Source organism: Spinacia oleracea, chromosome 4, assembly GCF_020520425.1.
Source record: "Spinacia oleracea cultivar Varoflay chromosome 4, BTI_SOV_V1, whole genome shotgun sequence".
NCBI classification, from domain to species: Eukaryota; Viridiplantae; Streptophyta; class Magnoliopsida; order Caryophyllales; family Amaranthaceae; genus Spinacia; species Spinacia oleracea.
The window spans coordinates 124,476,915-124,621,093 of NC_079490.1; the positions used below are offsets into that span (position 1 = coordinate 124,476,915).

Here is a 144,179-nt window from a genome sequence, read left to right on the forward strand (position 1 = left end):
GCGCCCTTATTAGAAAATAAACTTTCTCTCTCTGATTTGTATATTTTGATTATGAACGACTCGAGGGACGGCTACCATCGAAAAGAAAGAAAAATTAACAGCGAGATTAAATGTGATCAACCAATATATTAAAAAATGAACCATATAGATTTTTTACGTTCTTTTTTTTTGACAGCCGAATAGGAAGTACAATATTAGAAGCTCTCACAATATCAAATGGGGATTGTAAAATAAAATTGTCTTAAACCATGAATGAAGCTTTAATTTTTCGAATATTTGTCTTCCGACCCTTTTCAATTTAAATTTGACTGATAGATTATATGTATATTTTGTATATTATTCTCTATATCATATTTAGCCATATATATTATTGGACGATATTCCTTGATTGATGAGAATGACATAAGTCAACATATATACAAACTAATCTACGTAATTATAGGATATAACTTAGGTAACGGCTAATCACCTATCTAATTACATGAGATACGAAAGGATTACAAATCCTCACATTTTTACATTAATGGTTATATTTATGGGGCATTTTCATTAATAGTTATGCTTAAATACATAGAGGGTAGTTTAGTAAAATCATTGGGGGACACCAAAAGCGTGATTACGAAAATAACTCTACCCTCTTGGCTTATATAATAGAGATGGTATAACCATTACGTAAATGTCATATAATCTGATACAAGACTAGCTATCATATATTCGTATTAACCTATTGTAATTGAACTTTTAAAGTGATAACCTTAAATCTAATATAAATTATATATATAAAGGAGGCATATTTGCTGAAATATTAGAGCGCCAAGTAGGATATTGAATGGTTTCGGCCAATGAAAAATAAGAATTCTAATTTATTTTTGAATTAAAAAAATCGAGTGCCACGTAGATAATTAATTAGTGCCACATTAATATTTTAATTAATTAATTACTAATATATACAACTCCATCCAAAATAAAACACTCTAATAATTAAAAGATAAATCTAAATAAAATTTAAACACTAATCTAAAATAAAATTCAATCCAAAATCAAACATTAATCCAATATTAGAGCGCCACGTAGGAAATCTAATGGTTTCGGCCAATGAAAAATAAGATTTTAAAATTATTTCTGAATTAATTAATTATTAATATGACACATATACAATTTCATCCAAAATCAAACACCCTAATAATTTTAAAAAAAAAAAATCTAAAATGAACTTCAATCCAATCTAATCTAATATATAAAATATAGCAGTCGGTATATATTAGAGTGTTATTTTAATTTAACAATTTATAGAATCCATGCATCGCACGGGCTAAAATCTAATTTTAAGATGAAGCTAGAGATATATATATTTTCTAATTAATTAACCTGGGAGCACTGTTTAATGGTCGACATAAATTAAAAATAACTAACTAACAAGACTAATTATATTGTGCCTTCAAGTTTCTAATCACAAAAATAAGATTATATATTTGATTAGGTGAAGTCTTACACCAACTTTGTCATTCTATACTATAACATAACATTAACCGGATTTTTCTTTTGATAGGAGATCAGCAGACAACTAGAACCATAATTTAATCCTGTTATTGCAATCTGTGATTCCAATGGTATAGTTTAGGTACAAGTTATTTTTTTTTTAAAAAATCAAAAAACTATATTCTAGCTAAAATATCATAACCAATTATGGGAAATGACTCGTTATCCATGTTTAATACACTTGTTATGCGGAGTATATTCTTATTAGGTCATACACGTACCAAAACAAATCACAAAAACTAAATTACTCTACATATAACTAGATAACATTAGTCGTCCTTAAACATGGTTATTGTGTAGGATATAATTATTTTTTTCTACTTAAGGTTAAAAAGAGTTTAATGGATAAACTTGTAAACAGGTTATAAACCCAATAATCAGCTTGAATCCTACTCTCCAAGCTAAGAATTGAAGTAACCTCACTAAAGAAATCAAGTATTATTATCGATCAACATAATAATAATATTATACTTTGACCCCTCAGATGGTGATGAGACATTAAACCATCACTTTATCTCTACTTGAATTTGTCTACCCATGTTAGATATCTATAGTAGCCTAATCATCTTTTATTGGCTATTTTTGTGGAAGCTAATACTTGTATCAAGAATGACATTGGTGATTATCCACGTACACGCTATTACAATGTTACACCCACCATCGAAACCAAAATTAAATTACACGGTGAATATTTGATCCTTCCTGTCATGTGCTGCCTATTTCCAAGGTCTAATTACGTTATTCACTAGGATCACAGCCCCGTTGGATCACTAGTCAAGGCTACCCGGTAAATTTGGTAGGCTAAATGTGCTACGGAAATGGCTAAGGAAGTTGCAAGCAAGAGTGTTTGGAATTGCTTGAGAGTGTTTACCAATATGTTTCCTGTTGTACAAATGAATGAGACATTCTATTTATAGGTACCCAAGTCCCTACACCCTTCTACTCTAGAACATTCTACACTGCTCTTTAGAAGGAAGAGCCTACATGATTCTAGATTGTTCCCACCTTCAAGGGAACTTCCTATACAATGAGGTATCTAGAAACCTCTATGCTAATTTGTACAGCAAGATTATATACTCACCCTAGCTAGAACCTTCTAGAAACAACTAAGCTAGAATGCTCAAGACCCACTCGGAGCACTGTAGAACCTTTCGGTGCACTACCGAGAATGTTGCTCCACCAGCCCATTTTCCGGGCCTCAAACACAAAATATGGCCTAACCATCATCTTTACTGGCCCAAAATACGTGGGATCCCCAAGTTTCAGCGTATTTGGATATCGTTCGGTCTCCCAAACGATCCATTATTACGTTAGTGTCATGTGGGTGTTGACTAGGAACCTCCCCCTATTAAAAAAAATCCTCTATAGAGGGTAGGCCCTCCTCATGGCTGCTGCCCAGGCACACCCCTGCTGCCTAGCATGCATGCTTCGTATGCGCCCAGTGCCAGCGCCCATGTTCGTGCACCCGATTCATTTTTCTGCCTCGCCAACCCACGCGACCCAATTTTCGATAGAACATCACGTTGTCCGGTGGTGCCCAACGACTTTCCTGCCACCCTTCGCGGCACACCGTGATGCCTTGCTATGCTAGATGTATTCCATGCTGCAGCATGCGATGGTGTGGGAGACCATCCGGGATACTCCGCTCTCTAATTATCAACACTATGAAGTGACAACCACCCTCGATCTCGATATCAGGTTCCGTCGTAGGAATGTAAGCCTGGTCATCTTCTAAATCTTACTCGTGCTTTAAGGTTTCAGGCAAAGTTGTGAAATTTTTGGGTTGAATATGTTGTAACTACGGTTTATTTGATTAATAGGACACCAATTCCTCTTTTAGATGGTAAGACACCTCATGAGTGCTTGTTTTTCCAGATTCCTTCGTATGATAGTGTTCGTATTTTTGGGTGATTATGTTATCCGCGCAGCTAATCAACTTTGGGTTCAGGATAAGTTTGATTCTCGGTCTCGGAAGTGTAATTTTGTTGGTTAACCATTTGATAAGAAAGGATGGTGTATGTACGATTTGGAGACTAATAAATACTTTGTGAGTCGTGACGTACAATTTTTTGAGAATCAATTTCCTTGTCTTGTGTCGCTTCTCGATGAAGAACCTTTGCAGTGGGAGAAGCATTTTGCGTCGCCACCGGCATGGAATGACGAGTCGTATGATGCTATGGATGGTTTAGTGATTATGAGTGTCGGAGGGTCTGCCTTATCCGATGGGTCGACTAATGTGAGTGGTATGGAAGACACTATTGTTGTGCCTAATTTCATATGTGAGCAAGTGCACGAGCAGACTACGTAGTTGGGCGAGGTGAGGTGATGCTCAAGCATAGCTAGGCGATGAGGCGAGGCGTAACATAGGAACGGGTAGGATCTGAGGCGAGGTGAGTTGGAAAGCGTATTGAGGTGTTAGCACGGTCGCAACCTTGTGAGGCCAGCAGCATACGCGCTATGCAGGGCAGCAGCATGCCTGTAGTGCAGGGCAGTGGAGGACGCAACACACTCTTGGGCGATGGTACTTCCATTGCCGAACAATTGATTGACGATGAGATGATTACTTCAACACCCTTAAATTTGAAAGGGAGTTCTTCTAGGGTCTCAGATAATGTTACTATTACATATACTTCTGCTCTTGGTCGTGGTCATCGTACAAAAATGTCGTTAAAGTTGTGTTCGTATGTTACGAATAATGTCATTACTGAAAATATAAACCCTACTACATCATTTGTTGTCCTTCTCCGACCACGTTCTCCAAGTACACCTTTTTATATAGCTTGTTATATTGAATACGATAAATTTTCTGTGAGACACAAGTGTTTTTTGATGGCTACTACGAAAGGGAAGGAACCAACTTCTTTAAAGAAGTAGTTAAGCACCTAATTGGAAAAAAGCAATGCATGAGGATATTTATGCTTATTAATGTATTGGTACCTGGAATGTAGAATATCTTCCTCCAGGTAAAAATGGTATTGGTAGTGATTGGGTGCATAAAATAAAATATTAAAAACCTAAAGTTGAACATCTTAAAGGACGTTTAGTTGTCTATGGTAATAGGCAGGTTGAAGGTGATTATAATGAGACTTTTTCCCCTGTGAAAAAATTGGGCACTATTCGTTTGTTTCTGGTCGTTGCGGTGACTATGAATTGGGAGTTGTACAAGATGGATGTTCAAAATGCCTTTCTACATGGATATTAGGAAGAAGAGGTATATATGAAACTTACACCGGGTTATAGTACTCATACTCCTAAAAACGTATACGGGTTGCGAAAGTCATTATAAAACAGGCCCCGACACAGTGTTTGCAAAGTTGATGAGTTCTTTGAGAGCATTTGGTTTCAAACCATCATACACAGACTACTAGTTGTTTAGTTATGTCCAGGGAGGTATTTCTTTGCATGTTCTTATTTACGTTGACGATCTGATTATTACAAACTCATCTCATGACGCGATTGTGCGTTTTAGAGCTCATTTGAGCATCTATTTTCATTAAAAGATCTACGAATACTAAAATAATCTTTGGGTATTGAAATTTCTCGTAGCCTGGAGGTAGTTTTTTTATGTCCACCTAAGTACTCTCTGAATATTTTTACGGAATCCGAAATGTTGGGATGTAATCCTATTAATACACCTGTGAAGAAAAATCATCGTCCTGCCCATACCTCTGGCGATTCTTTTGAGCATACGGACGAGTATTGTCGATTAGTTGGTTGTCTTGTGCATCTGTCAGTTACTCGTCCTGGGTTGATTTATTTTGTTCATGGTCTAGCCAATTTTGAGTTGCCCCTACTCCCGGATTGGGATACCACCCTTCGTGTCCTGCGATACCTTAAGGGTAGTCCAGGTAAGGTATTTTGTTACGTCCTATGTTAGACATGAATTTGACGACATTTTGAGATAGTGATTTGGCGGTATGTCTGTTGACTCGTTGTTCGTCGACAGGTTATTTGGTAATTTTGGGGCGTTCTCCTGGAAAATAATGAAACGACATGTTGTGTCTCATTCGTCTGCTGAAGTTGAGTATCATTCTATGGTCGTGCATTCCAAGCATATAAGATTATTTTGTGATAGTCAGTCTTCCCTACATATTGCTAAGAATCAAACTTTTCATGATCGTACTAAACATATCGAGATAGATTGTTATTTTGTTCGTGATGACATTTTAAAGGATAATCCTTTTTACGTCATTTGTTCCTACAGGTCACCAGTTAGCGGACATTTTGGTGATCGCGCTTGGAAGATAAAAGTTTGGGTTTCTTTTGTGCAAGTTGGACATTCGTAATCTACATGCTCCAACTTAGGAGAGTATTAGTAACTATATTGTATATTAGAATTCCTAGTGTATGTAAAGTTTCCTACTGTTAATACGTTTATAATTTAGGAGATTATGTGGTGTTAGGTTTGTAATCGTGTATTTTAAACAAATCAATAATAATATACGAAAGGCAAAGTCGTTTTCTTCTAATCTTCTTTGAGATTTACAATATAGGTCGAAATTTGTTATGAAAAGAAAATTTAAAAAAATCTTTTGCCACTCCCCCTAAACCCCTGGAATTTCTTATATGCACTCAGCCACCCAAGAATAATATGCACTCCCTCATAGAAACAGTGTCACTATCATATGTTCATGTGTAATGTATGTGAGCAGGAAATTAAAATATGAGGGGTGCATCAGGGTGAATAATGAATAATAGATGCTCTCTTAAATCCCTAGCTACACACGATTCAAGGATTTTCTTCATTGCAACTTCTCCTCCATGTAAGATTCATCAAAAGATACGTGCACAGCTGTCAAAACAGTTCTTCGAGTCGGGTTCGTGTCTGGTCATCTCGGGTCTTGGGTCATGATTTAGTCGGGTCATATTATCACCCGGGTGCAAGTTGGGTTCAGGTCAGGTTCGGCCAGGTTTATTATTTTTGGGGTCATATCAGGTTATTTTTTTTTTTCGGTATAGGTCGGATTCGGGTCGGGTTCAGGTCGGGTCTTTTTCTAGTCAAGTACAATTTCAGTACGGTCTTAACGAGTCATGTTTGAGTCAGACTTGTAGCAGTTAATTTTTGATTTTGGTCAACTTCGGATCGGATAATTATCGGGTTAGTTAAAATTCAGGTCGATTTCACTATCGGACACGGGTTAAGACCGGGTCCGATAACTATCAGATCTAGTCAAGCTTTAACCTTATGATCAACTTTTATAAATTTTGTTTAATTTGGTTTAACTCTTTTCACTTGTTCTAGGTTAGATAACTATAAAAGTCACCATTGATGCTCCACGTCTCTGAACACAATCGTCATCTCTATCGACCATTGTCGTTCCACATGAACCCAACCAGGAGCTTCATTGATGAATTATGATGTTGCGATGACAATTAGAAAAAAAATACAAATTTTCCGGCGATATTAGGTATTAATTATATGAGTTAAGAAGATTGCCAAAAAAAAAATTGTTGCCGGAATGAATGGTTTCCGGCGAGTATGTATGGACTCCGGAGGAGGGGAAGGGGGAGATGAGGGGGTGGGGTGAAAAAATATGATTGGAGGGGGTAAGTTTTTATAAGGACAAATTTGTACTTTCACTTCAATAATGCGAGCGATATTAACGTACGCGGATGTGGAATAAACGATACATAAAAATCTATTACTATATACTAAAAGAGACACCAGGAATGACACGTGTCAATTCCTGGTGCGATTTTTTCCCGCCAAAAACACTTTCCTAAAAGAGTGTATATGTTTTATTTTATTTTATTTTTATTCTCTACCTTTTTTTTATAAACTATTTATGTATGGAAACAAAATTTAGTTTATAAATTATGGCAATAATAGGTACTTACGTAATAATAATTATTCTAAATTGGTAATATTTTAGTCAAATCTCTATATTAAAAATAGAAAATATATCACTCAATATTTTGGTCAAATTACCATATTAGCTTTTAAATATGCATATTAGATGAATAAATTTAAACGAGTATGTTGAAAATGTTATAACTATGCAGTAGTTGGGGAAATATTCAGTTAAATATTTTGTGAAAAAATGATCAAAATTTGTGTGTGCACGGGATCTAATTTAGTCTATCTATATAATATACTAAAAGAGAGGAAATCAATGTGGTGATGACAAATGTCACTCATTGATTGACCTCTCTTATAGATATAAAAAAATTAAAAATAAAATAAAATTCTTGATTCTATAATTATTTTGTTAACATTTACCTCAAAAATATATTTGATTCTCTTTTCCTCAAAATAAAAAAAGATTACATTCTATACATAGGGAATATATTTTTAAATTATAAGTATATCTTTTCTATATTTGGTAACAAATATAACCGATATAAGATTATCTTTTTTATAAAAAAACATTAATCCATTATACGGAGTACATTGTTTATAAAAAATTAAGAGTAGTCTACTTATTTGTATTTCATGCGTACATAATTAGAACGCAAATAAATTAGAAAATCAATCAAGTATGAATAAGAGTGTATAAAATAAATTACAATAGTACTCTATAATATTTTAACAGCTAAATGCGATAATTATAAAAAGTCATTGATTGTACTATTTTGTACGTAGTATATTTAACAACTTAATGAGATAATTATAATCGTCATTGATTATACTATTTTATACGTAGTACATTTAGAAAATAAATTCGATAATTATCACCGCCATTGATAGTATTTACCACTACAAGAAATTGATTAATTACCGACCACAAAAAGTGGTTGGTAAAACGCGAAAAACGGTTGGTAAAAGATTTTGCGACCGCCAACGGTAGCAAAAAGGGGGTCAGTGTTCACCTGGACGGTAATTTAGGAAACTCCGACTGGAAGGCGGTCGCTAAAATTTATCGACAGAAATAGCGACCGCTAAGGCCGTCACTAATTTAGTGAACGCTTAGGCAGTCACTAATTTAGCGACCGCCAAGACGGTCACTAAATTAGCGACTGCAAAGGCGGTCACTAATTTAGCGACCGCCAAGACGGTCACTAAATTAGCGACTGCAAAGGGGGTCACTAATTTAGTGACTGCAAAGGCGGTCACTAAATTAGTGACTGCCTTTGCGGTCGGTAATTATGCAAATATCACTTGCAGTCAATTTAATTTATATATGCCTGTATACATACGAACTTATATAAATTCTGTAAAATCGTATGAAACCTGCTCGATGTTATAATATTAAACCTGTTCAAAGTCATACAACAAATATTCATATATAATACACATAATGTTGTTTAAACATGTTAATACATTCATAATATATAGGACTCAAAAAGAAAAGTTGCAACTAGATCAAACTCATACAAGAATACTAACTACCTAACACAAAGGTGTCCCCCCGCCGGTTGGATCTCGAGGGTCCTGCGACTGCGAGAAAGGAAAACCAGTACACTGACTGAACATCCTCTCGTAAGACTCCATTGCCTTTTTCATCTTGGCGACACATTCTTCTCTCTCTTGTCTCTCCCTTTCTCTCTCTTGTCTCTCCCTTTCTATCTCCCTTTGATGCTCTAGTTGCTCTGCTTCTCTTTCTTCTCTCTCCCTTTGCCTCAAAAGAAGATCGTCCTCCATAGCCTTTAACATCTGAGTTTTTGTTGTTTCAAGCTCAATGGATTTTTGAGTCAACTGTTGTTGAGTCTCTTCCGAACGTGTTGAGATTTGAGAATAAATAGATGGGGTGTATGAGCTAAAAGAACTACCACCCCTTCTAGATGGTGCAAAGTATAGAGAGTCTCCACTCCCCAGCCCGGGGACCTTTCCCTTCTTTCTAATCAATTTAAGCACATTTAAGTCATATTTGGTCGATATAGGTCATATATCGACCAAATAAGGAATTTTCGCTCCCATTTTTCAACAAAAAGAAGTAAGGGCTGATTTTAAACTTAAAACATGTTTTATAAGCTTAGTTTGAACTTGCTAAGACACATTCAAATGTATTTACTCACATCTAAGGCTTATTTGGTCGTTATAGGTCATATTTTGCCTAAAATGTCATTTTCTCGCCCAACATTGAACTAAGGAACCAAACTTGTCATTTCAAACCATTTACATGTTTTATGTGGCATATTCAAGGTTTTTAAAACTGATTCTAATCAATTTAAGCACATTTATGTCATATTTGGTCGATATAGGTCATATATCGACCAATTAAGGCATTTTCGCTACCATTTTTCAACTAAAAGAACTAAGGGCTGATTTTAAACTTAAAACATGTTTCATAAGATTAGTTTGAACTTGCTAAGACAAATTCAAATGTATTTACTCACACCTAAGGCTTATTTGGTCGTTATAGGTCATATTTTGCCTAAAATGTCATTTTCTCGCCCAACTTTGAGCTAAGGAACCAAACTTGTCATTTTAAACCATTTACATGTTTTATGTGGCATATTAAAGGTTTTTAAAACTGATTCTAATCAAATTAAGCACATTTATGTCATATTTGGTCGATATAGGTCATATATCGACCAAATAAGGCATTTTCGCTCCCATTTTTCAACTAAAAGAACTAAGGGCTGATTTTAAACTTAAAACATGTTTCATAAGCTTAGTTTGAACTTGCTAAGACACATTCAAATGTATTTACTCACATCTAAGGCTTATTTGGTCGTTATAGGTCACATGTTGCCTAAAATGTCATTTTCTCGCCCAACTTTGAGCTAAGGAACCAAACTTGTCATTTCAAACCATTTACATGTTTTATGTGGCATATTCAAGGTTTCTAAAACTGATTCTAATCAATTTCAGCACATTTAAGTCATATTTGGTCGATATAGGTCATATATCGACCAAATAAGGCATTTTTGCTCCCATTTTTGAACTAAAAGAACTAAGGGCTGATTTTAAACTTAAAACGTGTTTCATAAGCTTAGTTTGAAGTTGCTAAGACACATTCAAATGTATTTACTCACATCTAAGGCTTATTTGGTCGTTATAGGTCATATTTTGCCTAAAATGTCATTTTCTCGCCCAACTTTGAGCTAAGGAACCAAACTTGTCATTTCAAACCATTTACATGTTTTATGTGGCATATTCAAGGTTTCTAAAACTGATTCTAATCAATTTAAGCACATTTAAGTCATATTTGGTCGATATAGGTCATATATCGACCAAATAAGGCATTCGCTCCCATTTTTCAACTAAAAGAACTAAGGGCTGATTTTAAACTTAAAACGTGTTTCATAAGCTTAGTTTGAACTTGCTAAGACAAATTCAAATGTATTTACTCACACCTAAGGCTTATTTGGTCGTTATAGGTCATATTTTGCCTAAAATGTCATTTTCTCGCCCAACTTTGAGCTAAGGAACCAAACTTGTCATTTTAAACCATTTACATGTTTTATGTGGCATATTAAAGGTTTCTAAAACTGATTCTAATCAATTTAAGCACATATAAGTCATATTTGGTCGATATAGGTCATATATCGACCAAATAAGGCATTTTCGCTCCCATTTTTCAACTAAAAGAACTAAGGGCTGATTTTAAACTTAAAACATGTTTCATAAGCTTAGTTTGAACTTGCTAAGACACATTCAAATGTATTTACTCACATCTAAGGCTTATTTGGTCGTTATAGGTCACATGTTGCCTAAAATGTCATTTTCTCGCCCAACTTTGAGCTAAGGAACCAAACTTGTCATTTCAAACCATTTACATGTTTTATGTGGCATATTCAAGGTTTCTAAAACTGATTCTAATCAATTTAAGCACATTTAAGTCATATTTGGTCGATATAGGTTATATATCGACCAAATAAGGCATTTTCGCTCCCATTTTTCAACTAAAAGAACTAAGGGCTGATTTTAAACTTAAAACGTGTTTCATAAGCTTAGTTTGAACTTGCTAAGACACATTCAACTGTATTTACTCACATTTAAGAAATAAGAATAATAGTAAGTTACCTTTATTTGCTTTGCTTTTCTACTACACGGGACTTTCCCTTTACCCGGTACTTCCTTCGTGTGTGTCTTCAAATATAAGTCACCAGCTGTAGGCATCACACCTCCACTTTCCTTTGCCTAATTATACAAGTAATTTGTGTAAATAATCAAATTAGTAACAACGTTAAATGAAATTTAGTTACATTATTAAACTTACCATTTTCTTTGCAGCCTCAATTGTGGAAATGGAACCTTGGAAATGTGATGGTTCAACTTTGTTGGTTAATGAACCCCCTCTTCTATTTTTCTTAGCCTGCTCAGATCTTTTCTTGAATTCATCATCATCCACGTACTTCATCATATCTGCATGCACTTTCTCAGACATCCAATCTGGCTTCTTTCCATTACTCTTTCTTGTTGTTTGGTAGTGGATGTACTTAATTCGTTTATATGCATTTGCATGGTAATCATGCACAGCAAGGTGATAACACTCATGCAACCATTTATAGGTCCTCTACACAAAAGAAAAGAAAAGAAGGGATATTTTGTTATGTTACAATTATAGCAAGTTGATAAATAAAAAGTGATACATTACATGATATAAAATTGAATAAACCTTGAACAGAGTGAACCAATGCTCTTTTGTATCCTGGTCAACTTTGGTATAACACGTCCAAGGACTCTTGAAATATTTCTGGATGACGTTAGTAATATCCTGCGAAATGGAACTGTGATCAAACCTTACATAGTGGAACAGGAAAAAACACAAGTAACGTTAGTTTACAAAATTCATACATGAGATAAAATAATTAAAATGTAACTCTAAGTCTTACCAAAGTTCACCCGGTGCCATCCAAATCACTCCAGAATCCTCAGCTTCTTCATTTTCTTGTGAATCAGGTACCACCTCTTCAGAGTATTCACCTTAAGTTTCGTCATCATCAAAGTAGGTATCCGGTGAGGGTTGGGTCACCCGTGTAGTACCTCCACGGCCAGCTCCATGGCCAGCTCCATGGCCACCTCCATGGCCACCTCGACGACCACCTTCACGACCACCTCCACGTGCACCTAAACGACTGCGGATGGCTGAATGTTCTCCTCGATTGGACATCTGTTTATTTAGTAGAACACAAACCAAGTTTAAATAATTCAAATTTCAATCATAAGTTTACCAAACGACTACATAATTCCTCGATTGGACATCTATTTATTTAGTAGAACACAAACCAAGCATTAACATTAATAAACTTACGCTACATATATAATTACCTAATAACAAGTAACAAACAACTTTAGATTGTCTAACAAACATAAATTTATACAACCAAAATAAAAAGTTCAATGATAAGTTCAATAAACAACAACATAATTCAAAGTTCAATCATAAAAGACAACACATGTCAAATTTCAATCATAAGTTTACCAAACAACTACATAATATTTCTTGAACCTAAAATTAAACAACCAAATAGAACCAAAATCAGCAAGATCAAGTTAATCGTCGTATCCATCATCATCATCGTCATCATCATCATCATCAGTGCCATCATCACCATCATCCTCATCCTCATCTTCATCATCCTCATCCTCATCACTCATACTATCAGCATCACCATCATTAATATCGTCATCATCATCATCATCATCATCATCATTATCTTGATCTTCATAATCTGGGATCTCATCTGGAGCACAAAGAGCTGAAGAAACCTCATTTGCATCTTCTTGCAGAAATTCTAAGTCAACCGGAGCATCAATCACAGACCTTGCCTTAGTTTTAAACACAACCCACCATTGGGCTTTATCCCTCTTCAAACTGGGGTAATGTGCAATGTATACTTGACTAACTTGGTAAGACAATACAAACGGGTCATATTTTGGGTATCTCTTAGAATGATTGACCTCAACAAGTTTGTATTGTTCATGAATCTTCATACCCTTCACGGAATCCATCCAGCTGCACTTAAACAAGATTGTCTTGTACTCTTGAAGCTTACCACAATAAGAAACTTCAACCACCTCCTCCAAAATGCCAAAGTAGTCAACTTCATCAGGACTTTGTACACACACTCCATAATTCATAGTTGACTTGTGTTGCCGTACTCATGAGTTTGAAAATTATATCCATTCACATAGAACCGGCTCCATGTCCTTACTTGTCTAGAGGGGCCCATCGCAAGCGCCCGTGTCACATCATTAGGACTCAAAGACCGGAGAACCTAATTCGTAGAATTAGTTAGTAATTTTTTTTTCTTTCAATGACTAGTGTAAGTAATATTATATATGAATAAAAGCAAAATACAATTAATCTCACATGTGACTTAAACCATTCAGGGAACTGGGCTTCGCATTTACTCCAAATATCCTCCATTACTATGTGAGGTTGAGTTTGGAGAATGTGCTCCTCAAATTTCCTATGGTAATTAAGGAAATAAAGGTTAAATACGTCGTTAGAAGAGTTTACAATAATTAAATTATATTTTATTACCTTTCATATTCACCTAAGATACCACTGTTTGCAAGCACATAAAGATGTGCTCGATCATACTTTATGTCTTGCAAAAAGCGCAAACGACCATTAGTAGGTGCACGACCACAATCAACCCTGAACATCTCGGGGATATTAACGTCATGTTGGTTCTCAACAACCGAATGGACGTTTATTCCTAGATCCCTTGCTTTGGTGTCAACCTCAGGTTGAAAATAGTGGGAACAAAAGTTCGAAATCTCCTCCATTAGGTAAGCATTGCATATGGAGCCTTCTACACGTGCCTTATTTCCAACCTTACGCTTCAAATGGTTAAGAAACCTATAAATTATGTAAGTGTGATTAATAGTTACTAGTAAACATATAAGATATTTAAAGTAATAATTTATTTACGCTTATTTGTATTACTTTGATTACCTTTCAAATGGGTACATCCACCTGTACTGGACGGGACCACCAACCTTTGCCTCATGTGGAAGATGAACTAGCAAGTGTTCCATTGAGTTGAAAAATGCAGGTGGAAAAATCTTCTCTAGCTTGCACAAGATCTCAGCTATATTCTTATCCAAGCGATCTATGTCACTCGCTTTGATAGTGGGGGCTCATAAGTCTCGGAAGAATTGACTAATCTCTGTAATTGCCTTCCAAACATGCAAGGGAAGCAACTCCTGAAGGAAATAATTCCCTTGGTCCAAGTATGTATTCAATGTTAAGTCTAATAAATGCGGTTCAGTATTAATTAACAAGTTAATAATTCAGTGAGATCAAGTGAGCTGAATGCCTAGCTAGAGGCCGCTTCAGTTCAAGTGGAATTAATGATATTAATCCACAGCTTACTCTTGACTGAACCCGTAGGGTCACACAAATAGTACGTAAACGGATCAAGTATTTAATGGCATTAAATACTCCATCTATGGATATTCGGAATCGACGGATCTTGGTTTCAGTGGGAGCTGAGATCGTCACAGGCAAGAAAAGAATGCTCCGGAAACGATGATATTACCGGAAACGGAAATATGGATCGTATCGGAAATGTAAATATTATACAAGTCGTAGATGTTGCCGGAAACGGAAACATGGTACGTATCGGAAAATATTATCGGAAATGGAAATATTGCCGGAATCGGAAATATTGCCGGAAACGGAAATATTGTCAGAATCGGAAATATTATCAGAATCAGAAAATAATTCCGGAAACGGAAATATTAAATATTTGTTCGAAACGGAAATTAATTCCGGAATCGGAAATATTAAATATTGTTCGTATCGGAAATAAATTCCGGAATCGGGAATTTAATCGGAAGCGCGTCGTACGAATTAGCATCGGACGAGACTTGCTAGACGAAGGCCCAGCACGAAGCCAGGCCTACGCTCAGCAAGCCCAAGCGCCCAAAAACACGCTGCCAAGCCACGCCCGGTCCAGCGCAAGGCCAGGCCCAGCAATAGGCCTTGGCGCGCGCGCGGGGCTGCGACGAGTGGGCTGGCGCTGTGCGTGGGCCGCAAGGCCTGCGTGCGGTGCTAGCGTATCACTCGAAGTGTATTACTCGAATCCTAAGGCTACCGGGATTTGTCATATGATTAAATCTAATCCTAAAAGATTTAGTTTGTTTAATTAGAGTCCTAGTAGGATTATAATTAAATAAATTAGTATCCTAATATGATTCCAAATCCTTTTCCATAACTCTATAAATAGGTGCCTAGGGTCACATATTTACATAGAGAATTCAAGTATTCAAAGTGATTTTTGAGAGCAAAAATTCAGTCATACAATTGCCTAATAAGTGCCGAAAATTCTAAGTACCTTAAGGGCGATCCTAGTTGGTCAAGCTTAAGGCGGATCCGGACGTGCTGTGGACTATCTACGGAGGGACGACACTTGGAGTCCTAAAGACTTGTTCTTGTTCGGTTCGGGCGCAGCTAGGGAAGGCACGCAACAAAGAGTATGCATCTAAACTATGCTAAATGATTATGTGTAAATAATATGTTTTCCTGGCTTTATGGTTTTTCCGCATGATTTATGAATTGCCATATGTATCATAACCCAACAGTGGTATCACGAGCCTCTTATTATTTTCATAATCTAAATTGCATGAACATGGTTAAATATTACAAATTTGCAAGAATTAAAAGGGGTGATTAATTTTCGTAATTGTTAATTAATTGCAAATTGCGTTTATTTAATTATACGTACGCAGTTTTTCGGCAGTTTCTTCGTTACTCATCCAAATCGAGTGATTTTTGTGTCAATTCCGCATGTAAAAGGCATTCTAAAATTTTGACAAAAAAAGTATTTTTCGGCCGAACCCAGAATTCTCAAATTCGAAGCCTAACTATGACGTTTCGGAGGTTTTAGTTTTTCGAATGCAAAATTTCGTAAATTTAAGATGTTAAATTAAATATTTGCGATTCTTGTTGATAAATCTTGAATTTTTGATTGACCTACTGTATATGTTTAACAAGTTTGAATGCCTAACCTTGTAATTATGCAATCTAATTTGTAATTATGATTAATTTGTTGAAAATTGGAATAATTTAGAATTAATTTGATTTTCATAATTAGTTATAATTTAATTAGATACCTATGATTAAAAACCACCATAAAAAAAATTGTAAATTTATGTTAAATTTTAAATTTTTATGACCTAGACTTGAATCCATGTAAATCGGAAATCAATTGAATAATAAATTTTCGATTTTTCGCCCTAAAATTATGAAATTAATATTATTTATTAATTTGTCATTAATTTTTAATATAATTTTAAATTTTTATGCGATTCGCTCATATAACTTGCACGCACAAAGCAATGGACGCTACGTGTTACCCTTAAGGGGTGTTGTATAGTGCGGGCATGTGACGACGAGCAAGGGAGCTCGTCGCCCATGCGATAGGAATGCAATGAGCAAGGCCATGGTGCACGAGCACAAGGCAGCAGCCCTGCCTTGTGTCGTGGGCTGTGTGCGATGGGCGAATGGGCGAGGGCGAGGGCAAGGCACGAGCAGTCGCGTGTGGGCAGCAAGCGAGCTGCGCCACAGCGCGCACTGGCTCGCGCAAGCGTGCGGAGCCTCGCGCGCAGCGAGCGCAAGCTCGCGTGCCACGAGTGCTGCGCCAAGCATCGATCGCTAGCGTGCAGCGAGCGCTGTTGTGCGTGCGACGAGCGCTGCGCCCAGCGATGACGTGCGAGTGCTTGTTGTGCGTGCGACGAGCGCTGCGCCCAGCGATGGCGTGCGAGCGCTTGTTGCGCGTGCGACGAGCGTTGCGCCCAGCGATGGCGTGCGAGTGCGTGTTGCGACGTGCGACGAGTGCTGCGCCCAGCGATGGGCTGCGGCAGCATGCTCGTGCGTTAAGCGCTGGCGCGCGCAGCGAGCACCATGCGTGATGCCTTGCGATGTTGAGCAGCAGCAATGCGACACAGCGCATGGGCTGCGCGCACATGGCCAGCGATGGCTGTGTGCGTGTGGCCCATGGGCGTGCGTTGCGTGGGGTGCGTTACGATTAGATCGTTTTGAAATTTTAATTTGAAATTTTCAGTTTACGTAATTTTAATTAATTTTAAAATTAATAATTTAAATTATTTTCTTGGATTTTAATTTTGAATATTGTAATTATAATAAATTTTATTTATTCTAATTATTTTACTAAATTAAAATCATGAATTAATTTAAATACGACTGAAATTAAATTAAACTTTTTTGGATTCAATTATAAATTTATATGAGCTTTAAATTTTAATTAAATTTGTATGTTTCCGGTTAGACTAGAAATACATTTTTATGTTTAAAATTAGTCAAGCATATGAATTTATTGGTTTAAGTGGGAGCCCTTTTTAGTCATATACTCTTGATTAGGTCTACAAATCCTTAAGGTTAAAACAACTTGATTAGAATTAATAAGGACTGAATAATTTGTAGATTATTGGTGCCCTTGATTAATTGCTGCAAATGTTTACGTGATGCATGATTTGTTTTACTAACCAGCTATGTGGGCCATTCATGATAATGAATGGGTGAATGGTATATATTGTATATGTACTGTTTTGCAGGTTATGAGGTGACTAGTATGGCCCAAATAGGATAGAAAATATGGTCTGCGTACCATTAATTTGAATGTAATTGGTCTAAAAGTACCAAGTTGTTTTTCAATTCAAAATGGTCTGCGTACCATCAAATAGTTGTAATTAGTTTTAATTATAGCTTATTCTATTTGAAGAAAATGGTGCCTCCCACGGAGATTTTCAAGACGGACTTTGAAGTTAAATCTTCAAGATGAAGTCGGGCCATACTAGATCACATTTATCGATCTTATGCATGCTTTAAGTTATTTATTGCTTTAAATATGTCTTAATTATGCATGAGATTGTGGCTTGATTATGTTGCATGATTAAGGATTTTAGTTCACTTAAAATCTAACCAACATAGTAAGAGCCTTAAGTTCCAAACTTAAAAATCGAGTTAAAAGGTGCCATGCCAAAATATACACTTGCTTGGATATCCTTTACATCAATCTAGTAATAGTTTTCGCTCAGCGAGGTGTTACTTATTGGTCCTAAAGGGGCAAGGTACACAAATAATTGTGAGTACATGTTAGTTTTGGTGAAACTCAACGATATAAGTAAGGAGTCCTTTTATGTCGTGGCAAAATCGATAGGTTTACCTAATAAGTTCTTAGACGTACCTATCAACCAAGAATAGTTTCTAGACTATTAGCAAAAGGCTTTTTCTTACCTAAGATGTTTTAGGATTAAGTCGACAAACTGTGCTTAATTCTTCAATGGTTTTAGGATCTTGGAATCATTTTATTCACACCTGCCGGAACAATAAATTCGAATAAAATGCTAATAACTTGTTGAAATTGCATGATTGCTTTAATTTTCAAGTTATTACTCATGATAAATGTTTAGACTTTGCATGCTTCAATGTATGTTTTAATTATTGTTTATAATTAAATATCTTGCACTGCGGTAAATCCTTTTAGAAAGGTAACAGTAAATTTCTTCGATTGGTAGTGAATCCAAGAACGATTCACGGAAATGAGAGAAAATGAGCAATTTAAAATGTACGTTTCTTTTAGCGACTTTTATGGTTGTTTTCGAATATCAAAATCGAATGGCAAACCAATTGGTGCTTGTGAATTCAAAATACACTGTAGTTTTGAGATCATAAAGCATTAAGCTTAAACGCTCAGCTTTACCAATGGTTAACAACCTAATATCTTTGTCCATTTAATTCTCGAATGAGTCTAGTCCCTAGACATTCGAATAGATCGATGCTTAGAGAACTTTAGAAGCTTCTGGTAAGATCATCTAGTTGAAACTTAATATTCAACATAAATTAAATCGTAAGAACCTTGTTGGGGTGACATTGGACATGTCTAACAAAGTATAAAAGTCAACACTAAAGAATTCAATTCTTAAGACTATAAGAAAGGGTACAAGAAATAGGAAAACAAAGGAACAGATGACAGGAATTTACAATTCCGTTTCTACCTATAAGTTTATGTTTAAAGAGAAGTGACCTAGGAATCAAACTTCCTTGGTATCATATACCGCTTGAGGTTCTTACTTCGGTAATAACTCAAATAATGGAAGCTAGGATACACTAATGACCTACAAGTGGGAAATGAAGCATGGCAATGCTACATTAGTTGTAGGGTCATCTAGTTTGTTTTAAGTCCTTTCAAAGGCTGGAACTTAATGGATATTTTGTTCCATAATCAACATACCTAAATTTCTGTTTTCAAACACAGAAAGACTCACATTCAAGAAAAACAAAACAATGTTTGTTTGTTTATTTGAATGAAATGGTCATTTACGGGTTGAGTCAATTTGCTTGATTAAAACAAACAACTCTTTAACAATAAAAACTTTACTAGGTTCAAATCAAACCCTTGATTTGAGTTCCACTAATCTTTGGCATTGTTGCTTAGACCATGTCAACAAGTTAACATTCACAAGCTCTATTTTAATGGACTTTTGAAAGTTGGTTGATTTCTAGATCAACTTAAGACAAGCTAGTCTTACTTGTTGAAAGTAACAAAGAATATGAACTATTGTTAGAACGCCTAGACGATAGAGTTCAAAGCTAAAGAAAGGTTTTATGACTTTATTATTTCACATGGATTTGAGTGAATATAGGTTTATTTACTCAAATGTGATATAAGTTGAATCTGTTTGGCTAGTTCAAAGATTCAGAAGTATAAAATCCACTTGGCAAGAAATCATAAAAGATCTAGGTTAGATCATGTTGATGATTACTTGAGACCAAATATGATCATCAATGATTGTGTGTTGTAATTTCACAATCTAGCTCCATAAGATATGGCATATCTACATTGGAATGATCGAAGTCAATTAGTACTTGATTCGATCAATGATGAATCATAAAGACTTTTCCTATAATTTCTAAAACAAAATGCTCAACTACCACCAAACTAAACCAAATTCGTCAAAGCTATTGAAAAGTAATTTCAGGATATCTTTTCAATTATATATATCTAAAGAGTTGCTAAACTCAGTGGGAGCTTAGTGTTTGTTATTCAACAAACTAAGGCCCAAGTCTAGATATATGTTTCATTGTGATTTATTCAAATGAGACACAAGGGTATTGTTTCTACCACGAATTTTTGAGAACATAATGTTTGTTTGCTCGAAATAATGTCCTTTTGGAGATTCGTTTCCAAAATGACAAGTGGGAGAAAATAGACCTCGAAAGTTTTCAAGGCGAACAACAAACATAAACGGACATTCCGGAGGCTTTTCGAAGTGCTTCAGAAAATCCGAACTTATTCTTTAAAGACTTTAGAAGTGGCTTAAAAGAATAGACATCTCTTAGAAGACTTTACAAGTGCTTCAAGGAGAACAGAATATTCAAAGGACTTTCAAGTGGCTATTGATATTCTATTGTTTGATGTTCTATACCCAAGTAGGCATAGAGTTCAAGTCACTGAAACTATGAGATTCTTTTATTAAATAGTGAAGAATCATGGAGTTCAGGTCACTGAAGCTATGCGATTCTTCTATTAGATAGTGAAGAAACCTACAACTTGCAGTCAAACTATTATCATGTAGATTAATGAGTTTGTGACTTGTAAGAAAGCTATGACGAAACCCAGATTCCCTAAAATGGTTAGAGGCCATATATAGACTCAAATGTTTTAAATGGTTAGAGGCCATAAAACATACTCAATGTTTTGATGACAAAATTGAAATTTTGTTGATTTGCAAGAATAGTTTCACACCTATTGGTTGCAAGTTTGTTTTAAGGATAAAAACCATCAAACATGAAATTGTGTTCACACACAAAGCTAGATTAGTTGCTAAAGGTTACAAGCAAATTCACGGCGTGGATTATGTTGAAACCTCATGCATAATCGTAATGCTCAAGTCTATAATTCAAGCAATGATTGCATATTGGTAAATATGGCAATTGGATGACAAAACGTATTCCTCAATCAAATGTTGGAATAAACTATGTACATGGTATATCATAGGATTTGTGGATCCAAATAAATGCTTGAAAGAGAAAGCTAGCTTATAAAATCTAAGTACAGATTTAAGCAAGCAATTGGGAATTGGAATTGTGTTTTAGTGAAGCTAATAAGTATTTTAGTTTCATAAAATGTACATGATTCTTATAGATATATAAGAAGTTTAGTGGGAGTACGTAAAACTTAATTGGTCCTATGTGTATTACACACATATCTCTCTATTGTGAAATAACATTCAAATGCTAATGACTTAGATTTGAAATTATTCATCAATGACGGCCAAGGCGAAACTTAGTACATAATGGGTATTAAGATCTATTTACAAAGATCTTATATTAATGTTTTGGATTAAGTAATGGCATTTACTAAATCAAACACGAAAGTCTCCATTGGAGACATTTGACCCATATGAATAAATCTAAGTAAAGAATGTTTGAACTATGTATAAGCATTTACTAAAGTTAAACATCAAAGGATCTAAGTAAGATTCTTAACCTATTTTATATGTCAAAGAATTTATCTGGATTCAGTATCTACTGAAATTGAATGAGTTAAAGTTACATGAATAGAATTCAATTGGGAATTATTCTGCAAAAGAATTTATCATGTATGATATAATATGAGGATCGCCAAAAACGTATCGTATGACTTTAGGCATGACGAACATATACCAATCTCTATTGATCTAAGTGAAGATCAACTAGATTGAGATCAAGAATACTTATGGTACTTGAAAAGGTACATAGGAATAGTTCTTGATTCAAGGAAATAAAGATATGCTAAATATTGATGCTACACGCATAAACACTGGCAAAGGATCAAGCAAGATTCCCTTGGAGTTAACCATGATAAGGACTAGCTATAGAGCATCGTGTTTTGAAATGGCAACATGGATTGGAGACCATGAGTTGTTGCGTGGGAAATTAAATATTAATTTCTATGTTCTAAGATACAGCTGGAAAGTCTTCCACATATCCGTGAACTGCTTGGATAAGTAAATCCAAACCAAAGCATCACTAGCAACCTATACAGTTGAAGTAGAAGTACTTATTGCCTAAGAAGCAATAAAACTGAGTTGTTTACATTAAAAAGGTTCTTCACTGAACTTGACTGGATCACATGTCTGCTGACTTGATGGTTCTTCATTGCAAAATGCGTAGAACCACTATCGAAGTAAGAAAGACTAGATCACATACTAAACAAACTCAAAAGATCTTATCATCATATCTCGAAGAACATTCGATGAAAAGGATATTAAGATTGGCAAAGCATGATAACTAAACCTATGCAACAAGTGAGAAGCAACACTCACATTGTAGCACTGGAAATCAAGCATAGCTTTGAATTCCATGAACTATTTTAAAGATGGGTTTTGAGGCCCATGGTTGTAAAACGTTGGGGTTGAACATTTATCATATATGAAATGTATTTTCATATTCCATTTAATCTTGGTTTAGTATTAAATGATGAGTCCCTTCAATTTGACGATATATTCAAGATAGACTGTCAGGACCAGTCCTGTGACTAAGAAATGTCTATCAAGTGAACTTGAATGTCAAAGGTTGAAAATGGTCCCTAGTCGGAGTTTTCTATAAAATTGGACGCATAGAAAACGTTAGACGATTAGAATGCAAGATGACTAGTAGTTCTGTTTCTTGAACTATGTGGACATGGCAATGTCATAATCATTTGCATAGATACTTACTTTGGGAAGACTAGTATCGGACAAGACCTATGAAACTTTACTGTAAGAGATGAAAATCTGTCATAAGTAAATTTCATTAAAATTATTAGACACTAAATCCTCAATACCTGAGTGATTTGAGATTACTTGTTTGAGAACTGGTTGCTTTGACGTTGACCAACCGTCGCACCGTAAAAGGAGGCTATAAAGGCAACGCTCAGGTAATCACCTACCAAACGAAGTCTAATCTCAAGATCACAAGATTGGGATTGTCCTCCCATAAATCGGGATGAGATGCTTAAAAGTTGTACAAGGCCACTCGGAGAGCTAGAAACTGTGAAATGCATGGCCGTGCTCGGATGAATCATAGGCTATGATTATCTGTTTATTTGATCAATTGAACTCTGAAACCGAGGAACACCTCTGGACATAATAAGGATGACAACTCTTACCTTATGTTCAAGAGCAAGCATCGAGCGACAAAGGAATTAGGAAATGCACACTTGCCCCTAAGGACAAGTGGGAGACTGAAGGAAATAATGCCCTTGGTCCAAGTATGCATTCAATGTTAAGTCTAATAAATGCGGTTCATTATTAATTAACAAGTTAATAATTCAGTGAGATCAAGTGAGCTGAATGCCTAGCTAGAGGCCGCTTCAGTTCAAGTGGAATTAATGATATTAATCCACAGCTTACTCTTGACTGAACCCGTAGGGTCACACAAATAGTACGTAAACGGATCAAGTATTTAATGGCATTAAATACTCCATCTATGGATATTCGGAATCGACGGATCTTGGTTTCAGTGGGAGCTGAGATCGTCACAGGCAAGAAAAGAATGCTCCGGAAACGATGATATTACCGGAAACGGAAATATGGATCGTATCGGAAATGTAAATATTATCCAAGTCGTAGATGTTGCCGGAAACGGAAACATGGTACGTATCGGAAAATATTATCGGAAATGGAAATATTGCCGGAATCGGAAATATTGCCGGAAACGGAAATATTGTCAGAATCGGAAATATTATCGGAATCGGAAAATAATTCCGGAAACGGAAATATTAAATATTTGTTCGAAACGGAAATTAATTTCGGAATCGGAAATATTAAATATTGTTCGTATCGGAAATAAATCCCGGAATCGGGAATTTAATCGGAAGCGCGTCGTACGAATTAGCATCGGACGAGACTTGCTAGACGAAGGCCCAGCACGAAGCCAGGCCTACGCTCAGCAAGCCCAAGCGCCCAAAAACACGCTGCCAAGCCACGCCCGGTCCAGCGCAAGGCCAGGCCCAGCAATAGGCCTTGGCGCGCGCGCGGGGCTGCGACGAGTGGGCTGGCGCTGTGCGTGGGCCGCAAGGCCTGCGTGCGGTGCTAGCGTATCACTCGAAGTGTGTTACTCGAATCCTAAGGCTACCGGGATTTGTCATATGATTAAATCTAATCCTAAAAGATTTAGTTTGTTTAATTAGAGTCCTAGTAGGATTATAATTAAATAAATTAGTATCCTAATAGGATTCCAAATCCTTTTCCATAACTCTATAAATAGGTGCCTAGGGTCACATATTTACATAGAGAATTCAAGTATTCAAAGTGATTTTTGAGAGCAAAAATTCAGTCATACAATTGCCTAATAAGTGCCGAAAATTCTAAGTACCTTAAGGGCGATCCTAGTTGGTCAAGCTTAAGGCGGATCCGGACGTGCTGTGGACTATCTACGGAGGGACGACACTTGGAGTCCTAAAGACTTGTTCTTGTTCGGTTCGGGCGCAGCTAGGGAAGGCACGCAACAAAGAGTATGCATCTAAACTATGCTAAATGATTATGTGTAAATAATATGTTTTCCTGGCTTTATGGTTTTTCCGCATGATTTATGAATTGTCATATGTATCATAACCTAACAACTCCTTCAAAGCAAACGGAAGTAACCTCTCCATGAAGAGATGACAATCGTGGCTCTTCATTCCATACAGCTTGCATGATTGAAGATTAACACACCTGCTCAAGTTTGAAGCATAAGCATCCGGGAATTTCAAGTCTCGGACCCATTCACATAACACCTTATTTTGAGCCTTGTCAAGTGCAAAAGGTGCTTTGGGCATGGTTTGATTTCCATTTTCAAGCTCTAACTGCCGACGTTTACAATACTTAGCCATATCTTTCCTTGCAATAGTGGTGTCCGAGGTGCTGCCTTTCACATCCATCACAGTGTTTATGAGTTGGTCAAAAAAGTTCTTTTCAATGTGCATGACATCCAAGTTGTGACGAATAAGCGAATCCTTCCAATATGGGAGTTCCCATAGAATACTTTGTTTGAACCAACCCTTTTTGGCACTCTTCAACTTCTTAAGATCTTCAGGACCATCAGTTGCTTTAGGCAAGTCCTTCACACATTGCCACAATTCTTCTCCACACATTATATGCGGACCCATGCCATTTTCAACTTTGTTTTTGCAGAAAGCTGTTTTATTCTTTTGAAAAGGGTGATCATGTGGAAGGAATTGTCGATGGCAATCAAACCATGAAACTTTACCTCCATGTTCAAGCCAAAATGCCTTTATTTTATCCATACAATAAGGGCAAGCCTTCTTTCCAGCAGTGGACCATCCAGATAGCATTCCATATGCAGGGAAATCACTAATAGTCCACAAAAGGGCTGCGCGGAGGTTGAAATTTTGCTTGCTTGAGATGTCATAAGTCATAGCCCCAACCTCCCATAACTGTTTCAACTCTTCAATGAGGGGTTGCATGTACACATCCAAGTTTCCTTTAGGATTTTTAGGACCGGGAACGAGCAAAGAAAGGAACATGAATGGTCTTTTCATACACATCGATGGAGGCAAGTTGTATGGTGTAAGAATAACTGGCCAACACGAATATTGGGATCCAAATTTACCATGGGGGGCAAATCCATCCGTGCACAAACCAAGACTGACATTTCGTGGCTCTGATGCGAAATTAGGAAAGGTTGTATCCAAGTGCTTCCACGCTTCACTATCACTAGGATGTGCAAAGGTGTTTTGAACTCGGGGATTCTTGGCATGCCAAGTCATATCCTCCGAAATGTTCTTGGTAGCATACAACCTTTGCAACCTCGGTGTGATTGGAAAATAGATTAGAACTTTTTCTGGAATAAGCTTGCCCTTTGCATTCTTCTTATACCGATCACTTCCGTATACTCTACATTTATCTAACTGTGCATCGCCTTTCCAGAAGAGAAAACAACCTTTTAGGGCATGTGTGGATCCTCTCATGAGGAAGTTCCAATCCCTCAAGAACCTTCTTTGTGCTATTGAAAGTTCTACCCATTTGGTTGTTATTTAGAATCGCATCATTCAACAAATTGCAAACCCATCCACACACCTGTGTTTTAAGTTGAATTCACATTTCAAACTTGCAATTCTTGATGCCATCTCCAACACAGAGAGTTTGCTCCCTTCATATAATGGATCTCCAGCTGCCTTTAGAAGGTCTATAAACTTCTTAGCTTCAACATTTGGTTCTTCTTCAACTGAATTACCCTCTTCATTCAACAAATGCTCTTGATTATTTCCAAGAGCATCAATAACCATATCCCGATATTGATTTGGCTGAACACGCGAGGACTCTACTAAGCTTTCCCCTTGACATATCCATTGATTGTAATTACGAACAAACCCCTTCTTATAAAAATGTACTCTAACTGTTCCAGTATCATGGAAACGTCTGTTATCACACAAGGGGCATGGGCATCTTATTTTGTCACCATAATTGCATGTTGGATGCTCTTTGCAAAACTCAATGAACTCTCCAACCCCCTTGAGAAAGTCGGGCTTAAGATTGCGCCCGTCGATTCTATCATACATCCAACTACGCTCTCTTCTTTTCATGATACCAAATTCTACACATCTCACAAAAAACATGTTACTAACCAATCTCTACACATCTCACACTAATCATGTTACTAAACCTACTATATAGTCTAACTACCGCTCGAAGTTTTCTAAATAAACACTCAAATAATTGTTATTATTAATTATATAAAAATCAATAATTATTAATGATATAAAGTTAAATAATTTATTAATGATATAAAGATCAATAATTTACTTAAACGCACTTATAAATTATATAAAGTTCAATAATTTACTTATAATTTATATAAAGATCAATAATTACTTAAACACAAGCTAATAAGGATAAAAATCAAATATAAATAATAAAATGAATTTACAATAAACACCTAAACATGCACAAATTTATTCAATACAATTACTTACTACTCAAATTCATTCTCTAAATTATTCGTTGTTTCTCATATGGCATTCCATGAAACTTTCTTGAAATTTTCATAACATTTACATACATCAAATTAAATATGGCATTCCTTGAAATTTTGGCATAAAATTAAATTTCATACAATCTTACACATACATCAAATTAAATAGTCATTAATTCCTTGAAAATTTCATAAAATTTCCATAATTTCCATAATTTTCCATAATTTTCTAACAAGTCATTCCAAAAATTCATTGAAAAAAATACCCATTGATTATCTAACAAGTCATTCCATAATTATGAATCACTAAATTAGAAGAGAAAAAAGGTTACCTTCAAAGATCGAAGAGTTCACAAAGAAAATCTACATTTGATATAAACAACAAAGTTAGGGTTTGAAAAATTACAGCATTATATTATGAAAAATTAAGAACAAAGGTTACTTGGGGTGGAAAATCATCGACGGAATCCGGCTGAGTAGTCCGGTCGGTGTGTGGTCCGGCGGGTGGGTGGAGTTGTTTGGGCGGCTGGGGGGAGCACCGTGCACAGATGGCTGGGGGGCGCCGTGCGCGGCTGGGCTGGGTGGGTCGCCGTGCGCAGCTGGATGGGGGGGGGGGCGAGTGGGCTGGTTAAGGTGGCGGCGACCGGGCGCCGTGCGCGGCTGGGCGTGGCCTCGTCGGCTGCGTCGTGGGCTGCGACGTCAGGGCAAGGTTGAGAGCACTTTAAAATTTTAATTTTTATTTTTTTGGAATGGTCGAAGACTCAAAGGAGGAAAGGGAAGTTGGTCGGTGAATGTCATTGATTAGTTATTTTTTTTATTTCTTTTTAAAAAATTTAGCGACCGCTTATATGGTCGGAGATATTAAATAGGCAGTTATTAAAATTTTAAATTTATTTTGAAAATAGTCGAAATTTACCGACTGCTCATTAGTTGGAATGAAGGTAAAAGCACTCGCTAAATTTACGACCGTTTTGAAAGCGGTTGGTAAATTTAAAATTTACCGACCGCTTTTAAATCGGTCGGTAAATTTAGCGACTGCTACTTTATCGGTCGATAAATTTATTTTTACTGACTACTTTCACGGCGGTCGGTAAAAACAGTTGGTAATCAAGCGCTTTCTTGTAGTGATACTACTTCAAAAAAAATATGTAACTTCTTTAAACATGAGCAAAACTTGTGTAATCTAATATATCTACTACTTTACTATGTAATTCCTAAAACTCTTAGATGCAACTATTGATTTTTACACTAACTATTATATTCACACATACCTCTACTTTTTCTGTTTTTTAGTGATTATTAATACTTTATGATGAACATAGTCATGTACTCTGTACCCCGTAGGATTTTCACTAGTAGAAAAAACCCCTGTTGCAGCCCCCTTGTTGCAGCGTACAAGTATAAATACGCTTCAACAACCAGTCGGTCAACGCGGGTCAAACCCTTTAAAGGGTTATCGCAGCGTACATTTTAGTTGTTCGCAACAAATGCGTTTGTTGCAGCGTACAAAATAAAAGCCCGCAGCAACAACCCGAAGTTATTGCAGCGTACATGTTAATGCCCGCTACAACAAGTCTGCGTTTCAAATTAAATTTTTTACTTTCCTAGTTGCAACGTACAAACCGCGCTCAAACGAGAAACGTACGTACGTTGTTCCTTCTCTGCTATAGCTCCAAGCCTTTTCCCTTAAACAAATATCCAAGGTCGCCGTCGAACTCAGCCCTGCGTCGCCGTCGAACCCAAGAGTTGCTCAGCCCTGCGTCGCTGTCTTGGTTCCGTTGGTTGCTCATCTCCCCGTCGCGTCGTGGTTCAGCCCTGCGTCGCTGTCTTGGTTCCGTGGTTTAGCCCTGCGTCGCTGTCTTGGTTCCGTGGTTCAGCATCTCCCCGTCGCGTCGTGGTTCCGGTGGTTGCTCGGCGTCGTGGTTCCGGTGGTTTCGGTATGGTGTGTTCAATTTTTATTTTCGTTTTTTATTTTAGTTTTCAGATTAGGGTTCAATTTTAGTTTTTGATTTTCGTTTTGATTATTGTTTTTGATTTTCGTTTTTGATTTTCGTTTTGATTTTCGTTTTGATTTTCGTTTTTGATTTTCGTTTTGATTTTCGTTTTGATTTTCGTTTTTATTTTGATTTTTTTGGCAAAGGACTAAAAATGGCGACAGAGGAGAAGTTAAAGAAGAGTGAAGAACAAACCCAACTCTTGGAAACGGTCTCCGCCACCGTCTCCGCTGTTTCCACGGCCAAATATGTCGATGATGTCATTTTAGCTCTTCATTCCGTCGCTCTCCTCATTTTCCCTATCGACACTTCCTCTCTTTCAGGTGGGGTACAAAAACAACTCCATTTTTTCGTTTAATTAAATTTAATATCTCCATTTTTTTGCAATTTTTCTTCTCAAGTTCATTACTTTTGAAGCACCCATTATTCAAAAATGTTGAAAGAAATCGTAATTTTGAACTATATTAATCTGGAAAACTCAAGAATTTGCCTGTTTAATTATTCTGGGGGAATCCTAATTCTTAAATTTCTGGGGTGTTAGCTTAATTTTGGGAATTGATTTAAGCATTGAATTAAAGAAGAAAACATGGGGTTTTGCTAATAATCTTGTATTTGTGTGCTCATTGATTTTGCAGGAGTAATCTCAGAGAAATACAGTGATCAGGTAACTATTTTTATTGTTATCTGACTTATAATAAGTTATCAATGTTCTTTCTTTGTCGCTTAGGAAACCCTTATTGGAACTATTAGCCTGAATGCGAACTAATTTTTACTGAAACTTGTAATTTTAGGCGAAGAGAACAAAGCCCATATATTGTTCAAGAATTCATGAATCTATGTTGTTTAATGCTTACTAGATGAATGCTAGTAAATGAGTGTATATTGTACAAATTGTTGCAATTCTTTCTAATTTACCTTCTCTCGACGATATACCCTTGCCTTTAAGAAAGTAGCATCTGTAGACTATTAACCCAACTCACAGGAGGGGGTGGGGGTGTTCGTGTGTCTTTCGGGATTACAGTTGTAGAATTCTAGCTTTCGTTGATGTATAATAATGTCCTTGGAATTGACATTTCAGCTCAATCAAGCAGAAGCAACCTATACGAGTGAGAGGAGGAATCAAGTGTGGGAAGTCTTCTATAAAGGAGTCTCATTTCCTACATTATCAAGATTTTTGATCTATGGTGACTTTCCTTTCATTTCTTCTGTTTTAAATCTAATTCAGTGATGTTGCTATGTTCAGTGTTCTTTTGTTACATTTTTATGATAAAATGAAGTCCGGTTGCTACTTGCTAGAAGTAAAATGTGGAATCATAAGTTCATAACCTACTAAGATCATTTTGTTGAGCGAATGGATGCATGAGGGGAATGCCTTTCAGTAAGAAAAAAGCTTATGCTCCCATCATTTTGTTAATGGTTCTTGCTTACACTGTTCTGTAAAATTAAAACTTACATAGGTACATACAATTTTCCATGCTAATCCAAATGCCTTACATTTTCTTTTCAAAAGTTAATAACTAGTGCAATTTCCTTAATCTATTAGCTTGTAAAGAATAGGTCAGAAGAGGAGGCAAATGGTTTGCACATGAATACAGTTGTTAAGTGGTATTTTTGAAGGATGGTTTAATATATAAGTGAGAGAGAGGTTATGTCAAAGATTGTGGCCATTGATACCAAAGAAGTAAAATGTGACATGGGAATATACGAGAGGCTGGATTTGCAGTCTAGTTGGGGTTGTTTTCCATTTGTGTGAATAAAGGATTTGCCACTTGTGACTACCAGTTGTAATTGTTTTCAAATTAAGCTGCTTGAGTGAGATCGAGAAGCTTGGGTTGGTTGAAACAATTATCTGCAGCTAAAATTTTTCAAATAATAATTACAATTCTTCTTCTTTTGATTATTTGCAGATGTTGCTTCCAATTGGCTACCTTGCTTCCCTTTGACTGCAAGGAAGCTTGTTTATGATGTATTTTTCATAGAGGGTCTCGTTCTGACAGTGTCTAGAGTGGCACAGCTTGTTGCGTCTGTCCCTGACAAAGCACGACTAGGAGCTCCTAAATCTCTTTCATCTCAGTATCCTTTTCATATTCAACTAAATGTACATGCTTAATATTTATAAATTGTCGACTTGGTTAAAATCAGTTATCTCAGTCTTTTTGTCGTAGGAATTTCATCAACTCCTAAATATCTTTCATCTCAGTATCCTTTTATACTATACTAAATATGCATGGTTAATATTTATGAAGGATTGTTCACTTGGTTAGAATCTGCTTCTTTCAGTCTCTGTGTCATGGAAACATATCTGCTGAGTATTTCCTTGTATCCAGATCTTAAGTTGGGCAACTATGGTCTTTGTTTATTCTTGACTAAGGTTCTTAGTTTGTTTTTCCAGAGCATCACTATTCAGCTTCTGGATGGAGCAGAAGAAAAAAGCTGGGAGTTATATGATAAAGAAGTTTTATTTCATGGCACTGATGTGGATGATACCTTCCAGTTTGTTGCAGAAATGTTTGCTCGCATTTGTCGACGTGGATCGACCGGTAAGACAGAATTTTTCTCACAGAAACGTTTCAATACTCAACTTCTTTGTGTTTTCATTTGGGGTCAAATATAGTAATAAGCTTTGGTTGGAAAACATCAATGTTGCGTTTGCCTTTGGCTACTGTTAAACTTGGAATTTTTAGCTCTTTAACAATGGATTTTACTGTTTCTTGTGAAACCAATTGCTGAAACTTCTGAGCATAACTGTAGATTTCTTAGATTCATAAGTTTGATACATCTGTATTTTATTTTATGAAATGCTTATGATTCCAGTCCTAGTGAATTATGGAGAATCTTTCATATATATCACCATCAAGCTAGGTTGACCAAGGCCATACACCATGATCTTTGAGAGAATGCTGGTTGAACGGTTACTTTGGGGATACGTAATATCTGTCCCATAGTAGGGAATAGGGATTGTTTGTTTGAGATACAGAGAAACTAAATGAAGATGAGAAAGTTTTCCATTTCTTGGTTTGCTTTGGGAGGGAGGATTGGATGTGGATGGAAAAAACTTATTTCTGCATACTGCTATATCTGTATAGCAAAAGGTCGTAGGTTTGGAAATTCAGAAGCTTTTCTAATATTCAGAATTCTTAGTTGTACAGTATATAGCACTCTCCATTTCTGCCTCTCTTGCTAGCAGTAGCAGACTCCTTTCCACCTTAAAATATCTAAATTCAAGTATTGGTACTTCTCATGCGTAGTGCTGCTTTCCTTTATGGTAACAATTTACATACATCTGACAAGAACTGACAAAAAAAAGAAAAAACTACAGTTACACAACTTTCTCAGCCAATTCTACACTAAAAGCTAATGTCTTAGGTTGCCAGGGTCACTCAAGCTCCACAAGTGCAGCCTAGGCTTACAGGGCTAGGACTCATAAACCTTTTTCTTTCATTCATCAATAGGGCTCTCTGTGTCATTGACTCATTTGGTTGGGTTTAGGAAGTTTCAGACTTGCATTTGCCATGAAGTTGAACTTCAGAAGAAGCTACTTTCACACTTTTGGCTGGTAGACAATAAAACTTCTGGGGAAGTTCTACTACCAGCCTTTTTGTTAGCCACATAATTCAGCAATTTGGTAGTTATCAGGAAGTTGTCACTTTTCTTTTCAACAAAGTGACCATGTGGAAATTGTTTTTTCCCCTCTTATTAGCTACTAGTGACCATGTGAAGCAATTAGATATCTGCCTATATAGGGGAACATTCTTTTATGCTGACTTAAAATGTTAACTGCAGAATTGCTAGTAAATGAGGTGATCCTCCGAATCCGCAGACGTGTACAAAGATTTTTATTGTCCCATAAAGGTACAATCACCGAGAACAGTATCAAGTCAAACTCCGATTTTCAGTTCTGGTTCTTGATGATAGAAATCCTTAGAGATGCTTATGTTGTGGAGAAAATGATTGAGAGAATCCTGCATCAGCTGGCAGCTGAATGTGAACATGACACCGAAGCATATTGGATACTATGGATATTGTTCCATCGGGCATTCCAACATCAAATAACAATCAGGTGAGATTAATAGTTCTGCTGGATGTGTTTGATAGAGATTGGACGATTTGACAGTGTTAATGTTAGTATTCTCTTGCTTTTTTTTTTTTTGTTTTGTTTGTTTGATCTGTTCACTTCGGTTGGAAAATGATTGATACTTCTCTTGGTGATGAATTGCATTGCAACTGAGAACATTATGAATAACTGAATATGGAATTTGGACTGAGTCAGTGTTAGATTTATGTTTCTAGGACTCTAGAATCTAGATTTCACTTGAAGAACATGTGTCCGATCCTCAACAATGCCGTACAAGTGTGGGCACCTGATACTTCATATTAAGCAAAAAATATGTAAAAACTTTCATAAAATTGCAGGTGACACTTGAAACGTACATGTGTTTAATACCCAAGTCTGAGTAACATTGATCGATATGTAGTTTTGAAATGTTCTGTAAAGAACTACCAAGTTCTTTCTTCAATCTGTCACACACTCGCACAAAAATATAGAAAAGAAGAAGCTTTTGATTAGCACCAAACAGTACGGATACAAATAGGCAGTAGCTTGAGGCTACAAATCTCCAAAATAGTGACTTTAGGTCACAAGTCTCACAATTCACTACTCATTTTCTAAACTTCTCTCTTCCTCTAATTCTATTTATACTAACATTCTCTACTGACTGCTCTGTTGTCCTTGTTGTTTGCTGTTGTGTTTCTATTGTTGTTGGGCTGCTCTTCTTGGTCACAAGTTTCTATTGTTATACTAACATTCTGTTGTTATACTAACATTCTGTTGTTTGCTGATTCGTATTCTAGACTATTAATACATTGTCATTAGTTGCTTGAATGTTAAAATGTGACATTTCATTTGCATTTAATCGATCTAATGCTCCATCAAATTTTTGTTTTTGTAAGGTCTATACTCCGAGGACTGCGCCTTATGCTAGTGAGGAAATTGATGTGGTTCGTGAGCAATGGGCGAAGTTTTTTACCACCAAGTATTTATTATTGACCTGAGGGCGCTTGATCGTGTTGGTTTAGATGTTATAGAACAATCTTTTATGTTAAAATGTATGCGTACGTTGAAATTGGAACGTAAATATATTTAAATGTATCGGTATGTGCACTTTTGGTTTTGGGATATATACAAAACTCCAGTTGTTGTTTTTATATTTGTTATACAGGTTGCGTTATTCTATTATTGTTTTGACAGGTTTCTATATTTGGTGCAAGGCACTCTAGGTATCCCTAAACAAAATTAGAATTTTCCCGCCAAAAGTGCTTTGTTGCAGCGTACATTTATGTTGTACGCTGCAACAAGGGAAAAAAATTTCGCAAAAATTCAGACTTGTTGCAGCGTACAAATTAATGTACGCTGCAAAAAGTTGAGTCTTTTGCAGCGTACATATATATGTACGCTGCAACAAGTCCAAATTTTTGCCAATTTTTTGGCACTTGTTGCAGCGTACATCTAAAAGCCCGCTGCAACAAATCACTTTTTGCAGCGAACTTGTACGCTGCAACAAGTTCAGACTTGTTGCAGGCCCCCCAGTTGCAGCATACGATGTACGCTGCAACAGGGGTCTAAAAGCCCGCTGCAATAAGGGTTTTTTCTACTAGTGTTTGTTGGATTTGTCTAAATACTTACATAATACTACTATTTTTTATATATTTTTTACTAAATTTAAGATATTAATAGTTGAAGTTATTTACTAACAAATGAAAATAAAAGTGATTTTATCCAAAAGAAATAGAAAGAAGTAGTAAACAAGAAAAATAATGTGCGAATAACACATATATAGTCCTCTTTACTTAAGAAATCTCCTCCAAATATTTTAGGCTAAACAATTGACTTATATTTTAGTCGACTTTTAACAAACATATGTATACGGAATACTAAACTAAAAGAGAGGTAAATTGATATGGAGCTGACAAATCCCGCTCTAATTTCCTCTTTTATAATATCGGTAACTAACCTATGAACAAATAATTAATATACTTTGTATATATTTTACCTAGAATCTTCTAATTACTTATGGTAATAATCGATTATAGTACGAATTACTTATTTACCCATGTCAATAAATTTCTTAATTTAAATCTGTATACGTCGTACTATACTGAAAGAGAGGAAAATCGATGTAGAGATGACAAATGTCCCTCTCTGATTTGCCTCTTTTATACAATAAATAATGATTAATTGTAAGTACTATCAAGTTCAGTTTAGAAATTATGTCATATACTGAGTACGGATATGTTCAACGTTCATTTAATAGTTTATTTTATGTAATCCAATGAAAAATCTTTGCATACAATTTCTGATAACCGATATAGAAAATCTTATCATAGTTTAATTTGTACTATCAATTATATTATTATAATACTATTCAACTTTTTGAGAATTTGTTCATATATATAATGAATACGGATATGCATAATAAAAGCTATTGATTTAATGTATTTAACAAGGTTGTCTCAAACATTTTATAAGCCCTTTGTTAACTACCTAAATGATCCCCTTAGCCATATAATTTCTTTAATACGAAGTCTATACTTAATCATAAATATCAAAAATAACTTTTACCACATTCTCATTATCATAATATTTTTATACGGAGCACTGATAATAATTTATTCGCTCATATTATTGAAGTCTTAAGAGTATGTTGATTGAAATTTTGACTAATGTATCGTAATGGACTATGTCCAAATTAAAGTCATACGATCTAGATGATTAAGTTTAATTATTATTAATATGTTTGCAATACAAAATATTTTTTATATATTAATGTAAATGACTGCAATATCACTTTAAAATTTCGTGCAAAACTAAATTTATATATGTAAATGGGGAATCACAATTGATGATGGAGAATAACAATTGATGATGGGGCGAGTTTGAATTTTAGATTGGTTTGACGATAAAGTTAAACCTAGATGTAACACCCCGACCTCTAATTACATTATTAAAGCATAATTAGCAGCGGAATTAACCTAATTGGTCGGGGCATTACCTGCCGTAACTCCCTCTTGGGAATTACAAGGCAACCATCAATCATAAGATATTAAATCCCAAAAATTAATATAATAATCTTTAATATTACCAAAATAAAGTGCATAACTTACTACAAGTCTTTAATTAAACTATTAAAACATTAAGCATAAACTAAGTGAATATTATTGAAGTGAAATCCTCGCCACTACTCGTTCCCATCGTTCCCAGCGGTACCTAAAACAGAAAACAAAATAACGGTGAGCCGAAGACTCAGTAACGAACTATTCTAGCAACGTAAATTCATTTCAATTCATTTTATTTAATAACACAGGGAGAATAGAATAATGTGAAACATTTTATAAAGTCCTTTATTTAATTCATTTTCAACTTTAGGGTGCACATGCTAGTCGTGGCAAGTATGACATGGTGGAACGTCTTCCACGATGGACCGCTGTCCATAAACATGGGGCCTTGGCCCGAAAACATGAGAGCCTTGGCTCAATGGGCGGATGCCCCATGGGTACATGCATGACCGAGAATCGTAACCTGTGAACATATACTGCCAAACGGACTAGGAATTTCACTTTCATTTATCATGTTTCGTTTAATTTTACATTTTAGTCTTTTTACTTCAGTTGAAGTAACATAATTCCTTTGGATCATAAGATCAAACATCCTTTCTTTCCTGGTTTCTTATAAAGAACATTTTATAAGAAATTCAATCAATCATCATAGCATTTTATAATCAATCATAAAATAAGGAATAATTCCATCAAATCATATTAAAATAAATTATTCAATAAAATCATATTTCATTTCCCGCAATTCATAAAACATGTCAAAACATTCATTTAATAAATCAATCATACGTTGTAATTTCATAATCACATTTATAAGGGAATTGCGGGTACTAGCAATAGCCGTTACCTCACTTCCGCGATTTGCTAAGGGTTTTCGTTGGTTCGTTCGTCCTGAGCTCCGAGTCCAATTTCTTTAAAAGTGGTAAATAATGGAATTAGTACTAAAATCGATAAATAGTTATAAAATCAATATTTTATAAATCATAAATTTTATAAGTAATGGATTTATAAATAACGAATTTTAATAAAACATAATTTCGAAATTTAATGAAATATTATTATTATTAACCGAATTTTCGATCAAATATAAATTGATTTTCATGAAAATATTATTTAAATTTCATTTTTATTAATTCAATCTAGTGACTTTATTTTAGTAAAACCTGAAAATTAAATACATTTTTCTATTTGAAAGAAAACAGATAATAAACAATTTGATTGGGAAAATAACTAAATTATTAAGGCAAGCAAATTAATAATTAGAATTCTGAACATGCAATTTAGTTTGCAAAATTGCAACTCACCCAAAAGCCCAAGGGATTATGGCCCAATCTGAATTGGGTTTGAGGAGGATTAAAACCAAAATTTAAAATCACAAATTTTTGGGTTTTGGTTTTTGCTTCTGGGAATGAGTCACGACAGGGGAGGAGGGAGAGGAGACGGACGAGAAGAAGGGAAGAGGAGGGGGAAAGGAAGGGTGGCTGGGGACTCGACGCCGACGGGCGATGGTGTTGCTGGTGGTTTGGTGGCGGCAGAACGGCGAGGAAAAGGGGAAAAGAGCACGAACAGGGGCGAAAACAGGGGAGATTGGGGCGGTTTCGTGGGTGGTTCTGGGCGGAGGGGAGGACGGTTCGCCGGGGAGAGTGGCGGCGAAGGTTGGTTCTGATGATGACGGTTGTGGTGTGGTGTCGACGGTGGTGCTGCGAAGAGAAAAGGGAGAGGGGACAGGGGAGTGCGAAGAGAGCAGGGGAGGTGAGGTGGTGCTTGCGGTGGGTGTGGCGGCGGCTGTGCTTGATTAGGGTGGTTCTGGTGGTTGTTGGACGGTTGCTAGTGGTTATCGGAGGGATAAGGTGGTGATGGTGGTGCGGTGGTTGCGTGGGGCGAAAGAGGAGGAAGAAGAAGGAGGCAGGGGACGCGAGAGCAGGGGAGAGAAGGGGAGGGAGAAGGGAGCGAACGGGGAGGAGGAGAAAGAGGAGGGAGGTGGCTGGGTGGCTCGGTGGTTTGGCGCGGTAGCTGCCGGAGGTGGTGGTGGTGGTTGGTCCGAATCAGGGAACAAAAGAGGAGAAAAAAAAATTGAAATTGAATTTGGTTTTTGAGATTGAAACTGAAATTGTGTTTTGTTTTTGTTATTGAAATTTCACTTTAAATTTCTGAATTTGTAAGTAGGTATACTTGGGGTCCAAGGATTGAATTTGGACTGAATTTTGAGGGAAGGAAGGAAGTATTGACTTCCTGGTTTGAGCGTGGGGAGCAAGAAAATAAAGCTGACATTTTCATTTTTTTTTTTTTTTTTTTTTTTTTTTTTTTTTTTTTTTTTTTTTCACAATATTTGGCAAAAATCCAGAATTTGTAATAAAATGTTTAATTAAAATAATCCCTTAAAAATAAATAAATTATCGTTAACGAAATTAAATAATTTCGGTTTATAAATTTATCGTTTAAAATAATTCGTAAAAATGATTAAAATAACGAAATTCGATTATTCGTAATTTAATTAAAACGAAATTAAGTTAATAAATATTTTCAATTTTAATAAATCGAATTTAAAATTTCGGGGTATTACATTCTTACCCCCTTAGAAAAAGTTTCGTCCTCGAAACTGGAGCTCAGTCGAACTAGCCATTCATACTTAATCGTTCTATTTGCTATACAAACATGGCGGAATAACATTATAACATAATCATTCAAATAATATATTAACATGCATACATCTTATCGTTTCTAAACGAATAACTGGGGATATTTCGCTCTCATTTGCGCTTCGACTTCCCATGTGGCTTCAGATGTCAAGTGATTGGCCCACAAGACTTTAACCATTGGAATTACTTTGCTTCTAAGTCGTTTCTCTCTTCGTTCTAGAATTTCAATTGGCTTCTCCTCGTAAGTTAAATCGTTTCGCAATAGCAAGGGTTCGTGCGTAATCACATGGCTAGGATCAGGAACATATTTTCTTAACATCGACACGTGGAATACATTATGCACCTTTTCCAAGTCGGTTGGTAAAGCTAGTCGATATGCTACTGCACCTACTCTTTCTAGTATCTCATATGGCCCGATGTATCTTGGGCTCAACTTTCCCGTTTGACCAAATCTCATTATTCCTTTCGTTGGCGAAATTTTCAAGAACACGTGATCTCCGACCTCAAACTCTAGAGGTCTTCTTCGTTGGTCTGCATAACTCTTTTGCCTACTTTGCGCTGCCATCATTCTTGATTGGATTAAACGAATCTTGTCAGTAGTTTCTTGAATCAATTCTGGTCCTATAACACGCGCCTCATCGATATCACTCCAACATAATGGTGTTCGACATTTCCTTCCATAAAGTGCTTCGTAAGGTGCCATACCAATGGTGGCCTGATAACTGTTGTTGTACGAAAATTCAACCATAGGTAGAAACTTCTCCCAGGTTCCTTGAAAATCCAAAATACATGCTCTCAACATATCCTCGACAATTTGATTGGTACGTTCTGTTTGTCCATCAGTCGTTGGGTGAAATGCGGTACTAAAGTTAAGTTTCGTCCCAAGGGCTTTCTGCAATTCTTTCCAGTAGGTTGATTGATACCTCGTGTCACGATCAGAAACAATCGAACTAGGCACTCCATGCAATCGCACAATAGTGTTCACATATAGCTCGGCCAGTTGATCTAAACTCGAATTACTCTTCATTGCTAAGAAATGTGCTGACTTCGTTAATCGATCAACAATAACCCAAATAGCATTCATTCCCTTGGTTGATCTTGGTAAACCTATGATAAAATCCATTGAAACTGAATCCCATTTCCATTCTGGCACATCCAGAGGTTGCAACAAACCTGCTGGTCTTTGATGCTCGATCTTGATTCTCTGACACGTCAAACATTTAGCCACATATTCTGCCACTTCTTGCTTCATGTTGCTCCACCAATACACTTGCCTTAAATCCTTATACATCTTATTTCCTCCAGGGTGAATCGAGTATGGTGAACTATGAGCTTCTTCTAAAATTCTCTTTTTCAACTTCTCATCATTAGGCACACATAATCTTCCCTGAAACCTTAACGTGCCATCTTCTTGAATGACAAAACCAGGTGACTTCCCGTTTTCCACTTCACTCCTTATTCTTTCTAATTGCAAGTCCTTACATTGCGCTTCCTTAATCTCATCAATCAAAGTTGGTTTCATTACCAACACATTCAAGCAAGCATCTCCTTTGATAAACTCAATTTCCATCTTTTGTAGATCATCTTGGTTGACTCGGGAGAAAGTTAGGATAGAATTTAAGTGAGACTTTCGACTTAATGCATCCGCAACAACGTTAGCCTTTCCGGGATGGTATTGAATATCAAGGTCATAATCTTTAAGAAGTTCTAACCACCTACGTTGTCTCATGTTGAGTTCTTTTTGGGTGAAAATGTACTTAAGACTCTTATGGTCGGTGAAAATTTGACACGAAACTCCATACAAATAATGTCTCCAAATCTTAAGGGCGAAAACAACAGCTGCAAGTTCGAGGTCATGGGTAGGGTAATTTTGTTCATGAACTTTGAGTTGGCGTGAAGCATAAGCTATAACTTTTCCGTTTTGCATTAAGACACATCCTAACCCATTTTTAGAAGCATCACTATAGATTACAAATCCGTCAGTTCCAGATGGAAGGGTAAGAATAGGGGCAGTGGTAAGACGTTTCTTAAGTTCTTGAAATGCACATTCACAATCATCATTCCACACAAATTTGGTATTCTTTCTAACTAATCGGGTTATGGGCAAGGCAACCTTAGAAAAATCTTGAACGAATCTTCGATAGTATCCAGCTAAACCCATAAAACTCCGTACTTCTGGTACATTAGTTGGTCTAGACCATTCCACAATTGCTTTTATTTTCTCGGGATCAACAGATACACCTTTCTCAGAGATAATATGTCCTAAAAATGATATTTCCTTAAGCCAGAATTCACATTTCGACAACTTAGCATATAACTGGTTTTCAATCAACATATCTAACACTTTTCTCAGGTGCTCCTCGTGTTCCTCATTACTCTTAGAATATACCAAAATATCATCAATGAAAACGACTACAAACTTATCAAGGTATGGTTTAAAAATACGGTTCATCAAATCCATAAATACAGCGGGCGCATTGGTTAACCCAAAAGGCATCACAACAAACTCATAGTGACCATATCTAGTTCTAAAGGCTGTCTTTGGAATATCCTCAGGTTTAATTCGAAGTTGATGGTAACCTGACCTCAAATCAATCTTAGAAAACACCTTTGCACCTCGAAGTTGGTCAAACAAATCATCAATACGAGGTAGAGGATACTTATTCTTAATGGTAATCTTGTTTAACTCTCGATAATCTATGCATAACCTCATAGTTCCGTCCTTTTTCTTCACAAACAAGACAGGGGCTCCCCAAGGTGAAACACTAGGTCGAACATATCCTTTTTCAAGTAACTCATCTAATTGTTTCTTTAATTCTTGTAACTCAGCTGGTGCCATTCTATATGGTGCCTTAGAAATAGGGGTGGATCCGGGAATTAATTCAATGCTGAAATCTAACTCTCTTGGTGGGGGCATACTAGGTATTTCTTCTGGAAAAACATGTGGGTATTCACAAACAACAGGTATGTCAGTAATGGAAGGTACAGGGGTATTTAGGTCAACAACACTACATAGGTAACCAGATAACCCACTCTCAATCATTTTACGTGCTCTCAAAGCATGGACAATTTGAATCGTTGGTTTTCTTACTAACTTATGGAATGAAACTCTATCTCCACTTGGTGTTCTAAGGGTCACACTCTGCCTCGAACAATTAAGGTTAGCTTCATACTTAGTCAACCAATTCATTCCCAAGATTACATCAAATTCAGATAGGTCAAAGGCTACTAAGTCTGCTAGAAACTCTACTTTTTCTATTACAATGGGACAATCTCTATACATGGTCCTACATTTCACTATTTCTCCACTAGGAAGGGAAACACTCATAGCATGAAAGTCACAACATGGTTTCAAACTTAAACATTTAGCAAACAATGGTGAAATAAAGGAATGTGAAGCTCCAGAATCAAAAAGAACATGGGCAGGTAACGAATGGATAGAAAAGGTACCGGTGATAACATTATCATCCTCATCTGCTTCATCTTGTCTCATCACAAAAACTCTTCCAGTTGGCGGTGGTCGAGGTGGGTTGCGGTTTGAACCTCCTACATTGTTGTTCCGACCACGATCGTTGTTAGTTGAAACTGGTCCTCTCATGGTTGGCGTCACTTGATTTGGGCAATCTCTGACGTAATGATCATGGCTTCCACATCGATAGCAAGCATTCGTGCCAACACGACATTCACTCTCCACATGACTCCTTTTTCCACATTTGGCACATCCTTGCGACCGATTGTTCCTTCCTTGAAATCCTTGTCCCCTATTATTTCCTTGATTACCATCATTCCTCCTTTGATTTCCCTGGTAACTTTGGTTGGGCTTCTTTGCTCCTCCTTGGCTTTGGTTATCATTTCTCCTTTTATACCCAACATTCTTCGCTTCTCGAAGTAGTACCACTCGCTCCACATTAGCCGCAATATCAACCATATCCTGGTATGAAGTAAACCTCTGAGTGGACAACCTATCCTGGTACTTAAGGTGCAGACCTCGTTCAAAACGGTTCATCCTGGACTGCTCTGTCGACACCAAGTCTGGTGCAAACCTTGACAACTCCATAAACTTATTTGCGTATTCCAACACGCTCATCGTTCCTTGTTGCAAGTGTAGAAATTCATCTTCTTTTTGTTTCCTCAAGGATGGTGGATAAAACTTGTCTCTCATTAACTTCTGGAGTTCGTTCCAACCAAATCCAGGCCCATTCTTTCGTTCCTTGTTAACTTTCCACCATAATCCTGCTTGGCCTGACAAGTAGAACACTGCGAAATCAACTCTCCATTTCTCAGGGCACTGCAGGGTTTCAAACAACTGATCAATGCGACTTATCCAATCCTCGAACTCAACTGGATCAGGCTTGCCATCATAGGATGGTGGGTTGAGTGACGAAAAGTTCTTGAACGTCGCTGCGCTCTCGTTTCCACTAACATCTTTCTTTTTCCGAGAATCATGGACTAATTCGGCCAACATTGAACTCACATTTTCCAATCGTTCCATCCTTTCCTCATGGCCATTAACATGGACATACTCCTCGTGAGAAATGTCATTATCATCGTGAACATGATGCTCGTTGCGAGCTCCGTTGGTAACATCGTTGATAGCATCGATGGTCGACATTCTGCATAACATATCTTATCAGGTTGAAGCGAAATAATAATATAAAATAAACCCTTTGATCCCGTTCCTACACTCACACTCATATTCATTTTAACTTAGCAAGATTTTAGAACATTCTTTTTAACTCATTCCTTAAAATTCTTTACTTAAAGCCTAATGAATTCTATTCGTGCGAAAACCCGTAAGGTTTAGCACTTATGGTCCAGAACCTTTGCTCTTGATACCAAACTGTAACACCCCGACCTCTAATTACATTATTAAAGCATAATTAGCAGCGGAATTAACCTAATTGGTCGGGGCATTACCTGCCGTAACTCCCTCTTGGGAATTACAAGGCAACCATCAATCATAAGATATTAAATCCCAAAAATTAATATAATAATCTTTAATATTACCAAAATAAAGTGCATAACTTACTACAAGTCTTTAATTAAACTATTAAAACATTAAGCATAAACTAAGTGAATATTATTGAAGTGAAATCCTCGCCACTACTCGTTCCCATCGTTCCCAGCGGTACCTAAAACAGAAAACAAAATAACGGTGAGCCGAAGACTCAGTAACGAACTATTCTAGCAACGTAAATTCATTTCAATTCATTTTATTTAATAACACAGGGAGAATAGAATAATGTGAAACATTTTATAAAGTCCTTTATTTAATTCATTTTCAACTTTAGGGTGCACATGCTAGTCGTGGCAAGTATGACATGGTGGAACGTCTTCCACGATGGACCGCTGTCCATAAACATGGGGCCTTGGCCCGAAAACATGAGAGCCTTGGCTCAATGGGCGGATGCCCCATGGGTACATGCATGACCGAGAATCGTAACCTGTGAACATATACTGCCAAACGGACTAGGAATTTCACTTTCATTTATCATGTTTCGTTTAATTTTACATTTTAGTCTTTTTACTTCAGTTGAAGTAACATAATTCCTTTGGATCATAAGATCAAACATCCTTTCTTTCCTGGTTTCTTATAAAGAACATTTTATAAGAAATTCAATCAATCATCATAGCATTTTATAATCAATCATAAAATAAGGAATAATTCCATCAAATCATATTAAAATAAATTATTCAATAAAATCATATTTCATTTCCCGCAATTCATAAAACATGTCAAAACATTCATTTAATAAATCAATCATACGTTGTAATTTCATAATCACATTTATAAGGGAATTGCGGGTACTAGCAATAGCCGTTACCTCACTTCCGCGATTTGCTAAGGGTTTTCGTTGGTTCGTTCGTCCTGAGCTCCGAGTCCAATTTCTTTAAAAGTGGTAAATAATGGAATTAGTACTAAAATCGATAAATAGTTATAAAATCAATATTTTATAAATCATAAATTTTATAAGTAATGGATTTATAAATAACGAATTTTAATAAAACATAATTTCGAAATTTAATGAAATATTATTATTATTAACCGAATTTTCGATCAAATATAAATTGATTTTCATGAAAATATTATTTAAATTTCATTTTTATTAATTCAATCTAGTGACTTTATTTTAGTAAAACCTGAAAATTAAATACATTTTTCTATTTGAAAGAAAACAGATAATAAACAATTTGATTGGGAAAATAACTAAATTATTAAGGCAAGCAAATTAATAATTAGAATTCTGAACATGCAATTTAGTTTGCAAAATTGCAACTCACCCAAAAGCCCAAGGGATTATGGCCCAATCTGAATTGGGTTTGAGGAGGATTAAAACCAAAATTTAAAATCACAAATTTTTGGGTTTTGGTTTTTGCTTCTGGGAATGAGTCACGACAGGGGAGGAGGGAGAGGAGACGGACGAGAAGAAGGGAAGAGGAGGGGGAAAGGAAGGGTGGCTGGGGACTCGACGCCGACGGGCGATGGTGTTGCTGGTGGTTTGGTGGCGGCAGAACGGCGAGGAAAAGGGGAAAAGAGCACGAACAGGGGCGAAAACAGGGGAGATTGGGGCGGTTTCGTGGGTGGTTCTGGGCGGAGGGGAGGACGGTTCGCCGGGGAGAGTGGCGGCGAAGGTTGGTTCTGATGATGACGGTTGTGGTGTGGTGTCGACGGTGGTGCTGCGAAGAGAAAAGGGAGAGGGGACAGGGGAGTGCGAAGAGAGCAGGGGAGGTGAGGTGGTGCTTGCGGTGGGTGTGGCGGCGGCTGTGCTTGATTAGGGTGGTTCTGGTGGTTGTTGGACGGTTGCTAGTGGTTATCGGAGGGATAAGGTGGTGATGGTGGTGCGGTGGTTGCGTGGGGCGAAAGAGGAGGAAGAAGAAGGAGGCAGGGGACGCGAGAGCAGGGGAGAGAAGGGGAGGGAGAAGGGAGCGAACGGGGAGGAGGAGAAAGAGGAGGGAGGTGGCTGGGTGGCTCGGTGGTTTGGCGCGGTGGCTGCCGGAGGTGGTGGTGGTGGTTGGTCCGAATCAGGGAACAAAAGAGGAGAAAAAAAAATTGAAATTGAATTTGGTTTTTGAGATTGAAACTGAAATTGTGTTTTGTTTTTGTTATTGAAATTTCACTTTAAATTTCTGAATTTGTAAGTAGGTATACTTGGGGTCCAAGGATTGAATTTGGACTGAATTTTGAGGGAAGGAAGGAAGTATTGACTTCCTGGTTTGAGCGTGGGGAGCAAGAAAATAAAGCTGACATTTTCATTTTTTTTTTTTTTTTTTTTTTTTTTTTTTTTTTTTTTTTTTTTTATAGTAAATTCACAATATTTGGCAAAAATCCAGAATTTGTAATAAAATGTTTAATTAAAATAATCCCTTAAAAATAAATAAATTATCGTTAACGAAATTAAATAATTTCGGTTTATAAATTTATCGTTTAAAATAATTCGTAAAAATGATTAAAATAACGAAATTCGATTATTCGTAATTTAATTAAAACGAAATTAAGTTAATAAATATTTTCAATTTTAATAAATCGAATTTAAAATTTCGGGGTATTACACTAGATGATTGACTAATCTTAACTAACAAAAATAGATTTTTGGTGGACGGATATAAGGATAACATTTACCCACCTTGGTGATGGGGCGAGTTTGAATTGATCGGATTTGAGAACGCTCACGCAATCCTAATTATGTATGTCACTTTTAAATATATTTTTCAATATTATAGATAGCTAATACAATCATTTTGATACTTCGTAATAAACTTTTGTCAGTATATTTAAAATTTAGTTGAAAGGAAAATTGGATTATTGGCGATGGAGGAAAGATTATTGGGCGATGGGGTTAAAAAAATGTATTCGCCGGCCTCGGGTGAAGAGGCGATGATGAATTTCAGATTGGCCCCGCACGAGTCACTAATCCTTCCTCTAATTGAGGATTATGAATATATAAAAAAAGCACTATTGAATTACATATTATAATGTTTTGTTTATTTACTCAATAACTCTAATTAGACAAATGAAATTTCAAAGGCTTTATATAATAGAGTTTTAAAATTCAAAACTCTCTTACCAAAAAAGGAAAGTCGAGTCTAGGGGTGGATGTGGATACACGGGAAGGGATCGAGGTGATGAAGAGGGGATGAATTTTATTTTGTACCTCTCGACATGGGGGTTGGGAGGGGTTGGTATTGTTCCTATAGTAGATGGAGGGAATGAAGATGAGAATTGTAGGCGGGTGCGGGTGTATAGGCCCTTCCCCTCTCAAAGTCATATCTAACTCAATAAAGTAAATGGTCTAGATAGGTGTTAAGTGATCGGGTCATGAGGTTGACGAGGCGACTATGCGAGTATTAAGTGGGTATTATTATCGAAGTGAAGGGCGAGTGACATAATTTTATGCTTGACACAAGTGATGAATGAGAATGAAAATTATTTTATCTATGCACCCTTATTTTTTTAAAATTGTTCGAATGAGCAATAACAAATTTATCCTTCATTATTATTTTTTATTTGGAGAATATCTATAAACTCCATTTTGATGATAATTATCTATCATATTTCATACGAATTTATATTTAGATTATAAATCGTGCATCGTACGGGTACTATACTAGTTAAACAACTAAACTAAAGCCTTTAAATAACAAAATCAGAAGATGTATCAATAAGAAGTCCACTAAAAGTTCAAAGGCAGGGTCAAGATTAAGCTTCGAGCTTGTCTCTCTATCATTTTTCGTGGGTGTTTATTTCCCCTGCTTTTACACTGAGGACAACCTTATGTCCTGTCCTTACTATACTACAAGTTCTTCATTAACTTTATCATATAGTTTTGTCATTCATTAACCAACTTATTCCACTCCTTAATAATATTATTTTCACAATTAAAATTATCGTAAAGTCCTCCTCGAGGTAGGACCATCAGTTAATTTATGATGTGCAAGAATTTAGCCAAGGTTACTACCAAATCTACCACTTCTAACTACAACTTCTTGTCTTATCAGTTGTCACTCTTTCTTTCTCCTCTTCCCTCAATAATTCTTCCCACTACCTTAGTTTATATATACCCTTTTCGTCACCAATAAGTTATTGTCTCATCAAAATAAATCATATAAATTAAATCAATTAGAGTAAAGACTATTTATAGAAGGGCATAAAGTGTTTTGTTACTATAAATAGGACAAAGTAATTAAGCAAGAGTAGTGGAATTAGAACGATACAAACAAGACTAGAATAACTCTTGAGCAGAAGAATTAAGAGACATAATGGGAGTTCAAGGAATTTTGGAGTATTTCTCAGATTTGATAAGGAGTGCTAAGAAAGGAAAGAAAAGGAAGCAATTAAACACGATTAATCTCAAGATTACAAGAATTGATTGTGAGGGTTGTGCTATGAAAATCAAGAAAGCGCTCTCTGGACTCAAAGGTACTTTATTTTCTTCTTATTGAAATTAATTATCCATTAACAACATGTATGTAAACTTTCCCCTAAAAAAAGCATGCGTGTAAACTTAATTTTATAAGTTTACTTGTCATATCTTTGAGCTAATTTGTGCATTTTATTTTGATTTCCAAAATTTTATGTGTTGTTTGAAAAAAGAAACACTTAATGTTCATTATTTCATGCAACTTAATTAACTAGACTATCATAAAATTTTCTTTTTTTAAATAATCACTTCTCAAAAATGATTATGTTGTCATCATATCCTAGAAAGAACAAGTATATAGGCGCTTTGTTATTTAGCAAGTAGTACTTGGTGTAGTTAGTAGGGTTTCTTATGGTCCCACCAGCTATGTTCTTGGGGTACGCGGAAATTCTTTATCCACCCCTCCAAATCCCAAAAGTATTATAACTTGTGTAGCTGAGCTAGTTTAACCGTGAGATGTTAGGTCTATAAGGGTTACTTTTCTTAACACAAAAATAGGATACTCCAAGCTAACAAGAATTAAGTTGCTGCAAATAGCTTTAAAACTAATTATTTGGGGTTATTAATAAATAAGTAAAAATGATGTGGAAGCAGGGGTGAAATCAGTGAATGTGGATATGAAACAACAGAAGGTGACAGTGACAGGATTTGTGGAAGCAAAGAAAGTGTTGGAAGCAGCAAAATCAACAAAGAAGAAGGTTGAGTTATGGCCATATGTCCCTTACACTATGGTTGCACACCCTTATATTGCTGGTGCTTATGACAAAAAAGCCCCTCCTAATTTTGTAAGGAAAGTTGATGATTCTATGACTCCTTTGGAACAACAATATACACACATGTTTAGTGATGAAAATCCTGATGCTTGCTCTATTATGTAATCTTTTTTTTTTTTAATATCACATTTGTACGTAGTTTATGCAATGTGCATGTTTGTTTTGTATAAATTTGTGCTATTGTATTTGTAGATACGTGTAAGAGAGTAGGGAATATCAAATATGTTGGCTCGCTTCTAATTTTAAGGCATCCGATTTTTGTTCTGATTTTTTTGGTTATTCCCCTTGAACGGATAATATGTTTAAATGTAATTTCTAAGTAGTTCTTATCTTTCATTTAAAAAAGAAATTATTTTATAACATCGCTCATTTGCAAATTTGTATATATATATATATATATATATTGCCACTGTTTTGGACGGAGTGTTAGTAGAACATCCATCTTACACCCGAAAACTTTAGGTGCAGTCGAAGGTGTTTTTTCTCTCATTTGATCAAATGAAGAAAAATAAGGGGAAAAGATACTCTAGGGTACAACCAGGTAAAGGAGGATGGACAGCTTTAGGTACCAAAATATAGGTATGCATGTAGTTTATGTGTTTGACATACCTGCATAGACCTTGAATAATTGGTCCTTAATCCCATCCCTATTTTCAAATTTAGCATATTAATTGCCTTTTCCCACCATAAATTATACGAGAAATACTTCTTGTGAATTGTCAAAAGAAAGAAAGGAAACAAGGAATTCAACTATGCACCAAGGTATATCTAGAGTTGGATGCACCCAAAGTATATTGTTATTGATTTTGATAAATTTTATTTCTTTGATAAGTTTTGCTCATTTAATTTGAAGATTGTCCTAATTATATCTAGAGTTGGATGCACCAAGGTATATCTAGAGTTGGATGCACCCTAGGAGTGGTGGGCCGTTTGTGGACTGAGAGGAATATTAACGCGAATGCCCTAATCGCAACAATGCGAAGAATCTGGAACCCTAAACATGGCTTTGAAGCAAATTGTATTGAGAAGAACACCTTCTTTTTCCAGTTTCATCACTGGAAGGATAAGGAACAAGTGATGGAGGCTCAACCATGGCACTTTGAACGTCATACCCTAGCCCTAAGCGATGTCAATGGGGAGGTAAAACCATCTGAACTACCTCTCCACAACACCCCGTTTTGGGTCAGAATATATGATCTCCCTCTGGTAGGACGTACCAATGATGCGAACGCCAGGGTAATTGGGAACAAGGTAGGGTCTTTTATCAAGGCAGATAAGTCTGATGTTATAGGGATAAACAAATCTCTTAGAGTTCGCTCGATGATTGACCTACGTAAACCCTTGAAGAAGGAAGTCACGCTGAAAATGAGAGGTGGTGAAACAGAGAGCTTCCCTGTGAAATATGAGAAATTGCCACTTTTTTGTTACGTATGTGGCAAACTGGGACATGGCGAGAAAGATTGTGAGGAGGCAATGAACGTGACAAACCCCAAAAGACTGTACAGTGACAAACTGCGGGCATCCCCTTGGCAAGTTAACAAAGGAGACCATGGAGAAGAGGTAGAGGAGAATATCACATGCGCACGCAAACTGTTTGTAACAAAGAAAAAACAGCTCGCGAGGAGGGATGGAAAAGGTGAGGAAGAAGTGCGTGAAGTGGTGCAGCAACTGGCGGGAGTAACACTCTCCTTGGGTGGTAGGGCTACAGTGGTGGAAGACAAGAATGAGGGGAGGGAAAGACATGAATCACAGAATGCAAACCATACAAAGCCATCAGAGAACCCCCGAGCAGAACAAGGGGAGTGTCAGGTAGCCTTTGTGATAGGCAGCAGCACAAAAGGAGAGCGCAAGCTAAGGAAGGTGAACAAAGTGTGTAGAAGGAGGGGGGAGAAGGGTGAGGATAGTATGGTGTGCGGGAAACGGAAGGATCAAATGGAGATTGATGGAGAGGAGATTGAGGAGGGGAGTGAGGGAGTGAAAAAATCAAGGGCTTTAATTTTCTCAGAGGACACCACGTCCTTGTGCAAAGTAGCGGAGGTTGCAAGCCAACCCCGCGAATATCAATGATTGGCCTTTCATGGAACTGTCGGGGGTTGGGGAGCCCTCGGGCAGAAAATGCACTCAAGGGTGTATTAAAAATCGAAAATCCTCATTTCGTCTTCCTCTCGGAGACGAAATTAAAAGGTAAGGAGTGGGAGAGTTTGAGAAGAAAGATTAGATTAAAGAATTTTGTGGGGGTTGACTGTGAGGGAGATGGAAGGCAGCGTCGGGGTGGGTTAGCTATGTTCTGGGATGAGGAGTTTGACCTCACTCTCCAATCATCCTCGTTACATCACATGGACTTTATGGTAACTATGGCTGGGGGTGTTGTTTGGAGACTTACAGGTATATACGGACACCCGGAGGAGGAACACAAGGAGGAAACGTGGAGTTTGTTGGAGGGTCTGGGAGAGGAAAACACGCTGCCTTGGCTGTGTGTGGGAGATTACAATAGTATCCTATGTCACAGTGAGAAGATTGGGGGTAATCCAAAGAATCAGGCCGAAATTGATAAGTTCAGGGAAGTTGTTAGCAAGTGCAAGCTCTTGGACTTGTACTATGAAGGCTATCCTTTTACGTGGAGTAACAATCGGGGAGGTGCTGACAATGTCCAAGAACGTTTGGACCGAGCGTTGATGACAGAAGAATGGTTCGGCTTATTCCCATGCTCAAAGATAGAACATCTCCCAAAAAGAAAGTCGGATCACCTCCCTCTAAAGATACACATTCAAAGACAGCTCCTTGTTAGTACGAGAAAAAGAAGGAGAAGAAAAAGCTTTAAATTCGAGAAGGAGTGGCTGAGGGATGACCGTTGTGCCGAGATAGTGGAGGAAGTGTGGGTGGCTGGTGGGGGAGGGGACGTAAAACAGAAGATTGCGGAGTGTGCAAGTAGACTGAGAACGTGGAGCTGTTCTCGGTCTATTGAGTTCAGAAAAGAGATTGAAAGCCGTAGGAGAAAGGTGAAGGAGCTAATGGTCGCATACCCATCTAGTGAAGTGTTGGAGAGTATTCGTATGTTGGATAAGGAAATTGACGAGCTAGAACACCGTGAAGAGGTTTTTTGGGCACAAAGGAGTAGACAAGATTGGTTGAAAGAAGGGGATAAAAACACGACTTTCTTCCATAAGAAGGCGGAAATGAGGAAAAACCGTAATACTATTAAGGGAGTGTTTGATGAGGGTGGCACTTGGAGGGATGTGGAAGAGGAGGCAGAGGAGGTTTTTGTTACCTACTTTAAGTCCCTATTCACATCGAATGGGGAAGTGGAGACTCAACAGGTGCTAGAAACGGTGCGGGCAAGAGTGTCTAATGAAATGAACGAGGCTCTGTCACAACCATACACAAAGGAGGAGGTAATCACTGCCCTTAAACATATGCATCCTCTAAAAGCCCCCGGCCCCGATGGCATGCCAGCTCTTTTTTATAAAAAATTTTGGGGGATTGTGGGGGATGATACCACAGATTTTGTACTTAACATCCTGAATAATGGGGCCTCGATGGATCAGATCAACCACACTAATGTAGTCCTCATCCCAAAAAAGAAAGTGTGTGAGTCAACAAAAGACTATCGGCCGATTAGTTTATGTAATGTTTTGTACAAACTAATCTCGAAAGTCCTCTCTAACCGCCTAAAGGCTGTTCTCCCACAGGTTATAAATGACTCTCAAAGCGCCTTCGTCCCGGGTCGTTTGATCACTGACAATATTCTTGTGGCCTATGAATTATTCCATTACCTCCGAAAGAAGAAAAGTGGCTCGAAGGGATTTATGGCTATGAAACTAGATATGAGCAAAGCATACGATAGAGTCGAATGGGCTTTTGTGGAAGGAATGATGATGAAAATGGGGTTTAACAGCCAGTTTGTGGGCCTAGTCATGAACTGCATTACCTCTGTTTCGTATTCTATCCTCTTTAACGGATTCCCATCGACAAGGTTTAAGCCAAGTAGGGGACTAAGGCAGGGTGACCCACTATCGCCCTTCCTTTTCCTTGTGTGTGCGGAAGGCTTCTCCTCCCTTCTTAGAGATGCAGAAATGAAGAAAGCCATTCATGGAGTGAAGATAGGCCGCCATGTTGACCCTATCTCGCACCTTCTTTTTGCAGACGATAGTCTGTTGTTTACTAGAGAAAATGAAACGGAGGCAGACGCGATACTAGACATCCTAACCTCTTATGAGGTAGCCTCGGGCCAGAAGATCAACATGGAAAAATCGGAAGTCTCTTTCAGCCGGAATGTTAGCACCAATATGCGGGATATGCTTCAATCGAAGTTGAATTATGCGGCTGTTATCGAGCACGATAAGTATCTTGGGCTCCCTACTTATATAGGGAGATCTAAGAAGGTAGTTTTCCAAGTAATCCAGGACCGAGTTTGGAAGAAAATAAAAGGGTGGAAGGAAAGGTTCTTATCAAGAGCCGGAAGGGAGGTTCTGTTAAAGTCTATAGCACAAGCCATTCCCACCTATGCAATGCAATGTTTCAAATTGCCGGAAAGTGTCCTCCACAACCTGAACACGATGTGCCGTAATTTCTGGTGGGGGCAAAGGGGAGACGAACGGAAGCTTGCACTTATTGCGTGGCAGACTATGTGTAAACCGAAAGATTGTGGTGGAATAGGTATGAGAGACCTGAGCACGTTCAACTCAACACTCCTGGCAAAGCAGTGTTGGCGACTAGCCAACAACCCGCAATCATTTGCGGCTAGAGTACTACGAGGCAAGTACTTCCCACGTACGTCCATTTGGGAAGCGACAGTACCCCCGCAAGCTAGCTTCACATGGAGATCAATCATGTCTGCGTGGAAAATCATAAAAGAAGGGTCAAGGTGGGTGACTGGTGATGGTAAGACAATAAAATTCTGGAGAGATAAGTGGCTGAATGGGGTTCCTGGGGGACGTATATTGTCACCAATTCCCGCAAATACGGACGGCAATGCGTGTTTAACAGATATGCGAGGGGATGGCAACATGGACTGGGACCTGGATAGAATTAAGGAACACATCACTAATGAAGAGATGGAAGCTATATGCAAGATTAAACTGGCGGAAAGTGACCAACCTGACTTTCTAAGTTGGACCCATACAAAGAATGGAGAGTTCTCGGTACGAAGTGCCTACCACTACCAAATGCAGTGCAAGACTGGGAATGTAAGTTCTTCTACCCCCGAATTGGACAGAAGCTTATGGAGAAGGGTATGGAAAGCAAATGTCCCAGAGAAGGTAAAGAACTTAGTATGGAGAGCGGCCAAAGGGGGTCTTCCTGTCATGACAACCCTGGCAAGTAGAGGAATACAGGTGGATACGATTTGCCCACAGTGTGGAGAAGCTCCGGAGACAATTACCCACATGGTACTCCAGTGTGTGGGCAGCAGAACGCTATGGCGAATGTCACCACTTCGTCTAGAAGCACAGGAAGGGGCACGCAACTTCTTTGTGTGGTGTGAGGAGTATGCAAAGCTATGTAAAGTGGATCGTATGTGGGAGATAGCTATGATGGTGGTATGGCAGGCCTGGAATATGCGGAATAAATGGGTTTTTGAAAAAAGAAAGGAAGATCTTGGGAGGGTGTGCTCGAAGATGCTGACTTACTTAGGGGAGTTCGAGGCAGCAACAGTAAGAGGACAACACCAGTTAGAGAGAGGAGCTGTACCTAACGCAACATGGAAACCCCCACAAAGCACTTTGTATAAACTGAATACTGATGCAGCTGTGCCAAAGGTGGGAGCAATCGGGTTGGGGATGATTGTAAGGGATGGAATTGGTGACGTGATGATGAGTGGGGGACGAAACATAGAAGGGAATATGGGTGCCCTGCAGGCGGAGGCTGAAGGTGTTCGCTTTGGGATGAAACTTGCTTTTGAAGCAGGACTACGGTCTATAGAGATGGAGTCAGATTGCTCTTTGCTGATTGATATGCTCCAGGGAAAGAGGAAAGAAGTCACGGCTGCACAGGTGGTAGTCAATGACATTGTTAGTTTAGCAAGTTCTTTTGATAATTGTATTTTCAGCTTTGCTAGACGTACCTGTAATGTAGTAGCTCACTCCATAGCTAAGGCAGCCCTTCACTTTGAAGAGCCCTTGGTATTCATGGAGGAATGTCCACCAAACCTTTATCATCTTGTTCTTGCGGACAAGACGCTTCTTTGATTAATACAAGCTACGCATTTCATGTCAAAAAAAAAAAAAATTTGAAGATTGTCTATTTTTATCATCTGTCACAAAAAGTATGCAAGGAGAATTGCTGAAACCTTCCTGTTTAAAAAAGCATATTACAATAATTGACACAAAAAAGTTGGCATAAAAGTTTACCAACCCCCAAATTAGCTTTCAAATTGCTCATTTGGATAATCAAAATGACCAAAAAAATAAAGTTATAAATTGAAAAATATATTGTCTAGAACCCTTCCTTGGTGTAGTGTATTCACAATTGTTTATGTTGGAGTAAAAGTTTGTGTTCCATACATCTTGCACCTTGGTATTATATTCATTCTCTAGCAGTAGTTGCAAACGAAGTAGTTATTTACTTCTTATACAATCCAATTCTACCACAACGAATAATGAAAAATAATAGCAGAAACATTCAGTAAAGATTGTTGTCAAACACCCAAGGTTCATTCATGAAAAGCTCCCGGCCATTCATTTGAACCACCCCGTCTCTTATATCTTCTTCACGCTTCCTAGCAGCTTCAGCTCTCCTAGCTGATGCATTAGCGTCCTGCAACATCAAGATGAGCTTTTATTGATCATTCATAAAGTGACAATCTACATCTAATAGCTGAACTACAAAATCTCAATACATGAACTTCCCAATTTTACACAAAACAGAATACACATGAACTTGCGAAAACTCTAAACTAATTATCCATATATTTGCATGCTCCATAAAGGGCATCTCACACATCATACAGTCAAAATATCGAAGAAGCATCTCAGAAACATTGTGCATCTCAGAAACATTGTTCCATAAAGGGCATCTCAGAAACATTGTGCTGAGAGGGCTACATACTACGGAGTACAAGATATCATCAGGCAAGATGCATAGTCTGGTCTTCGTTATAAAATTTTACTCTTGGGTTTCACTTTCACATTTGTACAAAGTAATAATAAAACCCAGAGAGAACCAAAACTCAAAGAATAAGCATCACCACTCTCAATCCGATATTAATGAACATAATTGTCCAGCTGTTCACAGTCAGTTCGGAAGCCTCATCAAGCACTGCATATTGGCAAACCTCTCATTAGCCTAAGTCAGGAGAGGATTTTTCTAACAAAGAAACAGAATGGAAATGTTGGCTGCTGACAAATGATGAATCTGCTGATATGGGAATCTCTAAAAACAAAGCAGGCAGCCAGGCACCAACAAACCTATGTACAACATATGCTTGTGGAAAGGTTTCTAATGAAGGTGAGTTTCTTTGGTGGAAAATGTTGTTGGGAATAGGAATTTTCATCCCAACTTGGTCCAATTCCCATGGAAAATGTTCGAGGATTCCCATTAATGAGAAAGGAGAAGAGTAGTAGAGAAGGATACTTTTGTACATTGTAAATATTCCCAACTTATTCCCTCCATCATACCAAACAAGGGATTATCAATACTTCAATGAAATTCCCAATTACCAATTCTCAATCCCCATCCCACTCTCAATTCCCCAATTTCATATAATGGGTAATATTCCAACTTAGGCATCCTAGGTTGCAAGAAAGATCCCTGAACTCTGAGTGTTGCAGTTGTTCTTAATAAGTCTTCAAACCTCAGAGTTGGAAACTATGCAACTGTAACAAATTCTGGTAGAAAAAGTTTACAGAACCTGAGATCTGATTTGTCCAAGTTCACCAAGAGTAGACTTTTATCTACAAATACTCTGCCCGTCAAACAGTTCACCTCATTACGGGCTATGTGACAGAGGCTCCTAACAACTAACAGGATAGCAAGCTCGAATTCGCAACACCTTTTCTTTAGCAGTAACTTCTCCCTAGAAAAATAGACAAAAAATGTTACTTTGGTTAGAAGGGCTGTCAGTAGAAGTTGGTATCAAGTGTCCATTCGCCGGAAGAAGGCTGAAAGGTGAAACAGTGAGGAAGAGCCTGCTTACAGCTTCCTTTGCAGCCACCTCTCATGAATGAAACACAAGAAGGTTTAGAGACAAGAAAACTATTGTTTAGTGACTTATCAGATGATTTATAGCCGTTATACAACTCTTTGCATATGAGAGGAACAAGAATTAAAAAATGTCAGCCTTTGATGCATTCATTCAATTTCTAAACCTAGGAAATTCAGTAGTGTATAAAAAGAGTGCTCTTATTTTAGCTTTGTACAGTTATGTGCAGATTTGGTGAAAGAATGATGACCTCCTGTTATCCCTTCCTAGGTATCTTGAAACTTGGAAGTAGTGATGCTTTTGTTTTGACCATGTAAATATGTATGTTCTTTGATATAGATAAGTTTGTCCGAAGACCGAACTCCCTTCTGCACATACTCTTTTCTTTTCTTTTTTAACCTAAGAAGAACATCTACCAAAAGAAAGTAATACTTTTACAAGGCTTGCAACGGTAAAACCGGTGATCTAACCAAAAGTAAAGTTCTCCAAAGATTCATCTCTACTCTGTATTTTTAATAATACAATTCAAGGGCAATAAAATGCATTCAAGAATTACGAACACAAGATCTGGGGGAAAAAAGTGTCCATGACAAAGGGCCTATCATGATATTCCTGCTTGTATTAAAAGGAATGGGAAGTAGAACCTACATCATGATGCAGTTTCCGTGAATAGAAAACTTATCCATTTAAACTGGGATCTGAACAGTACGCTATGTACGCTATGTAATTTATCTCGTTATCTGTCTTAAATCGTAATATGGAATCAATATCTCCAAGTCTCCAACAACCAAAATACCGTAACTGATGATATTCAAACCATTCACAACTCAATCATTTTACCATAAAAGATGAAGCAAAGAGATAGGGAACAATTGGAGTAACGGGCTAATAACATAATTTATATACTTCCTCTGTATTTAATTAAGGGATACACTTGCCTTTTCCGGCCGTATTTATTTAAGAGATACACTTGCCATTTTTAGTAACTTATCAACCCCACCATCTAATTAAATAATATATCTACACCCCACCCCCACCCCCACCCCTCCTCCCTAAAATGACATGGTCCCCACTTGTTTTTCTTATTAAAATATCTAATCAACCCCACTTGTTTTATTACTTTATTTCATTCAATTCTTTTTCTTAATACCCGTGCCCGGCCAAATGTATCTCTTAAATAAACACGGAGGGAGTATTTACTTATTTTGGTAACAAAAAATGAAAATATTTTAGTTTTACAATTTTTTCAAAAATCTGATAGCCTGCATAACCATATTAGTAGGGCTGGCAAAAGTTGACCCGACCTAATAACCCGACCCGAACCCGACCTAAATATAGTGGGCTTGGGTTCAGATTTTCAACCCAATTAATTAAATGGGTCGACACGAACCCGACCTGAAGTTAAATGGGTTAGGTTAAGGTTGAAAATTTCAACCCGAAATTAACCTGTGTAACCCGATTAAGTAAATGGGTCAATTTCAGGTCAGGTCAACCCAACCTGATAACCCGAAATAAAAGGAGAAGTTAGGTAAAACTTCGGTCATTTTACAATATTTGGACCAAAGGCCCAAAATCCAAATGTATTAGCTTGTATGAATAACAAAACCCTAACCCTTCCCTTTATTTTCTACTTCTCTCAGCCTCCCACCTCCCTCTGTCTCTCTAATTCCTCTCTCTCTCATTCACGGCGGACGCGGTGGCTTCCCTACTTCCTCAGTTAATTAACTACTCTGTACTCCTGCATCAACTGGGTGAAGGGAAAGATACTTAGATAGGTATTATTTAATTTATTTAAGAATAATTTATTCTTTATATCAATTTATGTTCAAGAATTACTTCATTATATGTTAATTTTAGAATACTTTGTGGATTTGCATATCTATTTGAAGAGTATTGCATGGTTTTGCATCTTAATTCAAGAGCTTTTTTGGATAATTAATTGACTTTAGAGTAATTGTGTGGATTTTAATGTTTATTTGTAAGAATAATTTTCTGGATTTGATTGTTTATATAAGTATATTTTCGTCGATTTGTATGGTTTTATGAATGAATAATTTCGTGGATTTGTATGTTTGTCTGAGAATAACTTCATGGATTATAATTTCCCCTATCTAATTTTTGTTTCCGTTTTATTTCTAAAAATGCTAATATTACTCCATATTATCATTTGTTATTTTTTGTGTGCAGGGCTTTTTATTCAACGAAATTTTGGCATCTTGTTATCACAAACATCACAGAGCTACGAACTTGGAGGATGCACACTACATTTTAGAGATATTTTTCTTACTTTGGATGTATATAAGTTTTAATTGATTGTCCGATTTCGTTGTAATATCTAGATCCTGCACATTTGTTTTGGATTTATGTTGGTGGGTAATCACAATCGTTATTTTCCAAGTTCTTTGTATATCAGATCTAATGAAAAAGGGTTAATTAATATTCCTTTCTCGAAATAAGCAAGTTAAATGGGTTCGGGTTGACCAGAAATAAGCAAGTTAAATGGGTCAACCTATTTGTATAAATTAAAGTTAAAATAAATCAGGTTGAGAAGATGGGGTTCGGGTTGACCCGATAAGGGACAGATCAGGTTAGGGTTTAGATTTTCAACCTGATTAGGTTCAGGTAGGAGGTTTCCAACCCGTTTAAGTCTGACCCGAACACGAACCCAACCCCACCTTATTGCCACCCCTAGATATTAGTACAGTCTTACAATAGAAATTTGGCTTACTCCTTCCATTTCTCTAATGCTCCGTTTGGTTTGGTGTACAAAGTTTTCAGTGAAAAATTATTTTCTATGGAAAACATTTCGAAGGGTATACACAATTTCAAACTCGTTTTCCTTTGTTTACTTCCTTAAAAGAAAATGGGTGAAGATGGAAGATTGAGGGGAAGAAGGGAGAGGGAGGTGAGAATGAAATGTGGAAAAGTGGTTTCCTCCCTTTCAAATGGAAAAGATTTTTCCACCTTTGAGGAATTATGGAAAATTGTTTTTCATCCCTTATCAAACCAAACATCGTAAAATGATTGAAAGGCGAAATCATTTTCAATGAAAACGTTTTACACCCCACTAAACGGAGCCTAAGTTTGCCCCAACTTTCTTTTTGGTTTGTCCCTTTGAGTTTTCCACTTTTCCGCATACCACAAGTAGCCATGAGCTATGAAGCATGGGTACGCCTCCTAGGCACCGTTTCCCATACCGGGTACGGGTAGTCGGGTACGGTATGGATTCGCCTAACATACGTACCCATGACGAACCCTAAGGGCGGGTACGCGGGTGACTTCTGGGGACGGATGACGTGTAGTCGGGGATGGGCTGGGTACGTATTTTAAGAGAAAGGCACGTACCCAAGAGGTATTATGACATCTTAGAGGCCAAAATTCACATTTTAGGGTTTACTTTTCCAAATTCCACAATTTCTCTCACCTGCGTCATCTGCTCCTTGGAAGTCGGCATGGAGTTCTCCATGAAAGTCGGCATGGAGTTCTCTCACATAAAAACTTTTGGAATTGAGTTGAGGAAGAAGAGAGATGGGAGAAGAGAGAAGAAGAGATGAAGAAGAAAGTGGATCTGAAAATGAGGAGAGAGAAAGAAGGGGGGAAGGGAGTAGTACAGACTACAGATTCTGTATGCATGGGGATGGGAGTTGGAGTAATTATTTGTATCGCTTTGTTATTTAAGCAGTAATTATTTAGGTAGTAAATTCTTGTTTTTTTTCTCTTTGCCGAATCCATGTCGTACCCGTTTTTTACAATTTTGTATTTTCCGTTTTCCGTCCCCGTACCCGTTTCCGTGCAACATAGGCCATGAGGGAGCACCGCTTTCTCTCACTTACACTACTTTTGGTCCCACCAATTTTTCTTTCATCAATTCTACCCATCCAAAACTTAAAGGTAACTATCCTACAAACTTATTACTTAGGGATGAAGAAAATATCCATTAACTGAAAGTCCATTCTACTAGTGGTGCATCCGTTTTGTTTCAAACATTGGTAGATCAGCTAATATGGGAAAACAGAAGCCAAGGAGTACACTTCCAAATAACAATTTAGTCTAGCTACAATTTCGACGGTCCTCCCCTAGATGCTAATCATCAAATAGAAAAGTCTGAACCATTGTTGTGAAAACTGTACAAAAAACATGTCAATGTTACTCATAGTAGGACACAGTTATGAGTGTCTCATACAGAAACATATCTAAGGGCGATACATGTCAGAGGCAAATATTGCTTAAATGGGGACACTATTCTACAGTTCCAGAGACGGAACACTATTCTAAAGTTTCAGACACGGCTGCAAGGTTTGATTTGAAAATAGTTTGCACAAGCGTTACACGTACAAATCAATACAAAAACATTCCAAATACACTTGTTTGTAAGTTGTTTTAAAATTTTAATCACATAACCCCGTCGAAGTGTCGAGTGTGAGCACACATGGCATATTTTCTCTTCAACCCCTGCATTCTTTTTACTTCTACTACTTTATGGTTCAAGATGAAGTGTCTTGAAAAATTAAAGCGTCCGGTATTGAATCCATAACCCCGTCGAAGTGTCGAGTGTTAAACACGAGTCATGACATAAAGCAAAGAATTGAAATAATACAAGACAGGGTTTAGATAGTTTAAGGCAACAGAATGCCACAGACTAGGCAATCGAAGGTATCAGGACCGACAAAATTTTATTTGTTGAAAACAATAAAACATGTCAATGAAATACTCTATTCCAAGTTTTCATCCTACTATATACAGTACAAAGTAAGCCTATAATCACAAAATTGATACGGAGTAAAATTAGCACAGGAATTTCATCACTTCTCCTTAACAACAACAAACGACCAAACCAAACCAAAGAATTATATATAATCAACTACGAAAGGGAAAATGAGAGTAAAACCCTAAAAAATAAATGAATAAGCTTCAAAACCCAATCCAGATTATAAATTGCATAATTAAATTTCTAAGAATTTCACAATAGTTGTAACACTTTTTCTTTTTTTTTATAAATTATAAAAGTGAATAGCAATTAGAAAGATGATAAAAAGAGGGAATTTTGTCAATTAGAAAGATAAGGAAAAAGGCGAAACGAACCTGCTGGCGTCTCCACGAAAGGAATTGGGCTTGTGTCATTGGAGCAGGAGCTCCAGCATGGTGGCTTTTTGGCGTTTCTTCAACTTTCACCGCATCTTCCCCCATTGTTTTCTCTCCTCTCTTCTCTTCTCTTCTCTTCTCTTCGTTCTCTCGGAAAGTAGGAATACACTACTGAGTACTGGTAGGGCCTGACGGGGACGCGCACGCTGTTTAACGGAAAAGAAGAACCAATGAAAGTCCTAGTTACGTAGTGTTTGCCCGAGCTTTTACAAAACTAGTTTTTGAGCCCGTTCAGTCATATTGTGGTTTATTTTGTTCATTTCCTCCTTGATGGTCAACAACAAAATACGTGATATTTTCGTGTATCAATTGACGTTCATATTCTTATCCCTATTTGAAGAAGAAAATAAAGAAACATTAAACTCAATTTGACGTTTGTACTATAGAAGTACATAGGGAAAATCTTTTCTTTGGAGCTTAAATTGTCAATATTTTTTTGTGGTGAAGGAGGGTCAAGCCCATAAAATGAAACTAAATTATAAGCCTAGCTCTTTTACTTAGTTTCTTGATCAAGCTTCTTTTACGTGACGGTTCGGTACTTTATGCCTAATTATTAAAAAAAAATGTAAATTATTTATGCACTCCTATATTTTTTTTTATTGTCATTGCCATTGTCATTGTCCTGAACAATTGTATCATCGGGCTTAGGAAGTAAAAAATATTTCAAGCCAAGTGCCCAGCGAACAACAGTAAACCAATAACGAAGAAGAGACTTAATAGTTGTTCTGAGTTTGAAATGCTCAATGGCAAAAGCAATGTAGATTTGAAATAGCAGTAAGTCAGCAAGTATCTCAGTAAATGGATCTGCTACATAAGTTGTAACATCATCCTCAACAACCCTACTATATGCCAGAAACGTTGATAAAATATTGCGTGCATACCGTTTGCATCGGGTGCTTTACAAATTGCAAAGGTGCATTTGTTGTAGACTTGTAGGACTGAATATATCCCGCCTTTGAAAATGGACGTTGAATCTCAACATTAACTTCAGAGGAAATAACTTTTGTGACATGTTTTAGCACTTCCTGCAAATCATCATGACACAATAGAGGTAAATAATTGCATATAAATTTTTGTTACAATATCCTCCTCTGTTTGCCAATCACCATCACCATCAAACAACCCTTTAATATATAGTTTTTCATCAAACAACCCTTTAATAGTATTCCAAGCCTTCCTTTGCGAGGTCTTGTGGTGAAATTAACTCGTGTCCAAATATCTATCTCGCACCTCAGAAACTTTAGAGTATAGGTACCAATACACCTCATATTTTATTTTGAGTTCAAGTTTTTTAAATTGTCGCTAACGGGACAACCTTTCCCGAAATCGCACCAGTATGCACTTTTTAATTTTCCTTCTTGATTAGATGTAATAGCAAGAGTATACAATTTCTACAAACTCAATAAACAAAGAAGAGAAATGAGGTCATATTTAATTTCCTATGAGCTTCACAAATCCAACACAACCAAGGACCTATATCCCAAAATAAGTAATTTTAAAAAGTAAAAGTAAAAAAACACAGAGAGTAAATTATCCGGAAAAAAGGTAAAAAAAATTCACTATTTGATTCATAAAGAAAAGATGATGACAAAATGTATTAGTAAAGTTGCGGAAATAATATCACAATTAGACATGCATTTGAATTTATTCACCTTATCAAATACAGTAAGTGGTAGTAGAAATCCCCATTCTTCAACCAGTTATTATTGCAGAGCTGCCAAAATTGCTTAAACTTCAACCAACATAAAAATCTCAAAATTGCAGAAATCACTTTTGTAAGAAATCAAGAATCGACAATTGACAATATGAAGAAGAAACCCTGATAATTGGTTGATGGAAGAATGAGTAAATGATGAAATGATTAAAGAAGGTATTAAATTTTTTTTGAGGAATTTAATTTGCAACCTAAATAGAAGTTGAATGGAACATTTAATGTGACAATTTAATACAGTGCTTGAAAGTTGGAATGTTGAATTGAACTTTATTAAATTGGAGGAATTAAAGAAATTATGGAGTATGAATCAGTAATGGGAAGATGAAGCGATATTAGGGTAAACATGGGAGATGGAAGTTTTCTAGGTTTTCATGTTTTTATTTTTAATTTTTTTAATAATTAAAGCGGAGAGTGTTAAAGTAAGACATGTGTCACTTGTGGAGTTGTGATTATGTGTCAATTGTGGAGTTGTGGTTATAGTTTTTAAATACTAGGTATAGATATGGTTTATGCACAAGAAGTGCACAATGCTCACCCTGTTTTTAAATGAACATATGTATAACAAAATATGGTTTATGCACCCGGGTGCACAATGCTCACTGTGCACCCTATTTTTAAATGAACATATAGTTCAAATACAAAGAACATATTATTCACACCCAAAGAACATATAGCTAATGAACATATAGTTCCAATCCATAGAACATATAGTTTAAATATTTCACTAGTACATGTACATTGAAATCATTCTCCATGTTCATTAGATTTTCAATAAATATTCAAATGGTGCACGATGAGCATTGTGCACCCGGGTGTATAATCCAAATTGGGTATAATTCACCCTATTTTTAAATGAACATACAATTCAAATACAAAGAACATATTGTTCATACACAAAGAATATATAGTTCAAATCCATAGAACATATAATTTAAATATTTCACTAGTACATGTACATTGAAATCATTCTTAATGTTCATATTTTCAATAAATATTCAACAGGGTGCACAATGAGCACTGTGCACCAGAGAGTATTATCCAAATTGAGGAGCTTTTAAAGGTTTCACAATTTGAGATTTTTGTTATGGAGTTTTTAAGTGATGGAAATGTAAACAATTACTAACTATTTTCATTACCTGTTGTTTGGTACCAAGGGAGTGGTAACACAATCTATTTTCTAATGGTAATCATTATTATAATTTGTTACCTCTTTCAACCCTATGATAACAATATTGTTACCCTCTTCAATCCCCAATTTGCTATAAGTGGTTCCTTACCTAGGGTATAGTGGTATACTAAACAACTAATATTGGTAATAGCTAACACTATCCTTTCTCCTTAATATTTATTTCCTTTCTATTTTCTTTGCTAACTTTATACCAAACATGCCCAATCGTTGGTATAAGTGGAGGAACTATAAGCTCTAAGTGGCTTATTTCTATATGGATATACGCGACTTGTATTGATACCCATTAATTTAAGGGAAATTCCCCATTGTAGCATTATACTTTTGTAAATTTCTCATCGGTAACAAAATATTTGTCACTTTCTCTAAAATAGAATTTATGATCTAAGTTTTCTCTAATCTAACATTATTTCAGTAATTTCTGCCTAATTAGATTTAATCACTGTTAACTCATTCCCTCCAAAAATTCCACTTCCTCCGATTTTTAATACTTGCAGCGTTGGTAACTTTCACGCATGCCTATGCAAAACTTTGATCATTAATATCTTTAATTCTCTTTAAGCAAAAATCATAAAAAGTTAATATTTTGAAAATACAAATTGAGAAGATCCTACGTGATTATGTTTTATCTTACGTATAAATCACCAACAATAGTCAAAATAGAATATGTGAATAGTGTAAAATACACCAACATTGCGAGTATTAAAAGTCGGAGGAAGTATGTTATAACACCATGATTAATGTGATTTATAAACCACTAGTAGAAAAAACCCCTGTTGCAACCCCCTAGTTGCAGCGTACAAGTATTAATACGCTTCAACAACCAGTCGGTCAACGCGGGTCAAACCCTTTAAAGGGTTATCGCAGCGTACATTTTTATTGTTCGCTGCGAAATAGTTTATTGCAGCGTACAAAATTAAAGCCCGCAGCAAAAATCATACTCTGTTGCAGCGTACATGCTATTGTACCCTGCAACAGGTCCTGATCCGTGTTTCAAAATAAGTTAGCCCATTTCTCAAAATTTGTTGCGGGCTCCGTGTTTCAAAATACCCTGCAATTCAAAATACTCCAAAATATCTCAAAATTTTAGAACTCATTTCTCCGCTCAACTCCAACTCTCCAAACATCTCCATATTTTTGAGAACAAGCCGTCGAACTGCAGCCCTTGTTCGGCCCTGCGTCGCCGTCGAATTCCGCCCTTGCTCGGCTCTGCGTCGATGTCCTCTCCGGTGGTGTCTGTTCTCGCCTCATCTCCCCCGTCGCTGTCCTCTCTGGTGGGTGACGTTTCAGTCGCTGAAAACTCGGTCAGCTTGGTCGGCCAGGGGTTCAGCATCCCCCCGTCGCGTCCTTGTTCCGGTGCTTGCTCGGCCGTTACTCTCCTCGCCACAACCAGTAAGTAATTATCTTCCCAGCTGTATTTCCGTTTTCGTATTAGGGTTTTGTTCAATTTATATTTTTTTTTGATTTTTTTTTGGTTGTTGTTCAATTAGTTTTTAGCAATTCACATGATTAGGTTGCAAAGGTGCATGCTTGATCTGTAGACTTGTAGTAGTTTTCCAAGTAGCTAGAAATCAACAACATCAAGAGTTTCTGATTGTAATCGAATGGTGTACCCTTTTGTCATTGAGGTGGATGGCTCATCCTATTGTGGGTGTGTTGGGTGCTATTACAAGCTAGGATATATACTCATATGTTCACTATTTCTGCCTTTGTTTTCCAAGAGTAACTTGTCAGTTTTGTATGTGAATCTTTGGAGAAGTTCCACACGGTGATTGAAGAATGTGGATAGTTAAGATGTTGATTATTTTGTAAGACATTAATTTCATGAGGCCTTAAGAACATCTGGCTGGATGTAACTTGATAAGTCAAATAGAACTAATTATGAAGCTGAGTGTTACTTGTGTTGATAGTAAAATGTTGTGAAAAAGGGATTCCATCGAATTTGCGTTGTTGTGTGTCAATTCATATTACAATATTTGGCTATTAGCACTGAAAATTTGCACAAGCTTAGGTTACTTCTTTCTTGATGCAATGCTCTTAAGATAAAGGGAAGGAAAGTGGGCAAGAAATATCCCACGTACAAAACACACTGCTACTGAAAAAATAGAAAACCACTAATAGTGCTTAATTAAAGGGAAAAGTGAATACTAACAATCTTTGAATAAACTACTTAATTATCAAACATTTAATTTGTTTGTCAAGTAACGAACTGACCAAAGAGTAGTTGTCTACTCCGTATTAAATTGTCAGGATGAAAAGGTGTTCTTCGCTCACTATGCGGAGTCACACAAGATGATGTTCACCCACCCTGCTCTGCTACGAAAGCCTGAAAAATGAAAGATACATGCAGACATGTCAGCTTAGGGCTAGACTGAAATGTAACTGTTGAGGATAACTTGTACATGTTGAGCTTTCTTGTCACATTTAATGAATATGTAAAATAGACAATCAATTAAACAGGCCCTCTTACTTTTAGCAAAATAATCAAGGCTAAACTTATATTTTCGCTACAAAGTTTATACAGGTTGGTGAATGTAGAATATTTGAAGGAAATTGAGAGAACTCGAAGACATCTCCGTGTTCTCATCTTTACCAAGCAATGTGCTCCTATCATGCTTCGCTTAGCGTAATCTCTCAATCCTGATTAAATTCATCTTTTCCTCGTTAACTATTTTGTTAATGTTCAAAACTTCCACTTTCTCCTTTTATTCAATGATTGATTTCTGTTTTCCGATCCTTTGGCATGGTAGATGGCACGATGATTCAGGGAGTCCAAATGGTTCAATAAGGAACGAGCACGAGTTGAGACACAAAGCCAACAGTGGCCTCAACAATGCTAGGACTAAACTAAACTAGTCATACATGACTTGTGTGCTACCTTCGCCGAGTATAGGCGTCGTATACTCTAGAGATGCTGAAATTTTACCCCACTCACAGTGGAACAATTACATGAGATGAACTTGAGGGATTCTAAAACATATATACTTCATATATGATGTGAGATTTAGATTTCAAGTAGACCTTAAATCGCCATGTGATTAGATTTTTACGCAATTTTTGCCCCTCCTGTTTAATTTTTTGCTTTTATAGTTTGATTATCCCATATTTACATGATTTTATTGTCAACTACAGTTGATCTTTGAGAACAAGATGTATTGATAGTTGTCGTAATTTGTAAAATACTAGTTATTCTTTTACATCTCTTTATGTCAGCATTTCCATGCAATTATAAGCATTGTATTCCTTTTCACTTTGTTGCTTGATATTTTAAGTCTGTAAATTGGTACAGGTATATTTATCACCATTTGTTGGGACATGAAGTCGAGATGCAGGTGGTTTGAAATACTTTGCCTCATCGATTTGGCGCTCCAGGTCTTCCAGAGTTGAATGCATCTCAGGTATTATATTCTTGTGTTTAACATTGTTCTTGTAGGCTCATGTTTTTTTTCTCTGTGGGGTTTGTGGTTGTCTGTTCCCTCCATTGATTGCTCGTTGAACCTCCTTCCTCATTCATCGAAGTTCATCTGAACTACTTGAAAGGTTAATTCTGTTTATGTAAGCGGAATATAACATCTGAAACAGAATACAATGAAAATACGGAGTACTAACTTATGCGGTATACTACTCTTAATAATAACCTTCTCTATTACATCCAGTGTGTATATTATGTGGTTTGTTAATTGTTTCTAATTTACTTTGGATTTTGATTTCTAGCTACAATAATCGGGCAATTATGGAGGCTGCTCAAGTACTGCTTTATTTCGGAGTTGAACAAATTATCTATGTTTCTGAAATGACGCACTGCTAAATAAAGGTTTTACTTCTTAACTATACCACTTCAAGGCATTATTTCTTTTCAGAGTTTCTGATTCAAGAACATTCTAGCTCTTTTTTCTCAAATACCTAATACAACGTACCTAAAAACTCATTTCAAACTTAATACCTGATTCATATGATTATTTTTAATTTTTCAAGACTCAATCCAATGAATTTATGCACGTTTGAGACTTGTTTGGTCGTTATAGGTCTTTTTTAGGCTAAAATGAGGCATTTTCGCTCTCAACCTTGAACTAACGAACCTAAGAACTTATTTCAAACTTACTACATGATTCATATGATTAGTTTTAACTTTCGAAGACTCAATCCAATCTATTTATGCACATTTGAGACTTGTTTGGCCATTATAGGTCATATTTAGGCTAATATGACATTTTCGCTCCCAACTTTGAACTAACGTACCTAAAAACTCATCTCAAACTTACTACATGATTCATATGATTATTTTTAATTTTTCAAGACTTAATCCATCTATTTGTGCACATTTGAGACTTGTTTGGCCGTTATTGGTCATATTTAGGCTAATATGACATTTTCGCTCCCAACTTTGAACTAACGTACCTAAAAACTCATTTCAAACTTACTACATGATTCATATGATTATTTTTAATTTTTCAAGACTCAATCCAACCTATTTATGCACATTTGAGACTTGTTTGGTCGTTATAGATCATACTTAAGCTAAAATGAGGCATTTTCGCTCCCAACTTTGAACTAACGAACCTAAGAACTTATTTCAAACTTACTACATGATTCATATGATTAGTTTTAACATTCGAAGACTCAATCCAATCTACTTATGCACATTTGAGACTTGTTTGGCCATTATAGGTCATATTTAGGCTAATATGACATTTTCGCTCCCAACTTTGAACTAACGTACCTAAAAACTCATCTCAAACTTACTACATGATTCATATAATTATTTTTAATTTTTCAAGACTGAATCCATCTATTTATGCACATTTGAGACTTCTTTGGCCGTTATTGGTCATATTTAGGCTAATATGACTTTTTCGCTCCCAACTTTGAACTAACGTACCTAAAAACTCATTTCAAACTTACTACATGATTCATATGATTATTTTTGATTTTTCAAGACTCAATCCAATCTATTTATGCACATTTGAGACTTGTTTGGTCGTTATAGATCATACTTAGGCTAAAATGAGGCATTTTCGCTCCCAACTTTGAACTAACGTACCTAAGAACTCATTTCAAACTTACTGCAAGATTCATATGATTAGTTTTAACTTTCCAAGACTCAATCCAATCTATTTATGCACATTTGAGACTTGTTTGGCCATTATAGGTCATATTTAGGCTAATATGACATTTTCGCTCCCAACTTTGAACTAACGTACCTAAAAACTCATCTCAAACTTACTACATGATTCATATGATTATTTTTAATTTTTCAAGACTTAATCCATCTATTTATGCACATTTGAGACTTGTTTGGCCGTTATTGGTCATATTTAGGCTAATATGACATTTTCGCTCCCAACTTTGAACTAACGTACCTAAAAACACATTTCAAACTTACTACATGATTCATATGATTATTTTTAATTTTTCAAGACTCAATCCAATCTATTTATGCACATTTGAGACTTGTTTGGTCGTTATAGATCATACTTAGGCTAAAATGAGGCATTTTCGCTCCCAACTTTGAACTAACGAACCTAAGAACTTATTTCAAACTTACTACATGATTCATATGATTAGTTTTAACTTTCGAAGACTCGATCCAATCTACTTATGCACATTTGAGACTTGTTTGGCCATTATAGGTCATATTTAGGCTAATATGACATTTTCGCTCCCAACTTTGAACTAACGTACCTAAAAACTCATCTCAAACTTACTACATGATTCATATAATTATTTTTAATTTTTCAAGACTTAATCCATCTATTTATGCACATTTGAGACTTGTTTGGCCGTTATTGGTCATATTTAGGCTAATATGACTTTTTCGCTCCCAACTTTGAACTAACGTACCTAAAAACTCATTTCAAACTTACTACATGATTCATATGATTATTTTTAATTTTTCAAGACTCAATCCAATCTATTTATGCACATTTGAGACCTGTTTGGTCGTTATAGATCATACTTAGGCTAAAATGAGGCATTTTCGCTCCCAACTTTGAACTAACGTACCTAAGAACTCATTTCAAACTTACTGCAAGATTCATATGATTAGTTTTAACTTTCCAAGACTCAATCCAATCTATTTATGCACATTTGAGACTTGTTTGGCCATTATAGGTCATATTTAGGCTAATATGACATTTTCGCTCCCAACTTTGAACTAACGTACCTAAAAACTCATCTCAAACTTACTACATGATTCATATGATTATTTTTAATTTTTCAAGACTTAATCCATCTATTTATGCACATTTGAGACTTGTTTGGCTGTTATTGGTCATATTTAGGCTAATATGACATTTTCGCTCCCAACTTTGAACTAACGTACCTAAAAACTCATTTCAAACTTACTACATGATTCATATGATTATTTTTAATTTTTCAAGACTCAATCCAATCTATTTATGCACATTTGAGACTTGTTTGGTCGTTATAGATCATACTTAGGCTAAAATGAGGCATTTTCGCTCCCAACTTTGAACTAACGAACCTAAGAACTTATTTCAAACTTACTACATGATTCATATGATTAGTTTTAACTTTCGAAGACTCGATCCAATCTACTTATGCACATTTGAGACTTGTTTGGCCATTATAGGTCATATTTAGGCTAATATGACATTTTCGCTCCCAACTTTGAACTAACGTACCTAAAAACTCATCTCAAACTTACTACATGATTCATATAATTATTTTTAATTTTTCAAGACTCAATCCATCTATTTATGCACATTTGAGACTTGTTTGGCCGTTATTGGTCATATTTAGGCTAATATGACTTTTTCGCTCCCAACTTTGAACTAACGTACCTAAAAACTCATTTCAAACTTACTACATGATTCATATGATTATTTTTAATTTTTCAAGACTCAATCCAATCTATTTATGCACATTTGAGACTTGTTTGGTCGTTATAGATCATACTTAGGCTAAAATGAGGCATTTTCGCTCCCAACTTTGAACTAACGAACCTAAGAACTCATTTTAAACTTACTGCAAGATTCATATGATTAGTTTTAACTTTCCAAGACTCAATCCAATCTATTTATGCACATTTGAGACTTGTTTGGCCATTATAGGTCATATTTAGGCTAAAATGAGACATTTTCGCTCCTAACTTTGAAATGAAGAACCTAAAGACTCATTTTAAACCCTTTACATGATTAATTTGCTTAGTTTTAAGTTTCCAAGGCTCTTTCCAATCTATTTATGCACATTTGAGACTTGTTTGGCCATTATAGGTCATATTTAGAATAAAATGACATTTTTGCTCCCAACTTTAAACTAACGAGCCTAAAAACTCATTTCAAACTTACTACATGATTCATATGATTATTTTGAACTTTTTAAGACTCAATCCAATCTATTTATGTACATTTGAGACTTGTTTGGCCGTTATAGTTCATATTAATTTAGGCTAAAATTACATTTTCCCTCACAACTTTGAACTAACGAACTTAAGAACTTATTTCAAACTTATTACATGATTCATATGATTAGTTTTAAGTTTCCAAGACTCAATCCAATCTATTTATGCACATTTGAGACTTGTTTGATCGTTATAAGTCATATTTAGGCTAAAATAAGGCATTTTCGCTCCCATCTTTGAACTAAAGAACATAAGGACTCATTTTAAACATTTTACATGATTAATATGATTAGTTTTAAGTTTCCAACACTCATTCCAATCTATCTATGCACTTTTATGGCTCATTAGGCCGTTATAGGTAATATTTAGGCTAAAATGACATTTTCGTTCCCAACTTTGAACTAACGAACCTAAAAACTCATGTTAAACTTTAATACATGATTCATATGATTTGTTTTAATTTTCCAAGACTTAATCCAATCTATTTATGCACATTCGAGACTTCTTTGGCCGTTATAGGTCATATTTAGGCTAAAATGACATTTTCGCTCCCAACTTTGAATTAACGAACTTAAAAACTAATTTCAAACTTATTACATGATTCATATGATTATTTTTAAATTTTCAAGACTCAATCCTATCTATTATGCACATTCGAGACTTCTTTGGCCGTTATAGGTCATATTTAGACTAAAATAACATTTTCGTTCCCAGCTTTGAACTAAAGAAACTAATGACTTATTTCAAACTTATTACATTATTAATATACTTAGTTTTAAAGTTTTCAATACTCATTCCAATCTATTTATGCACATTTAAGGCTTATTGGGTCGTTATAGGTCATATTTAGACTAATATGACATTTAATCTAATGCTCCCATTAAATTTTTGTTTTTGAAGGTCTATACTACGAGGAATGCGCGTTATGCTAGTGAGGAAATTGATGTGGTTCTTGAGCAATGGGCTAAGTTTTTTACCAGCAAGTATTTATTATCGGCCTAAGCGCGTTTGATCGAGTTGGCTTAGATGTTATAGAACAATCTTTTATATTAAAATGTATGCGTACGTTGAAATTGGAACGTACATATATTTAAATGTACTACATGCACTTTGTTTTGGGATATTTGGTATACAAAACACCAGTTATTATTTTTATATTTGTTATACCGGTTGCGATATTCTATTATTGTTTTGACAGGTTTCTATATTTGGTGTAAGGCACTCTAGGTATCCCTAAAAAAAATTAGAATTTTCCCGCCAAAAGTGCTTTGTTGCAGCGTACATATATATGTGTACGCTGCAACAAGGGTCAAAAATTTGGCAAAATTCCAGACTTGTTGCAGCGTACAAATAGATGTACCCTGCAACAAGTGGAGTCTTTTGCAGCGTACACGACTTTGTACGCTGCAACAAGTCAATATTTTTGCCAAAATTTTGACACTTGTTGCAGCGTACATTTGAATGTACGCTGCAAAAAAGTACTTTTTGCAGCGAACATTGTACGCTGCAACAAGTTCAGACTTGTTGCAGGCCCCCCAGTTGCAGCATACGATGTACGCTGCAACAGGGGTCTAAAAGCCCGCTGCAATAAGGGTTTTTTCTACTAGTGAACAAACATAAAACTCATTTTCTATCACCTAAATTGATCTATATAATCAATGCTTTTCATAAAGAAACAAATGTAGCTCCAATTCGGAACTCAATACCTTCAGAAAGGCTAAAGGGTCAAACTATCAAACTAAGCATTAATTATCCTACTATCAATCAGAAGATGACAAATTTCAACAATAAAACTGTTAGTTTTACGGAGTTTCTCAAGGGAGGGTGAATTGAATTTTACAACTTTAAATAACTATAACAATATTAAGCGTGCACAAAGCAATAAGGTAATGCAAAAGAGATTTAGCGTGGAAAAATCTCTAGAGAGGAAAAAACCATGGCCCCTTGGAGACTTAACTCAAACACTTTAACTAATTAGGCAAAATAACTCACTTTACAAACCTAATTCTACACTGGGCCACTAACTGTATGTCAACTATGAACACAAATTCGCAAGGAACAATCCCTCAATCGTTCATTCCATATGGAACAGTCCGTCAACTGTTTCAACTTACTGATCTCTCTTGAAATCTTCTCTCTCGCTGTGTAAGCCCGACTCAAGCTTACTTCAATACAATTCACTCTGAATAAGAAACAAAAAAACAAACATTAATTAAGACGTACGCAAAGATATAAGGCAAAGTAACCAAATTGCTCAGTACAGGGAACATGAACAGACTCGAATGTAAAGCTAAAGATGATACCTGGATGCTCTGGTTTTGCTAACGAGTCTGATTGGTTTATGAGACGAACTTAAGGGTATATTTATAGTGATTCTAGTATTTGACCTACAATTCGTCGAGTTTATCCAGATCCTAACTTTACATGAATTCGAACTCTATATGATGAACATAATTAAAAATCGTACCTGAATATGATAAGCATTGACTAAGTTAAGTCTTCCTAAATTATTATTTTTCTTTCAAGCATAGAGAAAACATAACTGAACTCAAACTATACATGAGACTTATCTTAAAACGATTTTTATCTTTTCTCTTAAAAAGTGAGACACAAGTAAAATACCTTGCGTTTAATCGATTTTAGATGAAACTCTACTACCTACATGGACATACACTTCTTATTACTCATGCAGACACTATTCCATACTTCGCAGTTCATAGTGTACTCAGTCTTACTCTTTTGATGTTGCGTTTAGAAAACAATCCCTATAGCTATTTTGAGCCTTGATCCTGAATTCATTTTCTTGAGTCTCTTGATAGTTGTCTTAATCATTCGTGTGTGAGCTTTCTCCTTGTGCTTCTGGTCTTTATCCATTGTGATTGTTCCAACTGCAGCCTCGTTTACATCCTGTTCTTGGACATGCTAGAAAATCTTATTAGTAAAGTTGGACTTGTCATCATCAAAACTATGGAGTCATAATTTTCCCCCTTTTTGACGATGATAACTTTGCAGCTCTCAAACTAGAGCTCTGCAAATACCACTTTGTAGTATTACTTAATACTACAAAGAAGGACTGAACTAAGCTCTGATACCACTTTGTAACACCCTAATAATTCCTTGCTTTTTATAAAATATTTACCGACTTAAAACACAGGAATTATCAAGATATTACCGCCACCGTGATAACGGCTAAGACTATTTACCAAAATTACGCAGCGGAATTAACTAACTTTCAAAACATATTAAATAAATAGTTAATGGTCATTAAAACAAGTTGGAACCGTTGAGGCCCAAATCCAAAGTATTAAATCATTTTAAAAAAATCCATTAACTGTAGATAGTATTAGTCCTGACTATAAATAGAGTTTATAAAATACGGAAGAATTAAACTCTCAACTCGAATCCCATGATCACTTCTCCCGCAAGTTATCTCTACAAACCTGCTTTATTAAAAATTCTACTCCCCAACAAAGCAAATGCAATTGATGGATCATCATAGGGTCATTAAGGCAAAGGCCATGACCAGAAGACATGAAGCACGAAGTCAGCAAAAGCTGAGTACGAAAAAGCTAGAATAACATTCTATCCTAACATGCTTCACTCGACAATTTAAATAATCCACATGCAAAAGCCATGTAATAAACAAACAAACATGGAGACAAGACTCGACACCTGACATGACTCTTGACTCACAGATTAATAAAAAGTAGCTTCGAACGGGTAAAGTAAAGTATCCTCAAAAGGAAAGAAAAGGGTGATGGGAGCCAACCATACACCAAAATAAGTCGGGCTACTACCGACAGTCGGGCCATACTGACAAGAATTCCAATGCACAACGGCATAAAAGAAGAATGAAACAACGTCTTGTATCATTCTAGGAGTACAAGTTTTCCGGCAAGACTCCCCCCATTGTTCATCTTCAAGGTATATACGTTTCAAGAGTTTTGAAGCTATTTTGGGATGCACTTTACGTTAATTAATATATTATGTTCAAGGCGACTCAAGACACAACATACAAACAATTAAACAATTCAACTATGACACTCCATTATTTTAATTCTTTAGGACTTGTGATCAAACATAGACTCAAGTGAAATTACTCCCATTGTTCCTTCTCAAAAACACTGTTTGAGATAACCCGACATCGCCTATTAACAAGCGGGGTGTGCCCTTAGCACGAATTGTCCTTAATTCAATTCATCATAGACTCTCTAACATATTCTACCCCTTGGTAGAATATATATTGCTCGCTGGCAATATTCGACTGGCTCAATATTTATGCTAGACATCCTGTACTATAGCATAATAATAATAACAACTTGCATGCGCAATACTCATACATGCAAACGAACTTGAACAACATGCTTGACATAATTCAACGATTATAAAAGTCCATAACATGATAGTTCAATAGAATCTACAAAGCATAATTCAATTAATAACATGCTCGTTCACATAGATTCAATAATAATAATAACATGCTCGTTCTCCATATCAAACATGAATTCATAATAACATATTCATTCCCAATCATCAATCATGAGTTCACAACAACATATAAGTTCACATGATTCGCATTCAATTTACTTCATAAAGTCCTCAAGAGATGGGTGGTCACCCTAATCTTGTACGTACCTGGAATACCTAAGTACGGGGGCCACCGTGCGAATCACGACTCACTAGAAATCAACTCCTATAAACACAAAAGGAGAACTAAATTATTATCCATGTTTACTAAATTTCCAGCAACTATTTAAGATTCTAAAACTCTTAGTTTAATTAGAAAGCATTCATTAATCGTTAATTTAATAGTATCAAATAGTCAACTCAAGTGCTAACATAAAAACATTGACTTTTTAGCTTTAAAACCATTAAAAATCAACTTTTTAAAGCTTATAAATAATCTGAAAATTTAAGTTGATTCCCATAATTTAAATTGTCATTAAATTATGTGAATAAATCGCTTAATCAATGGAAATCAAAACCCTAATAATAGTTTATCATAAAAACATGTTTTGACTTCAAAAATCAACACTGTATAAACTCATTAAATCTGAAAATAATAATTTCAATCATCAAAACCAATCTCTTTAATTAAAATACAACACTAGCCCAATACGGTGTTCATAACCGTTCTAATCAATTTAAATAACCCAAATTTAAAATAATCACAACAATTAAAACAATTTAAAACTGAAAATTAATGTTTTTGAAAATATAATTTGATTGACCCAATTCAACAACACACACACACACACAACAATTAATCGTGTTGTGTGTGTGTGCGCCAATCAAAACAACGCAACAACAACAACAAGCAACGCAGCACGACACGTACCGCAAGACAGCAGCGCGCGCGAGCAAGGGGACGAGTGGGCGAGTGCTGCGGGGCGGGCGAGACACACACGCGACACACATCGAGGCTATGTTGTGCTGCGATGCGGGACGAGGCAAGGAGAGGGGGCAGCAAGGGTGCAGGCACGCAGGCACCTTGTGTGCTACGCTGCGGCTGCGAGGCTGGGCGCGCAACACACGTACGACAGCGTGCCTTGGGCTGCAAGCAAAGACGGGCAAATGAGAGTGTGGGGCGCCACAAGGAGAGAGAAAGAGAGGAGAGAGAGGGAGTGCTGAATTTTCTTGTGAGGGTTTAATGAGAGGGTCTATTTATAGTTTTTCTCTCCCTTGTGGGCTAGGTTATGGTAGTTTGAGTTGGGCTTATTACCGGGCTCATTTAAGTTTACTCCTTGCAAGCTTTGTTGGGTTTGATCATGGCAAAACGACTGGGCTTTAATTAAATTAAATTCGTTTTCGAAAAACGACCCAACAAATCCAGATCAAATAAATTCATTGTATCTATTTAATAAAATACGGTTTTTGTAATTAATATATAATTAAATTAATTAAAAATAAAATGCATTTAATTCCCATTAAATGGAATCAATTTATAAAAATACTTTATAAATACAACGAAATGCTTTATAAATATAATTAAATATATTTATAATTATAGAAAAATACGAGGTATTACAAAGGCCATCAAGTTCCTAGAAGTTATTATGGACCATCTATCAGAACGTAGGAAACCGCTAATTAAAATTAGTCATTACAGACCCAAGTGCACATTGTTTGGCAGAAAAAACAGAAAAAGTTTAAATAGTTCGATGGTAAGGATAGCTGATTAATAAGACAGAAAATAAATGGGGCAGGTTTAGGCTTGGGGGGCCATCACGATTGGGATCATCAGGCACAACAGCTTCATGAACCACCTCTTCCTGGATCACATCTGCAAGACGGTCAGTTATAGCTTTGAAGCATATATCTTGGTCCAACTGTACCTGCGACAAGTTCTCACAAAGGTCTTGAAAAGCAGCCATGATGTTCATGTTGTCCTTTTGCAGTTGATCCACCTTGGTCGGCAGAGAGGTGAGTTGAGCATTGGGTGGAGGAGCTGCAGACTGTGGTTCCTCTTCCTTATCGGAGTCCGAACCCACCGCTTGATGGACCACTGGAGGGGCATCCTTTGAGGAGATTGCAATGCTTTTGCTACATCTGGTCGGAGTTGTTGGAGTGGGGGAGTCCTTGCCAACCTTCTGACTAGGAGCAGCCCTGTGAGGAGATTTTTCTTTTGGCCTCTTCTCTTGGTCCCCTCCCTCTGAGTTCCACGCGTGCTCTTCACATATTAACACTGTTTCCCCTTCTCCCTCATTGTCCTCTCCTTCTTCGACACCCTCATCTTCCTCTTCCTTAACCAAGATCTGGTTCCATGCACTCGCTTTAGGCAGGCTTTAGAAAATATGTTAGCTTGGGTGAGTGGTTTAGATTTGTAGCTTGTGAGGTCAACCCCAACCTTCCTCATGATGTAGATAAGTAAGGACCCGTACTCAATGACATTATTTTAGGAAATACAAAATGGGTGACGTGGGAGATGAAAATGGTTGGGAAGTTTATTTGGTGTTGTTGTTCGAGGAGATTGATATATGCATTTTTACCCCCGTCCCTTAGTACTTTTCTGTGTCAAATGATCTCTTAGGAGCCATTTGGAGTACTAATATGTGTTATTGAGTATGCCTTGAGTTTTAGGTACGTTTAATGAGAAATTGGCCTTTTTAGGCTCGTTTCATGATGATAGGGCCACTACACGATCCCGAGGAGGTTCAGGACGATTATTGTCGACTCTTGGGAGCCTAGGATGCTTACATTTGAGCCCCAAGGGTTATACTTGATGATAATATTAATGTAGGATGCGTTTAGCCGGTCGCCCTACGACTGGAGGGAGAATGGAGAAAATCGGGCGAGCAAAAAGAGCATTTATCTGTTTCAGCACGCGCCCGACCAGACGGACTTCGCCCGGTCGGGCGGAATTCTGCCTGATCGACTTGATTGCGAACCAAAATCCTGATCGGGCCGGCGTCTGCCCGATCGGGCGACGACAACCTCAACGCTTTTTCTACTTAGTAATTTCCGGTTTTCCATTTTGTTTTGAGCAAGAATATAAATATACCCCTTAGTTATTTGTTTGCGACACCTTATTTCCTAGTTTTAAACACTTAGTTTATTTTAGCACTTGTTTTTATTCTCTCAAACATTGAAATTACTTAGTTTTATTTTGAATTCAAAGTTCGAACCTTTTAGTTCTTCCCTTGTTCTTCATTTAGGTATTGTTTTATTCTCAACTTTATTAATTAATTCCAATTGCTAATTGTTTTATTAATTGCTTAGAATTATGTTTTCATTAATATCAATTGTTTGGTTTATGTTTAGCATGTGTGAGTAGTCTATTATTCTAGGGTTTAGGGGATCCATTAATGTATGATTGGGATTGGAAGATTAAATTATTGATTGTTGATTATAATTTCTATAGCTTATTTTAATTGTTCTTCAATTCTGTTCGGCCGGACTATTTTGATTGAGTTTGATGAATCTTAGATTATGCGTCGAGAGGTATAAATCTGATGTTCTTGATCTGTGGCTATTAGATAGGGATTGTTTCTAGTACATAGCGAGAGCCTGCCAGTTATAATTTCCTAAGGAATTAATAAGATCCGAGAGATGCATGTTTTCCTAGTTATGGTTATTGATTGATTTTTGTTGTCCGTTGTCCAATCCTGGTCTGCATTTGTGGTGAACCGTTACCCTAGATTCCCTTAATATTGTTATTTTCCGATTTAATTATTGTCTTAGTTTTAGTTATAAAAATCAACCCTTTTCCTGTTTCCAATAGTCTAGACCTAAGTTTTAATAGTAGAAAGAACGCTTGTTTCTCTGTGGAATTAGGTTTACTTTTGACTAGGAGATACGACTTTAGCCTGTCAAATTTTGGCGTCGTTGCCGGGGAAACAATTTTATTTTCTGTTATTAATTGTTTGTTCTAGATTATTGTTTGTTACTTCTCAAGGAAGTCCCGTTCCTTGAGACCGGATCTCACACTCGTTTGTAGTTTCTTTGTCTATGCCCACGACCATAAGTACTAGTAATCTTACTCCGTTCGATCCTGAACCTGAAAGAACTTTTTGTAAACGAAGATATTTTATCGCAGAGTGTGGGAATTACTCTAACTCTGATTCTGATCATATTATGGGCGGTCTTTTTCCTTCAGATACAAATACAGTGTCAGAGATAGAGATGGGTGATGAAACAGTTGAGCCGAGGCTTACGGACTACTCTAAGCCAAGTCTGTCTGTGCTACCCAAGGCAATCATTCCTAGTATTGCTGCTGAAAGTTTTAAAATCGAGCCTGCTTTGATAAACATGATCGAAAGACATCAGTTTGGTGGAAAGAAGGGTGAACACCCTAATCTTCATATTTAGTCCTTTGTTCAGTATTGTTCTACCATTAAGAAGAAGAATGTAACCCCAGAGCAGACTATGGAGATGCTTTTCCCGTTTTCTCTGAGCGGAAAAGAAAAGCTATGGATTAATGGGTTGAGTAGAGAAGCAATGAAAATCAAAGACTGGGAATCTTTGGCTCTTGCTTTCTACGTGAAGTACTTCCCACCTGAGAAGACAACCCGTTTGAGAAGCCAAATTATTTCTATCACACAGTTAGCAGATGAGAGTTTTTTTGAGGTTTGGGAGAGGTTTAAGGATCTACATAGAGAGTGTCCGCACCATGGTCTACAACCGTGGTTCTTGGTTCAACAATTTTACAATGGTCTGGGTAATGATTCTAGGCTTATTCTGGATTCTGCTGCAAGTGGGAGGTTCATGCAACTTCCTTTATCTAGAGCTATGGAGGTGATCGAGGAGATGACTATTCACAATGCCCAGTATGGGAATCATAGAGGCCTATCTAACAAGGGTGGTAAGCATGAGCTAAAATCGATAGAACAACTAACTGTCCAGTTGACTGCTTTACATTACAAGTTTGATAATATACAAGCAGAAACTCCTCAATCTGCTCAACCTGTCAGTGTAGCTGCAATGAATTCCCAATCTGTGAATGTCTGTGATAGTTATGGGTTGTCTGGTCATTATACACAGGAGTGTAGAAGCTCCATTGAGCAATGCAACGCATTTCAGGCCTACAAGCAGAATAACCCATACTCCAATTCCTACATTGAGGGGTACAAAAATAACGCCCTACTTTCCTACAGGAGTATGAAAATTCAGAACCCACACCAGGTTCAACACTCACCACCACAACAACCATACCAACCACGACCCAGCTACAATCAATAGTCTAGTGGACCACATGGGTTCTCTAGACAACAGACACAACCTCCACCACCACAGCCTCAACCCACACAGTCTGATCCTATGCTAGTGGAGACGAGAACCATGATGATGCAAATGCAGAAGTCTCTAAATGAAAAGGATGCTAAAATTGATGCTCTTGCCGCTCATAACAAGAAAGGTAGTCCCCTGCGAAAAATAGGCTACAACTGAGGTTAAGAAGGGGACAAATATTCAAGTACCACTTATTGCACTCCCCTTCCCAAACCAAAAACTCAAGAGTAAGCTAGAAAAACATTTTGGCAAATTCTTGGATGTAGTAAAAAAACTTGTAGGTAACAGTTCCTTTTACTGAATTGATTTTACAGGTTCCTGCATATGCTAATTTTATGAAAGATATTTTGACCAGGAAACGTGCTTTTTGTGAGGTAGAGACTGTAGCTTTTACTAAGGAATGTAGTGCTTATTTACAGAACAAGTCTCCACCCAAACTTAAAGACCCCGGGAGTTTTTCCATCCCATGTAACATTGACACCGTTTTTTTATTGATAAGGCTTTGTGTGATCTAGGTGCTAGTGTGTCTGTTATGCCCCTGTCTGTCTGCACTAAATTAAACATGGGTGAGCTTAAGGTCACTAATATTACACTACAAATTGCTGACCATTCTGTTAAATACCCCTTAGGTGTTTTAGAGGATGTTCCCGTTAGAGTAGGTAAATTTTATATACCTGTGGATTTTGTGGTGCTAGACATGCAAGAGGATTCTCAAATTCCTATTATTTTAGGTAGACCCTTCCTTCACACGGCGGGGGCGGTTATTGATGTTAAAAGTGGGAAATTTACTCTGTCCGTAGGGGATGATAAGGTTACCTTTAATCTGAATAGTGCCTTCAAGAGTCCGATGCTAGAGGAAGAACATTGCTATCGTATTGATGTAGTTGATTTTATTATGCGAGATAACGTCTCCCAAGTCCTCGATCCCTTGGAGGCAGTGCTTTGTTGTGAATCTTCTGCAGGTGATAGCAGTTCTTGGTGTGCTGAATTGGATGCTCTAGAGTTGGCTCTTGATGGTGGAGAGCTTGAACCCGAGGAGAGCACCAAGGTGACGAGGTTAGTTTGGCCTATCTGTTCTGTAAAAGAGGTAAAGAAACCCGAACTCAAACCTCTTCCTGCTAATCTGAAATATGCATTTTTGGATGATGAACAACTTTGTCCTGTGATTGTCAGTACTGCACTTGATGCTGACCAATTATCCCAACTTCTTATTGTGTTGAAAAAGAACAAAAAGGCCATTGGGTACAGTATTGTCGATCTAAAGGGTATTAGCCCGGATTTTTGCATACACAGGATACACTTAGATGATAGTAAAAAGCCATTCATTCAACCTCAACGTCGTCTGAACCCCATCATGCAAGACGTTGTGAAAGCTGAAGTTATGAAATTTCTTGATGCGGGTTTTGTTTATGTTGTGTCTGATTCTATGTGGGTGAGTCCTATTCAAGTAGTCCCAAAGAAAGGGGGAACGACTGTGGTTAGAAATGAAAAGAATGAGTTGATCCCAACTAGGGTAGTTACAGGGTGGCGCATGTGCATTAACTATAGGCGTCTAAATGTTGCTACAAAAAAGGACCACTTTCCCCTTCCCTTTATTGATCAAATGTTGGAAAGACTAGCCTATCATAATTTTTTTGTTATCTTGATGGTTATTCTGGATTTTTCCAAATCCCCATACATCTAGATGACCAGGAAAAGACCATTTTTACATGTCCCTATGGTACTTTTGCATATCGTAGGATGCCCTTTGGTCTGTGTAATGCACCTGCTACATTTCAACGTTGCATGATGAGCATCTTTTCTGAGTTTATAGGGTCTTTCATGGAAGTGTTTATGAATGATTTTAGTGTCAATGATACTTCTTTTGATTCTTATCTGGTAAATTTGACTAAAGTGTTGAAAAGGTGCGAGGAATGTAACTTGGTATTAAATTGGGAAAAATGTCATTTCATGGTTACTGAAGGGGTGGTCTTGGGACATTTGATATCCGATAAGGGCATTCAGGTGGATCGAGCTAAGGTCCAAGTGATTGAACAATTGCCCCCTCCAGTTAATGTGAAAGGAGTTAGAAGTTTTCTTGGTCATGCGGGGTTTTATCGCCGCTTTATCAATGACTTTTCTAAAATTGTTAAACCACTGACCCAACTCCTCCTCAAGGATGCCCCATTTGTGTTTACTGATGCTTGTCTTGAGGCTTTTGACAGGATAAAACAGGCATTGATTTCGGCTCCTATCATCCGTTCTCCCGAGTGGGATCTCCCGTTCGAGATAATGTGGGATGCAAGTGACTATGCAATTGGGGCAGTTTTGGGTCAGAGAAAGGAAAAGGTCTTGCATGCTATCTACTATGCTAGTAACAGGTTAATTATGCTACTACTGAGAAGGAGCTTCTAGCCATAGTCTACGCCTTGGATAAGTTTCGCACCTATCTGATTTTGTCCAAGGTGATAGTCTACACTTATCATGTAGCCCTCAAGTATTTTCTCTCTAAGAAGGAATCCAAGCCTAGGCTTATTCGATGGATACTACTGCTACAAGAATTTGATTTGGAGATTCGCGATAAGAAAGGGGCTGAGAATGTGGTTGCAGACCACTTGTCTAGCCTGAGGTATGATGACAGTAAAGAGTCCACACCGATCGATGACTCGTTTCCGGATGACCATCTCCTTACACTTGCTAGTTAGTCACCATGGTTCGCAGACTATGAGAACTACATTGTGGGGGGTATTCTTCCGGCCGATCTTACATACCAACAAAAGAAGAAGTTCCTGCATGATGTCCGGTTCTACTTTTGGGATGATCCACATTTGTTCCGTGAGACTGCTGACGGGTTGTATGAGCGGTGTGTTTCAGAATGGGAAGTCCATGGTATAATCAATAGGTGTCATTCTTCACCTTATGGAGGCCACCATAGACCTTCAAAGACTAATGCCAATTTGTCACAGTGCGGGTTTTATTGGCCTACTATGTTTAAAGATGCACAAGCTTTTATTATGGCTTGTGATGTGTGCCAGAGGGCCGACACTATCTCGAGTAGGCACGAGTTACATACCACAGAACGAAATTCTTGAGGTTGAGGTTTTTGATGTGTGGGGGATAAACTACATGGGACCATTACCATCGTCTAAGGGTAATCTGTATATCCTTGTTGCTGTAGATTATGTGTCTAAGTGGGTGGAAGCCATTGCCTCACCTACTAACGATGCCAAGACATTCATCTCCTTGTTCAAGAAAATCATCTTCCCTAGATTTGGAGTACCGAAGGCATTGATCAGTGATGGAGGGTCACACTTCCATGAGAAGCATTTGGATGCGCTTCTGCGCAACTATGGGGTCTATCATCGCACCAGACTAGCCTACCACCCTCAAACGAGTGGGAAAGTTGAGGTCTCCAACCGGGAGATCAAATTTATACTTGAGAAGGGGATGGCGAAATCTAGGAAGGATTGGAGCGAAAAGCTTGATGATACTCTTTAGGCGTATAGAACTGCTTTCAAACACCTGTTGGTACTTCCCCGTATCGGTTGGTGTATGGTAAGGCATGTCATTTACAAGTGGAAATGGAGTACAAGTCTTTCTGGGCGATCAAGCAGCTCAATATGGATGCTAAGCTAGCCGGTGAGAAGCGGCGATTACAGTTGAATGAGTTAGATGAGTTCGGATTGCAAGCCTATGACAGTGCCCATATCTAAAAGGAAAAGACTAAGCGATGACACTATAGTCACATTCTTAAGAGGGATTTCGCAGTGGGCGACAAGGTTCTACTATTCAATTCTAGACTTAAGTTATTTCCTGGAAAACTTAAGTCTAGGTGGTCTGGGCCGTTCACTGTGACCATGGTTAGTAAGTTCGGATCAGTCGAGGTAGAGAACCATATGGGCGAGCGGTTCAAAGTTAATGGACAACGTCTGAAGATGTACCACGAGGGGGCTACTGTAGGAGTGGTTGAGGTCCAACACCTCCACCCTTCCGCCCCATGATATGCATATTTGAGGTAAAGAGGTCGAGCGGGATCTAGAAATAAACCAGCGCTTTGCGGGAGGCAACCCATATTTTATTGCTTATAGTAGTGTAATTTTGATTTTATTTACTTTTTTGTGTGTTTTTAGTATAATTTTTAGCATTGGAGGGGTGAGAAGAGGGAATTTTACTGTTTGGACGTTTAGTGGTGTGCAGGGTTAAGGATCCAAGTTCGAAAAAAATCGAAAAATAGCTGAAACAGAGTACTTAGCTAACCGCCCGGTGGAGATCGGGAGAACTCCGCCTGATCGGGCGCATGCCGAAAGATAAATCCATGTTCATTTTTGCCTGACGGGCGAAAGTTGGCCCGATCGACCTGTTTGCGAGCAAAAAGCCCGATCGGGTGGGTGTCTGCCCGATCGGGCGGATGGTGATGAGACTATTTGGAAGTTCTGGCATGAAATTTGGACTAAGGATGAGGATTAGAAAGAAAAAGTCAACCTCCTTGTGCGGACTGGGCGAGCTCCGCCTGATCGGGCGGGTGTCAATTTGAAGAAAAATTTTAATTTTCGCCCGATCGGACGACCGTCTGCCCGATCGGGCGGTTGGAGATTCCAACGACTGAAAACACGGTCTCTCTTCTTTCTTTTCATTCTTCACTTCATCTTCTTCTTCAAATCTCTATCTTCCACCATTAAACCCCAAACCCCCATAACTTCAAACTCCCATATCTCCCTCATTTCTTCACCAAATCCATCAAACTTTACATCAAATTCATCCTCCCACCATCCTCTACAACCTCCACCCAATTAATTCCACCATCTCCCACTCTCCACAAAACCCCCAAATTTCCCAAAAACCCAAAAACTCAAAGATTCAGATTTTTCCTATTCAATGGCATCTAGACCAAAGAGAACTTGTATTAGGATTCCAAGGAACCAACATGAGGCGTCTACACGTCGAGCTCGGGCTCCAACACCGCCGCCACCACCACCACCACCACCACCAATCGCATCCGGCCCAGATTTTCCGGAGATCGTTCTCACCTCGGAGGGACAACGTGATCGGCTTCTCCACCTCAAATTGAGGGAGGTAATTCCCACTAGATTTATTTATCAAAAGTCTTTGAATGATATGGGAATAGAAAATTATTTGAAACGCTTATTTTATGGTGTCGGCATGAAGTCTATGTATAGCATGTTGCAGTTGACATTTAGGAGGTTGACACTTGAATTTTTGAGTTCCTTTGAAGTTTAAAGAAATGGCTATAAGGACATAACTTATGTGTTTTTTCGATTGATGAATCAAGATGTCCAAATGAGTATTAGGGACTTTGGTAGAGTTTCTAGATTATCAACTTAACCTAGGAGACAAGCCGGGGCTGCTCATATGTGGGGCAAATTGATCGGGAATGGTGCACCCCCTACTATGCAACATTTACATGCTTCCCATGTCCAACACCCCGTCCCCATTGTTTTCTTCAGGTTCTTAGGCTTTACTATTTTTGGGAGGGGTGAGCCCCAGAATGTTAGGAGTACAGAATTAGAGATTATTGGTGGGTATGTGCTTGAGGGGGAGGAAAGATACAAGCTAGATAAACTTGGCCCACCACATGGCTTCGCACTTCAAATCGGTGGCCATTAGCCCATATAAAACTCGCATTACTCTTGGTGGGTTGGTCACCCACATTGCCATGGCCATTGTTAACTTTGTTGAGGCCAATAAGACCACGGTCTTAGGGAGTAACCTACTGAATTTAACATACTCCGCATCACTCCGCCGCCTACAAGGCGAACATCAGTTACTCCTACTAGGTGCTATGTATTGGATGTTTGGGGGAGATAGGCTTTTCACCTTGCCTGACCCACAGGGCCGCACCCACTTTAGACCTGGCCAAGCCCATTACCTATATGTGGGTGAGAACATTCCTCCCATGGCCCAACAGCAGGAGCCTCAGCATCCCGAGCCTGAGCCTCAGCAGTACGAGCCCGAGCCTCGTACTTACTTTCAGAGAGGGCGTCGTGAGAGAGAGGGGAGGCCACAGGGTGGCCCAACTCCAGAGGGGGGGGGGGGGCAACTCTCTATTGAGGAGCGTTTGGATAGGCTCGAGATCAGATTCGATCACTTTGAGAGTGATCACCAAAGAGCTATGTTCCCCATTTACGATCACTTTGCTAGGCAGGGTGTAATGCCTCAGACTGCTTAACATCCTGACAGGCTTTAGTCGTATCACCTAATCAAAGATAAACCTAAAATCACTAGCTAAATAGCAAGGGAACTCAGGATCGAATCCACAGGGAAACAACGTTCTTTCTATTACTAAAACTAAAGTCTAGACTATTGCGAACAAGAATTTGGTTGGTTTTTATACTAAGACTACGACAATAATAAAATAGGGATAATTCAGATATAAAGAGGTCTAGGGCATAGGTTCACCAATGAACAACAATCCAGGATGATAAACAATCAATAATAATCAATAAAGCAGTTAATTAGACTAGCATGATCTCTCGAATCGATACTAATCATAGACTTAGAATTAACGGGTTCTCGGTACGTATTAATTCCAATTCTACCTATTGAAGCAAGCCTAAACATCAAATTGCATCTCTCGAATCTTAACTTGATATTGCTTGACTAGTACAATTAAACCTGCGCAAATCTAATTGCAAAGTAAATGAAACCAATCAATAGGAATTAACCACAATACTAACAATCAACAACATTCAATCATCCCTTCATATTAATTCATGGATCCCCAGACCCTAGAAAATTGACTACTCACTCATATTAACAATAAACAAGGCAATTAATACTATTGAAAGCATGATTAAAATAAAATAATAAAGCAAAGTAAGAATTAATACCTAAATGAAGAACAATGAATAATGAAAGCTTGAATTTTTGATTGAAATTAAAAACTAAGTGTTGCAACAAATTTGAGAGAATAAACTAAGCTAAGGAAATAAACTAAGTGTTTCAAACTAAGAATTAAGATGTCTACTAAAAATAAAAGGGCTTAGCATTTATAATTTGCCCAAAATACAACCCAAAACCGGAAACAAAACTCGCGAAAAAGGCGCAGAGGTTGGCGTCGCCCGATCGGGAAAACGGCCGCCCGATCGGGCAAACGGTCGACCGATCGGGAAAACGGCCGCCCGATCGGGAAAACGGCCACCCGATCGGGCAAACGGCCGCCCGATCGGGCATTCTGCTCGACAAGCAGGTCGATCGGGCGAAATTCCGCCCGATCGGGCGGATGAGAAACTTCTTGCACAACTTCCAGAATGACCGCCCGATCCGGATCGGGCGAAGCCCACCCGATCGGGCGCGCGTCGAAAGTTTCAGAAGTCTTTTTCTTCGCCCGGTTTTCTCATGCCGCCCTCCACTCAAAGGGAGATTTGCAGAATGCATCGTCCTTCACTCAAAGCACCAAGTCTAACTCTTGGGGCTCGAACATAGGCATCCTAGGCTCCCAATGGTCAACCGTAATCATCCAGAACCTACTCAGAGTCCGTGTAGTGGCTTATATCATCGCGAAACGATCCTAAAAAGGCTAATTTCTCATCGAACAAATCCTGGAACTCATGGCACACTTACAACACATATTTGTACTAAAAACGGCTCCTAAGAGCTCATTTGATGCAGAAAAGTACTAAGGAACGGGGGTAAAAACTCTATATAAAACACACATATCACATCCTTCGTGGTTTGGCTATCCCCCAGATAGATATGGTGTTCCTGGTGCCATGGGTACCTTCACACCCACTCACAACTATGGTGGGTACGGAGAGGGCCCTAGCGGTCACCGTGGACGTGATGATGATGTGGATGATGATGGCCAGGGCCATCAGTGATGATGATGATGATGATGTTGATGATGATGGGTTTGGTACCCCTTGAGCCAATGAGGACATTGTCTGATTTAGCTTAGGGGGATGTTTCATTTCCCTGTATATATTAGGTATGCTTTCTTTTCTTCCTTTCTATTTTCTATTTACCGCTTTTGTGTGTTTATTGCTTTGGTGTGTTTACTGTTTTTTTATAGGTTAGATTTACCGCTTTGAAAACGAAATTACAAAAATACGTGTTGATCAATGAGATTGAGACAATTAATTCCATGTGCCCCTTTGGTTCAAAATTCTTTTGATGATTCAAGGTGATAAGACAGGTGAGCATCATGGATTGATTGTTTTTGATATGAACTACAGTTGCATTGATTCTTGTTAAAGGTCAACTTTGTCCCACTTGTCATATGTATATTGCTAGATTGTGGTTAGTTGTGAGGTCTTGAGCCTTAATTCTTCCGAGTTCTTAATTCCTGGTGTTGCATTGATCCGAGTCTTTGGTTTTCGACTACTAGTATGCTTAACACACTTGTACTTTGCGCATGATGAAAGGCCATTCTTTAGGAAGCCTTCAGATGATCTTAGATACATTTGTTCCTGTCTTTTCTTTCCCATGCTTAGCCTTGACCATTCTTTTGTTTAAACTCCACAAAATAACCCTTATTAGGCCCGTTGGTTACTTATCCCAAGTCTAGCTTGGGGGAGCTATTATTTGTTGGTATTAGTTCTTTTTGTTGAAATGGTTGGCTTTATAGGCCTATGTTACTCAAGGTTGTGACATCTGTGTTATATGGGAAGTTAGCAAGGAAGAGGTGTAATCATTAGTTGGCACCTAAGTTTGTGGTTACGGGTATTATAGTTTGTACATATCTAGTTCTTCATTTTCGTCGTTATTTAAAAAAAATCGAAAAAATCAAAAGAAATAAAAAACATATGTCATTTATTTTCATAGTTTAAGAAAAGAAAGGAAAAGGGTAGAAGTTGGTTCATATTTCATAATTGATGGTTAGTTCTACCCTTAAGGTCATATTTTGGCTATTGATGAGTTATAGTTTTCAGATATGGTTTCATTGGTACCATTGGTTGTTTTTGCTTCCCGAGTTAGACTTTATACCCTCACATATCCAAAATATTCCTTACCCCTTGTTTATACCCGACCAACATTACAAGCCTATATAAAGACCTTTTTTTTTTTTTTTTTTTTTTTTTTTCATCGTGCAATGTGTGTATAACAATAGGTTGAAAATAGTTGTTTATCAAGGGCCAAAGAGTATATGCGCATTTCAAGTCGACTCCGACGTAGGTTGAGTGTTTAGGAGAACCTTCAAACACACTAGTGTTGTGAGTTGGGAGGGGCTACTACTCATTTGATAGTATGCATGTTCATAATGGGAAGATGAGTGAATGGGCCACATTTGGTTCGCTTAGCCCGCCACATAATGAGAGGAGTGATTCACTTGGTGAGGCCCAATCTTGATTTTATACGTATGCCTTGTGAGCCCTGCTTCAACTTTGTACAGGTTGATGTGTGACTGTGGAGACTAGAGATTTCGATCATGATATTTTCATGCCTTGATTTGATCCTTGTTTTATCGGCCATCTTTTCGAATTGATTTTGGGGTGAGTTAATTGTCTATGTCTCATCGATGCTCTTTGCTTAGGGACAAACAAAAGTTTAGCTTGGGTGAGTTTGATATATGCGTTTTATATAGAGTTTTTACCCCCGCCCCTTAGTACTTTTCTGTGTCAAATTAGCTCTTAGGAGCCATTTTGAGTACTAATCTGTGTTATTAAGTGTGCCTTGAGTTTCAGGTTCGTTTAATGAGAAATTGGTCTTTTTAGGCTCGTTTCATGATGATATGGGCCACTACACGATCTCGAGGATTCGGGACGATTATTATCGACTCTTGGGAGCCTAGGATGCTTACATTTGAGTCCCAAGGGTTAGACTTGATGATAATATTGATGTAGGATGCATTTAGTCGGTCTCTCTACGACTGGAGGGCGAATGGAGAAAATTTGGCTAGCAAAAAGAGCATTTATCTGTTTTAGCTTGCACCCGATAGGGCGAACTTCGCCCGGTGTCCATCGGGCGCCCATCCTGCAGTCACTGTGGAGTGTTTCTCATCCGCCCGATCGGGCGAAATTCTGCCCAATCGACTTGATTGCGAGCCAAAAGCCCGACCGGGCGGGCGTCTGCCCAATCAAGCGACGACAACCTCAGCGCTTTTTCTACTTAGTAATTTCCGGGTTTCCATTTTGTTTTGAGCAAGAATATAAATATACCCCTTAGTTATTTGTTTGCGACACCTTATTTCCTAGTTTTAAACACTTAGTTTATTTTAGCACTTGTTTTTATTCTCTCAAACATTGAAATTACTTAGTTTATTTTGAATTCAAAGTTCGAACCTTTTAGTTCTTCCCTTGTTCTTCATTTAGGTATTGTTTTATTCTCAACTTTATTAATTAATTCCAATTGCTAATTGTTTTATTAATTGCTTAGAATTATGTTTTCATTAATATCAATTGTTTGGTTTATGTTTAGCATGTGTGAGTAGTCTATTACTCTAGTGTTTAGGGGATCCATGAATGTATGATTGGGATTGGATTGGATTAAATTATTGATTGTTGATTATAATTTCTATAGCTTATTTTAATTGTTCGTCAATTCTATTCGGCCGGACTATTTTGATTGAGTTTGATGAATCTTAGATTATGCGCCGAGAGGTATAAATATGATTTTCTTGATCTGTGGCTATTAGATAGGGATTGTTTCTAGTACATAGCAAGAGCCTGCTAGTTATAATTTCCTAAGGAATTCATAAGATTGGAGAGATGCATGTTTTCCTAGTTATGGTTATTGATTGATTGTTGTTGTCCGTTGTCCAATCCTGGTTTGTATTTGTGGTGAACCGTTACCCTAGATTCCCTTAATATTGTTATTTTCCGATTTAATTATTGTCTTAGCTTTAGTTATAGAAATTAACCCTTTTCCCGTTTCCAATAATCTAGACCTAAGTTTTAATAGTAGAAAGAACGCTTGTTTCCATGTGGATACGATCCTGACTTCCCTTGCTACCTTGTTAGTGGAATTAGGTTTACTTTTTATTAGGTTTTACTACTTTAGCCTGTTAGAGAAGATGTAGATTTGGTCGAGTCTCCCTGCCAAGGCCCTCTTATCAGTGCAAGGCACAAGACCTCGGCGGACAACATTGAAGAGGACCTTTTGGAAAGGAGTGAGGGAAGATTGGTTAAGGTCTTTCGGGTGCTTACCATGTCCCCCAAAGTATTCATAGACCTCCTGCATGGTGGCCCTATTTCGATGTTCCCCTTCTGTGAGGGGGTCGGAAAATAGGACGAGCGTGCTCTTCTTAAGAAAATGGCTCGAATGACTTTCCCTCGGGATGTGACAATCATATTAAGTAAAATCGGAACTAACTATGGGATTTAGCCTCTTTTTACTAGTCTTTAGGAGTCGTCATTCAGTTTTACAACTACAATGAAGAAAACTCACAAAATCCTGTTATTGTGATATGACTGAAGGGCAGACATATTTTATTCACAACGTCCATAGGCTCCCTTGTGATCCATGTCATGGGGATCTCTCAACGTACATCCAGCGGAGTAGAGATTGATAGTTCGGGGGACGTTTACTAATACGGGGAGTGCTTAGAAATAGCCCACACGGGGTTCCTTACTAGTTCAACGTGACAACAAAAGCGACATGCGTTAGACTACATAACTAATCTGAGTTGATTTTAATGCACAAATAATTAACTAAACAATGTCAAAAGAGTGATTTAGATTGATTAACGATACTTAGCAATAACATATTTGTCCAGAGATTATCTTATTAGGCGTGAGTAATATAGCAGTTAAATTACAATATTTATAGAGGAGATGAAAGCAATAAAAATGTAAATTTCAGGTTACATTATAGCATAGGCTATATTGCGGTTCTCATGAACACTAACCACTTGTCTCTACTAGCCTTCCTTTTCTGCTTCGAACTTCCCGGTAACTGACTGTTTGTAGGATATGATTCTTCAATTCCAGAGTTTAGGCTTAGGATTTGGCCAGAACTTCGATAGGATTCAGGCTGGGCTTAGGGTATGCTTAGCAGTGTGTTAATGCGGCAGGCCGTTAACGAATACGGGACAAGATATGGCTTCGCTTAATACTCAAGATTGGGGTATACGGTGGTAATTAGTGTTAATGGATGGTAATTGATGGTAATTCCGGATTTTAGAGGGTCGTTCATAGCGTAAGTAGTCAAAATAAGATAGACACTTGAAGAGTTTGAGTTTTCATGAAAATCATATAGATGCGCCAGAATAAAGTGCGCATGCATTCCGCTAGAATCTTCTAACGCTGGCCTGAAGAGCGCTAGATTTGTCGGTGCTGAGTCACCGACATCTCATCTACAGTGTCGTGATTGGTTGAGATTCAAACACTTGCGCCATAATTTTATATCGTTGCAGTTTGAGTGCTGAAATATTGCGGTGCGTGCCTGCGATACGCTAGAATCTTCTAGTGCTGGTGTTTTCTTTCTGCGTGATTCCATATTTTCCAGTTTAATTCCATATTTTTATCTCATACACAATTTTAACTCTTTTAAGATATTAATTGGAGTGCAATTCTTATCCTATTCTCAAGGATTAATCTTAGTGCGGCGCAATCACTTGAAAATCTATCTCATACAGTTTCTATTCTGGCAGTGGCTAAGCAGGGAAGTTACTATAAATAGCAGTTACTAAAAATGGAATATTATGGTTTCGGGATTGCGCCAGTCAGTCACAGGACATTCGTTGCATACTTAGGAAATCTTAGACAAGTAGTGTTTGGTTTTATCATTGAACTCACCGCTTCGAGCCTATGGACTGAATGTAGGCATCTACACCTTCCCTTTATGGTAGACTTCTTCTCCTAAGACAGGAACTTTGAACCAAAAACCCAAATTTTCAGCATTAAATGAGAAAATTTTCCCATTGACCTTAGATTGACAAACACCTCTTTTATTTAAGAAATTTGAACAGAATTCCCCCATATCTTCTGGATACATGAAGGTATTTGAACATACTCAAAACATAAATTTCCACCCTCTTGATTCTAGGGTTTCCAGTAATTCAATAGATCCAACCTCTTTGCATCTATGTCTATACTTAAGCTAGGGAGCATGCGATCAGTAGGAAAGAAATAATATCCCGAATTATCGTGCTTGGCCTTTTTCTTTCCTGGGAGCTTCGATTCCCCCTGAGTTGTTGTCGAGGTTTCGGTATTTAGCAGTAGCTTTCGCTTGACCGCCGTCTTGGAGTTAGATTTTGGTGGAGGTGGCTTACTGGTGTTTGACTTGGGAGCCATGGTTTCGGTTGTTGGTGATGGTGGAAATGCTTGGAGAGGGACGATGGTGATTATCGACATAGAGGGAGAGGAAGGGTTTTAGGGATTGGGAAATGTGAGTTTGAAGAGGGTCATGATTATAAAGGGTGGTTGGGTGGCCGAATTTATTGAGAATTGAAGGATAGAGATGAAAAGTTTTGAATTTTGAATAGTATTGATTGTGTGTGATCTGATCCTCCCTTTTTATAGGCTTGATGAATGGAATTCGAAATATTTTTCTTGAAAATTGTTGTGGAAAGTGTGTTATAGTGAAGGAACATGGTAGAGTATGTATGTACTAGGTCTGTAAAGTTCTTTAAACCAATGTGTCTTTCTATTCATTTTCAGTCGGCCCACATAAATGCGGTATAAATGATAATCAAGTAATCAAGTGCATAAACCCAAGAGTTGTGCAAGTGTGACTGTATGATGACACGGTTGATTTTTGCAATGGGTGCTGTTTAGAAATCCATTCGACGATTGAAAGAGAAAATAGTTGAAAACGTCATTTTTTTTAGTTTATAAAAATTTAATAAATTTGTTGAGAAATAGAAAACAAAAACGAGAATAAGGTTCAGTAAAACATTAAAAAAAAGGGGGTTTAGAGTTACCAGCATGCATCATTTAATTAATCATGCAAAGTTCTTACCTTAGTTTGTCGTGTTTGTCCCTACTTAAGGGCTTTGTGAGGATGTATGCTACTTGTTCTTGTTGGACAGAACTAAAGCTTGACCAGCTCCTTTTCCACATTGTCGTTTAGGAAGTGCTGACGAATGTGTATGTGTTTGACTTTGGAGTGGTGGACTAGGTCATTGGAAATGCAGATGACACTTGTATTATCACATAGAATAAAAACACATTTTAATCTCATAATGAAGTCCCTTAGTTGTTGCTTGATCCAAAACATTTGGGAACAACACGATGTTGCATCTACATATTCGGCTTTTGTGGTGGATAAAGCTACTGTATTTTGTTTCTTTGATGCCCAGGAGACTGCACAATCCCCTAAGAATTGTACCATTCCTAAAGTGCTTTTTCTGTTAACTAGATCACCTGCATAGTCAACATTTGTATACCCCTTAAGGTCAAAGTGATCATATTTAGGGTACCATAAGCATAGATCATCAATTCCCTTCAAATATCTTAAGATTCTTTTTACAGTTGTAAGGTGATTTTTTTGGATCAGATTGGAAACGGGTACATACTCCAACACTGAAAGCAATGTCGGGTATGCTAGAAGTAAGTTAGAGTAGACAGTCAATCATACCTATGTACCTTGTTTGATCTACACTTTTACCTTCTTGGTCCTCATCCAATCTTGTGTTTGTTCCCATGGTAGTGTGGTTGATTTTGGTTGTTTCCATCCCATATTTTTTGATGAGTTCCTTTATGTACTTCTGTTGGAGAATCATTATGCATTGTTCCGTTTGCTTGATTTGAAGGCCTAAAAATAAGTTCATCTCTCCCATCATGCTTATTTGAAATTCATGTTACATAAGATCAGATAATTCCTTGCATATGGTTTCATTAATGGCTCCAAATATGATATCATCAACATATATTTTGTACAATTAGAATGTCTGCACCTCCTGACTTAAAGAAGAAAGTTTTTTCTACCTTACCTCAAGAGAATTCATTGTCCAGTAGGAAATGCGAGAAACGTTCATACAATGCTCTTGGAGCTTATTTTGATCCATACAATGTCTTGTCCAATTTGTAGACGTGGTTTGAAAATGTTAGGTCTTTAATTCCTAGTGGTTGTTCCACGTAGACCTCCTCCTTTAGATATCCGTTTAAGAATGCATACTTTATATCCATATGGTACAGTTTGAATCCCATGAATGAGGCAAATGCTATCAGGATGCATATTGCTTCCATCATAGCTACAAGAGCGAAGGTCTCTTCAAAATCTATTCCTTCTTGTTGATTGTACCCTTTTACCACCAGTCGTTCTTTGTTCCTTGTGATTGTTGCGTGTTCGTCTAGTTTTGTTGCAAAATACTCACTTTAGTCATATAACCTTGCTGGTAGTGGGTTTTGGTTCGAGATGCCAGACTTTGTTTCTTTCGAATTCTTTTAGTTCCTCCTGCATAGAAACAATCCAGACAGAGTAGTTAGTACCTCTTTATAATTTTTGGGTTCAATCATTAACAAATAAGCATAAAAAGAACATAAGATTTTGAGTTGTGATCTAGTTGTTGTTCCTCTTCCAAGATCACTTACTATTTGATCCACTGGATGTGAGCTTTGATGTTTCCACGGTTTATGTTGGAACATGGTTCTTAGAGTTGTGGGATCAACTGGACTTTGCTCCGCCTTGGTTTGTATTTCAAGGGTTTCTTCGGGCTCACCCTGTTCCTCTTCAATTCTGGCCTCTTCGGTGTTAGGTTCATCTGGTACTAGTTCCTCTGTGATTGGTTCTTTTCATATTTCCTCGTCTTCAGTTCCCCTTGTGAGTCCTATTTCAAATCTTTCATGTTATGTAGTCTGGACCTACATTACAAGAGTCAATTTCATCAAAGATAATGTGTATGCTTTCCTCCATGCACATGGTCCTTTTGCTGTTTACTCGATAATCTTTGTTGTTTGCGGCATAACCTAGGAATATTGCTTCGTCACTTCTTGCATAAAATTTTCCTAGTTGATACTTTCCATTGTTGTGAACAAAGCACCTGCATCCAAAGGTTCTAAGGTGAGAGATGGAGGGATTTCTTCCCTTGTATAGTTCATACGGAGTCTTATTTTTTGATTGCCCTTATCAGCACTCTATTGAGTATGTAGCATCCTGCATTTAGAGCTCCTACCCAAAAATTCTTGCAAGTTTTCTAGCTATTAGCATGGTCCTTGTCATGTCTTCCAGAGTTCTAATTTTTTGTTCTATTACTCTGTTTTGTTGAGGTGTGCGTGGTGCTGAGAAGTTGTGGTCCAACCCTATGTTTCTGTGTAGATCATTAAATCTTGAGTTTTAGAATTATGTTCCATGATCTGATCTGAGATGTATTATTTTGTGACCACTTTGTCGTTGGACTCTTGTGGAAAAGTCAAAAAACATCGAACGTCTCATATTTTCTTGCCAAGAATATGAACCATGTATATCTGGAGTGGTCGTCAATGATGACTAGCACGTATCGTTTACAACTCCTACTTTGAGTCCTCATTGGTCCACATAGATCCATGTGGATCAGTTCTAGAGGTCTTGTAGATCTAATCATTCCTTTTGATTTGAATGATGTTCTTACTTGTTTCCCTTTTGTACACGCACCACATATAGAGAGTTTTGCAAAATTTGTGCCTGGAAGTCCTGCAAGTAGATCTTTTGATCTTAATTTGTTCATTAGTGACAAGCTTGTATGACCAAATATTTTATTACATAGTAAAGGATCATCTTCAATAACACTAAGACAAGTTAGATTGGAGTGAGGAACAAAGTTAAGGTTGATCACATAAGTGTTGTCTTTTCTCTGACCCTCCAAAAATCACTTTTCCAGTGTCATATATTGTTTATGATGTAGCATTTATCAGTTGAGAATTTTGCATAATTTCATTTATCGCAGAATTGAGAGATACTTAATAAACTCCGACCTAGACCTTCAACTAAGAAAAAATTATAGATGGAATGGGGTTTTGACTTATCGACCTTGACAATGGCAAAAATATTACCTTTCTTATTATCTCCAAAGTCACCCTTCCACCTTCGTAGGCCGTGAGTGAGAGAAATCTATTTATGTCTCATGTCATGTGCTTGGAACAACCGCTGTCTAGGTACCATGTGTTGTTCCCCCTCAATTCAACCTGCATAAGTTTGTTAGTTTGAATTTTTAGGAACCCAGTATAGCTTGGGTTCCTTACTTGGTATCAAATAAGTCTTCTTTACTCATTTTTTTTTTTATGTAAGTTAGATTCTTTTCCAAGATCTCTTTGTTTTTAGGACATTGTACTCTATAGTAGCCGACTTTACCATAAAATTTACATATTTTATCACTATAAAGGTCTACATAGGTTTTTCTAGGTGTGTGATTTTTGTTATTGAATCCTAGACCTTCTACCCTTTAGGTTCTTGCTTCCTTGATCTAGTTTGGAGTACCTTCAATTCTGTGTTTGTTTCTTCTCTCAATTTCCCCTTCTAGGTTAGGTTTACCCTTGTGTTCTCCATCTTTAAAGTTTATGAACATTGTTCTGAATCTTCGAGTAAATAATGTTGTTTCCTCATCATCCTTAGAGTTTTCATCATTTTCAGTCTTTAGAGCAAGAGCTATATTCTTTGAAGTTTCTAAGGATCTAGCGTTCAGTTGTAGCTCGTGAGTGAAAAGTGATCCAACAAGTTGTTCTAGATTAAACTTGGTGAGGTCCTTGGTTTCTTGGAGCGTTGTGACCTTGGCCATTGTAGACACCTAAATCGTGTATCCCCATTGGGATGATGACGATACCATTATCCTTGCTAGGTGATTGGAACAACTCCGTGCGGAAATCCCAATTGCTAAAACTTATTCCAAAATTCATGGTCCAAAATCCAATCTCCGAGACCGTTCCCATTACGGAACTCGCTACAAAATTCAATTTCCGAAAATCAATTTCAAAATCCAAGTACAATCTCACCCAATGGACCTGATAAGGTGTTTTTCCGTCGTTGAATAGAAAATCCACCCGACCAAACAAAATTTATAAAACCACTAAACTAACCGTCTATATTGCTATAGCGGCAAGTATAGGGATCGTCCCATAGAAACGGTGGTCATTGAGTTTAGGTATTAAGCTAGTTTGAACGAGATTTGGTTTGAATTAATTTCTAAAAGAACTATGCTAACAATTGCACGAATTAATCAATATAAGGGAATGCTAGGGAGTCGGGGATAGCCTAGGGAAATCGGGGGAAACGAACTAAACAATCAAGCATTCATGATCATGTATAGACTTAGCATATAGGGGAATGGAATCGAATGACGTGCTCGCCACCTCTCGGATGGAGCACGCGAAGCAACCTAGCCTATGGAAGAGCTTTCGCCTGATCCTAAACTAGGTAAGCTTGCATATAATAGGAACTACCATTCTCTTGCACAAAATAGGCTCACAATGTCTTGCCAAACCTAAACTATGCAATCCAATAAATTCCAATCAAATAGTATTTGCAACTACCACTCAATTAGGCATGGATATCCTATCACTAAATCAATTTAAATACATCAATCAATCATCAATTCAATCATCAATTTCCCCTAATTAAGCCCCTAGATTCTCCCCTTTCCCTAACCTAAATCTACTCACTACACATATTTGAAACTAGGAAATTCATGATTCTAAACAAGCAATCAAGTAATTGAAGGAGTAGAAGGAGAGAGTCAAGAATTCAATTGCAAACTAGAATCAACAACCAAGGAATTGAGAATCAATGAAACTAAAATCAAAGCAAAGAGGAATTCAAGAAGTTGAAGAACAATCAAAGAACAACAACAATATAGCATGAGCAAAGAACTAAGAACTTGAATTAAATTGCAAGGAATTGAGAAGAGTTGAAGAAATTACAACTTGAAGCTTCAAATCATTGGAGTTTCTCTCTCTAGAAAACTAGCTTGAAGAGCAAACCTTCTAAAACTTCCTAATTTTCTATTTCTGAAATTAATTGTTTAATAAAAATAATGAAAATTCTATTATACAAACCCCCTAAAAAATAGAAATTTAAACTCGAAAAGGTCAGCCCGCGCAGCCGTGCGATCGAGCAGACCCAGATGCGATCGCATCAGTGCGAACGTGCCTTGGATCCGTGCGAACGTGTTCAACGACTATTTACTTCTTCGATCTGTGCGAACGAGCTGCAAATCTGTGCGATCGCACGGTCTTGACTTAGCCAATTCTTCAACATTCTTCAAAATTCTTCATGTGCTCGCACGGAAATTCAGTGCGAGCTCACCAAAAATCCGTGCGAGCGGGCCCATTCATAGTGCGATCGCACGAAATCCAAAATAGTTCCTGCATCGTTTTTTCGATTTCGTACGAACACACATTCCTGGAGCACGAGCGCACGAGCCTGATTGACTTTGAAGCCAAGTCTGCTGACCCGTGCGAACACACAGAATTCTTGTGCGATCGCACGGTCTTGATTCGAGCAAACCTCAACTCTTTTCCATAATTTTCCAACATTTTACCTGAAAAGTGCATAGATGGAATAAGGGGATAAAAATGCAACAAAACTATACAAAACTATCAAAAAGCATAATAAAATTCTATAAAATCCTAAGCCTAGAGCGACATAAATGCCTCTCATCAAACTCCCCCAAGCTAAGCGTTTGCTAGTCTCTAGCAAACTAGGCACGAACTAGGGAAGGATGAGCATATTATTGAGAATCTAAAAACTACAAAAACAAGATCTACAAGAATTTACAACCTAACTCACTTTCGTAGGAATCACGGTTGCATTTAAGGGCATGCAACACGCTCTTTAAACCCCACAATCGCTCATGAGGGCGAGTGGGATCTCGCAAGGGTTTCCAAAGAGAACCACCTATAACTCTTCCAAAAACACAATCAAGGAAAGACCTAAAATGAAAAACAAACCAAGAAAAAGGAAGAAAAGAAAAAGAAAGGAAAGAAAAAGAAAGAAAGGAAAAGAAAATAGAAAAGAAAGAAAAATGAAACTACAAAATTCAAGATAAGGGCCTTTATTATGGAACAAGTATGAGAGAATGCTAATATTACTAACCAAATAAACGAATGCACGCTAACCAATGTCCTAAGTCGAGTGAAAGATTCAAATGCCAAGAAAAGAGAACTAAGGGTAAGCACTTATCAATTCCCCTTCAACCGAGCATTCCACGTCAAATCTCTAGATCCCATCCACCCTAGGAATAGTGTCTCATGACGCCGCGAAGGCGCCGGAAAACAAGATTTTCAAGGGAGAAGAGAAGGTTGCCCGACATCTTAGCATGACAATCTCATTCCATAAATTTGACCAAATCCTCCCTCATTTTTTCTCTTTTTTTGTGTGTTTCAAATGAAACTCTTCTCATTGCCTTGTTTTTCTCTATTTTTGGCTTTTTTAAAACTTTCCTTTCTCTTTTTGCTTTTGCTTATTTATTCACTATATACAACATAATTCCCAAACTTTGCCATTCAATCCAACAACAATCATTCTTCAACTTTGCATAATCATTCAAAACCATCAAGCATCATAACACAAAGCTTCACTATCACTTCTAAGGATGAAAATAAAATAAAGGCTAATAGGCTTGTAATGTGCTCATAAGAAATGAAGGGGAAAGGCTCAAATGGTTGGCAAGGGGGAAAATGCAAACAAAAATACATGAGAAAAATAGAAAATAAAGTCCTAAACTAAAAAGAAAAATAGTCACTGAAAGAAATGCCTCTATCGTCCCCTAAAGTAGTTCGGTCGCGGTCTCGAGAAGGAAATAGTCACACTCGGGAGATAAGAAAGTCAATGCTAAGGATCCATGCCACTCAATATATGTATACAATGTGTTTGGGCTAATGTGAACATGATCCTCACCAATGGGAGAAAATACTACTCTCTCCGGTTTCAAGTCACTAGAGACATCGACACCATCTTACCACAAGCCAAGGGTTCAAGACGCATACTACGCAAAGTTCAACCAACTTTCTTGACACCTAAATCCTAGATTCGACCCAAGACATTGAAAACCGCGCAAACATCTACCAATTAGGAATAAAAGCATTCTAACCTACAAGTTCCAATTTTATTTGCCCAAATCAAGAATATTGCCTAAGAAACCTAGAAAAACTTGCCTTGACAAAAGGAAAGGAAAACAAAGAAAAAGGAAAGAAAAAGGAAGAAAAGAAATCACACCAAAAGGAAAACAAAAAGAATCAAAAGAAAAGAAAAGGAAACAAAAGAAAACAAAAATCAAACTAAAATCAAACTAAAAACAAGGAAACTAATATATACAAATGCACACAAGGTATGATTTCAAAGAAATGAGCATCACAAATAGGCAACCACACAACAAAACTCCCCCCAAGCTTGAATTAGGCCATGTCCCCAAGGCCTAAAACAAAACTATGGAGGGGCACAACTACCCATCCAACCAAATGCCCCAGAAAAAGTATGCCCGCCCCAAAGAATACATGTGAGATAGAAGGATATTACCGGATATGCCGTGGGAGCAAGTTCCGCAAAGAACCGGTAAAAACCGAACCAAACTCACCGAAAAATCGACCGACAAGGCAATGGTGGAAAGTGTGAACCCACCGCAAAGAAACATACCAAAAAAAACTCAAAAACAACAAAGAAAAATGTTAGTAGACAAGGGCCAAATGACCAAAACACACCAAAAAAGCATCATAAGCTCATCATATATACAACCACACAAAGTGGCAAGAAGATCAACAACACCAACAAGCATCAAAGGGTCCTCAAAGCAAACCCCCACTCCTCACCTCTCCCCCAAGTTAATCACAAGCATACCATCACAAAAGAAGATGGGGGAGAAATGGAGTGAACCCTAAGAGGTGCTCGGGTCATGCCCTTTACCCTTCGCATCATAAATCCTCCAATATTCATCCATTTTAAGACGATGAGCACGAGCCTCTTCGTCCGTAAAAGGGGTGAAATTGAAGGTGGGGTCCACATCGGGACCCGAAGCATCGGTATAGGGGGGCCAAGCATACTCGGGGTTGAGGGGGTAGTTTCCATGGGGTGGCTCTCCTCGGGGACCATCCCAACCTCCCATATACCCTTGGCCACCCGGTGAAATCCTCGGGCCACTCACTAGGCCGATCCACCGGTGGGGGAGTGGGGTACATAGGGTCACCACGGTAGTCACTACCACCCATCATAGTATAGTCATAGGGCGGAAAGGAGGGGGGAGTGACACCGGGTTGGGAGGGGCCCGTCCAATACGGGTAATTGGGTGTACGCTCCTCATTCCAACTAGGGACGGGCCCTTGTTGGGGAGGGTGATAAGGATAGTTGACACAGGGGGAAAAGTCCCATTTGTCAACATGGAAATCGTACACCCGCCTACTGTAGTAGGACGAGTCAAAGTCGGGATAAGAATCTCCCGTGCGGCTTCCTTGAGGAGCAAGAGTAGCCAAGGTACGAGCCTGGTCCTCTTGCCCATGCAAGATAGCCGCAAGGGTAGATTGCAAGCCATGTAAATCAAAAGGAGAGGAGGAAGATGACATACCACCCTAATTAGGGGAATGCTCTGAGATAGGAGGAGGACCACGGGGAGGACGATGAGGAGGAGACTCCGGGGCGGGTTGAGGAGGAGGAAGCCGGGCCTTTTGGGCAATGAATAGAGGATCGCGGGGAAGAAAATACCGCACATTGATAGTCCAAGAAGTGATGGTGGGATTGGGAAGGATGCACCAATCTCGTTGCTTCACCGTCCAAATATACCTATCATTCTTAGTGGCCTTGATCCACTTGGCATTTGTGAGCGTCCGCAAGTCTAGGAACTCCCCTTCGGGAACCGGATCCAATTCTTCTAGGGCGGTCTTGTAAGGATCATTGGGGAGTGCCCTCAAGAGAAGAGTGAGCATTCCACCAATTAGAATGTCGCCGCTAGTTGGTTGCCCATCCCGAATTTCAAGGATTCGGGTGATCAAAAGTTGTCCGAAGTCCAAAATGCCACAATCTTTCTCGGTGGCTAGCCACAAGGCTCCAAGCTCCGAGCTCGACAATGACCCGATGGCTCCTTTAGCAAAGACCGCGTATAGGAGTATGCGGTTCAAGTAACGAATGGCGGGGTGATGAAATGAAGATGACTTTGCCGAAGAGGAAATGTGAAGGAAATAATTCCCTTGGTCCAAGTATGCATTCAATGTTAAGTCTAATAAATGCGGTTCAGTATTAATTAACAAGTTAATAATTCAGTGAGATCAAGTGAGCTGAATGCCTAGCTAGAGGCCGCTTCAGTTCAAGTGGAATTAATGATATTAATCCACAGCTTACTCTTGACTAAACCCGTAGGGTCACACAAATAGTACGTAAACGAATCAAGTATTTAATGGCATTAAATGCTCTATCTATGGATATTCGGAATCGACGGATCTTGGTTTCAATGGGAGCTGAGATCGTCACAAGCAAGAAATGAATACTCCGGAAACGATGATATTTCCAGAAACGGAAATATGGATCGTATCGGAAATATAAATATTATCCAAGTCGTAGATGTTGCCGGAAACGGAAACATGGTACGTATCGGAAAATATTATCTTAAATGGAAATATTGCCGGAATAGGAAATATTGCCGGAAACGGAAATATTGTCAGAATCGGAAATATTATCGGAATCGGAAAATAAATCCGGAAACGGAAATATTAAATATTTGTTCGAAACGGAAATTAATTCCGGAATCGGAAATATTAAATATTGTTCGTATCGGAAATGAATTCCGGAACCGGGAATTTAATCGGAAGCGTATCGTACGAATAAGCATCGGACGAGGCCTGCCGGACGAAGGCCCAGCACGAAGCCAGGCCATCGCCCAGCAAGCAAGGACGCGCGCACGCCCATCCCAAGGCAGCGCCTGGCCCACCGCAAGGCAGGCCCAGCGCGCCAAGGCAATGCTGCCCAGCGTGGGCTGCGTGGGCCGAGCGCATGCGTGCGGGTGCCCTCGTGGCTCCGTGCGTGTGTGTTTGTGTCCATGCACAATTCCTAAATCTATTAGGATTTGGTGTATGATTAAACTCCTATTTCTATTAGGATTATTTAATTAATTAGAGTCCTTGTAGGATTCTAAGTTTAATTAAATCGTATCCTACTAGGATTCCAATTCCCTTTCCAAACCTCTATAAATAAGGGCCTAGGGTCATAATTTATACGCACGATTGAAGTATTCAAAGGGTAAGTTTTTGAAAGAAAATTCAGCCACTCTCTTGCACTAATAGCCGAAAATTCCTAAGCACCTTAGGGGCGATTCTAGTTGGTCAATCTTGAGGCGGATCCGGACGTACTGTGGACTATCTACGGAGGGACGACACTTGGAGTCCAAAAGACTTGTTCTTGTTCGGTTCGGGCGCAGCTAGGGAAGGCACGCTACAAAGTGTATGCATCTATACTATGCTAAATGATTATGTGTAAATAATATGCTTTCCTGGCTTTATGGTTTTTTCGCATGATTTATGTATTGTCATATGTATCATAACCTAACAGTGGTATCACGAGCCTCTTATTATTTTCATAATCTAAATTGCATAAACATGGTTAAATATTACAAATTTGCAAGAATTAAAAAGGGTGATTAATTTTCGTAATTGTTAATTAATTGCAAATTGCGTTTATTTAATTATACGTACGCAGTTTTTCGGTAGTTTTTCGGCAGTTTCTTCGTTACTCATCCAAATCGAGTGATTTTTGTGTCAATTCCGCATGTAAAAGGTATTCTAAAATTTTTAACAAATAGATTTTGTTCGGCCGAACCCAGAATTCTCAAATTCGAAGCCTAGCTATGACTTTTCGGAGGTTTTAGTTTTTCGAACGCAAAATTTCGTAAATTTAAGATGCTAAATTAAATATTTGCGATTCTTGTTGATAAATCTTGAATTTTTGATTGACCTACTGTATATGTTTAACAAGTTTGAATGCCTAGCCTTGTTAATTATGGAATCTAATTTGTAATTATGATTAATTTGTTGAAAATTGGAATAATTTAGAATTAATTTGATTTTCATAATTAGTTAATAATTTAATTAGATACCTATGATTAAAAACCACCATAAAAATTGTAAATTTGTGTTAAATTTTAAATTTTTATGAGCCCCTCAATCAAAGTCTCAAGCTCATTCTCAATCCCCAAAGTTTGAACGGCCTTCTTGTCATAGAACTTTGTCGGGCGGATGGTCCGCTTAGACAATTCCTCAAAGTGAGTCCAAGACCATTGTTCCGAGAATGCAATCCCATAAGTTTCGAACTCCGGTGGGGTAGGAGCCTTGCGCTTGTTTGGTTGGGCGTTGGGCCCCTTCTTGGACCGTTTTGTCATCATGATGAACCTCTAGAGAACAAAAACCTACACACAAACAAAGAAAACAACCATAATACAAACCAAAAGGAAAAAACTAAGTTAGTCACGAAAACCAACAATCTACCACCAAGACTACCACAAACAAATACCAATACACCACCCAAGTTCAATGCGAACAAGAGTACTCCAAGCAATACTCATCAACAAAAAATAACACATCAACTAGAATTCCACCAACATGTCACCAAAAATCCACCAAGAGACTAGACTTTACAAGTATTAACAATGAATCACGCATAACAAGTCTAGAATATCAAGGAGTAAACACAAAAACAAACATGCATCTCTAACCATACAAAATCAAAAGTTTCAGAAATTCACCCAAATAATATGAACAATGAAATCAAATGCAAAGAAAATGGAGAAGGAAGGGAAAGAAATCGTCACCACTAGTAAAGGAGGAAGACAAGATCACCCAAAAGCACACTCCAAAGCTCCAATTGCAACAATGAATCATAAAATCAAAGTCCAAACAAAACCCTAGAAATTGGGGGTTTTTAAACAAAAATCTGAAATTAATGGTTTTAAAGTGAGGAAAGAGGATGAATTTGTTAATGTGAGTGAGTGAGAGTGAAATGTGTGAGTGAGATTGAGTAGGAAACGGAGGTTGAAGAGTTTGAGAAGAGAGAGTAGTGGAGAGATGGTGAAGAAATGAGAAATGAAAGTGAGAAATGAAAGAAGATGGGCGCGATTTTCTGATAAGCTCGATCGCTGATCCGGGTCGCCCGACCGGTGCGAGCGCACGAAATTTCCATGCGATCACACGGATCTAGCACGATCGCACTGAATGCTGGCCCGCTCGCACGAATTGCCGAGGAGCTACTGATCTAATTTTCCAGTTTTGTGCGATCGCATGAATAAGCTGTGCGATCGCACAGAACTGGAAAATTGCCCCTTTTGCTTTGCTCGATTAATGCACCCCATCTCTCTCATTTTATTTATTAAAATAAAAATAAAACTACGAAAACAAAAGTTAGTAGACGAAAACAAATTAGGACTAAAGTTAGGCAACCGGGTTGCCTCCTGGGTAGCGCTCGTTTAACGTCATTAGCTTGACGGGACTCTCAAAATTCAAGGGGGGTCAAACTCACCCAACTTTGGGTCAACACTAGTCAATATGCACTTCTTTTCCCCTTTGGGCACAAACATCTTACCGACATCACCATTCAAGAGGCGCAAACCAAATAATCCACCACCGGGCCTGTCCTTGGCATTCTTTGGACTCTTTGCTTGCTTGGGTAGCTTGGCTTTCTTTGCCGATTCATGAATCACATTGGAGGGTTGAGCTCCATTATCACCATCATCACGCATTTCAAATATCTCGGAAATGGTCACGACATCATCAAACTCATCCCCAAACACATTTGGGATTCCATGGAAATTCTTGTCATCAAGAGAGGACCTAGCAAGCTCATTATCACACTTAGAAACACGAAAATTGTTAGAAGGGTTAGCATGTGAGCAAAAGCTCTCAACACAAGCAATAGTTTCTACCTTCATACAACTTTTCATCTTTGCAAAACATCCTTCACCAAGGGGAAGCTTGAAACTAGCTTTTGAATCCCCCGCTTTCAAGGTGATTAGTCCTCCTTGCACATCGATAAGAGCACCCGCGGTGGCCAAAAATGGCCTCCCCAAGATAATGGGGGTATGGGAATCCTCATCGATGTCCAAAACGACGAAGTGAACAAGGAAAGTAAGCTTGCCAACAACGAGGGAAACATCCTCAATCCTACCAAATGGCAACATAACCGATCGATCGGCTAGTTGCAATGACATAGCGGTAGGAGAGAGATCACCTAGCTTGAGCTTCTCATAGGTCTTATACGGCAAGATGCTCATACTTGCCCCAAATCACAAAGAGCATTATCAAATTTGAGCTTTTGAATGCTACAAGGGATAGAAAAACTCCCGGGATCATTGAGTTTTGGGGGGAAGGAGTGTTGAATTAGAGCGCTACAACTCTCCGTTATTTGCACGGTCTCCTTCGCTTCACAACTTCTCTTGATACTAAGAATATCTCTCATGAATCTAGAGTAGTGAGGCATTTGTTTGAGTGCCTCGGTGAAAGACAATGACACATATAGCTTGCTAATGGTTTCCCAAAACTTGTGAAATTGATCATCAAGCTTTTTTCCAGCAAATCTTTGAGGGTAGGGGGGAGGAGGAATTGGGAGAGGAGGAAGAGTAGTCCCTGTCGACTTAACACCATCAATCACACCATCGACACGAGACTCCTCTTCCGCAATATCACATTCCGGAGACTCATTCCCTTAGAATCCTCACCCCTAGAGCAAGGTGCATCAACTAGCTTAGCACCATCATCTAGAATCATCCCACTCTGAGTCACAACCGAATACATTTGTTTAGGTGCTTGACCTTGGGGTGGGAGATGTTGGAAACAATGAAAAGAAAGAGTTTTATCATATTGTGAAAAAGTCCCACATTGGTGGAAATGAAAAGTGGCATTTTCAAGTGGAGTATTTAAAGAAAAGGGTTTTGTCCCACATGGAAAGAAAATGAACTTTTCTCCTTGTTTAAGTATAGGCAAGTGTTGTTTACTTCTTGAAGTGCTTCCCCTAGTGGTTTGGGCTAAGAAGGGAATCCCCACACGCGCGCCGCCGCCGTCCGTCCGGCCGGTTCGTGTTCGTGGCACGTGCGCGGTGTGGCCTTCTTTTTGGGCCAAGTCGTAACTGACGGTCCAGTTATTATGAGACCGTTTAGTTACATAGCTCACTCCACATTCTTCAATTAAAAACGTAACGGTCGCATTTATTACGGAAACGGTTCCTTGATTCTCGCTTCCGTTTTAATTGCGAATTAAACTTCAGATTTTGGGTTACAAGTGTTTTAAATGTCCTGTTTGAATTCTGATTTTGGGTTACAAGTGTTTTATTTCAATAATAAATTCTGATTTTCGGTTACGATTTTTGGTTCCTATATAAATAAACTTTGGGAATCAGTTGACACACACCGAAATACAATTCTCCTCTTCATCTCTTCTCTGTTTTATTCTGAGCATATTATGAGTTCCTAGTTCGTTTTATTCGAGTGCACGTTAAAACGAATTGGTGTGTAAAATCTTGGGGGGCAACGCCTATTACGATTGCACCATAGTCGGGGCGAATTTTGCTTCTAAGACAGTGTTTTATAACACGTCACAACTTTACATAAATTAAATATTCGGCCCACATTATATTCACATTTTCGGATTTTACAGTATTCTTTCCTACAATTTAGAAGCAAAATTTCCCAACTGTGAAATCTGATTATAGATTCTTCTCTAATCAAAACTCTTCCTGATCTCTCCAAATTGGAACCTCTTGACGGTACCAATTACAAACGATGGGCACAAAAATTACTGATCTTCTTCGAACAATTGGAGGTTGACTACGTTCTGGTTCAAGACTGTCCTCAGCGTCCTCTCACCGAGACATTTGATGCTGCCACTGCCGTACCAAATGTTGATGAACGGATCGCCAAGTATGAGAAGCACAACAAGTTCGTTAGAGGTCACCTTCTCAGTCATATGGGTAACTCTCTTTTTGATCTTTTCATCAATAACAAATCCGCTAAATCTGTTTGGGAGACCTTGGAAAAGAAATATGGTATAGATGATGCTGGCAAAAAGAAGTATGCTACGGAAAAGTGGCTACAATTCAAGATCGTTGATGACAAGCCAATCATGGATCAAGTCCATGAGTACGAGAATCTGGTTGCTGACATTCTGGCAGAAGGTATGAAGATGTGTGAGGTGCTGCAAGCCAATGTTTTGATCGAGAAGCTTCCTGATTCATGGTCCAATTATCGCAATCATCTCAAGCACAAGAAGAAAGATATGTCGCTTGAAGAATTGGTCAGCCACATGAAGATCGAAGAAGCCAACCGATTGAAGGATAAGGACTCTTCTCCTTATGAACTTTCTGTTAAAGCTAACATTGTGGAATCCTCTTTCCCAAAATCTGACAGGTTTAATAAACAAAACAAGAATTCTGGAAACTTCAAGAAGAAGAATCAGAATTCAAAACAACTTGGTGTTCAAGGCAAGAAAGGTGGAGACTTCAAGAAAAATGGGAAGTCAGAGAAAGGATCTGGTGGCTGTTATAATTGTGGTAAGTCAGGCTATAAGGTTTGGCAATGCTACAACCGTAAGGATGTTGCAAGTAATGGTCATAAACCGGATCAAACCAAGAATCAAGCTCATGTTGCAGAAGATACTAATGAAATTATTGCTGCTGTAATTTCTGAAATTAATTTAGTTGATAACAAAACTGAATGGATTATTGATACAGGTGCAACTAAGAACTTCTGTTCAGATAAGGATCTATTTGCAGAATTCAAAGAAGCTACGGGAGGTGAACAGGTCTTTATGGGAAATTCAAGCAGTTCTGAGGTGCTTGGCAAAGGGAAAATTCTCCTAAAGCTGAATTCTGGAAAATCTTTATCTTTGCAAAATGTACTGTATGTCCCTTCTCTTCGCAGGAACTTAATTTCTGGTGCTCTCCTAAACAAAGCTAGTGTGAAACTTGTTTTTGAGGGTGACAAACTTGTTTTATCTCGTAATGGGGAATTTGTGGGGAAGGGATATTTGTCTGGTGGTTTGTTTATCTTAGAGACTGTATCTGTTATTGATTTTATGAATAAGACTACTTCTTCTGCTTACTTGCTTGAGTCTGTTGATCTTTGGCATGGTAGATTAGGACATGTCAATTATGGCTCTTTAAAACGTTTGCAAACTATGTCTCTTATTCCTAATCTGAATAGTAATGGTCATAATAAGTGTGAAATTTATGTTGAGGCTAAGTATTCTAGAACTCACTTTAGACCAGTTACTTCTAGACAAAGTGAATTTCTTGAACTAGTTCACTCAGACTTAGCTGATTTTAAGAATACCGAAAGTAGAGGCGGCAAATGGTATTATATCACCTTTGTAGATGACCATTCTAGATATACCAAAGTGTATCTTTTAAGGACCAAAGATGAGGCAGAACAAAAGTTCTTAATTTATAAGGCAGAAGTTGAAAATCAATTAGACCGTAAGATTAAAAGGTTTAGGTCTGATAGAGGTGGTGAGTATGGTACAACCTTTTTAAAGGAACTTTGTGAGCAAAATGGAATTATACATGAATTGAGTGCTCCCTATACTCCTCAACAAAATGACATTGCTGAAAGGAAAAATAGAACCCTTAAGGAAATGATGAATGCAATGTTAATTAGTTCTGGCTTACCTGATAACATGTGGGGGGAGGCCGTACTTTCTGCTAATTATGTGTTGAACAAAGTACCCCATAAGAAGTTAGACAAAACCCCTTATGAATTGTGGAAAGGTCATGGACCCAACCTAAAATACTTGAAAGTGTGGGGGTGTTTAGCTAAAGTTGGTTTACCTTCCTTTAAACGGGAAAACATTGGTCCAAAAAATTTTGATGCAGTGTTTGTTGGTTATGCTGAAAATAGTGCAGCTTATAGGTTCATGTGTTTGAGTGATAGGTCAATGTGTGAATCTAGAGATGCTGAATTTTTTGATCATATTTTTCCATTAAAGAATAATGTTATTTCACATAACAATTCCCATGATGCTTCACATGATGTTCCTGCTTCTGTTCCCTCTTCTTCTTCAATACCTTCATCTTCTCTTGTTGTTCAAACTGATGTTGTAGAACCTAGGAAAAGTAAAAGGCGTCGAACTGAAACTAGCTATGGTCCTGATTTCTTGACTGTGTTTTTATCTGAACTCAATAATGTGATGAAATAGATGAGTTAGTTGTATTTCTTCACTTGTTTGATGATGAGCCTAAAAATTTTGATGAGGCCATGAGTTCAATTGATGCTAGTTTTTGGAAAGAGGTGGTTAATAGTGAAATAGAGTCCATTATGTCTAATCATACATGGGAATTAGTTAAATTACCTAAAGGTAGTAAAGCCATTGGTTGTAAATGGATTTTTAAAAGGAAAAGGAAAACTGATGGTGCAGTTGACAGGTACAAAGCAAGACTTGTAATTAAAGGTTTTACACAAAAATTTGGTGTTGATTTCTTTTATACTTACTCACCAGTAACTAAGATCGCCACTATTCGTGCTTTACTTGCTTTAGCTTCAAGTTATAAGTTAATTGTGCATCAAATGGATGTAAAAACTGATTTCTTGAATGGCGGCTTAGAAGAAGAAATTTATATGGTTCAACCTCCTGGTTTTGTAGTTCCAGGACAGGAACATAAAGTTTGTAAGTTAAAGAAGTCTTTATATGGTTTGAAACAAGCTCCAAAACAATGGTACGAAAAGTTTCATAAAACTATTTTAAGTTTTGGATTTATTGTGAACCGTGCTGATGCTTGTGTGTACTAAAAAATGTTTGGTTCTGATTGTGTTATTGTCTGCTTATACGTAGATGATATGTTGATTTTTGGTACACATATTGATGCTATTAATGAAACCAAAAGGTTTCTTTCCTCTCAATTTGAAATGAAAGACATGGGTGAAACTGATGTGATCTTGGGTGTTAAAGTCACCAAAACTATTAATGGCTTCTCTTTGTCTCAATCTCACTATGTGGAAAAAGTGTTAAAGAAATTTAACAGTTTTGATGTTGTGCCTGTTAAAACTCCTTATGATGCTAGCATACACTTGAAAAAGAATAAAGGCAATAGTGTGTCTCAATATAAATATGCTAAAATAATTGGGAGTTTAATGTTTCTCATGAATTACACTCGGCCTGACATAGCCTATGCAGTTAGTAGACTTAGTTGGTATACCCATAACCCCGGTAGAGACCATTGGAATGCTCTTAGGAGGTTATTAAGGTACCTTAGGGGCACGATGGATTGGGGTTTGCATTATGTTGGATTTCATGCTGTTTTAGAAGGTTATTGTGATGCAAACTGGGTATCTGATAATGATGAGGTAAGTTCCACTAGTGGATATGTTTTTACTTTATGTGGAGCATCTATCTCTTGAAAGTCTTCTAAACATACTTGTATTTCCCGGTCAACTATGGAGTCCGAATTTATTGCATTGGACTTGGCCGGGCAAGAGGCGGAGTGGTTGAGAAATTTATTGGCCGATATTCCATTGTGGGGGCGTCCTGCTCCACCTGTATCTCTACATTGTGATTCTCAAGCTGCTATTTGTGTTGTTAAAAACAGTGCTTATAACGGCAAAAAGAGACATATTCATGTGAGGCATGAATCTCTGAGAACATTAATAGAGAGTGGTGTAATTACTATGGAATTTGTGAGATCTGAGAGGAATATAGCAGATCCTTTAACAAAGGGACTAAATAGAAGATTAGTCCTTGATACGTCGAGGGGAATGGGGCTTAAGCCCGTTAGTTGAGAAATTCATGGTGGACACCCGACCTTGTTCACACAAGGTTTCTTGTGGTCTAACGAAGCCATGGAAAGACTCATTCTTGTACACTTTCCATTCCTATGACTTGTACCTATTTTTCACGAGGTTAAGCTTTTGTAGCTTTTAATGAAACTCATATCCCAGAATCTGGGTGGTCCTAATGAGAAGGACTTGATGAGCTCACCGTATGTGTATTGAGAGGTTGAGCAATAGCTCTTAATGATTTCATATCCCAGGATATGGGTGGTCTATGTGATAGACTTGGTGAAATCACCTACTTGAGTGTGAAGGTTTGGCCACCTTCTATGAAAAACTTGGGCAAGTTTTTCTAGAGCACTCATGAGCACCCCAAGTATAATGGCCGTTGTTGATTGTCTATCGCAATAATCTATGGTATGGTATGTGTTATTGGGTTTTATTTCTTGGTTGGGATAGTTCCAGATTTGTTCACTTTCTCAATAAAGGAATTGCCTAATCTTCACTATGTGTTGGTTCAATCGAAACACACCAACATTTAAGTATCAAACCTTCCATAAAAATGCTTAGAATTCTTTTTCTTGTTTTTCAAATGGGTCTTTGCATCTGTGGGGGATTGTTGGAAACAATGCAAAGAAAGAGTTTTATCATATTGTGAAAAAGTCCCACATTGGTGGAAATGAAAAGTGGCATTTTCAAGTGGAGTATTTAAAGAAAAGGGTTTTGTCCCACATGGAAAGAAAATGAACTTTTCTCCTTGTTTAAATATAGGGAAGTGTTGTTTACTTCTTGAAGTGCTTCCCCTAGTGGTTTGGGCTAGGAAGGGAATCCCCACAAGCGCGCCGCCGTCGTCCGTCCGGCCGGTTCGTGTTCGTGGCACGTGCGCGGTGTGGCCTTCTTTTTGGGCCAAGTCATAACTGACGGTCCAGTTATTATGAGACCGTTTAGTTACGTAGCTCACTCCACATTCTTCAATTAAAAACATAACGGTCGCATTTATTACGGAAACGGTTCCTTGATTCTCGCTTCCGTTTTAATTGCGAATTAAACTTCAGATTTTCGGTTACAAGTGTTTTAAATGTCCCATTTGAATTCTGATCCTTTGGTTTTATTTCAATAATAAATTGTGATTTTCGGTTACGGTTTTTTGTTCCTATATAAATCAAATTTGGGAATCAGTTGACACACACCGAAATACAATTCTCCCCTTCATCTCTTCTCTGTTTTATTCTGAGCATATTATGAGTTCCTAGTTCGTTTTATTCGAGTGCACGTTAAAACGAATTGCTGTGTAAAATCTTGGGGGGCAACGCCTATTACAATTGCACCATAGTCGGGGCGAATTTTTCTTCTAAGACAGTGTTTTATAACACGTCACAACTTTACATAAATTAAATATTCGGCCCACATTATATTCACATTTTCGGATTTTACAGTATTCTTTCCTACAGGAGACTAGTATGCACTTGTTGCTCTTTCATGATGCTAGCTAGTTGTGCTAGTTGGGTCTCAATCATCTTCAAGTGAGTGTTGGATTGCTTGAATCCATCCTCAAACTCAACATTCTTCTTGGCTTGCGCCCCCACAAACGACTCCATGAGAGCCTCAAGGTTAGACTTGAGAGGCGGGAGCGGTGGAGGTGCATTCCCATAACCACTAAGGTTTGGTTGATATTGGTTGCCATAGGTCCTCGGTCCATTGAATCCGGGAGTTGGAAATTGAGACACACCATATGGACCTCCCGAGTTCAAAGGATAACCCCCACTAGAGGCACCCCTAAATTGCCCATAAGAGTAGTTGTAACCCCCTCCACCTTGATGGCTGGGATTATAACTACCTTGATTGTATTGGCCTTGATTGCCAAGACCTTGAGATTGACCATAGGGTGCTTGGCCTTGATAGCCTTGCGCCCTATAGCCACCTCGGCCTTGGCCATCATACCCACCTCCTTGCCCATAGCCTTGGTGGGATCCATACATAAGGGGCCCTTTAGGTGCTTGCCTAGCAAAATATTGATTGTTGGGGTTATCATTCCTAGACCTCTCATTCAAGGCATGAGAATATTCCATATCAAATTCTCCTTCACAAGAAGGGCCATAGTCCACATAAGACACATTATGAACCAAGGGACAAGCATTGGGGAAATGACTATAATCTTGGCAATTATCACAAAAAGAAGTGCCCGGAGGCATTGTGTCATAGGAACTAACCTTTCTCTTCCCTTTAGTGAGAAGAGTAGCCGAAGGCGGTGGGATTGTTGATGGTAATGGTGGTTGACTTGGTGTGCTCTCTAGCTTTTCCAATCTCGAGCTAAGCTTTTCAATTATCCTAGCTTGCTCCATAGCATACATTGACCCTTTACCATCATCATTCCTACCCTAGCCATCATAGTCCCTTGCACCAACATGCCAAGCTTGATAATTTTGGACCACATCCTCAATTATCTCTTCAAAATGATCCTCGGTCTTGTTCATGATGGTACCACCCGCCCCCGCATCTAGTCTCATCTTGGAGAATGGGCTCAATCCCAAGTAGAAGGTTTGAAGCAACAACCACTTAGGGATCCCATGGTGAGGGCACTCCCTTTGGTATTCTTTGAATCGGTCCCAAGCTTCATAAAGCTATTCATCCCGCTTTTGCTCAAAGGATTGAATTTTTTGGCGATATTCCGTCGTCTTTCCATGGGAGTAGAACTTGCTCAAAAATGCGCTAGTCACTTCATTCCAAGTGCGAAGTGAATTTGGCTTGACCTCCTTGTCAGGCCAATCGCTAGCTCGCCCAAGGAGAGAGAAACGGAATAGAGTCAACCGCACATAGTCCGAAGTCACACCATTGTGTTGGATTGTATCACAATAATGCTCGAATTGCTTAAGGTGCTCGTGTGGTGACTCGTTGCTCTTTCCACAAAAAGGATGGCTTTGAACCAAGTTGATCAAAGCGGGCTTGATCTCAAAGTTATTGGCATTAGTTGTGGGAGCTTGGATACCACATGTTGCTTCAAATGCTCCCGGTATACCCAAATTCTTAACCGGGAGAGCCATGGTTTCAACGGCTTGCTCACTCTCTTCTTGCTCCACGCCTACACTCAAGGTTTCAAACCGGTTGTGGCTTGATGAGCGAGTTCGAACGCGCCTTAATCTCCTTAGTGTCCAATCCAATTCAAGGTCAAGAGGATGGAGAGACCTTTGACGTGCTCGACCTCTATCAAGCATACGAACTCAAAGAAACACGTGAGTATTGCAAAGGAAAAGAAAGCAAACAAGAATGCAATATTTTTATATTTCTCTAATGGTAAACTAGTCTCAACAAAACTCAATAACAACGACCGCTCCCCGGCATCGACGCCATTTTGATAAGGTGTTTTTCCGTCGTTGAATAGAAAATCCACCCGACCAAACAAAATTTATAAAACCACTAAACTAACCGGCTATATTGCTATAGCGGCAAGTATAGGGATCGTCACATAGAAACGGTGGTCATTGAGTTTAGGTATTAAGCTAGTTTGAACGAGATTTGGTTTGAAAATTAATATCTAAAAGAATATGCGAACAATTGCACGAATTAATCAATATAAGGGAATGCTAGGGAGTCGGGGATAGCCTAGGGAAATCGGGGGAAACGAACTAAACAATCAAGCATTCATGATCATGTATATACTTAGCATATAGGGGAATGGAATCGAATGACGTGCTCGCCACCTCTCGGATGGAGCACGCAAAGCAATCTAGCCTATGGAAGAGCTTTCGCCTGATCCTAAACTAGATAAGCTTGCATATAATAGGAACTACCATTCTCTTGCACAAAATAGGCTCACAATGTCTTGCCAAACCTAAACTATGCAATCCAATAAATTCCAATCAAATAGTATTTGCAACTACCACTCAATTAGGTTTGGATATTGTTTTGGGCAAATTCTACTTAGAGACGAACTTGCCTTGATGATGGTGCTAACAATCGATCGAGCTAGATAATTGAGAGTTACGAGAGCAAGTTATAATAGCATGGAATGATAGTATTTTTATTGCTTAGAATTTGTATATGTAAACTGAGAAAATTAAGCCATTTTATAGGCCTTTACAATGAGAGTGTAACGTTTGTGCTTAATTGCTCCTAATTGAACAATAAATACGTAATGAAGGCCGGCTCCATCAATGGCTTGTAAAGGTCGTCTCGATCCCAACCGTTGAGAATAAGTTAGAACGGTGCCACCATATGCCTTGCTAGCAGCCACGTATACAATGCTCGCCACGTCTGTCCATGTCACCAAGAGGGTATTTTCCCCCCTAACAATTGTCCCCAAACCCATTTTGAATTTGTTCCGGGAAGTTCAAAAGGAAAAATGGGTTTCACGGAAGGAAGGGTGGAAACTGCCCCTTAACCTCCCCAACGCCGACGGCGTTAGAGTAATGATGACTTTGCTTTGGAAAGATCAACCGCCCAACAACGCCAATAAATAGGGCTGTCCGTCCAACCACCCCTACTTACTTCTGCATTCTTTTTCTTCTCTTTTCCAGAAAAAAGCAATCGGCACTCTTTCTCTCTCCTTTCTTCAGGTAATTTCTCTGCTCCCATCTTCTTCCCTTTTTCTTTCTTTCTTTGATTCCTTCTATGTCGCAACGAATGGGAACAAAATCCACCCGTGCGAAGAACAAGATGGCAGTGGTGGACTGTGATCTGGTTGAGGGACCAATCTCCAGCCCTACCCACATTCTGGACAAGAAGAATGCTCGGCCGGCTACTTGGGGGAAGTAAGATGTGGAGGCGCTTAAGGAGGAGTGTGGTTTTCCTCCGTCGGCGGTAATTCGGTTGCCGCAGCCCGACGAACAGGCTGATTGGGTATCGGACGGTTGGGTGTGCTTTTATGAGTACCCCTTCAGAATTGGGTACACTTATCCCTTCTCGCCACTGGTGCGAGGGGTTCTGAGGGCTTTGTCGGCGCCACCGTCGCAGTAAATGCCGCAAGTCTGGAGGGTAATGCATCTGGTCGACCATTTGGCCGGCAAACTGGACATGGAATTCCGGGTTGAAGATCTGGTTTACACCTACAAAGTCCAGAATTATGGGGCTGGTAGATACTTGTTGCATGTCAAGGATGACAGGGAGGCTCTTCTTGGTCCGGACAAGTCGAACGACCGCGGGTGGATGGGTCGGTTCGTTTTTGTGGAGATGGCTAGTTTAGGGCCCGACTCCGACTTCTTGACGGGGGAATGGATGGCTAGAGGTATTTTGTTTGTTTCTCGTGTTTTTCTGGGCTTGTTGATTTGACTTTGTCTCACTTTCCTATTTTTGTAGGTGCATCCTTCGACACGGTTGGAGTCGGTGCCGGAGCCGTAGAAAAGACTGCCGTGCTGTTGGGAGTCCCTCTAAAGGATAGAGCTTTCATCGGCATTAAGTTTGATCGTGAGGAAACCTCTCAAGAAGAAGAAATCTCCGAACCTGCAAACATGTCGACATCTACAGGTAAACATGGGTTAGGATTAGTTTACAACTTTGGGTTCGTTACCCTTTGCAAAACAAATATAAGTTACAACTGATGTGACGAGACTGAGTCGTCGAAAATTCTTTCAACGGGAACTGGCCCGTCGGCACGCTCTGGTAAGGCTCCCTCTACGGACGCGTTGCTGAGGAGGAGGTTGGAGGCACTGGGGAGTTTGTCTCGAGCCAAACCCATCACTGTGCTGTCACCTCCGAGGCCGCCAAAGGCTTCCATCGACTCCACAGTGACTGGGGAGACTAGTCCGTCCATGCTTGCTGAGAAGAAGCTGCCGCCTCCATCTTGGAAGAGGAAGCTTGTAGTGGAGTTTCCTGACGACTATGGGTCGGCAGATGCGCCACGAGTCCAGATTTGGCCTGAGGTCGACCGTCTATGGATGCCGTCCAGCCGAGAGCGTCAAGAGTCTTTGTCCCCAGTTGCTGCAACTGTCGAGAGCGTCTCGGATGCATGGAGGGTATGTTTCTGCTTTTTTTTTCTTCTTTGTCTCCTTTCTTTGCTATATGCCATCATCGTCTCGTCCTTCACCGACTTAGAATTATTTTCTTTTCCTGTTCAAATAGGCCCTGCAATCTGCTTTAGCTACACGTCATCATGTCATAATGTTAGAAGATCAAATAGTAAAGCTGAAAAATGACATGAAGAAAGCAAAGCAGGAAGCTGGTCGCCTTGGCGGTGTGGCCAAGTAGGCGACGGCCAGAGCTGAGGCGCTGCAAGTGGCGCAGGAAAAGGGGGCTGCTGAGGTTGCAACGCTGAATGCCGAGAAGGAGATGCTGGTTGATGAGGTCGATGAGCTGAAGACGTCTCTCTCCAAAGTCAAGGCGAGGATTTTCGAGTGTGCTGGTTACTACACTTGCAAGATGAAGGCCGAGATGATGGAGGAATTCAAGGCGGGCAAACATGTGAGCTGGACTCCTGATGAAGACATTGCTAAGTTCAACGCTGCATTCCCCGAGGACTATATCCCCCCTGGTGCCGTTAGCGATGAAGAAGACGTTGAGGAGGGTGCAACTGCAACCCGCCCCAATGCCGAGACGGTGGCGGCACCAGGCGATGGCGAACAAGGGGAGAATGCAAGTCCAGCAGACCCTCAGGAGTAGCTCTATCCCCCCTCCTTAAAAATTTAAAATTTCAATGGTGTTTGTTTTAAACAATGGTTTGTATTAAACAATGTTTTGTGTGTTTGGCCTTTGAGGAGGTCAAAAAAGATATTGTGGCTGTGATTTGCCTTGATGGCGGCAGTCTTTTGGATGTTTTTGGGCTTGTCCAAGGGGGCAAGTTATGTAAATATTTTGTGGACTTTCAATTTGTGTGTTGCTTGCTTGTGTTTTGTTTTGCAGGTTGGACACATACCTCGAGTTCGACTTTGGCGATGCCTCCAGCCTGTCAGAGGAGATGCTGCAAAATGTATTCTGTAGAAAATGTAGATTTTTATTCCAATGTGTATGTAATGTACATTGTAGTGTACCAGGCGTTTTTGTAATGACCTAAATTGTGTTTTGTAGTTTGTAAAATTGTAATATGTAATGCATACACTCATGTTTGAATAAAATTGACAACGTTTCCTTTCACTTCGTTTTCCTTGAACATGTGTGTACAATTTCGAGTTTATGTTTTCTTGTATTCTGTGTTGTATATTTTAACTCGTCCGTTCTCTCCTTGTCGAATCCATCATCATGCGGGCATCATACTGTCAACATAGCAGAGCGTGAGGATTGGCCGTTGGTGGAACCAATGGCCCTCCGATGCTTAAGTCAGTATAGAGCGACATGGAAATGAGAGGAAATTACGACAAATAGAGAAAAGGAAAGAAAGAAAAGGTTAAGGGGAAATACTGGACGAAGGCAAGTTTTATCATGTTTGCTACTCCTCCTAAGTGCGCGCTTATGTTGGCGCCATGTCGTTGTCTGCAAAAAAGGACGATGGCGTGAGGTTTGGCGCCAACGGCCCTCCGATTCCTAAGTCAGTAATGATAATAATAAAAAAAGGAAAAGAAGTAGAAAAGATAGAGAAGAGGGACTTAACGTTATGGTCACTTGTTAGTATATATTGTCCGAGATGTTCTCGGTTTCGTGATGCGTCATGTCCACACCGTTTTGGGGGTGTTGACATAATGGCGATGGATGCTAGAGTGCCTGTGTGTTAGGAAAAACTAAAAAGTGAGGAAAAAATATTCGAGTGTTCAGAAATGGTACAGTTTTAGGTGTGTTGCGCGCATTTCAACTTCTTGGGATAGGTGTGCCGTCTTTGTCAACCAACTCGTATGGGCCATGACCTGTTCGTCTTATGATCTGGTAAAGACCTTCCCATGTCGGAGCCAATTTTCCGTGTCGGGGATCCTTCTTGTTTGGGAAGACTTTGCGCAGAACCTAATCTCCTTGTTGAAATACTCGAACCCTCACATTCTTGTTATAGCTGTTTGCAACTGTTTGTTGGTAGGACGCCATTCTGACCAATGCTGCTTCTTTGAGTGTAGGTGAATACAGTTAAACATAATAACATGTGCGAAAACAATCCCCAAAGCCAGGAAACATGTATAAAGCACAGATTAAGCAAACTTACATTCGAAGCGTGTTTTCCACAATAATCTGTCAACGAACATGGACAAAGAACTCCACTTGTCGTCCCTCTACTTGGTTCACCGACACGATCAGATCCGTCTTGATTATCGTAGCTTAGACAATCGTTCAAGATACTTTGCTTTTGGGAAGAACTCACTTTGGAGGCACAGAGAGAATTAGGGTTCTCTGTGTCTAGGGTTTGAGTAGTATGAATTGTGTGTTGGAATAATACAATTGACCTATTGTATTAATGATGTAACCGGCCAAGACTAAAGAGCCTTGACCGGCCACATCACGCAAGCACACGGACCACACAGCCCGCGCCCAGCGACACACTGCAGGCCGAAGCCCACAGCGCGCACGCCGAGCAGCTGGGCCGTGGGCCTGCTCGCTCGTCGCTGCGTTGCTTGCGCTGTTGCGTGCTGTTGCGTGCTCGCGCCCAATTGGATGGCCTTGCTCGCCTTTGCTCGCGAGCTTGCTGGCTCGTTGAGCCTTACACGCTTACGTGCTTGGCTCGACGGGCCGGCAACTCCGATGCCCTTCGTATTCGCGATTTAATATATTTCCGATATATTATTTATCGTTTCGTATTCGACGAATCATCGTCGTACGATACGATTTATTCGTGTCGCCCGGCTTACGAATATTCGCGATACGATATACGATTCCGATGCAAGGTCGTATCGTATAATACGTTTCCAACTAATTCCCGAAAAGCTATTAAATGAATTTCCGATTCATTTAATTCGTTGATCTATTACGTGTCATTGGTGTGACCTTGTAGGTTCAGTCAAGAGTAAGCTGTGAGTTCAATATCCATTAGAACTCACTGACCGGAAGCATTGCTCCAGCTAGCTGTTCCGATCACTTGATCATACTGAATTAATTGTTCGCAATTAATCTGAACCTTGGTATTAGACTTAATGCACCTTGGGTGAAGGACATATTTCCTTCAATCTCCCACTTGTCATTCAGACAAGTGTGCATCCACATTCCTTTGTCACTTAGTGTTACTTACTGAACATAAGGTAAGATCCAAGCCATCTGTAGACACCTACTTTTGTCCCCATTCCCGAAAGGGAAGGTTCGATGATGAGAACATAAATCTCCACTTGACAACGCATCTCCTATAAAATAACGAATCTCAATTCCCCTTTTCATTTCACCCGGAACCTGCTATTTATGGAAACCTGCTAAAAATAGTAACTACCGTAATGGGTAGTTGTTAAAAGTGGCAAGTCATAAAAGATAGAAACCTGTCAGAATTAGGTGTTGCACTCCAACATAAATCCTAAATGAGATAGAGATTATGAGAGAATCCTATTCCTAATATGATTCGAAAATAAGAGTCACGTATTAATTAAAATCCTAACGAGCCTAGAGTTCGTAACGGGCCCAGACGCATTCCGTCACAAGGTTAATACGCACTAAAAGACTCGATTAAGTCTCAAACACTTTGGATTTTAAGAATCCGAATCTGACTAAGAAAACAGCCCAGATCCTATTTTCAACGCCTGGCTCTGGGCGCCGAAATCTTCGGCGCCCAGGCCTGGGCGCTGAAATTACCTGGGACGTATTCTTTCCTAATTCCTCGTGGATTAGAGCTCTACAATTCTATCTTTCCACGAACTCTTTTCTATAAATATAGCCCAAGTTCGACGTGAAAAAAGAACACAACACACAATTATTATTCTGAGTATTGACTCTAAACCCCTAAGCCTAAGCCTCACGCTGCAAAAACTGATCACGCGTTCTGTCGCAATCGATCCATAAATCGAACATAACGTATCCTGTCCCATAACTTGAGATTCGTTAAATAAAAGGAGAAATAGCAAATTCAAAGTGGTTAGTTTTCTGAGAACCGTGACACACCTCTCAAGGGTGCGTCGTAATGTGTCCCTTTTTTATGATTTAATTGCTTTCCTCGCCCTTTTTATGAACTGTTAAACTAACTAAATCTGATTGTTCTATCACGCCTAATAAATATGATATTTTTGGGAAATTGGATTATCATGCTAGGTCCCTTAAAACAATCTAAATCAGATAATCGCGGTCGATTTAGTATTATATGTTGCATATTGTTAAAATCAACTCAGATTAGTTTAATAGTTAACGCATGTCCCTTCAATTATTTATGCTGAGCTAGTAAGGATATCCTGCCTCAGTAGTTATCAAAGAGCGAGTACTCCTCTCGGTAGTTACATTCCCCCGAACCCTCAATCTCTACCTTGCGGGTGTATGTTGAGAGATCCCCACACCAGGGATCACAAGGGAACCTACGGCCGTCGTGGTCAAACATAATTGCACTCCCTTTATGTCACGATAACCGGGTTTTGTCAGTTTTTCTCATTGTCGTTAAAAACTGAATGGCGACTCCTATATTACTAGTCAATTGGGTGTAAACTCACAGGAAATCCAATTACACTTGATTTGACAAAAAGAAACGTCACACCCACGAGGGACAAGGTCACGCATTAGCCTCGTGATTTTTTCGAATGTTGTCCACTCTGCACTTTTCGCTAGTAGTACACCCGTCCCAAACCCAATCGCTCGCCCATTAGGTCCCTCTCATTGGTGCATGCCCCCTTGGCTTACATCGTGATTGGCCTCTTGGGAGAAATTCGTCTGTTGAAGGCACTACTTCGACCGGGGCATGTGTTGGATCTGCGATAGAAGCGGTACCAAGCCAGGCGCAAATACTACCCATAGAAGCCTATCATAAAACTACATGACATATTATTATCTTGCCTCATGATGTAATGTTAGTTATGTGTAGCGAAATATGTGATTGTGTGTGACATACAATGTTAGAAAACCAACGACCTTAAAAATTGCCCAAACATTCATAAACCAATTGGCCAAAGAGTTATACCAAAGTACGTGTTCCACAAACCCGAACGATCGCCACAAAAATAAGCGACGCTCGGGATGGCCTGTAATGAATCCCACAAACGCTGCACAACGTGTAAAGGACGTTATAAGGCAAGCACGCAAAAATTAAAGTCGCAAAAATAAAAGTAAACGTAAACAGAAAACGAGAACCAACCAGGGACGCATTTTCAACGCCCCTGGCTGGGCGCCAATATTTCCCACGCCCTACGCTGGGCGCTGAAGTTGCTGCCTGGCCTTTTGGTCAGGCGCAGCAGCCTCAGTGCCTGCGCGTAAAAAAAAATATACGTAGGAAAAAAAAAAACTATTCGTAAAGATTGCTGCAAGGGCGTATGAAAGGCACTCGATTCTAAAAGCGACTAAAAAAATAATAATAATAAATAACTCTTCGTGTCGTTGTTAGGCCTCCTACGACGACAATGTTCGGCTCCGAAACCGAGCACGCTAATTGAAATAACCTTGAATGTCACATGGGAAAAGTATTCAAAAAATAATGTTCAAATGGAGTCTTCAAGGAAAAATAATGTTCGAATAAAAAAATAAATCCGAGTCTAGACTAGGTTATGCCGAAGTACAATCTAAATCCTAAGTCTTAGTTGTCTTATCCATAGAATTGGTCCTAATACTTAGTGTCGTTCTGCAAGCTAAAAGGTTAAACCATATTGAGTCTCCCTTCCTAACATTTAAATCAATGAGCACCCATATGTAATTGTCATCCCTTGCTAAGAATCCACGGCCTCAATACTCTCTCTCACCAATAAAAAAAATATATTATAGTATTTGCAAAATGGAAACGGTCACATTCTGAAAATCATTCCCCCATACTCGCACAACCCCCAAAGTGAACCTAAGGTGTCAATACCATTGGCAAAGAAAAATTAATGGCCTCAAGGCTTAGGATCACATTGGGTCACGACTATCATAGTCCTCTCGAGCCACTCGCTCCTTGAAATACTCCTAAGTACGGACTAAAAGAATTCCCATGAGTGCAACATGACAAACCATGAAAATACCCAAATCGGCATGCTATAAGGCTACCATTGGGGTAAAGCAATACACACTAAGAGGGAAGCCGCACTAATGATTCTAGTCTTGCAAAAATGAAAATTCGATCTCCCCAACTAACTACCTTGCCAACATTAAGCAAAATGGCGCATGACAAATGAACACCCAAGGGTTAAAATCTAAAGTGTCAACCAACGAAAGTTATGGTCCAATTAGCCTAATTCTGAAAGTTGCTTGGTCAAGTATTATAGGCTTACGCCACATCATTATTTTGAGTCTAGGCCACCTCCTTGTATTCATACACGGGTTATAATCAGAAAGATTAATGAAAGTTCGAGTCTAAATCACAACTTCCAATTAAATCCCAGAAACTGGAGTCTGAAAAGAAACAAAAAATTATTTTTGATGTAATTCTTTCGTTAAATTTCAATAAAGTAAAAACAACATTTTGAATCTACGCTATTTGCACATTTTAAGAAACGACTAAATACGCTTGCAAAGTAAGACGATTTAAAGGTCCACCCTAGGCCTACTAAAATTAAAGGTCCACCCTAGGCCTACTAAAATTAAAGGACCACCCTAGGCCTACTAAAATTAAAGGTCCACTATAGGCCTACCAAACAAGGCTCACTCAGTCTCGCCTCGTGACTCAAAGACCACAACCATCCACCTTTTAGCCCAAATAAAAAGGGGGAGAAATCCCAAGCAAAAAAGAAAAAAAAGAGAAAGAGAAAAGTGAGAGCGAAAAGAGCAAGCCATGAAATACTTAGCTTGTACCTCCCAAAGTACAAAATTTACCCAAAAGAAAAAAAAGAGAAAGAGAAAAGGGAGAGCGAAAAGAGCGAGCCATGAAATACCTAGCCCGTACCTTCGAAAATGCGAAATTTACCCAAGTAAACGAAGGAAAAGAATTGAGTCAACTGATCCAAATCATGCCACAAAAACTACATAAAGTTCTACGATGTCTACCCTTTCCAATCCTTATGTTCTTAGACCCCTTCGCTCTGGGGCCCCTGTTCAGCTCATTTAACCCATCCATGTTCTCATTACCATAACCCAAAAAACCATTACCTCGACTCTTGTTCTTGAACTTGTTGTCAACCGCAAACCACGCACGGCCATTGATACGTGCGTCATACCCATTATTTCCAAAGCCCAAACCTGCTCTTACACCACCATTAGCATAATAACCATATAACTTGTTTGGATACATCCTTGAGCCGTCCCCATGCTACTCATCGGCCTTGGTTGATGTAAACTCATGACACTAGCTTGAGGCTGCAAATTGTGAGTCCTAGCAGATATAATTCTCATGCTCGACCAATACCTATACAAATTATCCTATCTCATTCAACCCATCTTTTAAGCCGTCTTGAGTCACAAATAAAAAAGGAAGACAAATGAAAAGTGCAAAAAAAAATAATAAAATGTGAATAATAAAAAAGAAACTTTGCAAAAGCGCCTCTAAAGTTAGTCTAAAAAGAAAAAGAAGCATTTAGCGCACCAAAAAAGATCCGCCCAGAAATCATTTTCAGCGCCCAGAGCTGGGCGCCGAAATCTTTAAACGCCCCCGCCTGGGCGCTGAATCTCTCTGCTTGCTAAAATTTGTCCAGAAGTGCTCGCCGTTTTATCCGCACATACACGGAACAATAACGAACACTTGGGGGGGGGGGGGGGGTACAGCACGTATTCAGATATACGTACCACCAAAAAAATACGTACCACCAAAAAATACATGTGCTCAAAAAAAAATATAAAACAAATTTTTGGCTTACGGCAAGGCAGCAGATTAAAATAATAATAAACTTCACTTACTCTACCGTTTCAAATAATATGTTTCCACTTCGGAACGTACTTGTTTAAAATCGGCATTCTAAAAAACCATTTTCTAGGCTAAGAACTACGCAAGACCTGATTCAAAATTAAATCTATTTAAGGCGGATACGTAGGCAATCCATGATTCGGTCCAACCAATTTGCAAAGATGTTAAAGCCTATAGAATAACAAGAGAAAAAAAAGTCCCTTATTGAAATTTAATTACTTGCAATCCAAATCGAAAGAAAAATTTAAGTCAAAGCAAGAATCCAAGCCATCAAGATGCCAAAATAAGCACACATCGAAAAATAATAAGGGCACGTACCCTTGCCAGAAGGAGCACTCACACTCCTAGGCACTTCCCCAAGACTCAAAAGATCGCTTTGCCTCAATTGCATGGGGGCTAGCGCAAGCGTCCATGACCTCTAAAGTACTCGACTTGACCCTCCCTGAAGCGAACTAACTCACTTAAAGACCTTCTTTCACCACTAGACATAGTCGTTCGCTTAAAGATCTTCTTTCACCACTAGACACAGTCATGATCGCCAACAAATAGTAAAGGCAGTAAGCTTGCAATGAAGAAGATTGTTCTACGGCATCGCCCCATCGTTCCTTCGAACTCAGGGCACTCGTTCATGGTAATTTGAATGCTTGCTAATCTCCTTTGAAAAAATCAGACATTGTCAATAGAACTTGGCACTTAACCAAGGCTCACCCTACTCAGACATATGAGACGGGCATCTAAAATCGAAATCTGAAAGCATCATCAATGAGAAGACATAATAGCAACTGGGGGCTAAAGATTGAAATGAAAGAACTAGGGAAAGAAATAAGTATACCTTGACCTTTTTGTGCAGACATACACCAAGTAAATCTAAGTCAATTTGAAAATGGTTTATATTCCCGCAATTCTGGAAAAGATGGCCCTAAAAACCTAAAGCATATGCCGAACGGGCACAAGTATATCTTGACGCCTGCACCCTGGCTTCCAGCAAATCGTTAGACAGCATTCCAAAAATCGTAACAGTATTTTGATTCACTCATGTAATCCTGTACGAACCCTTCTATAAGTCAACTTACTTAGGACACCTCGGATTGTATACAGTAGGACTCGGATTTCAAATAATTTTCAAAGACTTCTTCGAACATAATAAAGTGTCGTTGGTTTAAGCTAAGTATGCATTTATCTCGATGTTGCAAGTGTGTCAAAGGTATTTCTAAATATGATTATGGGTAAAGAAAGGCACCTAGATTTTGGTCAAGGCACACTTCAACATGTGACTACCTTGACCATGGCAATGTCGCACAATACGACATTTACAAGAGAAGTAGCAAATCAGTACTCGAACGTACCTCGCGCTAAACGAGTCTGGTTCAAACTATTCATGATCCATGTCACCATGAATGCATAAAAACGTATGCCAAGCATTATAGCATCAAGCCAATCCCGTAGCCACAATTGGGGGCTTGAGAAAAACACTCTAAAACCGCTCGAAATGACGATTTTATCGCAAATTCTCGACGCTAATGCTATACATACATCATAGGGGCACAATCCTAAGCTTTAATCGTTTAAAACGAACCTTAGAATGGCTACCACCCCTCCCAAATTCTAAAGCACTACTTAGAATCTATAAAGTCACCCCACTAACAAGGGTAACTGAAAATCGCGAGTCACCATAACTCCGATCAAATTACTGCACTTAACGCTCGCCCTACAAGCGCCCGTTGCACAGTCTACCTCGTTCCAAAGCAAAAGCGAAAGAAAAAAAAATCAAGGATAAGAACTGTCAAAATATACCCAGAAATCATCTTCAACGCCCAGAGATGGGCGCCGATATCTTCAACGCCCTAGCTTGGGTGCTGAATCTTTCTGCTACCCAAGTTTTGCCCAGATATAAAAATAAGAAAATAACACCTATGAATCCTCGCATCGAACAAAGTAATAAGTCGTGCAAACCCACGCAGAAGCTGCTACACTTGTTCGAGCACCTGAACGAGGCGTGATGAAGTACTCCAATGCAAAAAATAAGACACGCTGTTAGGCCACACAAGCCTACGTCGCACCATAAATTCAACCATCCCACGGTACAAGTCTAAAAAAAGAGTAAGGCATATTGCAAGAGCATGTGTAAAAGAGGCAAAGACTACTTATCGCCCAAATCCAAAATGCAAGCCATACGACTTCTACATTAAGGATTAAAGGTAGAAAAACATTACCTACCACGGAAGGGATAGCTCGCACCTACACGAGCAGGAACCCCAAGGCATCTTTTTCGAAAGAACCTACAAAAATCGTACGCCAAAAGGAAGCATCCCAACATGCATGCTTGGGGGCTCCAAGCTACGAAACGACAATAATAAAAAAAAATCTTGAAACAAATGTTTGAATAATCGAAAGGGCACGATGTTTGAGCCCACTTCATGAATGGGCCTGAACCCTACCAAAGCTTCTAAGAAAACTCTTCAAAATCAGTCATTGCTCAAAAAAAATGATTCAAACAAACTGATTAATGGACCGCACACAACGGCCATTCTATGAACGCTCGTTCGCACATACATATCATCTTTTCTAAGTATCGAACATTTACGAACGCGTTCAAAAGAAAAAAAGAAAACGAACGAACAAGAGGCCAACTGTGTCATCAAGAAACCTCGCCAGAAATTATTTTTAGCGCCCAGCGCTGGGCGCCGAAATCTTTAACGCCCAGGCGTGGGCGCCGAAAATGATCCTAGACCTAGAAAAGGCTCTGACTTCTATAGGGCCCTGCCATATTCATTCGACTTGAAAATTGCCGATTTCTTTACTGAAAGTCGCACCTCACGGCTTTGTTAAGAGTAGCACACCACTACATAGATCGCTCGCACATACGAGCACGACCTCAAACATGATAAAAAGACGTTATGAAGTTTGCGAAAAATGACCAACAAAAGCCCAAGTGCTTGAGGGCTCGCGAAAAGTATACTCCAACAAAGAGTGCGCAATCGAAATCACATTCCCGGACTACGCTATACGCCGTCCTGTGAGGGGGTCGAAAAAGCACTAGTGGAAAAAATACCTGTTGAGGGGGGCATTTTGAGCTTATTGAGGCGAACAAGGCCCGCTTCGACAGACGTGGCTTCAACAGCTCACATAGCTATTGAGGCGGGCTTTGTTCGCCTCAACAGGTGGTCTGTTGTGGGGGGCTTTCAAAAGCCCGCCTCAACAGCCCAAAACCAAAGCGAAAAATAAGGACCTGTTGTGGGGGGCTTTACAAAAGCCCGCCTCAACAGACACCTCTGTTGAGGCTCACTTTTTAAATGCCCCCCTCAACAAACCTGTATTTTTGCGCTAATACCTGTACATTGGCGCCATAAAATCATATGTTGTCGAGTCGTACATTAAAAGCCCCCTTCAACAACAATTTTTTTTTCCAAATTCCTTTAAAATATAAAATAGGTGGCAATAACTAAATCTATATATATATACACCATTGAGTATTGAAACCTGTACACGCACCAATCAACACCAGAATAGCAAAGGTATGAATCTGCTTATTTTTTATTAATAAATCATTAAATTAACTTCATTTATATTAACCCAATAGAGAAAAGCGTATAGTACGTACATTTACAATTTTTAAACACCTAGCTAGCTAGTCTAACAAATTAAAACTAATATTAACAAATAAAGACAAAAGGCTAGAGAGCTAGTCTAACAAATTTCTCTAATCCGGCCACTTAGCTCCCTTTAGATCATGCATTACAAACCTTAATTAAGGCCGTGTTTACTTTCTAATTCCAATCGACTCGATCCCTGCAAGATGGAAGGAAAATATATGAGCTATAGAGTACAAAGTTCACACTCACGATATTATCTTTACATTCCATTGAAGCATAAAAAGCTATAGTTGCATACTATAGAGATAATTAAGTTGTTGAAAATATGACCTATAACGACCTAATGAGCCTTAAATGTGCATAAATAGATTCGAATGAGTTTTAGAAAGTTAAAACTATGTATATTAGTCATGTAATAAGAATCAAATGATTCCTTACGTTCTTTAGTTCAAAGTTGGGAGCGGAAATGTGATTTTAGCTCTAAATATGACCTATAACGACCCAATGAGCCTTAAATGTGCATACGTAGATTGGAATGAGTTTTAGAAAGTTAAAACTATGCATATTAATCATGTAATAAGAATCAAATGAGTCCTTAGGTTCTTTAGTTCAAAGTTGGGAGGGGAAATGTCATTTTAGCTCTAACCATGACCTATAACGACCTAATGAGCCTTAAATATGCATAAATAGATTCGAATGAGTTTCAGAAAGTTAAAACTATGTATATTAGTCATGTAATAAAAATCAAATGAGTCCTTAGGTTCTTTAGTTCAAAGTTGGGAGCGGAAATGTCATTTTAGCTCTAAATATGACCTATAACGACCCAATGAGACTTAAATGTGCATACGTAGATTGGAATGAGTTTTAGAAAGTTAAAACTATGCATATTAATCATGTAATAAGAATCAAATGAGTCCTTAGGTTCTTTAGTTTAAAGTTGGGAGCGGAAATGTCATTTTAGCTCTAAACATGACCTATAACGACCTAATGAGCTATAAATGTGCATAAATAGATTCGAATGAGTTTTAGAAAGTTAAAACTATGTATATTAGTCATGTAATAAGAATCAAATGAGTCCTTAGGTTCTTTAGTTCAAAGTTGGGAGCGGAAATGTCATTTTAGCTCTAAACATGACCTATAACGACCTAATGAGCCTTAAATGTGCATAAATAGATTCGAATGAGTTTTAGAAAGTTAAAACTATGTATATTAGTCATGTAATAAGAATCAAATGAGTCCTTAGGTTCTTTAGTTCAAAGTTGGGAGCGGAAATGTCATTTTAGCTCTAAACATGACCTATAACGACCTAGTGAGCCTTAAATGTGCATAAATAGATTCGAATGAGTTTTAGAAAGTTAACACTATGTATGTTAGTCATGTAATAAAAATCAAATGAGTCCTTAGGTTCTTTAGTTCAAAGTTGGGAGCGGAAATGTCATTTTAGCTCTAAACATGACCTATAACGACCTAATGAGCCTTAAATGTGCATACGTAGATTGGAATGAGTTTTAGAAAGTTAAAACTATGTATATTAATCATGTAATAAGAATCAAATGAGTCCTTAGGTTCTTTAGTTCAAAGTTGGGAGTGGAAATGTTATTTTAGCTTTAAATATGACCTATAACGACCCAATGAGCCTTAAATATGCATACGTAGATTGGAATGAGTTTTAGAAAGTTAAAAGTAGAGGTGAAATTTTACTCAAGTAAAAGTAGAGTTTCTCGGATGATGGAGAAGATCTTGTTAATAAATTTGGAGGGTGGGCTTGAACCTTAAAAGATGATCAGTTTTTCATTAAAGAAAGGTTTTAATTGCTGCTAGGTCTTTTTCAGAGAGAGGAATGGAGAAGAATTGTGTGTAATAACCAGGCTTCTATTGAGAACTTATTCGTCACTTGATCCCTGATGCATCAGAGATTGCTAACAGCTTACAAGCTCATTAGTTGGAATGTGGACTGCGATCCTTTTGGTTCTTTGTGTGGATCTGGGGATGAAAGTTTACACATTCATAATTCTTTGCCCTTTTGGCTCTAGAATGTGGACTTCTATACTGCAGATGACTGAATTTCCTGGACCTATACGGACAAGTGACTACTGAAATTGGGGGAGGAGGTCAAGATTTCTAGAAAAAGAAATACAAATAAAAACACCACTCATTATATACTTTATGGTATGCTATTTTCTAAATTCATTTATGGGATCTGTCTGAGAAGGCATGAATTGCAGTTTTATGCTCAGTGGAAGAATTGGCATGCTATTCATACACATTGTAGTCAGATTTCAGAACAGCTTCTAGATGCTCAGTAGAACAGATGCAGGCTCTGAGTAACCTATGCATATTTTGTAGTTTGTGGCCTATTTGTTGTCATTTTAGTTCAGCTTGTATTCCTCTTGTATATGAAGAGTCTCTTACACAAGCCTTCTTAGCAATGTAATTGACAAACTGAAGCCAGGTTGTTGTACGCCTGGAGTATGCAGGGGATTTGATTCCACTGTTAACTTTAGTTTCCAAAAAACATAGCATATAGTAAAAGGTGTGACAATGTCATGTATAAAAAATCAAATACGACTACACCTAAGTATTCAGTAGCAAGACGAGCAGATCAGTATTCACAGCAGTATTCACAGCAGCAGCAAGACCAGCAGATTAGTATTCAAAGCAATAAATTAGCAAATCCAGCAGACTTGTAATTATGGAAAAATTAAAGAACTTTACCAAATCCATGAAGATATAAACGCTTCCATCTTTGTGTCTAAACAACCTAAGTAAATAAATACTCGGTTGTAAAAAACTTAGCCCATAGCTCACGAACCACATCTATTTCCTCATCGGTATAAGGCGCATTTCTTGGAGTGTAAGCCTGAAATAAGTAACATGATAAGTAATGCTACTTGTAAATTAAGAATTCTACTACGTACAAGTACTAGTATTAGTAGTTCAACTAACATATGGTAAAAGAACGAACATTATCTAACCGCTCATCAGAGTTATGGTGTAACGTGACTATTTCATGCATGAACTTCATAATGTAATAGCCACACTCGCGGGCGCCGACTTGTTGAGCACACTGATTTGGAAACAAATCATAAATTATATATCCAAGTAGTTACCCAAAAAAAAGTAAAGCTAATTAGTAATCATGATACCTTTACAGGGAAGCCTTTCAACCCCTTCGTAGTCGCTCTATTCGAACAAATCCCATCATTAAACTTGTACAGTTGGTATGCCCTGGAAGTTGAGTAAAACTTCATGAATCTGATTCGGCACGAAAAGAAATAACTTAAAAAGAAATGAAAGTAACTTACAAACACAAGATTCCATATTTTGACAGTATGCTGCACAAAAGTAATCATTGTTACACATGTTGAAAACTAATTTTTCAATTAAAAAAAAACTAAGATTTGGTTTTAAGTCCAAACCTTGGTCTGATGGCTGATTCTTCTATTGCAAAATGAGGAATAGATGGATATAAGGAAGACAGGGTTGAATAGCTTGGTCTGAAGTTCCTCGAGAACTGGCACCAAGAAGCATAAAACATAACATCTACACAGTCCTGATTGAGGCTGTACACCAAATGCAGCGCTTTTTGCAATGATGCTTCATCTCCCTTGAAAATTAGAAGTAAGAAAATGCTATTAGATTTAGTTGAAAAGTAACTGAAAGGAAAAAGCTCCACATAAAATAACATAGCTATAGAATCTCCTAATTTGGTTATCAAAGTCCTTTCTTAAGTTAAATATCAAACCACAGTTTGTTTCCATGCAACAGGATGGATAACTGAATGAGCCCCTATGCATGCAACTATGCAAGGGTTAAGCTACAAGCACCTGACATTACTCATACTCAGCCATAGTCAAAATCCTTGTAAGTAGAACTAGTTAATATGAGACTGGTCCTCGGCAAAGGAAGAGGCACGGAGGTTGGCTGCGGACTGTGCATACATTTTCAAATTTTGACAGGTGCTCGACGACCTGGCTTGATTAAATTTTTAACCAAGAAACAAAAAAAGACTAAAAAAATCTCTAGGGGGACAGACTAGTTTTTTTTCACACCGTTAACATAATACTTGCAATAAAGAAGTGTTTACAATCTGCGTTATTATCAGATACTGTAGCAGGCTATATCAGGTACACCAGCTGGTTGCATCAGGTACACCAGCTGGTTGAGCTGCTGCAAGCCCAAACCACAGACCGATAAATCCAACCTTGACCGAAAATGCCATAACAACTAGTACAGGCAATGCAACCAAGTAGAAGGTGACAAAGTTTATTGTTGCACCTATTTTAGTCCTTGTTGAACCTGTCAAAGCCCCACAGGCAGCTGTCTATGGACAGTTTCCGATCTCACAAAACCCCAGAATAGGAACTCAACAACAACAAGAGCAATATTGTAGCATAATAAAAATGGAACTAAAAGAACTTGAAAATCAAAGCAGCAGCAAAAACAGTCTCCACTGTCATACATCAGAATATTGTAGATATCTCACAAGCGTGTACAAAAAACATCACAATATACTATAGTGAATACATCAAGCTATGGTAAGTTTAGAGCCTATAAAGCTACAATCCAATATCAACGATTAGTTTACATCATTAATAAACTATCAATATTACAATGAACACATGAGTATATTTTATGCAGACATATTTTCAACAGATTCATATCGATTCGCTCCACTTAAAAGTTCAAACACTTCATTTCATCTGCATACTTTGGATCGAGCTACTCACATAGCTTACATAAACCATCACCAAAAAAGAGGCCTTCATCATTTAGACACAAAACCCATATCACTAACTTCTATTTTGTAACTGAACTAGAAAAATTTAACCTAACTTCTATTTTGTAACTGAACTAGAAAAACCACAAATATCAAACCCTAATTTGTAAATTCATCCAATATTGAAACATTAGCCTAAATTCTCTGCATAATCAACTCATTATGCTCAACTAATTGAAGAGAAACTGAATTTTAAGACCAAGCAAAACAAGAATCAATTATAACCTAACCTTGATATATTGCGGCACTGTGTGAAACAGAGTCAACCGAGATAGGGAAGACGACGGTCGGCGGCGACCGTTATGGAAGAGGAGGCGAGGAAGGTGATGGTGGTGGTGGTGGTGGTGGAGCCGCGCGGTGAGGAGCGGCGAGTGTTCTTGCTTTGTTCGAATAGAGACTTGGGGATTAATTGCCCAGTACGTGTTATCTGTTTGGCGGTGAGAGAGGTGTGTTTTAATTGATTTAAATTTTGTGAATATCTATTGAAGCGAACAACAAGAAGCCCGCCTTTTTAGAATACTACCTATTGAGGCGGGCAAACTAAAGCCCCCTTCAACAGGATCTGTAGAAGCGAACCTAACAAAAGCCCGCCCCAACCACATGCTTAAACTTTTGACCCGCGTTGACTAAGGGGTTATTGAGGCTCACTTATATATGCCCCCCTCAACAAGGGGGCTACAACAGGGGTTTTTTCCACTAGTGAAGCGCGAGGCTAATGCGTGACCTTGTCCCTCGTGGGTGTGACGATTCTTTTTATTCAATCAAGTGTAATTGGATTTCCTGTGAGTATACACCCAATTGACTAGTAATATAGGAGTCGCCATTCAGTTTTTAACGACAATGAGAAAAACTGACAAAACCCGATTATCGTGACATAAAGGGAGTGCAATTATGTTTGACCACGACGGCCGTAGGTTCCCTTGTGATCCCTGGTGTGGGGATCTCTCAATATACACCCGCAAGGTAGAGATTGAGGGTTCGGGGGACTGTTACTACCGTGAGGAGTAATTCGCTCGTCGATAACTCCAGAGGCAGGATATCCTTACTATCTCAGCATAAATAATTGAAGGGACATGCGTTAACTATTAAACTAATCTGAATTGATTTTAGCAATATGCAACATATAATACTAATTCGATCGTGATTATCTGATTTAAATAACATTAAGGGACCTAGCATGATAATCCGATTTCCCAAAAATATTATATTTGTTAGGCGTGATAGAACATTCAAATTAGGTTAGTTTAACAGTTCATAAAAAGGGCGAGGAAAGCAGTTAAATCATCAAAAAGGGACACATCACGACGCACCCTTGAGAGGTGCGTCACGGTTCTCCGAAAACTAATCACTTTGACTTTGCTATTTCTCCTTTTTATTTAACAAATCTCAATTATGGGACAGGATACGTTCTGTTCGATTTATGGATCGATTGCGACAGAACGCGTGAACAGTTTCGCAGCGAGAGGCTTAGGCTAAGGGGTTTACAGTCAATACTCAGAATATATTATGTGTTGTTGTGTTTTGTGTCACGTCGAAACTAGGGGCCTATTTATAGGGAAGAGTTCGTGGAAAGATAGAATTGCAGAGTTCTAATCCATAAAGAATTAGGAAAAAACACGTCCCAGGTAATTTCGGCGCCCAGCTCTTGGCGTCAAAGATTTCGGCGCCCAGGGCTGGGCGTTGAAAATAGAGATCCATGCAATTTCAGCGCCCAGGGCTGGGCGTCAAAGATTTCGGCGCCCAGCTCTGGGCGTTGAAAGTGATGTCTGGGCCGAATTCTTTGTCAGATTCGGATTCCCAAAATCCGTAGAGTTTGAGATTAATTCGAGTCTTTTAGCGCGTATCAATTTTGTGACGTAATGCTTCTGGGCCCGTTACGAACTCTAGGTTTGTTAGGATTTTAATTAATACGTAACTCTTATTTCCGGATCCTATTAGGAATAGGATTCTCGCGGTTTTCTATCTCATTTAGGATTTATGTTGGAGTGCAACACCTAATTCTGACAGGTTTCTATCTTTTATGATTTGCCAGTTTTAGACGCTACCTTTTACGACAGTTACTATTTTTAGCAGGTTTCCATAAATAGCAGGTTTCGGGTGAAATGAAATAGGGAATCGAGATTCGTTTATTTTATAGGAGATGCGTTGTCAAGAGGAGTTTTTATGCTTTCATCATCGAACCTTTCCCTTGCGGGAACGGGGACAAAAGTAGGTGTCTACAGTTAGCCCCCACTTTGACTGAGTCTTGGAGTAAGACGATGGTCAAAGTATTAGACGGAGTGCGTCACACAAGCCATGGTGTATGTGACCTGTTTTGCGAGGGTCTCACGAGCCCCCGAGTGATAACATTTGACTTAAGGGTCATCACTTGAAGTGTCGACATATCCCTCACGTGTCATTGGGATTTGTCAACTGATAGTATAGAAACTTCCTCACTTTGTCATTGGAAGGATCTAAAGATGCGTAGAAACTCCCTCACTTTGTCATTGGGAGTAACTACAGATGTTTTCGAAATTAAAGCTGTAAAGTGTAATTGGGCCTGGCCAAGCCCAATCACGAGGTAAAACGTTTTTAAAGATTCTCATTTTCAGGGCTGGCTAAACGAGAAAACCCCCTTGTTTTTATAGGACGTAAAACGAAGGAAAATCCAACAAACCAATCCTTTAATTTTTGGAAAAAGGGAAAACCAATAAAAGTTATTTTTGCAGCGACTAAGGACCTGCGCTGTTAGTGACGCAGACCCCGCCCGCTGAAGGTGGGCGAGCCTGTCCGCTGAGGGTGGACCCCCCGTCCGATAGAAGTGGACGAATCTGTTTTGATGTTTTTGAAAATAAGGACCTACGCGGTTTGTGACGTAGACCCCGCCGGCTGAAGATGGCGAGCCTGTCCGCTGAGGGTGGACCCCCCGTCCGATAGAAGTGGACGAATCTGTTTTGAAATTTTTGTTTTTTTTTTTTAAATAAGGACCTACATGGTTTGCGCCGTAGACCCCGCCGGTTGAAGATGGCGAACCTGTCCGCTGAGGGTGGACCCCCCGTCCGATAGAAGTGGACGAATCTGTTTTGAAATTTTTGTTGTTTTTTTTTGAAAATAAGGACCTACGTGGTTTGCGCCGTAGACTCCGCCGGCTGAAGATGGCGAACCTTGTCCGCTGAGGGTGGACACCCCGTCCGATAGAAGTGGACGAATCTATTTTGAAATTTATTTTGCTTTTTTGAAAATAAGGACCTACGTGGTTTGCGCCGTAGACCCCGCCGACTGAAGATGGCGAACCTATTTTAAATTTGAAGACTTTATTTTTTCGAAAACTGAGGACCTGCGCGGCTAGTGACGCAGACCCCGCCGGCTGAGGGTGGATGAGCCCTGTCCGCTGAGGGTGGACGTCCCTGAATTCGTTTTTGATTTGGGAACTCGCGCGGTTGGTGACGCGATTCTTGCCTGACTGAAGATGGGCAAGTTCCTATTTCTTTGGTTCTTTGTGATTTCTTTTGAGAATTTCTTTTTATTTATTCTTGCAAGAGCGAATTCTTCCGAGGGATGCTCGAATTTAGTTGTATCCTGAATGTGGGTTGACAACGTGCTTAGACGGACCATTGTCTTGTGGTCATCATCTTTCATGGTTTTGAGCCAGTCTTTATGGCTCAATCTTGCCACTACCTGGGTCCTTGATTAGGGGACTATGTATAGGTATCAACGGCGACCTTTGTCTTGAGGTCGTAAACTGGTTTTATTTTTTGAGACATCCAAACACGGGACTTCGTACAGCGTAGTCTGGGAATATTGTTTTTACTTTACATAATATATATTTCCTTTCGAGCCCCCAAGCATTCATGCTTGACGATCATTTCTTGTCAAAGAGGTTCCTTGGGGATACACATTCTGTAATGTCCTTGATCGTGTTTGGGATTGTGCTCGTAAGTGCGAGCGATCTTTGTAGTGGTGTGCTACTCTTAACAAAGCCGTGAGGTGCGACTTTCAGTAAAGAAATCGGCAATTTTCAAGCCGAATGAATATGGCAGGGCCCAATAGAAGTTAGGGCCTTTTTGAGCCTGGGTTCATTTTCGGCGCCCAGGCCTGGGCGTTGAAATAATTCACGACCAGGTGGGGCGTTGAAAGTGTTGTTTGGGCTGGTCTTTTGATGACACAGTTGGCCTCTTGTTCATTTTGTTTATTTCACTTGGAAGTTCTATGTATTTTCTTTTCTTTTGTTTTTTCTTTGTTTTTAGAACGTTATGATTTTCTTGAGAAGCCGTAGCCGATTGGTGGACTACGGTGCTTGTCGCTTTGGGGCGATTATTTTAAGGAACTGTTGTTCTTAAGGCGTACAGTTATTTGGGCGAGTCTATATGGCCTGAGGAACATACCTTGAGGCGTAAGACTTTGACCGCTCTTGTTGTTGTATATTTTCCCTTTTGAACGCGTTCGTGAATGTTCGATATTTAGAATGATGATATGTATGTGCGAACGAGCGTTCATAGAATGGCCGTTGTGTGCGGTCCATTAATCAGTTTGCTTGAATCATTTTTTTGAGCAATGACTGATTTTGAATAGTTTGCTTAGAAGTTTGACAGGGCTCAGGCCCATTCATGAAGTGGGCTCAAACATCGTGCCCTTTCGATTGTTCAAAACATTTGCTTCGAGATTTTTTATTTTGCTATGGTTGTTTCGTAGCTTGGAGCCCCCAAGTATGCATGTTGGGATGCTTTCCTTTTGGCGTACGATTTTTGTAGGTTCTTTCGAGAAAAATGCCTTGGGGTTCCACTCGTGTAGGTGCGAGCTATCCCTTTCGTGGTAAGTAATATTTTGCTACCTTTAATCCTTAATGTAGAAGTCGTGTGGCTTGCATTTGGGCGATAAGTAGTCTTTGCCTCTTACTCTTGGTCGTGCTTGCATTAGTGCAATGTGCCTTACCCTTTTTTAGACTTGTACTGTGGGATTATGGTGCAACGCAGGCTTGTGTGGCCTAACGGCGTGTCTTAGAACATTCCTCCAAGTGTTGGGATATCATTATTTGGAGTACTTCATCGTGCTGAATCGTTCAGGTACTCGAACAAGTGTAGCACCTTCTGCGTGGGTTTGCACGGCTTATTACTTCGTTCGATGCGATGATTCATAGGTGTTTCTTTCTTATTTTTATATCTGGGCGAAACTTGGCTAGCAGAAAGATTCAACGCCCAGGCTGGGGCGTTGAAGATATTGGCGCCCAGCTCCGGGCGTTGAAAATGATTTCTGGGCAGAACTTTGACAGTTTTTTTTTTGATTTTTTTTTCTTTCACTTTTGCTTTGGAACGAGGTAGACTGCGTAACGGGCGCTTGTAGGGCGAGCGTTATGTGCAGTAGTTTGATCGGAGTTTTGGTGACTCGCGATTTTCAGTTACCCTTGTTAGTGGGGTAACTTTATATATTCTAAGTAGCGCTTAGAATCTGGGAGGGGTTGTAGTCATTCTAAAGTTTGTTTTACACGATTAAAGCTTAGGATTGTGCCCTTATGATGTATAGCATTAGCGTCGAGAATTTGCGGTAAAATCGTCATTTCGAGCATTCTTAGAGTGTTTTTCTCAAGCCCCCAACTGTAGCTACGGGATTGGCTTGGTGCTATAATGCCTTGCATACATTTTTATGCATTCATGGTGACACGGATCATGAATAGTTTGAACCAGGCTCGTTTAGTGCGAGGTATGTTCGAGTAGTGATTTGCTACTTCTCTTGTAAATGTCTTATTATGCGACATCGCCATGGTCAAGGTAGTAACATGTGGAAGTGTGCCTTGACCAAAAGTTAGGTGCCTTTCTTTACCCATAATCATATTTAGAAATATTTTTTTGACTCACTTGCAACATCGGGATAAACGCATACTTAAATTAAACCAACGACTCTTTATTATGTTCGAAGAAGTCTTTGAAAATCATTTGAAAATTATTTAAAATCCGAGTCCTATTGTGTTCAATCCAAGGTGTCCTAAGTAAGTTTGACTTATAGAAGGGTTTGTACAAGATTACATGAGTGAATCAAAATACTGTTACGATTTTTGGAATGCTGTCTAAGGATTTGCTGGAAGCCAGGGTGCAGGCATCAAGACATACTTGTGCCCGTTTGGCATATGCTTTAGGCTTTTAGGGCCATCTTTTCCAAAATTGCGGGAATATAAACCGTTTTCAAATTGACTTAGATTTACTTGGTGTATGTCTGTATAAAAGGTCAAGGTATACTTAGTTCTTCCCCTAGCTCTTTTCATTTCAATTTTTTTAGCCCCCAGTTGCTATTATGTCTTCCCATTAATGATGCTTTTAGATTTCGATTTTAGATGCCCGACTCATATGTCTGAGTAGGGTGAGCCTTGGTTAAGTGCCAAGTCCTATTGACAATGTCTGATTTTTTTTCAAAGGGGATTCGCAAGTATTTGAACGGGTGCCCTGAGTTCGAGGGAACGATGGGGCAATGCCGTAGAACAATTCTCTTTATTGCAAGCCTACTGCCTTTACTACTTGTTGGCGATCATGACTGTGTCTAGGGGTGAAAGAAGGTCTTTAAGCGAACGACTATGTCTAGTGGTGAAAGAAGGTCTTTAAGTGAGTTAGTTCGCTTTAGGGAGGGTCAAGTCGAGTACTTTAGAGGTCATGGACGCTTGCGCTACCCCCATTCAATTGAGGCAGAGCGATCTTTTGAGTCTTGGCTAAGTGCCTAGGAGTGTGAGTGCTCCTTCTGGCAAGGGTACGTGCCCTTATTATTTTTTGATGTGTGCTCATTAATTTTGGCATCTTGGTGACTTGGATTCTCCCTTTGATTTAAACTTTTCTTTCGACTCGGATTGCAAGTAATAAAATTTCAATAAGGGACTTCTATTTTTTTATTCTTGTTATTCTATAGGCTTTAATATTTTTGCAAATTGGTTGGACTGAATCATGGATTGCCTACGTATCCGCTTTAAATAGATTTAATTTAGAATCAAGTCTTGCGTAGTTCTTAGCCTAGAAAATGGTTTCTT

The 144,179-nt window shown here is 38.4% G+C and overlaps 6 protein-coding genes, 2 long non-coding RNA genes and 1 other non-coding gene across 9 annotated transcripts; 4 read left to right on the forward strand and 5 right to left on the reverse strand.

The window, feature by feature from the left end:
* Nucleotides 1-13,912: 13,912 nt before the first annotated feature.
* Nucleotides 13,913-26,955, reverse strand: LOC130471856 (uncharacterized). Its single transcript, XM_056842187.1, has 4 exons — nt 26,481-26,955; nt 24,984-26,387; nt 14,334-14,400; nt 13,913-14,237 (listed from the first exon to the last, which is right to left on the reverse strand). Exons 1-4 carry the CDS (start codon nt 26,953-26,955, stop codon nt 13,913-13,915), a joined length of 2,271 nt encoding a protein of 756 aa, XP_056698165.1.
* Nucleotides 26,956-31,350: 4,395 nt separating this feature from the next.
* LOC130459856 (uncharacterized) lies at nt 31,351-34,595 on the forward strand. The gene is made up of 3 exons (XM_056827476.1): nt 31,351-31,878; nt 33,122-33,398; nt 34,289-34,595. Exons 1-3 carry the CDS (start codon nt 31,566-31,568, stop codon nt 34,383-34,385), a joined length of 687 nt encoding a protein of 228 aa, XP_056683454.1. The 5' UTR covers nt 31,351-31,565; the 3' UTR covers nt 34,386-34,595.
* Nucleotides 34,596-36,452: 1,857 nt separating this feature from the next.
* On the reverse strand, nt 36,453-37,489 carry LOC130471786 (uncharacterized). Its single transcript, XR_008932133.1, has 2 exons — nt 37,296-37,489; nt 36,453-36,602 (listed from the first exon to the last, which is right to left on the reverse strand). It is a non-coding gene; the product is annotated as an uncharacterized lncRNA (long non-coding RNA).
* Nucleotides 37,490-44,069: 6,580 nt separating this feature from the next.
* On the reverse strand, nt 44,070-45,106 carry LOC130460117 (uncharacterized). The gene is made up of 2 exons (XR_008920053.1): nt 44,913-45,106; nt 44,070-44,219 (listed from the first exon to the last, which is right to left on the reverse strand). It is a non-coding gene; the product is annotated as an uncharacterized lncRNA (long non-coding RNA).
* Nucleotides 45,107-48,077: 2,971 nt separating this feature from the next.
* Nucleotides 48,078-49,529, forward strand: LOC110802872 (heavy metal-associated isoprenylated plant protein 24). The gene is made up of 2 exons (XM_022008330.2): nt 48,078-48,505; nt 49,101-49,529. Exons 1-2 carry the CDS (start codon nt 48,346-48,348, stop codon nt 49,382-49,384), a joined length of 444 nt encoding a protein of 147 aa, XP_021864022.1. The 5' UTR covers nt 48,078-48,345; the 3' UTR covers nt 49,385-49,529.
* A 725-nt stretch (nt 49,530-50,254) lies between these two features.
* LOC110802866 (uncharacterized) lies at nt 50,255-51,346 on the forward strand. The gene has a single exon (XM_022008325.1). It carries the CDS (start codon nt 50,255-50,257, stop codon nt 51,344-51,346), a length of 1,092 nt encoding a protein of 363 aa, XP_021864017.1.
* A 3,369-nt stretch (nt 51,347-54,715) lies between these two features.
* On the reverse strand, nt 54,716-55,558 carry LOC130459211 (uncharacterized). The gene is made up of 2 exons (XM_056826441.1): nt 55,341-55,558; nt 54,716-55,261 (listed from the first exon to the last, which is right to left on the reverse strand). Exons 1-2 carry the CDS (start codon nt 55,432-55,434, stop codon nt 54,903-54,905), a joined length of 453 nt encoding a protein of 150 aa, XP_056682419.1. The 5' UTR covers nt 55,435-55,558; the 3' UTR covers nt 54,716-54,902.
* A 125-nt stretch (nt 55,559-55,683) lies between these two features.
* LOC110802870 (uncharacterized) lies at nt 55,684-62,719 on the reverse strand. Its single transcript, XM_022008329.2, has 2 exons — nt 62,499-62,719; nt 55,684-56,032 (listed from the first exon to the last, which is right to left on the reverse strand). Exons 1-2 carry the CDS (start codon nt 62,601-62,603, stop codon nt 55,898-55,900), a joined length of 240 nt encoding a protein of 79 aa, XP_021864021.1. The 5' UTR covers nt 62,604-62,719; the 3' UTR covers nt 55,684-55,897.
* Nucleotides 62,720-117,615: 54,896 nt separating this feature from the next.
* On the forward strand, nt 117,616-117,718 carry LOC130460228 (small nucleolar RNA R71). The gene has a single exon (XR_008920164.1). It is a non-coding gene; the product is annotated as a small nucleolar RNA R71 (small nucleolar RNA).
* The last annotated feature ends 26,461 nt before the right edge of the window (nt 117,719-144,179 follow it).

Bases quoted from the DNA above. Each gene is read 5' to 3' on its own strand.
- LOC110802866 (XM_022008325.1), top strand. From the start codon at position 50,255: ATGCGAAGAATCTGGAACCCTAAACATGGCTTTGAAGCAAATTGTATT.
- LOC130459856 (XM_056827476.1), top strand. From the start codon at position 31,566: ATGGTTAATATTTATGAAGGATTGTTCACTTGGTTAGAATCTGCTTCT. The intron at 31,879-33,121 runs GTAAGACAGAAT...TGTTAACTGCAG, and splicing joins TTGTCGACGTGGATCGACCG to AATTGCTAGTAAATGAGGTG. The intron at 33,399-34,288 runs GTGAGATTAATA...TGTTTTTGTAAG, and splicing joins CAACATCAAATAACAATCAG to GTCTATACTCCGAGGACTGC.
- LOC130459211 (XM_056826441.1), bottom strand. From the start codon at position 55,434: ATGATAAAGGTTTGGTGGACATTCCTCCATGAATACCAAGGGCTCTTC. The intron at 55,262-55,340 runs GTACGTCTAGCA...CCACCTGTGCAG, and splicing joins AGTGAGCTACTACATTACAG to CCGTGACTTCTTTCCTCTTT.
- LOC110802872 (XM_022008330.2), top strand. From the start codon at position 48,346: ATGGGAGTTCAAGGAATTTTGGAGTATTTCTCAGATTTGATAAGGAGT. The intron at 48,506-49,100 runs GTACTTTATTTT...ATGTGGAAGCAG, and splicing joins AGCGCTCTCTGGACTCAAAG to GGGTGAAATCAGTGAATGTG.
- LOC110802870 (XM_022008329.2), bottom strand. From the start codon at position 62,603: ATGGGGGAAGATGCGGTGAAAGTTGAAGAAACGCCAAAAAGCCACCAT. The intron at 56,033-62,498 runs GTTCGTTTCGCC...TTGATGTTGCAG, and splicing joins TTTCGTGGAGACGCCAGCAG to GACGCTAATGCATCAGCTAG.
- LOC130471856 (XM_056842187.1), bottom strand. From the start codon at position 26,955: ATGAAAAGAAGAGAGCGTAGTTGGATGTATGATAGAATCGACGGGCGC. The intron at 26,388-26,480 runs GTTTGAAATGTG...CCAAATGGGTAG, and splicing joins GATGGCATCAAGAATTGCAA to AACTTTCAATAGCACAAAGA. The intron at 14,238-14,333 runs GTAATCAAAGTA...CATAATTTATAG, and splicing joins TGGATGTACCCATTTGAAAG to GTTTCTTAACCATTTGAAGC.